This window comes from Lynx canadensis, chromosome B4, assembly GCF_007474595.2.
Source record: "Lynx canadensis isolate LIC74 chromosome B4, mLynCan4.pri.v2, whole genome shotgun sequence".
In the NCBI taxonomy this organism is placed as follows: Eukaryota; Metazoa; Chordata; class Mammalia; order Carnivora; family Felidae; genus Lynx; species Lynx canadensis.
The window spans coordinates 63,389,566-63,533,744 of NC_044309.1; the positions used below are offsets into that span (position 1 = coordinate 63,389,566).

Here is a 144,179-nt window from a genome sequence, read left to right on the forward strand (position 1 = left end):
AAAAACCCTTGAAGACAAATTTCAGTACAGAGCAAGATTTTTTACTTGCACTTGCAAGAGAGTCTGCTTATTAGAGAGCTGGCTCTCTGAAGAAAAAGAAAAATGTAGGCAGATATTTAGAGGTAAAAATCATAAAGTCAAATGATAGCTCAATTGTTATTAGACACTTGACAAGTCTGCTTGGTAGCATTTGGGTCAATTTTAATAAAAACAAGACAGTTCTTTCTTTTAACTAAGAAATAATAATACATCAACACCAAGCAACAACAGAAAGAAAAATCCATGTCTGTTTTTCATGACTTATCTGGTCTATCTTATCTTATAGGAATGTAAGGCCTTTTCTGGACTATAGAATATACAATAGCCCAGGAAAAAACATTTAAGTTGTACCATAGAGAAAGAGAGGAAGGCAGGATTGGAGAGAAACTAGTTCTAAGAATAGAAAGTGGATCAATTTTAAAATTATTAAGGTGGGCTGGGGCAGCTGGGTGGCTAAGTGGGTTAAGCTACGGGCTCTTGATTTCAGCTCAGGTCATGATCTCAGGATTCATGAGTTGGGAGCCCCACATCAGGCTCTCTGCTGTCAGCACGGAGCCAGCTTTGGATCCTCTGTCTCCCTGTCACTTCTCCTCCCCCACTCGTATGCGCTAGCTCTCTCAAGAATAAATAAACGTTTAAAAAAATATTAAGGTGGGGAAAGGACATTGAGCAGTCCCTTTACCTAGTTCCAAGTGTTGGTTAAAGTAGCTTCACATTACTAAATGCATCTTCAGTGATGAGCACTTAGATTTTCTTTAAAGTTTATTGATTTATTTTTGAGAGAGACAGGGACAACATGAGTTGGGGAGGGGCAGAGAGACAGGGAGAGAGAGAATCCCAAGCAGTTTCCTCGGCACTGTCAGTGCAGAGCCCTACGCAGAGCTCAAACTCTTGAAACCGGGAGATGGTGACCTGAGCTGAAACCAAGAATCTGATGCTAAACTGACTGAGCCACCCACGCGCCCCTTGAGCACTTAGATTTTTACTACAAATCCTCTTTTGTAGCAACATTAGGCTTGCTTCTTCTCCCTGGTGTCTTGGGCAACAATTGGGTTGTTCATGCTATTCACTGGGATAGAACACAGAAGCTAGTTAAAAATAATTCTTTGACAAATTGATCTTGAACATGTATTAAGGTTTATTGCTAGTGAGGGAATGGGAGAGCATGTGGAAATAAGAAGTTATAGTTGAGAAAACAAAGGTTTACATCAACAGCTAATTTTTTAAAAAGTAGCTAGTTAATAAATAGAGTTTTATTCACAGTCATTAGTTTTATAGAGGAAATCTAGGGCAGAATGACTCAAATGCTAGGTGTGTAGCCTACCAATTTAAAATAAGTATAGCTATTCATGCAAGAAGGAAATGATAAGGATGCATCTGGGCTTGTTAACTGGAGTAACAGTTTCATTCCCTTCTAGTAGTTCCTAGAAGTTCCAGTTTACAGGGAAAATGGGAAACCCCATAAACTGAGGGCAGAAATGGAAAACAGAAGCAACGAGCTCTAATTTTGAAAGGTGGCTGCCAGATACTGCAAACTAAGACGCAGAAACATGGTTTGTCTGTTTTTTCATTTGGGGTCAATTTTCCTTTCCTTTGGCACAGCAGAGCAGGTTTTAATTGTTGTCAGGAGGGATGGTGAGTTGATTTTGGACTATATTTAGTTGAAGGTTGGAAGATGGACATATGGGTCCAGAACTCGAGTGATATAGGTTGCAAAGAGATTTACATTGTACATTTATGAAAATTATTGTAAAAGGGAAGACATACATCATGATTTAAGCTCAGTTGAAGGTAAGCGTCATAAAAGGCTTATACTGTGACTATTTTGCTCACCATTCTATGCAGGGTGCCTAGAAGTGTGTGAAGGGGCTCAGAAGGAATTGCCCCAAGGTATGCCACTTTGGCCTGCAGATTATTTCTGAGCTGAAAACAATCAAGGTACAAAAAAGACTCAGGAAGAAACTGACCTCCCCTAACTGCCTAAAAGAATTTAAAAAGAGGACCTGCTCCAGAAGAGAGCTATCACCATAGATGACTATAGTATAAGATGAATTAGATGTGATTAGGGAGGAATTTAGCAGTCTTAAAATTCCTCTCTATGTCCCATTGTTTCCTATGGGGCAGCAAACATTTCTTTACCAAACATTTACTCCTTTTCATCTTCTGTGAATTGCTTTCCTTCCCTTTGAAGTCCCAAACTCCCTTCTCCTCAGTTCAGGATGACATATATCCTCATTTTATCTTCCTGCCTTTTCATTTCTCCTGTACCTGGCATTCCCCATAGGTACAAAATTCAATTTGGTCTTCTTCTATTAATGTATTTAATGTCAATTTAAGACTAAGATCAGCTGGAAGAAGCTTTGAAGGGTAGAGGAAAGGAAGAGAAACCTGTTTCCTCTCCAACACGTGCCTGGCACAAAGCAGATGCTCCAGTTTGACTGGATTTTGTAGAAATCAGAGTTTGGCGGTCCCCGGTTCCCAGAGGGAGGTGGAGCGCCACCTCCTCCGGAAGCCCTGTCCCTTTAAGAAAGGTAGGAAAAGGGAGAGAGAGGCTGCTGGGAAGGAGGGCGGGGCCCTCTGCCACCCGGAGCCGCGCGTCAACCTCCACGCGGGGGCTCCAAGCGTCAGGCGCGCTTCTAAAAAACGCAGGAAAAGACGCACTGGGGCCGGGGGCTTAGCTTCCCTGGGCCCTGTTAGCCCAGCCTGGTAAGAAGAGGACTGTGTCTGCCCCTTTAAGGCTGACTCCTGTTCTCCTTGGAGGGAAATAACGTGGTCACACACACATTTGGGACTTACCCTTTTGAACTTCCCCTTCTTTCCTTAACAGTGCATACAGGTACCAAGTGTCCTCTACGTAAGTCGCGTGTTCATAACAGATGCTTCATTGGTGCTGGAGTGGGAGGGGGAAACGTCGGTCTAGAAGACATGGTGTTCCAAACCAAAACCAGTTTCACGTTTGTTCTGCTGTATTTTTAAGCTTAGGCTTGTGCGATTCAAGGGCTGACCCGATACTTCTAATAGAAGGAGTCCAGTAAGAAGGCAGGATGTTAGAGACCCTGGGATCCCGAGGGCACGATCCGGAGATGATTAACACCCGCTGGAAGTCTGTACCGAGTTCACACAAGTGGCCTGACAGGTATTTTAGCCTGCCCTGTGTTTTGATATTTTAATTGATCGCTTGCATTTACAAGTGGGAGTTTATGTGTAAATATCTGGGTTATTATCTTGGGAAGATCTGGCAGTGTGTTCTTCCCTGACCAGTTTGCTGGCCTCTTTGGACTATTGAGAAACCATCTCCAGTTCGCTACAGTCTTTCTGTTACAACCATTGGCATCACTCATCACGAGTCTGGACCCTAGTAAGGGTTTGAGTTTGGGGCCCCTCCTCTAAATATTGGAGTGGATGGATATATGACTATTTAAAACATTTATGTAGAACAGATCAGAGGTCCCAAGTAACTGGGTGTATAGTTCGTGTTTAAACTGCTGTTCCTTACTCTCGCTTATTCTCATTCAAGGTGTTTTTCTGTTGGAACAAGCGTTTTTGGCCCAGGCTTGGGAAAGATGAGTCATCAGAGATATTTACAGAAAGATATTTGGGAGTTGATATTCTTTTGTGACAATTAAATCCACAAAGTTTTCTTTTAAGGAAAACATCTGAATCTTGATTACATTGATGTTTTATGCTACAACAATTTTTATTGAAATAGAGTGTACTCAGTATGATTTATATGTCTTTGTCCACAGGCAGTTATAGTTTGTTAACCTCCACAACTCTTGGCAAGGCTTCATAAAAGCAAGACCAGTGTTTGCCCTGGTAGTAACTCTGCCTCACCCACTAGAATCTAAGCTTCCTGAAGCCGCAGACTTTTATTTTGTTCAGGGTGCGTGCTTAAAGGTAAGTGATTTATTCAATGTGTGAAAGCACTTTAAAGGTAAACCTTACTTTATGTAACAGGCATGTTCCCAAGGATTTCTCTCAGATTCAAGTGCGTGTATATTTGTTGTTCTAAATTATTAAAAGGCTTTTGTTGTGAAAAGCCTTCCTTTTTGAAAGGTTGTAGTTTCCTAAATTGATGCGCCAACACTTCCATCTGAAATGGACTTGCACTTGTGAATCATCTGCTACAGAGCTTACACTGTAATATTTTCTCACTGTGTAATGGGATTTGGACGTGTCAGTGAGCCTTGGAATTTTCAGCTTTATTTCTGTTTTTAGAGACGCACAGATTTCCAGTTGAGATCAGTGTGGCAGCCAGACCCTTCCTTCCTCATGAGGAGCGGCAGCTCTTGTCAACAGCATCACTGACAGAACCTGTGTTTTGGAAAAGGACTGATGGCTTTGAGCCTGGGTGGGAGAACATTTGCACCATTTCCTGTGAACCACTCTGGTGTCTTTCTGAAAGCTGTGAGAAGCAATGGTCTTCCCTTGTTTCCCTGGAGCCACAGCCCCTGGAGAAGAACTGGAAACGTTTTGGATCCTGAGATGAAAGCTTTCCTGGAAGAGAACACTGAAGTCACCAACAGAGGCAGCCTCACTCCTGAGATCCGGTTGCGGCTTTTGACGCCAAGATGCAAGTTCTGGTGGCAAAGAGCTGACCTGTGGCCCTACAGCGATCCTTACTGGGCAATCTACTGGCCAGGAGGCCAAGCCCTGTCTAGGTACTGCCCTAATTGAAATGGGAACCTTTAAGGACCATTCAGATCCTTTCTGTTTTCTACAGATCCTTTTTTCTGCATTCTCCTTCTCACAAAAAACCAGAGTAAATCCCTAAATTCTTGTGTGTTTAATTTGGAACAGTTTACTTCAGGCTTATCAAGGTAATTCCCCATAGACAGTTCTCTCTCCAAGAGAAACCCTAGGGTCAGCTGTGAAGACCATCGCCAGCTATAAATGATCTGGAAATTTCACACTATTCTCAGGTTCATGGTTCATAATATATGGCCAGTGCAGAGTTCCTAGATGGAAACTAAAGCCCCAGTCCTTCAGCTTTCCTAGTTTAATTTCATAAATATTGCTCCTCGAGCCTCACACTCCCTCCATCATTGCATCTTAATCTCTCAAAGAACAAGAGATATGAGTGGGCCCCACAAAGGTTCCCTCTTCTGTAGTGGCTTATTGACGTCTCAAGTGAACTCTGGACTTGAATCAGCATTTTTTTTTTTTTTTTAAAGTAAGCCTATGCCCATTGTGGGGCTTAAACTCATGTCCCCAAGACCAAGGGTTGCACCTCTACTGACTGAGCCAGACAGGCGCCTCTGAATCTGCATTTTTTAAGGTCTCCTAATTCCCCAGACTGCAAAAGTGTTCTTTTTTTTTTTTTTTTAAGTGTATTTATTTATTTTTAGAGAGAGAGAGCACATTCGAGCAGAAGAGGGGCAGAGAAAGAGGGAGAGAAAAAATCCCAAGCAGGCTCTGTGCTGTCAGCTCAAGTCCTGGGGCTCCATCCCACGAACCTCAAGATCATGACCGGAACCAAAATCTAGAGTTGGAGGCTTAACCGACTGAGCCACCCAGGCACCCACAAAGGTGTTCTTTAGAACATTTTCTCACACATTCACACTATGCTTTTTATTAAAACACAGCTGCTGAAACAAAGGCAAGACCTTGCAGCATTTCAATCTGGTCTTTGCTCTTGGATTGGTAAATGATTAAACCTGTTTATGCCTTGAGGTTCTAGAGCTCTGAAATGAAAAGGATAAGGACTTCTCATTCATAGGTATCATATGGCCTAACAGAACTAATGTTGCTTATAGTTTTAAATGTAAATGAAATAAATGTAAATATAGGGCTCTTCAGAGAATGAAGATTGGAAAGCTTTCTAGGTGTTAATAAACAATTCTGATTTTCTGGTTGTTGTTGGCAAATTTTCACGCTTTCTTCACTTACATCCTACCTTAAAAATATTGACATTTTAAATGACGTCTATTAAAGTGATTGTTTATCAACTTCAAATACAAATTCCTTAACAGACTGAATCAGAGGCTGCACATCGGTGCACCCACAGATGTGTTTTGTTTGGCCTTGTAAGCTTAAAACAAAAAATTAGTTGCTAACATTTTACAACTTGGAAAACTTCATGTAAAAATCTACTCTGACTTGAAAAACAGGACTATGTGATAACATGGGATTTTGTGTGGCAACAGTGCGCTGAAGATGGGGTAGCAGCTCTCCCTTTAGCCTGGCCATGGACACCCCTACTTTGCCATAGTCCCTGCTGTTCTTCACTTTCCACTAGTAAGGTCGAGTGTCAGTTGATAATTATTATTTCAGGGTTTCTCATCCATCTTCATTGTTTGATAACTATTTATCCCTGGTCCCAATTCTTTAGTTGAACTGGACTGTGTGCCTTATCAGAGAGGTCATTATAATGTTAGCAGTAGGTAAAACCATTCTAGGATGAACAATCAAGAGGAGACTGTGAATTTCGGATCTCACTTACTGAGTCCTGATTGTAGCAGTATTTTGTCTGCTTATATTCTTGGTGCTTAACAGTTTCTGGATCCTAGTAAAGTGCTCAGTACTTTAAAACGACACATTTTTGGTGGGTGCTTGGCTGGCTCAGTTGGTAGAGCATGTGACTTTTCATCTTAGGGTCATGAGTTCAAGCTCCATGTTGGTGTAGAGCTTAAAAAAAAAAAAGGCTTTTTCTTTTATTTAAAAAAAAAAAAATTTTTTTTTTTTAACGTTTATTTATTTTTGAGACAGAGACAGAGCATGAACAGGGGAGGAGCAGAGGAGGGAGACACAGAATCTGAAACAGGCTCCAGGCTTTGAGCTGTCAGCACAAAGCCCAACGCGGGGCTGGAACTCCTGGACTGTGAGATCATGACCTGATCTGAAGTTGGACGCTTAACTGACCAAGCCACCCAGGCGCCCCGCCATTTCTTTTATACTTCTTACTGACCTTCTCCCATCTCAGATAGTGTTTTTTTCTTTCTTTCTATTTAGGTATCTTTTGGATAATCCTGATGTTGTCAGAGGAAGGTCTGTATTGGATCTTGGGAGTGGATGTGGAGCTACAGCTATTGCTGCTAAGATGGGCGGGGCATCGAGGATCTTGGCCAACGACATAGACCCTAGTAAGGATTTCATATTTAAAAATATTTAAAACTCAACTTTATTTTCTTTCAGGATAAATATCTATAGATGCCTCAACGTGATAGCTTATTTCCATGCGTATTTTGTAATCTGATATCGTGAACTTACGTTCAGTGGGATATTGATATTATCTGTGAGGATCCTGTGAGGCCTGAATTAAGTACATTTTTCTTAACAGGATTTATATTTATGTCTGTCAGATATCCCAAGGCGATACCACTTGGGAGCCTGGGAGCACTCACTGTTAATTTCTGGGCTGCGAATTTCCTGAAATATGTAGGTTGTGTGTATTTGACCCCAAACCGAAGTGAGGAGAGGCCTTGGGTTCTTAAGGGAGATTTTAGTCCATTAAAACCCAAGTTGAGACAGGTAAGTTTTAATTTCATCTGAGTTTCTTTTAGTTTTCAGTTTTACCGAGGATTTAGCTCTTGAAGATCCTGTTTTATACAGGGGTCTCAGTTCTAACTTGCCACATTGCTCAAGCCCAAGGTTTGTTTCCCTGTCTTCTAGACTAACAAACCAAACCTTTTGGTTTCTAGGTCAGCAAATGTTCCTTAAAACCTTCACAGTTTTAGGTGTTTTGTGTTGTTTTGTTTTGTTTTCAGGATATCCATTCATATATCTGAAGCAGTAAATGGTTTCTATTGGTGTAAACTGCTTTCCCTAAAAAACAACTTACAACAAAAGGGAAAAAATATTGTTAGGAGATTTTCTGAATCACTTAAATGAACCTATAGGGAATCAAAACTGCCCAGCATATACCAATGCATTTTGTTCTTTTTAAAGTTGCAGGAATGGCTATCACACTGAATTGTGAATTGAACCAACTGAATCCTTTTCCAATTTTAACCAAAAACATTTTGGATTTGGAACAAGATAAGTGGGACCTTGTTGTGCTTGGAGACATGTTTTATGATGAAGACCTTGCAGACAGTCTTCATCAATGGCTGAAGAATTGCTTTTGGACTCACAGAACTCGAGTACTGATTGGTGACCCTGGGCGACCCCAGTTCAGTGGACATAGCATTCAACATCAGCTGCACAAAGTGGTAGAATATTCACTTCCAGAGCCTACTAGGAAGGAAAACAATGGATTGACAACAAGCACAGTATGGGATTTTCGGCCTTGAGTTGTCCAGGTGCTTCTAAGATGAATATAGCTATGTTTGGGTTTACTCCTAAGAGACCTGCCAGTTTAGAGCATGCCGTTCCTGTTAAATGGCAAATCTTGTTTCCAAAATGTGAAGGCTTAAAGTTTTGTCAGCCGTTGTCACGTCGTTCTGCATTATGCCAAATATACAAATCTCTACCTGCAATTTTCTAGTTTTACTGCTGTAGGGATAGAACTATAAAAGACAGTACCAAAATGGTAGCAACATGTAATTTAAGTAGTGGAGAGAAATGAGAAAGTGTAGCAAAGTCTGTTTGTGTAGTTGAGGACAACTATATGATATATCTTTGAATTAAACACAATACAAAATATATAAGAATGCTATATTTCCAAAAAATTACCTGTAAAGATCAAAGATGCAGTTAGCATGGTACAGAGTACATGGGCTTTGGAGTCAGGCAACTCTGTCACTTTCTAGTTGGGATTTTCAGGTAGTTAAGCTCTCTGAGCTCTAATTTCCTCATCTATAAAATTGTAACAAAACTTAGTAAACCTCACCTCAAAGGCTATTATATTAAATGAAAGCATAAAGTACATAATATATAATAGGACCTCAATGGACAGTCATGCATAAAAATAAAGATTCTAGAATTTCCTACATACTCTGTACTGTGACACCTTATGATGCCTCTTTATGTCTCGCTAAGGTTAGCTAGAAATTGGTTTTGCTACCACTACATGTCCCAGGTTGTCAGGATCTGATAAATCAGAAAAAACCCTATGACATAAATGAGAATGTAAAGAAGAATATGTACAGTATACCACTATTTATATAGAAAAGATATACATATGTACTTACATATATGTTCACATATAAAATACGTATTTGCTTGCAACATACATAGACTATCCCTGAAAAGATAAATAAGTAACTGGTAACAGTGGTTGCGTTCGGGGTAGGGTACCAGATAGCTGGTAGACTGGGGTGGGAGGGAGACCTAGATTTTACCTTTGGGCCTTATAATTTTGTACTAATTATATGTACTACATTTTCTTTCTTTTCCTTTTTTTTTTTTTTTTTTTACTTTTTTTAATGTTTAGTTTTGAGACAGTGAGCACGAGTGGGCAAAGGGCAGAGAGAGGGGGACAAAATCTGAAGCGGGCTCCACCCTGACAGCAGCAAGGCAACGTGGGGCTTGAACTCATGAACTATGAGATCATGACCTGAGCTGATATCAGACGCTCAACCTACTGAGCCTCCCAGGTGCCCCTATGTACTATATTTTCTATTCTCTAATTTAAAACTAAACACCAGCATCATATATGTTACAAGTGAAGTAGAAGATGCAGCTTTTCTAATGTGCTCTCACGTTCTTATACACTGCTTAGGAATTGTTTATAACATACGCATTATATGTAAGCTTTCTAATAATACATGCATGCCACTGGGATTAGGGTACCAAGGAGATGTGATCAGTTATAGTCATACAGCAGAAATGTGCAGAAAGCAGTAAAGGACAAGTTGTTGCTTAAATAGGAAAATAGGATAATTAGATGGGAATTTTGGAGCTGGGGCTGCAGAGGAACTTGGGATTCTTGAACTTGGAAGTCAGAATTTATTCCAGCCTACTGAAACAACTCTTGTGCATCTAATTCCTGCTGGTTTACTGGGTCTCAAACATTATCAACTGTAAATTTTTATTCAGCCTTGGTTAAAATTAATAGAAATTATAGGCTACAATGGCATTGGATGATATTTGAGAGGAAAGAGTTTTGTTGACATATCCTTTGAAGATTCAGAGTATTCTGCTGGTTATTGCCCTTCTTAGCAAGATAAGAAAGAGAAAATTGGAGAAAATTACACTCTGGAGCACTGTGGAAATTAACCTGAGACAAAGAGAAGATTTAAGCTTAAATATATACGAACCCTGCTTCTATTATCCTCTCTTGATGATTTATTTGGAGGGCACAAGAAGGTCGTTGAGGTATCCAAATGTTACTTATTTTAAAATCTCCCATGTATATAATGGTGAGCCGTGAATGACTTCATAGTTTAACAAACAGGTTTGTATTAAGACTATTCACATTTAGTGGTGCCTGGCTGGCTCAATTAGTGGAGCATGGGACTCTTGATCTCACCCCACGTTGAGTGTAGACATTACTTAAAAAAATCCTTTTTTTTTTTTTTTAAAAAAAAAGGACCATTCAGGGAGCGCCTGGGTGGCTCAGTCAGTTAAATGTCCAACTTCGGCTCAGGTCATGATTTCACGGTTCATGGGTTCAAGCCCCGCATCGGGCTCTGTGCTGACAGCTCAGAGCCTGGAACCTGCTTCAGATTCTGTGTCTCCCTCTTTCTGCCCCTCCCCTGCTTGTGTGTGCTCTCTCTCAAAAATAAACATTTATTTTTAAATTTTTAAAATGTTTTTTAATGTTTATTTTTGAGAGAAAGAGAGAGAGAGAGAGACTGAGCATGAGCAGGGGAGGGACAGAGACAGAGGGAGACACAGAATCTGAAGCAGGCTCCAGCCTCTGAGCTGTCAGTGCAGAGCCAGATGCGGGGCTCAAACCCACGAGCTGTGAGGTCATGACCTGAGCTGAAGTTGGACACCTAACCAACTGAGCCACCCAGGTGCCCCAAAAATAAATAAACATTAAAAAAAATAATAAAAAAGGACCATTCAATTTTAAAGTGGTTATTGATATAGTTGGATTAATATCTTCCATATTTGTAACTGTTTCCTATTTGTTGCCCGAGTTCCTGGTTTCCTTTTGGTGTTCTACTCTTGTCCTGCCTTCTCTGCTTTAAAGTTTTTTTTGTTAAATGTTTATTTTTGAGAGAGAGATGGAGCGAGAGACAGAGTGTGAGCAGGGGAGGGCAGAGAGAGGGAAACACAGACTCTGAAGCAGGTTTCAGGCTTTGCACTGTCAGCACAGAGCCTGATGCAGGGCTCGAACTCATGTACTGTGAGATCATGACCTGAGCCAAAGCCGGGCGCTTAACTGACTGAGCCACCCAGGTGCCCCCTGCCTTCTCTGCTTTAAAAAAAAAAATTTTTTTTTAATGTTTATTTTTGAGAGAGAGAGAGAGAGAGAGAGCGAGCAGGGGAGGGGCAGAGAGAGAGGGAGACAAAGAATCCGAAGCAGGCTCCAGGCTCTGAGCTGTGAGCACAGAGCGTGAAGTGGGGCTCAAACTCACAAACTGCAAGATAATGACCTGAACTGAAGTCAGACGCTTAACTGACTGAGCCACCCAGGTGCCCTGTGCCTTCTCTGCTTTTAATTGAGCATTTTCTATGATTCTCTCTCTTCCCTTAGGATATCAATTATACATACTAAAAAAAATTTTTTTAGTGGTATACATTTATAACTAGGCCGAGTCCACTTATAGTACAAGCAGTATTGTAGCACTGAATGACTTTCAGTTTGTTCAGCTTTTATCTTTCGAGGACAGGAGTGATGACTTCCAATCTCTTTATAACATCAGACCGGAAACTGGAAGTACGGAGATTATTTTTATTTATTTATTTTTGTCCTTTATTTTTTTCTGTGTCCATCAATTCAACAAATATTGGGTGCTTGTTATGTACCAGATACTGTTCTAGGTACTGGGAATACAGCAACGGGAAAAAAATTTTTTCTGTCTTCGTGAAGCTTATATTCTAGGGTGGGGAGACAGATAGTAAACAAAAAATAGACAAGATGTCAGATGGTAATAGATGGTAAGGAGAAAAATAGAGATCAAGGTGACAGGTGAGGATGATAGAGATAGATAGGCATGGGGTCCTGAAATTTTAAATAGAAATAGCTAATACAACCAGCAATATAAAAAGTCAAGAATACTAAACTGCAAAGTGCTTTAGGAAGATAATCCTTTACAGACCCTAAAAAGCTGATCTTTAGATCTTAAAACTTGTTTCCCCAAGAGAGGAAAAAGCTACTTTGTTTGATATTTACTATTAAATTTTATTGAATTTGTCTTTAGGGGTAGCTGGCTGGCTCAGTTCGTAGAGGAGGTGAGTCTTAATTTTAGGGTTATGAGTTCAAGCCCCACATTGGTGGAACCTACTTAAAAGAAAATTCACAGGTAAAACAGGCTTTACCCATTTTACACATGTACATATGTACCACCTTTGAGGGGCAATATATATATCCATACTATAAACATACCATATTTATAAAGTAATTAATAGTAAGGTCAAGAAATAGAGTTGACCGTGTAAACCCTCCTTCTAAACATGTAGAAGAATTTTGCCTATGCTATACTTCCCTTCTTTTGCACTACATCAGAGTTAAAATAGAAAATCTTTAAGAAAGTCCCACTGAGACAGGCTCATGGCACAGGGAATATTCTGAATTTGGGGGTAGTTTAAACACTGTATATTTCACTGTATACGTATGATAATAAAAGAGCAATACGTTTGAAAACTAAGACCTGTGCTATTTGTTTCACAATGTGAATTAGAAACAGCCTCTATAATGATATTTTGTAGCTACTCATTCTTACAAATTCCTGAATGCAGTTTTTAAGGAAGAAATTTCATAGATGCATAGCACATATTTGGAAAAAGTAGCCATAAAAAGTAAGTGGCTGGGCAAGGGCCTCAGTAACATTCATATGCTGAATGGCTGAGGTGTATGATGTCATGGGTTTATGGCATTAAACTATTATATTTCTTTCTTTTATTGAAATATTGAATTCTGGGAAGATTTAAAGGCCTGATGTTCAGCTTTCCTTTTAGCCAATGAGCACTTAAATACTTCAGGAAGGTAGGGGCCAGAAAATAGTTAGGAAGGTAATTATGCCTTTAGAGATACTTAGAATTCTAATGGTTATTCATATTGGTAAAATTTCTCTTATAATGGCTCAAATATGTAAGTAGGAGAAGGAAATCTCCAGGGAAAACTGGTAATTTAAAACTTTGTTATTTAAGAAACAAACAATACTCCCCCCACCCCCACCCCGAATACATCAGAGGGCATGCTAGGCTTACCATGTCAAAAACAATGACTCCTCAAACAAACATAGAATAATACCACTATTAAAATGTTTAAGAGTCTGGTTAACTTCAAAGCAAAAAGCACATTATTGGAAAGCCAATCTCAAAAACCATTGTTTCCTGGGAATGTAGTATGAAGATCATTGCTTTGATAAGCTTCAATAAGCATCAATAAACAGTCCAAGTCACTTGCTTTAGTTTGTTTGGGCCTACTAATTGCTCCAGGACTTCTCGTGAATGATCTACAAAAGAAAACAATGACAATATATTAACTCACAATAATCAGAAATATTTAATATGTCCTCAATATAAACTAGGGGTGATAATAACTATTATATCTCATAGGGGTATTTAAAAGATTAAAGGGTATGATATACAAAGAATAGCATACAACTAAAAACATTTAATTAATGGTAACCTTCATTTATTAGCTGCAGTGCACATGTCAGAGTAATACTTTTCAAAAATGGGTATTCATTATTTTCTCTGTAATTTCATCTTAATTTCACCAACCAGAGAGTAATGGTATAATTTCACCATTAGTCTGTGTATGAACTTTCCCAGGGTCCTGGTGGGAAACAGACATACTAAAGTGGTGTGCTTGAACAGGGTTTAACGAAACAACTATTTACAAAGGAGTGAGCAGGATTAAAGAAAACCTATAGGTGTGGTAAAGCACCTTGGAAAGCTGCAATATAAATGGTTAGGGGAAGGAGCAGTTACTAGGACAATTTGACCGGTCGGTAAACATTTCCACATCATACAATATTATTATAAAGCATGATTTTTAATCGATAATTATATGAATTCATTATGATTTAACCAATCTATATTATTGGACATTTAGATGTTCTCAGTTATTCATATTGTATAGCAGCAGTTTTAATATGGTTTACATTTCTTTTGCAAAACTGATTTTATAAGATCTTTTAAAAATATGAATTAAAGCAAAAATACTGATAAAATGTTATTGCTTTAAAAATTATTCACAAGTTTACCAAACTTGTTCCATAGATACAGCCTATGTTGTATATACAACAGATCTCCAAACTAGTCTTGGAAAGTTTCTAGGTTAGTGGTTGTTAGTTACAGATTTCACAAACCAATAGAAAAAAATTGGGCCCAATATATGGTCCCTAAATTTGATTTTAAACAATACAAAAATAAGCCAAAATGCCAAGATTTAGTGCAAGCAAGAGAACCAGAGTGTATGAAATGAGAATTATAGTTCAAAAAACAAAGGTTTATATCAGCAGCTATTTTTTTTTTAAAGCAGCTTGTAAGTGAACAAATGTAGTTATTTTGTCATAAATATCAGGGGTGGGGGTCCTAGGTGGCTCAGTCAGTTAAGCGACCAACTTCAGCTCAGGTCCTGATCTCACATTCCTGAGTTCGAGCCCTGCATCGGGCTCTGTGCTGACAGCTCAGAGTCTGCTTCAGATTCTATGTCTCCCTGCCTGTCTGCTCCTCCCCCACTTGTGCTCTCTCTTTCCCTCTCTCTCTCTCAAAAATAAATAAACATTTAAAAAATGTATCGGGGCGCCTGGGTGGCTGGCTCAGGTATGTCCAACTCTTCTTGATTTCGGCTCAGGTCATGATCTCAGGGTGGTGGGATCAAGCCCCATGTCAGGCTCCATGCTCAGAGTGAGATTCTTCCTCTCTCTCTTCCTCTGCCTCTTCCCCTTGCTCTCTCTAATGTAAATTTAGAAAAAAAATTTTTCAACGTTTATTTATTTTTAATTATTATTATATTTTTTTTAGAGAGAGAGCGTGCGCGAGTGTGAGAGGGGCACAGAGAGAGGGAGACACAGAATCTGAAGCAGTCTCCAGGCTCTGAGCTATCAGCATAGAGCCCGATGTGGGGCTTGAACCCATGAACTGTGAGATCATGACCTGAGCCGAAGTCTGACACTTAACCAACTGAGCCAGCCAGGTGCCCCAACGTTTATTTATTTTTTGAGAGAGAGAGCGAGAAAGGCAGAATGTGAGTGAGGGAGGGGCAGAGACACAGAATCTGAAGCAGACTCCAGGCTCCAAGCTGTCAGCACAGAGCCTGATGCAGGGCTCAAACCCACAAACCGTGAGATTATGACCTCAGCTGAAGTCAGATGCCCAAACAACTGAGCCACCCAGGCACCCCTCTCTAATGTAAATTTTAAAAATATCATTTATTATAGAGGAAATCTAGATTAAAGGCAGGTTTTAAATAGTTTGAAAGCAAAAAGATGGACAAGGCTGTATCATGAAAACAGTAACTATTAACAAAGCTGGAGTGGTTTTACTAAGAGCCGAAATGGGGAATACTTCCTAACTCATTCTGTAAGACCAGTATTACCCTGATGCCCTGATGCCAAATAAAGATATCACATACACACAAAGCTACAGACCCGTATCTCTAGTAAATATGTACTCAAAAATCCTCAACAATACACTAGCAAATCAAATCTAACAACATATAAAAAAGCTCATATGCCATGATCAACTGGGATCTATCCCAGGAATGAAAGGTTGGCTTAACATCTGAAAATGAATTAATGTAATACACTGTATTACTTTCTTGTTACTAATGTAATAAATTACTACAACCTTACTGGCTTAAAGCAACACAAATTTATTATTATATAGTCAGAATCCAAATTAAGTCTCATTGGGCTAAAATGGATCAGCATTCCTTTTTGGAGGCTCAAGGGAGAGGATTTACCTTTGACTTTTCCAGCTTCTAGAGGCCACCACATTCCTTGCATTCCTCCATATTCAAATGGAACAACATGGGACAGAGTCCTCATGCTGCCATCTCTATGATTCTCCTTCTGCCTCCCTCTTCCACTTACAAAGATTTATGATTACACTGAGCCCACCTAGATAATCCAGGATAATCTCTATTTTAAGGTCAACTGATTAGCAACTTTAGTTCCATTTGCAATCTTATGTAACATAGCATACTCAGGTCCTGTGCATGAAAATGTGGACATCTTTGGGTGGGGGCATCATTCTGCCTATAACATATACATCAATAGACTAAAGGACAAAAACCACATCATTTCAATAGATGCAGAAAAAGCATTTTACAACACTGATGGTAAAAACATTCAACAAACTGGGAATAGAAGGGAACTTCCTCAACCTGATAAAGAACATCTAGGAAAAAGCTAATACTTAATGATGAGAGACTAATGTTTCCCCACTAAGATGAGAAACAAGATAAGGATGTCTGCTCTTTCCACTTCTATTCAGCATTGCAGTGGAGGTTCTAGCCAAGGAAATTAGGGAAGAAAAAGAAATAAAAGGCATCCATGTTGGTAAGAAAGTAAAACTATCATTACCTGTACATTATATAATACTGTATACAGAATGTCCTAAGGAATACACTAAAAAATTAGAACTAGTAAATGAGTTCAACAAGTCTCCACATACAAGATCAATATACAAAAATCAAATGATTTATATATACTAGCAAGGAACAATCCAAAAATGAAATTAAGAATTCCATTTATGTTACCAATAAAAAAGAATAAAATACTTAGAGATAAATTTAACAAAAGAAGTGAAAAATTCTGAAAACTATAAAACATTGTTGAGAGAAATTCAAGATTTAAATAAATGGAAAGACATCTGTGTTCACAGATCAGAAGATAATATTAACATGGCAATACTCCCTAAACTGATTGCAGATTCAATGCAATCTCTCCCAGAATCACGGTTGCCTTTTTTTTTTTTTTTTTAGAAATTGACAAGGGATGCCTGGCTGGCTCAGTAGGTAGGGCATGTGACTCTTGATCTCAGGGTTGTAAGTTTGAGCTCCACGATGGATGTAGAGATTACTTAAAAATAATAAAATCTTTAAAAGAAATTGAGAAGATGATCCTAAAGATGAGGGAGCATGGGGCACACTGAGGGCAAGGTATAGGCTAACAGCACACTCTGCACCCCCCCCCCCCACCGGTGGAATACGTGTGATATTCCATGGACACTCCTGGCTATCGAAGAACAAAAGGAAAGGGATTTAAGTGCTTGCCATGGTGATGTGGGAAACTAAGGCAAATGAAAAATTAAACTCTCTTACTGCCTACAGCCCACTGTCAAGTCCTTGAAACCAGCAGAGTGACCTCCCACTACGAGCTCAGCTGCCTCTAAGATGACACTTTGCTGGGGGCAAAAGAGAATCTTAGCTGAACATTATCCCAACCTCAAGGATCCTGTAAGTCTACTTCCTTTATCTCAACTGCCCCAACATATATGCTGTCAATCATACTTCAAGATTATGGCCTCCTCATATACATCTGAAGGTTCTCATGACTGAGGCTTTACTAAACGGTAATAAATGGTGTTTTCCTAACAACAGTTAGCCACCCCCCCGCCAGGTCCTGGAAACCTTGCTTCCAAAATTTCTTAGAGACTTACACTGTCCCTGACCCTCTCCCAACCTGAGGGTATATAATGAGTTACCGGTCACAACCCCAGTGCAGCTCTTTCTGCCCATGGATCCTGTCCCTGTGCTTTAATAAAATCACCTTTTTGCACAAAGACGTCTTCAAGAATTCTTTCTTGGCCGTCAGCTCCAAACCCCAAAACTTCATCACTAATATGTATATGGGAATTCAAGGGACCCAGAACAGCCAGTACAATTTTGAAAAGAAGAACAAAATTGGAAACTATACTTCCCAATTTCATTTTAGTTGTTTTTAGGATTATTTTGGCATTTTTACTAGTTAGGAATATGTTATCAAACATTATACATACATGTTTGTTTTCTAACTCTATTTGAGTCATTCTTCTATAGAAATTTATTACTGCACATAAATAAGAGGACACTTTTCCCTCCAATAGTAACCATACAATATATTTTTATGTAATTTAAAGATTTTGAGGCTAGATGGCAGTATTATATTACTCAAAGCCCCCCCAGGCACCTTTTTCCTGAGAAAATAGAGTATTTAGGACTGTGAGTTTGAACAGGAGGAGTATTTGGTGCCTATGAGTTTATTATGCTATATGGAGAAACTGTGGATTCTCTAAGTATTTAGTGATCCCTTGCCAGAACACTGTAGAAACTGTAGGGGAGGAAAAACAATTTCCCCTCTATCCTCTAAGTTCTTGGCTGAGACACTCTTGTAAAAAAAAAAAAAGGCAATTAACCAGAAAAAAAAACAGTTTATCAATATGTTTACTTACTTCATGTATGCATGAGAGATACCCAGGGAAAATAAGTAAACTCCCTGAGACAGCCCTAGCCACCACGTCAAATCCCATCTTCAGCTAAAGACAAAAGAAAGATATTGGGGTGGAGTGGGCAGGCCAATTATAGGAAGTTACTAGAAAAAGCACAGTAAGGAGTAAAAGGTAAGATTTGCTATACACATTTAGGTTGGTGTCTCCTCCATTGGTAAGATTCTCTTGGATTTAGAGTTACCCTTTTCCTTCCCGGTGTAGAGGGGGAGATCCTTACAGATGGAGATTTCCTTTATAAATGCAAGTTTCTCTTACAAGAGGATAACTTCTCCATTTTCAGAGCTCTCTGGTTGTCTGCTGTTTCTCAGACACAATCAGCTCAAAAAAAAAAAAAAAATCCTTATCCTAAAGAAGCATATTTTGGGGTGGCATGTTCTGCCACCCTTTAAAACACAAACTCTCAACATTGAAAAAGACTCAAAACGTCATCAAACCAATCCCACTGCTGTTGCTTGATGTCACTCTCCTATTTCCCTCCCTTTTCTAGTAACAGTTAAGCCTCTTGCTCAGGAAATTGCTCTGTTGGGGAAAGAATTAGAGACTGAATCAGGTGACCTAGGTTTTCACTCCCAGTTCTACTATCAAATGTTTCCACTTAAATTCATCCTCTGTTCCCTTATCCTTAAAACAAGGGTGTTGTATAGATGAAGTCTAAGGAAGCTTCTACCATCTCTCAAAATCTATGACTAACATAGTTGGAGGCCACTTTTTGAAAGAGATGCATGGCAGGGGCTTTTAAAGCACCAAGAAAAAGAAGAAACTGTGGGAAATATAAATTAATGAATGTTTTCAAATGATCAAGGAAGATGTAATTTAGATATTTTTGTAGAATACACAGTGAAAAAGGTGAGGCTGGCAGATTTTTACAAACAATAGTTCTAATGCTTCAAGGTTGTAACGCTTCATTTGTGTCTGGCAGCAAGAAGTTCTGTCATGCGTGGGGCGGGTGGGGATCGCCCCGGGTGGCTCAGTCAGTTAAGCCCTTAAGCATCAGACTTCAGCTCAGGCGAACTCAGGCTCAGGTGATCTCAGGGAGTTCAAGCCCCCTGTCAGGCTCTGTGCTGACAGCCTGGAGCCTGCTTTGGATTCTGTGTCTCCCTCTCTCTGCCCCTCCCCTGCACACACACACACACACTCTCTCTCTCTTTCAAAATAAATAATAAAAACATTTTAAAAACATTAAAAAAAAAAGTTCTATCATGTGGGATTGGTAATGGATGAATAAATAAGGAGAAGGAAACAATAATATAGGGTTTAGAAAAAGTAAAATACAAAATAAAAGAGTTGTCCTTTAAGCAAGGAATCAACTTTAATTAAAGGAAACTCTGAAGCAAAACACTTGGGTCTTAAAATATATATTTTTTAAGTTTATTTATTTATTTTTAGGGAGATTGAGAGAGAGAGAGGGCAAGCGAGTATGAGCTGGGGAGGGGCCGAAAGACAGGGAGACAGAGAATCCCAAGCAGGCTCCGTGCTGTCAGCAGAGTCTGATGAGAGGCTGGAACTCATGAATTAGGAGATAATGACCTGAGCTGAAACCAAGAGTTGGTTGCTTAACCGACTGAGCCACACAGGTGCCCCTTAAAATACTTTTGTTTTGGGCTCTATGTGGTAAATCGTGACATATTTATGATCCAGGAATTGAAGTAAAGAACTTCCTTGTATAGTAATCAGGATGAAACATATTCTCACATGTGACTAAAATTTGGGTCAGTTCAATAAAAAGTGGTAGATTTCCTGTTGGATTTTCCTGTCTTTCAGTGTAATACATAAATTAATCTAGTGCTGTCTCATTGCTTTATTGCCCTTCTAAAATCTAAACCTTCATGCCTGCAAATACTGTGAAACTGAAATGCATGTCTGTTGTAGATTAGTAAAGGTGTATGAGTTGAACTTACTGATAATCATTGCAGACATAATTGAATTAAAAATAGTTTAATAAGTTGTAAAATTATTTTCCTGCCTCCATAACATGTATAAAAAATATATTATGTGAAAGAACAAAATTCAACTGAGTAAATTATTGGCTTTATTAATCGGTTCATTAATCAGGCTGCATCCCATCTAGCAAGTAGAGGGGAGTTCTAAGGAGTTGTACAAAATGGAAGATTTTTATAGGAAGGAGAGTAAGGCAAGAACTTATTAGCAAAAGAAAAGAAAGGATTGGTTCAGGCAAGTTCACCTTCTCATAGGAGGAAACGCAAGGAAGGGGTCTTATTAGGTGGATTATCTCATCTTTCTTTGGGGGATGAAGAGGGCCCATATGACAGATTACCTCAGTGGTGCTGACCAGAAAACTCACATTGATTGGCTTAAAATTTCACTCTTGGAGAAGTTGAAACTTCAGTTAAGTCTTAGTTTGCTGTACTGGGGCAAGTGACTCTACATTTGGCCTGTGGCTTTCTAACAATCATAATTTACGATATTTTAAATAACAGCATAGTTTTTTTTCTTTTCTCTTCTGCAGTAATAAAATCAGCGTGTTTCTAAGTTTCAAGACCCAATTTATAATGTGGAGTTCTGTTTATAGTCTGACCGTAAGGTTAAGAAAATTTAAATATACTAAGAATTATAGTAGAGAAGATAAACCTATTAATTGAGGGAATTTGATGAGAAACTACAGCAGACACTGCCAATTTTGGGGTCTGCTTACTTTGAGGTTAACATTATAATTGAACATACATGTGCATATATGTTTTAATGGAAAATAAATCATATTATCTTATATATTCATATATAAGCAACCACATAGATATACGAGCATGAAAAAAAAATGTTATATAATGTGTCACATGAAAGACAAAAAAACTTTCATTTACCAGGCCAAGAAATTCTTTGGAGAAAAAAATAAATAAAAATTAAATATAAAGTGAATATATTACCTCAGTTTATTCTCATTCAATGACAGCAGCAAAAATATACAATGGTTGTAGTGCCGACAGGAAAGGGGGAAGAGTAGAGATGATCTGGGTAGCTGAAAAACTTCAGCTTCTTCTCTTTATAAACCTTTATTAATAAAACCATGGTAGGGGCGCCTGGGTGGCGCAGTCGGTTAAGCGTCCGACTTCAGCCAGGTCACGATCTTGCGGTCCGTGAGTTCGAGCCCCGCGTCGGGCTCTGGACTGATGGCTCGGAGCCTGGAGCCTGTTTCCGATTCTGTGTCTCCCTCTCTCTCTGCCCCTCCCCCGTTCATGCTCTGTCTCTCTCTGTCCCAAAAATAAATAAACGTTGAAAAAAAAAAATTAAAAAAAAAAAACAAAAAAACCATGGTATATGAACTCTTTTGCATTATTATCAGATCTCCCAATTTTATGTCTGACAATTATACGCAAAGGAAAACTGAGGTGCACAAAAGTGTTCTGTGCTAAAAAATCTTGGGAAATGCCTGCATAAAGAAAGTTAAATAAGATTCTTAGCTATAGTGTTTCTCAGAGTCTTTGATAAATTAAAATTCATTATAGTGGTATATTGCATTTCTCAAACTTTTTGGACATATAAACACTTTTAGTTCTATGCTATTGTTGGAGAAGAAAAATTTCCCTCTACCCTTCAAGATTTTTCTGGCTGATCTATGAATTAAATTGACATGAGATAGATTAACAGGAGAAAATAAAACTTAATTTCCATGTATGGAGGTCTCATAGATATGGGACCTAACAAGTGCCCAAGACAGGCAGCTTTTATACTTTTTTGACAGAGAAACAAATTTGTGGGGAACTGACAGGAAAAAGAAAACTTATGTTTGGGAGCTTGAATTAATAAGGAATTCTAAACAGAATTTGGGCTGGGGTAGTAAATAAGTAAAAAAACAAGGTTTGTTTACATAGGCTTCTTAGGTCCTGAATTCCGCATCTCTGATGATAAGGATGTCTTTCTATCTCCTGGTACAGGGAGGGTACCTTTCACATGGGAGATTTGTTTCCTGCTTTCTAGAGACAAAAGACGGTCAGAGTGTTCTTGCACGGGCTGTTTCTTAAGTAACTTTACTTTTTATTTTTATTTTTTAAAACTTTTATTTATTTTTGAGAGAGAGAGAGAGAAAGAGAGAGCTTAAGGGGTAGAGGGGCAGAGAGACAGGGAATCAGAGGATGTGAAGTGGGCTCTGTGCTGATAGCAGAGAGCCGGATGCAGGGCTCAAAGTCATGAACTGTGAGACCATGACCTGAGCTGAAGTTGAATACTTAACTGACTGAGCCATCCAGGTGCCCCTCTTAAGTAACTTTAATTCAAAATAATAAATACGCTCCAGGGCATATTTTTGGGTGGCCTGCCCTGAGCCCAACAATTATACCTATGGTATTTTCTAGAACACCATACCATACCAGGTCACTGTAGTAAGTTTAAGGGATTTCAGGGTAGAGCAAGGAAAAAGATATGACCACACGGTGGCAGTAGGACACAACGAGCTTTATTTGGGCAGTGCTTTGACAGATTTGTTCGCAGAAGTCCCTCACAACATAAGACCTTCCAAAGACAACAGAGTGTGTGTGTGTGTGTGTGTGTGTGTGTGTGTGTGTGTGGTGGTGGGGGCACTACTGAGAAGGGAAGGAGGGTAAGGCAACTCTCAGAGGACAGGAGAGGAGGTTTAGGTCTAATGATGTTGCTCAGCATCAAGATAAGGAGTCTCTGGGTCAGAGAGTTCCAAAAGGCAAGGGGGTCTTTCACACCCCTAGGTTTCATCTTATCTATGGTGGTAGATGTTGAATGAAGTTTTTCAGGGTATGCAAAGCAGGCAAGCTCTGGAGGGCTAAAAATCTTCTTCTTCTTTTAAAAATTTATTTTATTTTATTTATTAATTTTTTAATTGTTTTAAAATTTAAGTTTATTTATTTTGAGAAAGATTAGATAGCACAAGCAGGGGGAGGGGAAGAGAGAAGGAGAGACAGAATCCCAAGCAGGTTTTACGCCATCAGCACAGAATCTGATGTGGGGCTTAAACTCACGAACTGTGAAATCATGACCTGAGCTGAGATCAAGAGTCGGCCACTTGGGGCGCCTGTGTGGCTCAGTCAGTTAAGCATCCAACTTCGGCTCAGGTCACGATCTCACAATTCCTGAGTTTGAGTCCTGCGTTGGGCTCTGTGCTGACAGCTCAGAGCCTGGAGGCTGCTTCAGATTCTGTGTCTCCCTCTCTCTCTGCCCCTCCCTTGCTCACATTCTGTCTCTCTCTCAAAAATAAATAAATGTTAAAACAATTAAAAAAAAAAGAGTCAGATGCTTAACTGACTGCACCACCCATGTACCCCCTTTATTTTTTTTTATTTTAGAGAGAGTGTGTGAGTTGGGGAGAAGGCCAGAGGGAGAGAAAGAATTCCAAGCAGTCTCCTCATTCAGCGTGTAGCCCAATGAGGGGCTTGATCCTATGACCCTGGGATCATGACCTGAGCTGAAATCAAGAGTCAGACACTCAACCAACTGAGCTACCCAGGCCCCCCAAGATCTGCTTTCTTAGCCTGTATTTAAAACCACTGGATAAACAAAGATTCAGTGCTGGTGGGCTTTTGAACTAACAGTCCCAATTTGATGTGAAGAAGTAAACAACATAGAAGTCATCTTTGGTTCATTTACATAACAGTAACATAGTTGGTAAATGCTGGCCTAGATAATCTTCCAGGTCAAACTATAGTCATTTTATCCCAAGTATTTTGAACTTCTGTCATTTTATTTATTTTTTTTTAAATTTTTTTTTTTTAACGTTTATTTATTTTTGAGACAGAGACACAGCATGAACGGGGGAGGGGCAGAGAGAGAGGGAGACACTGAATCGGAAGCAGGCTCCAGGCTCTGAGCCATCAGCCCAGAGTCCAACGTGGGGCTCGAACTCGTGGACCGCGAGATCGTGACCTGGCTGAAGTCGGACGCTTAACCGACTGAGCCACCCAGGCGCCCCAGAACTTCTGTCATTTTAATGTCTACTTTCACTTCCAGTAGTCACATGAAAATATAAGAAGTGATTTGAAAGGGATATTTGTTCCTGCTCCAAATGCTGAAGTTAACTGATAACTGTTTTTTTTTTTACTGTAAAGCAATGGTTCTCAAAGTGTGGTCTGCAGATAGATCCTCCAGTCAGACCTTTTTAGGGTTGTGAGCTAAACTAGTCATTTTATTCATGGCGCACCATTTTTATTTGAAAGAATGACTGTTAGCCTAAGGTTATTCAGACTTGGGCGCTTCTCAGACGATTTCTTGAAAAAGAGCGAAATGAACCTGTCACTTCAAAGAAAACAAGTGACAGAATTTGTTGGCAATGAAAAATTTTAGCATCCAAGTGAATTTTGGAAAATTTGTAGCTGCCACTATGATCTTGACAACCACCCAATGGTGATATTAACAAATGTGACTTTTTTTTGTCTGATGAAATGTGTCAACATTGGAAGATCTGTATTACTAACAGAACCAATATTGTCTACACTGCCAATGCATGACATTACAAAATCATGTATGGGTAAAAGATCAAAGATCTAATCAAATGCAAGACAGACCAATGGATTGTAATGTAAGTATACAAAAATTTCATTAATATGTTTTCATTTCCTACACTGCAATTAACCTTTAAGAAACTACCAGTTACTGAGTTTTGTGGTAATATCAAAGAAGGGCATCCACAGGGTAACCAGAAAGATAATGAGGGTAAAATGAGCAACAGTTGATTTTATGACATGTTGTCTAGCCAAGTTATCCTGAGACAAATAGAACATTAAAATAGAACTATTTCAGCTAATGTTCCAGGACTATAGTTACCTGCTACTCTCTGATTCTAGTGAGATTCCAGACCACGTATACATGACTTGAAAATGCTTGGCTAAAATCTGATTTTGGAATCCATGGCACTACATTCATTCAAAGATACGAAAGTGTTAAAGTTAGAAGGGATGGAGAGTTGGAAATTGAAGAAAGGATTTCTTTGAAGACAGCTGTGACTGGAGTTCTAGAAAGAAGCCTGGAGGTGCTTGCTTTTCCCTTCAAGCCTAGTGAGAGGAAATTCTAAGGAGATCAGTCAGTGAGTCTGATATGTCCCTTGGAGCTTGGGGGACACAGGACACCAATATCAGACCCATATCTGAGAAAAATAAAGGACAAAAAGCTATGGTGAGAGTCTATACAGCTAAAGAGAAGACTGGGTTGGGAAGTACCCACACTCTCATTGCTGAAAGTATGTGTTTCCTGTGGACAGAGGTGGGCTGCCATGGGTTTGCCTTATATTCTGCTCATGAAAGCAACTGAGATAAGTTAGGAAACCTGAAACAGAGAAAGACTGAAGATATATGCTGGATTCCTGGGGATAGAGAAAGAAAACAGTAGCTACTAGCCAGAAGAGGCACCATGGCTTAAATCAAGAGAACTGCAGATAGGAGATATATGCAGTGATGGGGGTGGGTAGTAGGAAGTGGGCCCTGAAGAACCTCAAAAGTGCCCCACTGTTGACAGAGTACAGATCAGCTCTCCACAGGCCTGGAGTGCTGATATTCAGTCACAGTAGCACTGATAAGTAAGCCTTTTCTTTCCCTTCCCTCTGTTCCTGCTTATCCCAGGCCCACCCTGTACTAACATTGGTGGGATCAGAAACTGCAGTGGGCAAGGTGGGGGTAGGAAGAAAACTGAGGGCTGGTAAAAGAGAGGAACTAACAATGTCTGCTTATCCACTGCAGGCCAAATCTGAGCTGACCAGAGGAGCAAAAGCTTTCACTTGAACTTGTTTAGAGTACTGCATGGATTGAAGACGTTTTAGTTACCGAAATGAGAGGTTTCAGTGATAAGAAATGACAAGGCATTTTAACTCTCTGAGAATGATAAGAAAAGCCAATGGCACCTGGGATTTCATCTGGCAGTAGGGAATATCTGCTCTTTAGAGCAGATTTGTAATAAAGTAGTGTGAGGAAAACAGAGTGACTATGAGTACCCCTTGCTTATTCAATCTATTGATCAAATGCACACATAGCTCAGGGGGTAGATATACACACTTAGATTGTTATTCTGGAAAGATTATCAAAGATTGCTGTTATTACATTCCATATTCTGTGGTCTTCTCTACCTTAAAATAAGAGCCTACTTGTTAGAATACATTTTTTTTGCCTTATTTGATAACCAGAGAACCTCTGTTTGCCTTCTCACAACCCCCAGGATAATGTACGCAGGTACCAATACCCTGCACTCAGTCCCATGAGTTTTTCTTGCTCTAAGTGATTTTTTAAAAAATATTATTACTAATTTTAATAGATATAACCATCCACATGATACAAAATTCAAAAGGTACAAAGGGTATATAGTATAGGCTTTTTCTTGCTCTTGTCCCTCCACAACTTTCCCTGGAGGTAAGCACTGTTAACACTTCCTTTCTTTCTTTTTTTTAATTTGAGAGAGAGAGAGAGAGAGAGAGAGAGAGAGAGAGAGAGAGAGAGAGAGAGTGCAAGTGTGAGCAGGGAAGTGGGGCAGAGGGAGAGAGAATCCCAAGCAGGCTCCATGCTGTCAGCACAGAGCCTGATGTGGGACTCGATCCCACAACCCTGGGATCATGACCTGAGCTGAAACCGAGTCAGATGCTCAACCAATTCAGTCACCCAGGTGCCCGTTAACAGTTCCTGATGTCCTTTTTGGCCTTAGTTTTTTGAGAAATGTCTTGGCCAAAAATAAGATTTAGTCTTCATTATAGATGTCACTGATACCACATACAACCTGTTGTCGGCTAGGTTTATATTCACAGTCCAAACATAAGAACAGAAGCTGCTAAAAGGACTTCTAGGATCATAACTCAACCCAGAGAATAACTGTTTAGACTGTAACTAGAGAAATGACATGGAAGGACTGGGCATCAATGCTGACTTACAAGTGAAGTCCAGGTTATATTGTAGTATGTGGGCCATTGCAGAGGTGATGCAAAATGGCTGAGGTGCTAAGGTTTCAAGACATGGTCATGTATATTATCATGGCTCTTTTTTTTTTTCACAATAACAAAATATTTTATTCATTATTTTATATAAATTGTGATACCAAAATGACATTTTGCCATTTAAAAATGTATGTTCTTATATATTACTATTATTGCAATTATATTTTATAAACAATAAAATATTCTTAAAGGTAAAATCTTTATATTTTACTATCTTCAGTAAAATTTTTTCTTAAAAAATCTTTTTTCTATTTGAATAGAGTTGACACACAATGTGACATTAGTTTCAGGTGTACAACATAGTGATTCAACATCTCTGCATGTTATACTATCCTCACCACAAATGTGGCTACCATCTGTCACCACACAACAATATCATTGGTTATATTCCCTATGCTGTACCTTTTATTTCCAGTATCATGGCTCTTATACAGGCCAAATGGGCTGTGACTACTTTGTTCTCCTTCAGTGATGTATCACATTAGCCTAAGAATCCAAATTGTTCTGAATACGTTATGCTCTGCTCTGCTCACCACAAGTGCAGCCACCATCTGTCATCATACAACATCATTGGCTATATTCCCTATGCTGTACCTTTTATTTCCAGTGTCATGGCTTCCAGCCACAGGCCAAATGGCCTGTGACTACTTTGTTCTCCTTCAGCGAAGTATCTATCACATTAGCCTGAGTCCAAATTGCTCTGAATCTCATTGGCTATAGTTTGATGAGATTATAGTCAACAGGTCATTTAGCATATTTAATAGACGTAATATTACAAGCTTGAATTTTTTGTGTCTACATAAAACATCATGTTTAATGTCAACACTAGTACCACCACTATCATCCTCATCATAGTTAACATTTTTTTAATTTTTAAAAATGTTTATTTATTTTAGAAAGAAAGTGTGAGCAGTAGAGGGACAGATAGAGAGGGGGATAGAGAATCTAAAGCATGGTCAGCACAAAGCCCAATGTGGGGCTCGATCCCACACACTGCGAGATCATGACCTGAGCTGAAGTCAGATGCTCAACTGACTGAGCCACCCAGGCGCCCCCATAGTTAACATTTATTGAACACTTAGCATTACCAGCACCACCAACAGCGTGACTAACATTTACTGAGCCTTTACTATGTGCTAGCCACCATATAAAGTGCTGTCAGATAATTTTCACGATCAAGTTACTACTATCATGTCCATTTACAGATGAGGAAAGTGAATAATGGAATGAGTTGAGTAATTTATTCAAGGTCACAGTTATTAAAAGATGAAGCCAGGATTTGAACCCAAGCAGTCTATCATACTAACCTGTTATTAGGGGGCATCCATGGAAGAGTAATATACGTATCTGAGGACAGCAAGTGAGGACAGCTTCTACAGCTTCATCAGTCAGATTCACACAATGTCCCATATGAATCTCCTATTTAAAAATAAAGAAAGGACAGTTAAAAGAAAAAGCAAATTTATGATGACAGTATGAAAAAGCGTGGGAAATACTCTGATACAAAAAGAACCAGGGGCGCCTGGCTGGCTCAGTTGGAGGAGCATGCACATCTTGATCTCTTGGTCATGAGTTTGAGCCCCATGTTTGGTGTAGAGATCACTCAAATAAATAAAACTTAAACAGCAAACAAACAAAAAGAACGAAATATCTACTTGCAAGAAAAATCCTATAGAAAGGACTAATGTAAGTATGTAGTAATTTGGAAAGTATAGATGACTTAAAAGTTAAGTGCCCAACCATTTTATAAATCAATATGGCAAAATCTGTTAAGGCTGAAGACAAGTATACCCCAGAACCCAGCGGTACCAACTGCAAGTGTCCATTATACATAGAGTTACTCTTGTATATGTGCCCAAGGAAATAACTTATAAATGTGCTCATTTTAATATTATTTGTAATAGTAAAGAAGTGAGTAATGAATAAACAAATGGTGGTTTATTAATGGAACAGAAAAAAGAGTTAAAATGAAAAATATCTCCTTGTATTAATAGGCATAAATCTCAAACAGAATGTTAGTTCAGAAACTTGGGAAACCTGTATGGTTGTGTTTTTTAAAGCCAAATGGGTACTTTCTATATCTAGCAATTCCATTCCTAGGTGTTTACCCAAGAAAAATGAAAATGTATGTCTACACAAAGATTTGTATGCAAATCTTCATAGCAGTACTCATAACAGTCCAAAATTAGAACCCAAATATCCCTCAAATGGTGAATATCTGAACAAACTGTGTCATATCCACACTATGGAATACTACTCAGCAAAATGAATAAATAAAAGGAATGAAATATTAATACATGCAACAACATGGATGAATCTCAAAAACATTATGCTAAGTGAAAGAAGTAAAATAAAAAGGTAAAAAACCAAAAACAGTATTTCATGACTCCATTTATATAAAATTCTAGAAAAGGCAAAACTATAATGACAAAGTAAATCACTGGTTGCCTGGGGATGGAGGCATGGCAGGGAACGATTGCAAAGGGATGGGAGAAAACTTTTTTAGGATGATGGAATGTTTTATATATAATTGTGGTGGTTACAAGGCTGTATAACAATTACCAAAATTCATCAAACTTCATTACACTTAAAATGGGTAAATTTTATTGTATGCAAATTATACTTTAATAAAGCTTGGAAAATTAAACAATTTTGGATAAAAAAGCAAATTGTAATAGAACACATATATTATGAAGCTATCATTTGAAAATTTATAACATAAGACAAAACTCTATCTTGTTTATAGATCTATATCTATATGTTTCTATCCATATATAGATAAAGTATGCAAACACACAAGGATAAACACACAGGCATCTTTAGAATAGTGGTTACTTCTGCAGGAAGAAAGGGAGAATGAATGTCATGGGAACTTTACAGGTAACATATAATTTTTAACAAGGAACTGAAGTAAGTGCAGAAAATGTTAAAATTCAAGGAGTGTCTGGGTGGCTCAGTCGGTTAAGCATCCAGCTCTTGATTTTAGCCCAGGTCATGATCTCATGGTTCACGGGATCGATCCCCACGTCGGGCTCTGTGCTGACAGCATGAAGCCTGCTTGGGATTCTCCTTTCCCTCTCTCTCTGCCCCTCCCCTGCTCATGCTCTCTCTTTCAAAATAAATAAATAAATTAAAAAAAAAGAAAATGTTAAAATTCAAGTGTGTGGTCCACAGGTTTATGTTATATTACTTTCTATACTTTTTCATATGTTTGAAATATTATATACCCCTTGTTTGATGTTTTAATTTGGAATCCTTCTGCTTTGGTGGTGGGAATATAAAATAGTACAGCCACTATGAAAATAGTATGACAGTTCCTTAAAAAAATTAAACATAGCATTACCATATAATCCAGCTATTTCACTTCTAGGTAAATGCCCAAAGAATTGAAAGCAAAGACTCGAACATATTTTTGTATACCTATGCTCATAGCAGCAGTATTCACAATAGTGAAAAGGTAGAAACGAATGTTGATAGGTGAATGGATAAACGAAATGTTTATGTACTTATATATACACACCCATAAGCATACATATATAAACATATCATATATAAGCATGCACATGTTTCTGCATATATATATATATGAATATACCATATATCTACAATGAAATATTATTCAGTCTTAAAAGGAACGAAATTCTGATATGTGCAACAACAGAGATAAACCTTGCAAACATTGTGCTAAATGAAATAAGTCAGACACAAAAGGACACGTATTGTATGAGTTATCTGGCATAGGCAATTCATCGAGACAGTAGAATAGAGATAGTTAGAGGCTGGGCGTAAGGGGTAATGGGGAATTACTGTTTTATTTTATTTTTTTTTATTTTTTTATTTAAAAAAATTTTTTTTTAACATTTATTTATTTGTGGGACAGAGAGAGACAGAGCATGAACGGGGGAGGGGCAGAGAGAGAGGGAGACACAGAATCGGAAGCAGGCTCCAGGCTCCGAGCCATCAGCCCAGAGCCTGACGCGGGGCTCGAACTCACGGACCGCGAGATCGTGACCTGGCTGAAGTCGGACGCTTAACCGAGGTATGACAGTCTTGTGACAATGTTTATGTAATTTCTCATTTGATTCCTCCAGTGATGGAAGCAATCTTCCTGGTATTGGGTAGTCTTCCTTGAAAGGGGTTCGAGGCAGTTGAGTGCTTTTGGAAGTCTCTGTTTTTAGGCAGATGGGGTGTGTGTGTGTGTGTGTGTTTCAGACAAAGCATCTTTTTGCATTTGTAGATTTTTTTAAAGTTTATTTACTTTGAGAGAAAGTGAGAGAGCAAGCTGGGGAGGGTGAGAGAGAGAGAGAGAGAGAGAGAGAGAGAATCACAAGCAGGCTCCACACCGCGAGCACAGAGCCTGATGTGAGGCTCGAACTCACTAACCATGAGATCACAACCTGAACCGAAATCTAGAGCCGGATGCTTAACTGACTAAGCCACCCAGGTGCCTGCATCTGTTGATTTTTAAACATCTTTAGCTCAAAATAAGTTTTATGTGACTGGCATATTCTGAATCCCTTCATGTATATTAAGAAAATAGAATAGTAAGGGACTAAGTAGTCCTGGCAATGAAGATTCTAAAGAATGTAATTTTTACACTGATAAACTTTCATAATCTTTACCCATAATAAGATTATCCTTAAATGTGTTAGAAACTAAAACTTATGGAAAATGAGACCTTTTGTTAGAAGCAGAATGGGTTTTTATTTGAAGCATGCTTTATCTAACTTTACTGTTTTTCTTCACTCTGGAAATAAAGAGGTGGAGGCAAAAACCCAAAGCAAACCCAATCAAAATAATGCCATGGAAACACCTAATTTATAAGGCATTAGTTGTTTGCTACATTCAAAAAATAATTTCTGACGATAATATAAAGAATTTAGTCAGCACCAACTTCATAGATATTTAAAAATTACCTCTAATTTCTTGGCACAAGGTCCATTAACAAGCGCAACCACCCCATCATCTGACACCTAAGCAAAGAGAAAAAGCAACACAGCACACAAATGGGAAAGATGGAACTAAAATTTTCTAAATATTATTAATCATTTATGTATAGTTTTATCACCTCCCATTTAGCAAACATGTGTTTTAGCCACACTTATCTTTTTCACCCTTACTTAAAATAATTGAGGGAAATGTGCCAAATTATATTGCAATTATATAAACAGTGAAGCATGAGGTAGTCAACAAATTCAACAACAACCAAAAGAATTAATTATGCTTTTCTGATGAGTCATGGAAGTTCACTGGGCAAACACATACAGTCTCTATATAGTAAATCTGTATTTCATTTACCTGCGTAGCTGAGAAATCAACACACTGCAAAAATGGGCAGTTTTCTCCTAATGCATGTAAGGACACATCAGTAATACCTAAACAGCCACCTAAATCAATTATCTTTAGTAGCCGGCAGTTACGTGCAAGAGCAAGGACTCCTTCATCAGTGAGATTGCAGCATCTTTTCAAAGAAGCTTCATGCAGGTATGAACAGGAGGAAGCCACTGCTTTTATTCCTGAGGGGAAACATAATTATGTATCAATGAGCTACATATGCATATATATGAGAAATGTGACTGATTTTCATTTTAGCAGTCACCAGTATTGATGTATCCAACTGTATGTTAGCCTTTTGCAAAGCAGTCTGTCTGTGAGGATATACTTATTTTCCAGTGATGCTGCCATTATTAAAACTCTTTTGGAAAGTTTCAGGAATTTTCTACATAGTCTGTAGTATATCATTCAGAATATCTGTAATGAATGGCAAGGCTTTATTGTTGACAAGTAGATTTGCCTTTAGGAAACAGCCAAAAGTTATTCAGAACCAAATTAGGCAACTGAATAGTAGATAAGTCTTTTTGTTAAAACAAAAGTTTTAAAGTAATAAAGTTAATTTTCTTGTGGACTCTGAAGGGAAATCAAAAGTTAAATTGCCCCAATGTCTTAGGTAATAGTTTTCATTGTTATCCTTAGGAATCATACATATGTTTCTGCACTCTCTCTTCCCCCTTTGACTCTTAAATCCAATTAAACTGATATAAATGCACATTGGAGACTGGTACATGATAATGAGCCACATAAATAAGAGAGTACTTTGGGAATCCTGGGCCCTTTAATCATGCACACACATTACAACAGTGTTAAAAGATAGCTTTATGAGCAAAATACACAAAAGGGAAGATGGTAAATTCATATGTAGGTCATTTTTACTGTTCTCTGTATCTTAAGAACTTAGATTTTTTATTTTTTTTACCCCCCAAAAGAACTTTTATTTTATTTATCAGTGTCCAGCATGAAAGTTCTTTTTAGTGAGTTACTATTTGTGTAAACATTTAAAAAACTTAAGCTTCTTTGTAATATTATAGGTAGCCTAACTTGCTAACCAAGATGACTGCAAAATATAGCCAACTACTCACAAAACTTTCTAGAAACCTAGCTAGACAAATTAGTCCCTCTTTTTTTTTTTTTAACTTAATTTATTTTTAAAATTTACATCCAAGTTAGTTAGCATATAGTGCAACAATGATTTCAGGAATAGATTCCTTAATGCCCCTTCCCCCTACCACATCTTCTTTATCCATTCATCCATCGATAGTCTCTCTTTCTTATATTGAAGGGAAAGGTTAAAATTCTATATTGATAGAAAAAAAGGGCAAAAACTCTGTAATTCATGCAATAGTGACACTGAAAAATGCAGTCTGACTGGCTATTAAAAACTATGCATTGTAGGGGATGAAAGGTACAGCGTAGGGAATATAGTTGATGGTATTGTAATGGTCTTGCATGGTGACAGAGGGAAGCAACACTTGTGGTGAGCTTTGCATAATGTACAGGCTTGTCTAATCACTAAGTTTGTACCACTGAAACTATTGTAACATTGTATGTCAATCCTACTCCAATAAAAAATTTTTTTAATCAAAAGACATAAAAACAAAAAATAAACTATGCATTGTACAGACTGATAGCAGAGTACTTAGTCAGCTTACTCTGATGATGATTTAACTTTCTGTTGTAATTTTGCATCAAGAAAGCCTTAAAGTATGAACTGGTCGTTTCTTATTCTATTATACCAGGAAAAATATTTAAAATACAGACATCCAAACAAACATCCATGTTTATTTTAAATATGTTTAAATTGCAAGTAGTGACTTAGTGCATTCTTAACTTACAGCAAAGGTTATAAGCAGGAACTCCAATTTGGATTCTTTAGCTTGGTTTGAATATTAAACATTTTTTTAATGTTTATTTATTTTTGAGACAGAGAGAGAGAGAGAGAGAGAGAGTGTGTGTGTGTGTGTGTGTATATATATATATATATATATATATATATATATACATACTTGAGTTGGGGAGGGGCAGAGAGCAAGGGAGACACAGAATCTGAAGCAAGGTCCAGGCCCCGAGCTGCCAGCACAGAGCCCGACATGGGGCTCGAATCCATGAGCCGTGAGATCATGACCCGAGCTGAAGTCAGACATATAACTGACTGAGCCACCCAGGCACCCCTTAGTTTGAATATTTTTATTGATAAATACAGTTTCTGTTTCTTTGATATCTTCATACTCACTTTTGACATATTTACTACCCCTCCTTCCCATTCTTTGTTCCAAAATTATACTAGATGAGGAATAGTAGTCTACCAATGTATTCAGTGTTAACAAACATACCTTTTGAAGTTATGGAAATTCTGTTTTCTTTTGAGGAACTTAAATTTAATTTCTTCAGCTTTCTGCAGTTGCACAGGTGCAGGAGAGCAGTATCTGAAATATCACAGCTCCGTAGATCTAGAGTTTGGACTTCAGGATGTAAAATCTATAAAAAATACATGATTTAAAAATTAATTTTTCCTATGAATATAAATGTTTATTCCATATTCAGTGTTTTGGTGGTCCCATCAGATAAATGGTGGATGGAAAATGTAGCAGAGAATACAAAGACATATCTGTGTGGAGACACATATGTAAGGCAGGAAAAATACAAGCCCACTTCTAACTGGAGGTGCAGCTTCTAGCATCCCCAAAATCTTTGCTGGCACCTGAGAAGCAGGATCGAGGTGGTGGCACGTGCTTATCGTTTTTCAGTAGATCTTGACTATTATTAGAGATCCTGGCTACATGCCTCTGCTCAGCAGGTATGAGTCTTTAATCACTTAGACACTGAATGGTTATAGGATATGAATATTACTTATCTACAACATTTACCTCCTTCATTCTTATTGGGAGCTAGTACAAGCAGACCCAGTATTTCTGAATGTTTACTTGAAAGCAACAAATATAGCAAATCAATTTCAAAGGGTTTTGAGCTCTTTTCTTGGGCGTTCTTTTTACTTTATTTTTTCCAAAGTAGAACTAACTTTACTTTTCTGAATGTAAAAGTAATGTATTATTACTGAAAAGATTTAGACAATATAGACAAATTATAAAAATAAGAAGAGTACTAAGTACATTATATACATGATGCCATTTAGTATTCTCTCTTTCTCAAACACATAAACACTCCTGAGAGATTCGTCATTACCATATTATAAAGGAGGGAACTGAGGCATCCAGAGCTTAAATAGTAACACAAAGTACACAGCAAAAAAGAAGCAGAGCTAAGATTGAAAACCAGGTCTTTCCAATTCCAAAGGCTATGATTTTATCCACTGTAACTAAAATTACCCATCATACCAGTGCCCAGAGAAAAGCATTTCAGTTTTGGTGGTTTTTGACTTAAAAAAAAAAAAAAAAAAACAACTTTGAAGAAAAATGGGATCAGATTATATATAAGATGAGCACTTTTTACAAAAACAACTTATTGTGGTTGCATATGATTCCATTTTATGAATGCACCATAATGTATTAAATGCATCCTACACTGACAAACACTTCAGTTGAACATTTAGGCTGAGTTAGGAGGCAATATAGTATAGTAATTAAGAACATGTCCTCTGGAGGCAGACTGCCTGAGTTTGAACCCTTTGAGTGTGATCCAATTCTGGTGTGTGTGTGTGTGTGTGTGTGTGTGTGTGTGTGTGAGAGTGTGTGTGTATGCGCCTCAATACCCTCTTTATTAAAATTGGTAGAATATTTTGTGACAAATAAAGGTGTCTCGCTTATGTGTTATATGTAACTGTCAACTATTATGATAAATGGTATTATGATGAGCATACCTGTGTACTTTCCTGATTATTATTTCTTGGGATTCATGTCAGAAGTAAACGGTAAATGCAGATGCTAAATAACCCTATTGTGGTAATCATTTTGCAATATGTAAATGTATCAAATCATCACATTATGTTGTAGGCTGTAAACCTACACAATGTTACATGTCAATCATATCTCAACAAAACTGGAAAAAATACTAGGACTAAAATTTTTGAGTCCACAGTAAGTACATTTTTAGGACTTTTGATAGTTAATGCCACACTGTCCTCCTAAAAGGTTTTTATAAATTTACACTCCCACCAACAGGAGACAAAGTGACTGTTGCCCACACTATTGTCAACACTGGGTATTATTATTTTTTAAGTCTCTGGCAATGCCAAACTGAAAGACAAACTGTGACTTTTATTACTAATGAGGTTAAATATACTTTTTTTATACACTGATAGTGATTTATATTTTTTCCTTTGAGTATTTCCTGATTCTTCTGTTTTAGTATTTGTTTTGATTTTTCTTGTTGGTTTGTTATCAAGATAACAAACCTATAGAATTACATGTGTATTGCAAATATTTTTCCTAGTTTGTTACTTGACTTTGTTTCTTTTTTTTTCTTCTTGCAGTAAGAAATTTCATATTATTATGTAATCAAATCCATCAATAGTTTTCTTCTTGGTTTCTAACTTTGGTGTCATGTTTAGAAAGGCCTCCTCCATCTAACTATAAAAAGATTTAGGAAATATTTCAAAAAGAGCCATCCAATGATGCATTCAACTTTGCAACAGATGTTAGATCTGGCTTTTTGAATAATTTCATAAGCAGGACTCCATTTTATAGGACAGGGATTTGAGAGAGAGCACTAAAGAAAGCATACTTCTGTTTTTTCTCTATCTCATTCACCCCTTAGCCCTTTCCTATTCAGGTAAAATGAAGTTTAAATGAATATTAAGGATGGTCATAAAATGAACATTTAAGCCACTCCAATATAAGCTAAAGGGTTAGAACAAAATGGGGATAGTGGGGAAATGAGGAAAAGCATCAATTTTCTGTAGTTTCATAATGTTTCTTCTGTGAGCCATACACAAACTATATATATCCACAGAACCACTGGCAGTAAGAACCTGGGGATATTATTCTACCTCCATTGAGTCAAGCAGACTGCAACACTAAAATGTCTACGTTCCAGTGCAAGCTAACATGAAGAAATCAAAGCATTACAGGTACCTCAGGCTGTTAAAAGAAACACTAATGGCACATGTAAGTGCAATTACAAAGAGAGGTCACAGGGACAGTCATGTGCTGGAGTGCTATCACCACAGTTTGTTCCCTTTTGATTCCGGGCTTTGGGCAGAATGTGTACTAAAGTCAGCAGTTGGTAGTTAGAACCAGAGTTTCTATAGTAGACTAGTCTAGTCTAGACTAGAGTCTCCGAAGACAGTGATGATGGCTGCAAACCCATTTTATAGTTAAGGGCACTGACGCTCAATGTTAGAGAGTGGCAAAGCTAGGATTTCAAATCGGGTTGGAGGCCTTTACTATACTTATTGCCTTATAGAATAGCCAATTTTAGCTTAGCTGTAAGGAGGGAGAGTGAGCATTAGTTAGCAGGAGGGAGGTATCCAGAAGAATGAGTTTAGAGGAGTGGCTTTTAACTGCTGATTGTTAGCCATGAGTGGATAAGACCAACGTAGTGGACTCTGATCAACATTTTTGTAAATTGAAATAAGACATAATAGAACAAAATAGAAAATATTCAAGTGTACTGCACACAGTATGTTACATGTAAATGTGGTTTGTGTACCAGAGGCATAATAGAACATATATTTCTTAGTGTGTTTTTTTTTTTTTTTGCCATTTGTGTATTCACCCTGCATTTTAATTTTTTCCAGCCTTATTGAGCTATAATAGTTCAAAAAGCTTAAAACTTTTAAAAAATGTAGAGATCAAGGGTGCTGGTATGATGAAGACAAGGGAAGCAGATGAAAGAATGGTGGGAGAAGATTTTTAAGTAACTATTACACATAAACATTTAGTTATATGCAGAGAAAAAAAGAAGCCCAATGTTTTATTATATTTTGAAATTATTACTAAACCTAAAAAAAAAACCATTATTACTAACCTACTATATGCCATTGCTCTAAAAATCTGAAACCATATCTAAATAGTAAAATATAATATGCTTGCTTTACAAATATACATACTCTTACCTCACTTATATTTGAATCTGTTATCTGCCCCTGGGTACTCATTATTTTAATCAGTCTGTCTTTTATGTTTGGAGGCAAAGGCTTAATGTCTGTGATATATCTGGAAATATTCTTCATGAAGCACCAAAGGCATCTGAAATACAAAACAATATAGTAAATTACATGGTACCTATACTGATTCCTAATATTTGATGTTGTTTGTTAGCACTTAGTCCTTTCATAAATAGGGTGTACATTTAATATAAATATTTGCAACATAAGCTTGGTAAGATTTAAAAGCCTAGTGTGTACTCAGTTGTGGACCAGAGGCTCTTCCCTCACATTTTTTTTTCTCAGCATACCTCATTTACTAAAATGCATTCTAAATGTCAAAAAAAGTTTTTCCTAAGTCCTAAGTTTTTCTCTAATTCCTAAGACATACTACTAACATTTCTGTTACATATTCCTAAATAAACAGTGAGCTAGGGCCTGTTAATTGACAAGTTTTATCTATTCATGCAGCAAACTTTTCATGATTTTTCTTAAAAATTATTTGTGTAATGAAATCATGAAAGAACTATGACCATGAAGACTGCACAAATAGTACAAATCATGGAGATGACAACCAGGGTTGTATATGCCTAGAGTAGGGTTATCAGAGCAGGCAATAACCAAGACCCATATGACCAACATATCTCATATGTGGACTGAAATTCCAACTATCTGAGAACCTCGTACTTTAAACAAACAAATAAATATAAACCTTACTTAAATTTCTGACTACAAATATCCCCACATAAATATAATTTTACATTCATGAATTTCCCTCTCTGATCCTTTCCCCTTCCTTCCTCCCACTAATATCTAGTGTATGTTCTTTCTTATTTTTTTCTATGCTTTTACACACACACATACACACACACAAACATACACACATACACATTTAAAGGGTTGTGGGGGGTGGGTGATCATTGTTTCCTAAAATGGCATCACTGTGTACTCTTTTCTATACCCTCTTTAACTCAATAATATCTTACAAAATTCTTCAAAGCATCAAGTATAGTTCTAATGCTCCTTTCATGGCTATATAACATTTCACAGTGTGGATGATTTATTTAGTCATTCTTCTATATATGATATTCCACTGCTTCTAGGACATGTTAACATATGCTGTCAGATTGTTTTCTAGAAAGTCTATAACAATTCATATTTATTATATCTACCCTATTTCTCTACATCCCTCAGGCAATAGGTTTATTTTACTTAATTTTTCATTTCCATTATCTCCATTTCCCAATCACATCCTCCATCATCCAGGAATCTAATGTCTAGTATGTACCCTTTTGATGTATGTGTCCTTTTAACATGCTTGTATTTCTAATTTATATATGTGGTATTTGTCATAGATTTATCTAGTTTTTCACTCACCACTGCTTTAAAAGTCTACCTACTCTTGAATGTTGGAAAATCTTATGTGTGAAAAGTGGTACATTATTACTTTAATTTGCATTTCTCTATTTACTATAAATTTGACATCTTTTCATGAACCTATTGGCTATCTGGATAGCCTATTTCTCTAAATTGTCTATTCATATCCTTTGCCTATTTTACTATTTTTTGACTTAAATTTGTAAGAGTTGTTTTTGTGGCCAAATATATGACTGAATTTGTATTTGCTCTATAAACATTTAGAGAATGTATGTTCTCTAAGAGATGTAATGTTCTCTCCATTATGCATGTTTGTCTAACTATATCTCTCCATGTATGTATATGTGTATGCACACAAATATATTATGTGGACATATATGATTGTTTATGGATAGTATTAATTCTTCTATGTTCTTTTTTTTATGTTTATTTTTATTTTTAAGACAGAGAGAAAGAGAGCATGAGTGGGGGAGGAGCAGAGAGAGAGAGGTAGACACAAAATCTGAAGCAGGCTGCAGGCTCTGAGCTGTCAGCACGGAGCCCGATGTGAGGCTGAAACCCGCAAACCATGAGATCGTGACCTGAGCCGAGCATGACGCCTAACCAACTGAGCCACCCAGCCGCCCCGACTCATCTATGTTCTTATTTTTTCTACTAAATTTGTAGAATTCTTAGTTTACAATACAATGCTTGTATTTTGAAATCAAGTTACTTTCATTTCTTTTTTTTTTGGGGGGGGGTATTTTATTTTATTTATTTTGTAATTTACATCCAAGTTAGTTAGCATATAGTACAATAACTATTTCAGGAGTAGAATCCAGTGATTAATCCCCTATGAAGTTACTTTCATTTCTACTAGTTTTTGCTTTTTGTACATTACTGTTTTATAATGAAAAAATTTAAATACATAAAAATAAAATAGAATGATATAAAATCCTTGCATCATAAATCTAGAATTTTAAAATTTATTATTTATCATATTGTGTCAAATATCTTTTTTTTTTTTTTTAATTTTTTTTTTTCAACGTTTATTTATTTTTGGGACAGAGAGAGACAGAGCATGAACGGGCGAGGGGCAGAGAGAGAGGGAGACACAGAATCCGAAACAGGCTCCAGGCTCTGAGCCATCAGCCCAGAGCCCGACGCGGGGCTCGAACTCACGGACCGCGAGATCGTGACCTGGCTGAAGTCGGACGCTTAACCGACTGCGCCACCCAGGCGCCCCAAATATCTTTAAGACATAAAACATTTCAGATAAAATTAAAGCCTCCTTTGTACACCTACATAGGTTTACTCTCTTTATTGCCCTTGGTAGAGGCAACCACAACCATGAAGTTTTTTTTTAAACAGCTTTTAAAACAGTTTCTGTCCATGATTTTATTATATTTTTACTACTAAAGTATATGTGTGTAAATAACAGTATTGTTTTCTATAATTGTAAAATGTAGTATATTAAATTTCCTACCATGGCTGAATGTGTCAATTGTCTTTGTATGTGACGACATTCCTTTTAATAAGACTTTGGTGTTAGTTGCAAATTCATGATCATTATTTCTTCTTGTAGAATATTCCTTTCCTCAGTAAGTAATTTCTCTATCCACATTAATGTTTTTCACATTAGATTGTATTCAGTCTGGTTTTAACGTTGTTCTACCATTTTTCTTTGGCTTCTTTGGCTAACATGTTTACAAGATTCATCTGCATTGTTGCAGGTAGCTATAGTTGATGTAAAAAAATTGTTTCTTAAAGTTTATTCATTTTTGAGACACAGAAAGAGACAGAGCATGAGCGGGGAAGGGGCAGAGAGAGGGAGACACAGAATCTCAAACAGGCTCCAGGCTCTGAGCTGTCAGCACAGAGCCCGACGTGGGGCTCGAACTCATGGACTGTGAGATCATGACCCGAGCTGAAGTTGGACGCTCAACTGACTGAGCCACCCAGGTGTCCCAAGTTGATTTTAATTTTGAGTTTGTTCAAGTCCATTTTCAATACTGTATAATATTCCATGGTTTGAACAATTTGTCTTTTCTATTGTCAGCGAACATTTGGGTGGTTTATAATTTACTATTATTAATCATATTCATATGAATGCTCTTGGACAGGTCTTTTGGTGCACGTGTGCCTGTTTTAATCAAGTACATGTCTACAAGTGGAATTGCTGGCTCATAGGGTATGCATATGTTTAGCTTCATGCTAAACAGTCTTCGGAAGTGATTGTACTGATTCCTATCTTCAATTAGTGAAAGTTCCTGGAATCCATATCCTTGTCAGCATGGCATTAACAGTCTTTTTAATTGTAGCCAATTTATGAAAAATGGCAGCAATGCAATGTGACTTTAAATTGCAACCCCCTGGGGCGCCTGGGTGGCGCAGTCGGTTAAGCGTCCGACTTCAGCCAGGTCACGATCTCGCGGTCCGTGAGTTCGAGCCCCGCGTCGGGCTCTGGGCTGATGGCTCAGAGCCTGGAGCCTGTTTCCGATTCTGTGTCTCCCTCTCTCTCTGCCCCTCCCCCGTTCATGCTCTGTCTCTCTCTGTCCCAAAAATAAATAAAATTTGAAAAAAAAAAATTTTTAAATTGCAACCCCTTATTGGGGCGCCTGGGTGGCTCAGTTGGATGAGCATCCAACTTTGGTTTAAGTCATGATCTCGCAGTCTGAGTTCGAGCCCTGCGTTGGGCTCTGTGCTGACAGCTCAGAGCCTGGGGTTTGCTTTGGATTCTGTGTCTCCCTCTCTCTCTGCCCCTCCCCTGCTCATGCTCTCTCTCTCTGTCAAAAATAAATAAAAAAACATTAAAAAAAATTGCAACCCCTTATTATGAATTAATTTGAGCATGTTTTCATTTCTTTATTGTTCATTTGAATAGTCTCTTGTGGAGTATCTGTTCAAGTAGCCTGCCCAGTTTTCTTTTGGGTCTACATTTTACTTACTGACATGTAGGAGTTCCTCTTCTATTCTGGACATGAGCTTTCTGTTGGTTATATATGTGGCAATTATATTCTCCCATTCTGTGGACTGCCTTTTCACTCTCTTTCCCAAGTCTTATGTTGAAGTATAGTCTAATGTTTTCTTTATGGCAAGTTTCTTTTGCATTCTGTTTATGAACTCTTTCACTGTCCTAAGTTCATGAAGCTAATCTATGCTTTCTTCTAGGAAAAATTAACTAAATGTGTTGTTTTATCTTTCACTTAAAAAAATTTTTTTTAATTAAATAATCTCTGTGCCCAATGTGGGGCTTGAACTCACAACCCTGAGATCATGCTCTGCTGAATGAGCCAGCCAGGCACCCCGGCTTTTCACTTTTTGACTTAAAAACTACCTGGAATTGAATTTTGCAGTTGTCAAGAACTATGCAGAGTCTGAGAATTTCCCCCACTTACAAGCCTGCAAGTTAGCCTACTACCATTTCATGAATGCTAGCAGAAGATAGATTCCTGAGTCAAAGAAAAAGGACTTTATTACACATGACAAGAGCAGTAGTCAGAGCTTCACATTTATGCTGGCTCTTCATGCCCTCTAAGTCCTACCGTGTAATATAGGTAGGGCCCAGATGAATGCTTGAGAAAAACAACGAGCTTGGGTCATTCACAACTTTTATGGTAAACTGAAGCAAGTTTGCTTTTTTTTTTTTTTTTTTTTTTGGAAGGAGACAGTATTTGCTGCAAAAACACATTTGAGAAATGCCCTAGGTAAAGAGTAGTCAAAGCCTTACATTCTTGGCATAACCAGTAGGTTCATGGCAGATTGCCTCTCCCAACATCCACCCAACACGTTCTTGGCTGAACTCAAATATTTATGTAAGTACACCACTCAGTCAGCTACTCTAATTTGACCAACAAAGGGAGAAACCAAATCTGTTCAATTTGTCTCTTAAAGCATTTAATTAAGGCTACTATCAATAGTATTCTAAATAGTAAGATAAGGCCAATCTGCAGTAATGACCTCAACAGTGCCCCCCAGAGTCCCAGACTCAGCTAACTGTGAATAAGTATGGAGGGGGGGAGGAGGACTAGTCAGTCTCATTTACACAGACAGGACGTAGTCCAATATATCAGCTATTATGAAACATGAAAAGGAATTTAGATTGTTATTCAATCTGAGGATTCCTTAATGCCCTTTACCCATTTAGCCCACCCCCCCTCCCACGACCCCTCCAGCAACCCTCTGTTGTCTATATTTAAGAGTCTCTTATGTTTTGTCCCCCTCCCTGTTTTTTATTTTTTTATTTTTGCTTCCCTTCCCTTACGTCCATCTGTTTTGTATCTTAAAGTCCTCATATGAGTGAAGTCATATGACATTTGTCTTTCTCAGACTGACTAATTTCGCTTACCATGATACCCTCTAGTTCCATCCACGTAGTTGCAAATGACAAGATTTCATTCTTTTTGATTGCTGAGTAATACTCCATGGTGTGTGTGTGTGTGTGTGTATGTGTATGTATGTGTATATATATATATATATATATATATATATATATATATATATACACACCACATCTTCTTTACCCATTCTCCATCGATGGACATTTGGGCTCTTTCCATATTTTGGCTATTGTCGATAGAGCTGCCATAAACATTGGGGCACATGTGCCCCTTCAAAACAGCACACCTGTATCCCTTGGATAAATGCCTAGCAGTGAAATTGCTGGGTTGTAGGGTAGTTCTATTTTTAAGTTTTTGAGGAACCTCCATACTGTTTTCCAGAGTGGCTGCACCAGTTTGCCTTCCTACCAGCAATGCAAAAGAGATCCTCTTTCTTTGCATCCTCACCAATATCTGTTGTTGCCTGAGTTGTTAATGTTAGCCATTCTGACAGGTGTAAGGTGGTATCTCATTGTGGTTTTGATTTGTATTTCCCTGATGATGAGTGAGGTTGAGCATGTTTTCATGTGTCGGTTGGCCATCTGGATGTCTTCTTTGGAGAAGTGTCTATTCATGTCTTTTGCCCATTTCTTCACTGGATTATTTGTTTTTTGGGTGTTGAGTTTGATAAGTTCTTTATAGATTTTGGATACTAACCCTTTATCTGATATGTCATTTGCAAATATCTTCTCCCATTCCGTTGGTTGCCTTTTAGTTTGTTGTTTTTGCTTATTGTTTCCTTTGCTGTCAGTTTTTTATTTTGATGAGGTCCCAATAGTTCATTTTTGCTTTTGTTTCCCTTGCTTCTGGAGACATGTTGAGTAAGAAGTTGGCCAAGATCAAAGAGGTTTTTGCCTGCTTTCTCCTTGAGGATTTTGATGGCTTCCTGTCTTACATTTAGGTCTTTCATCCATTTTGAGTTTATTTTTGTGTATGGTGTGAGAAAGTAGTCCAGGTTCATTCTTCTGCATGTCACTGTCCGGTTTTCCCAGCACCACTTGAAGAGACTGTCTTATTCCATTGGATATTCTTTCCTGCTTTGTCAAAGATTAGTTGGCCATACGTTTGTGGGTCCATTTCTGGGTTCTCTATTCTGTTCCATTGACCTGAGTGTCTATTTTTGTGCCAAAACCATACTGCCTTGATGATTACAGCTTTGTAATACAGTGTGAAGTCTGGGATTGTGATGCCTCCAGCTTTGGTTTTCTTTTTCAAGATTGCTTTGGCTATTTGGGGTCTTTTCTGGTTCCATACAAACTTTAGGATTGTTTGTTCTACCTCTGTGAAGAATGCTGGTGTTATTTTGATAGGGATTGCTTGTTTTTTTTTTTTTTAAGATTTTATTTTTAAGTAATCTCTACACCATCGTGGGTAGAGAATTTACAGTCTCGAGACTGAGAGTCCTGTGCCTTACTGAATGAGCTAGGCATCCCCACATTTTGTTTATTGATTCATTGGTGATAGACATTTTGTTGTTTCCACTTTTTGGCTGTTGTGAATACTGCTACTATGAATATATGTGTATAGGTACTTGTTTGAGTACCTAGTTTCAGTACTATTAGGTATATACCTAGGAGTGGAAGCTGGGTAATATGGTAATTCTATGTTTAACTTCTTGAGGAACTGCCAAGTAGTTTTCTCCTTTACTTCTTAATATGACTTCCCTTAGTTCTTTGAACACATTTATAATACTTTCTCTGAAGCTCTTGCTAAGTCCAACACCTGGGTCCTCTCAAAGGCAGTTTCTTTTGCCTATTTTTTTTCTCTGTGTATGGGTCACAGTTTCTGTTTCTTTGTCTTGCAATTTTTTTTTTTTTTAAACAGCATAGTCTAGATACTATAATACAGTAACTCTGGATATTGATGCCACAGATTTGTGATTATTTACTTGTTTGTTTAGTGACATGACTGGACTAAGGCTATTTTCCTGACTGTATGCAACCTCTGATTTGCTCCTTAGTGGGCACGGCTTGGATGTAAGCATTGTTACCCTGGGATGTGAGCAGTTGTAGTAGGGGTCTCTTTGACTATCTCTTTCTCTGATTATTTTAAGTCTGTATTAGTATCACACTCGCTGTCAGCCTTCACTCATTACAGATCAATTGCTCTAATGTTTTCAACAATGCGTGGGGTATAAATTGCTCCATAATGTCATCCAATTAATTTTGGACTCTTTTGTAGGATTAGTTTCAGAGGTCGGTGTTTAAGGCTTGTTCTGACCCCAGGCAAGCTCTTGTTATATGTTCCTTTCCCCGGTTCTCTCTGGTAAACTTCCTGGCCTATGGTTTAGCTTGCATCTTATATGAAGCTCTCAGGCTCTTTGTAATTACTTTTATTTAAACTCCCCCCACCCTCTGTTTCAAATAAAGTCATTTTCTTGACAGCTTTGGAGTTCTGTGTTTTGCAGTCTGTCTTTCTTCCTGGGAAAAATCTTTAAGCCAGAATTTCAGAACTGGGAACAAGGATGATGATATGCTTTCCTCTGAGTGAAACCCATACTTTAGGAGCAGGGTGCTGGGAAGTAGCTTCTGGTCTTCCTGGCTTGTCTCGTTTAGGATGGAACCTCCACCCACAAATGAGCTGCCCAATAAGTGGGGGCTAGGTGGAGGTAGCAATCCCCCAATCACTGACCATACTCACCCATAATTTAGCCTGTGCACAAGTATCTGGGGTGGAGTGTGATGATAAATGCTGGCATCCTGTCCTTCCCAGGAAAACACTGAGGCCTCTGAGTAGGAGCTGGGAGGAGAGGTAACCCCATCACCTTGGCCATACCCACCTGGAGTGGAGTTATAGTTCCAATGCCAGACTCTTGTTCTTACTGAGTTTTAAAAGATTATCTTGAATGAATGTTTCTTCATTTGCTGTATACCCTTAGGAAGCTGTCTGGAGACTTGAGGCAGTTGTTTTTATAATTTTCAACTTTTATGCTTATTTTACTGGGGGACATATTCTTGGAGCTTCTCATGCTGCCTTTTGTAAGTCTTCCAAATATCATCAATGTTCACATCCATTTAACAAATACCTGTATGCCATTAATAAGAAATATGGTGACTCCTTTTCTTTTAAATATGTACTTGGGTTCTTTTAAAATAAACTGTTCACTTTAAGTTTGCTTACTTTTCAGTAAAAGTTCTTTCTATCTCCATTAATTCTACAACAATTCTTGGAAAGAAATGGTGTGTGTGTGTGCAAGAGAGAGAGAGAGAGAGAGAGAGAGAGACATTCATGTATTCTTAAAAATACATAAATTTGCTAAATTGTGTTAAAAATTGAGGTGAGAGATAGTTTTCCTACTTGTGGCTGGTGTTCACAGTTCAATCTTTCATACTTCCATAGGTATGCCATGAATGTAAGGTTCCCAACCGCTCTTTATTTGGAGCATTTCTCAAGGGGGTTGTGTTTGCAGCAAACTAAACTGAGAGATGAGGTATCATCTCCCTCCAACCCAAAGGAAAGCTTGCTTACTGCTTGTTATAAAATTGTATCACACAATTGTTTTTGTGTGATACAAAAAACACTCAGTGTTTTTCTTCCTGTAATACACCCACTGTGCAGGTATCCATCTGAGACCTCTGTGTCATCCTCATGGGATTTGGGGGAGAAGGGTAACTGAGGCAAACTGCTTGTGCTGCTTGCTGTGCTGTAACACAGTCCTTTGTCTCTAGCCCAGAAATCGTAGGTCTTCTGCCAGTATCCATGAAACAGTAATAGTCTAATCAAGTAAAATCAAATCCTAGATCTAACAATATTGTGATGAGAATTGGATACTGATGGAAACATAGTTTTATGGAAGAGGAAGAAGAAAGGTTCTGTGGGCCTGGTCTGGAGATATGAGGAGACTCCTTGCGATCTGGTAGCAAATGTTCTCCCCATTTACAGCAATCTGTGCTGTCACCCAAAATAATATTTTTAAAAAATTGTTGCTTTCTCCACCTCCAGCCAAAGCAATTTTATGATCCACCTGAGGCAAGCAGCAGCTGTAGCTGTCAATTTGATCTGCTGCTGGGTTTCTTATCTCTGTCCATGTGCATAACAGAAAAATGTCTGTGGATATGGGTGGCCCTGAACTTCTGTGTATTATAAGGAAGGATGCAGTTACTCAGTGACACTGCCCAGATGGCAGAAGCAAAACAATGTCATAGTGATCCAAATCGAGTTTAACAATAAATCCAGACTAGAGTGACCTGTGTCTCTTTGGTTTATATGGTTGTATGTAGAGAAGAATAGGCCATGGAATATCTCTCAGTTGGGTTGAGGGTTTCTTTTTGGCCCATCTACTATCCCCGTAATTACTGACCATATCACTAAAGATTAACAGGTAAGCTTCAATTTCCTTGTGCAGGTCATAATGGATGCTATCCTGGGCTTATACTACCTCTTGTCTAAGACCTACCGGTTTCCCTTGAGATTTATTCACAGCTGAGTCTGGGCTCCTGGGAACACAGCTGAGGTCAATATTGTAGGTTGACCTCACCCTGCTTCTTGAAGCTCTATTAATAGCCTCAGTTAAATGTTGTATTTTACAAACTCATTACATTTGGCCCTAGCCTCTGCTGATCAAATTAATCAGTGTGGCTGAAAAAGTATCATACTCATCTGATAATTTGTCAGAAGCCAAGATGGTAGGACCAAAAAGTGGAATGTTAGGAAAGGCAGTTCTTTATGGGTTTTTCATCATCTTACCAGTCTTGCTGGGAATGACAAGAATACACAGCCCTGATATGCTTTATCCGGGCCATCCACAGAGTTGTGTTTATAATAAGCAGCCCTGTGCCATAAAGTAATGTCTCCTTCCGGGACAAAGAGGTTGCTTACTGCTTACTATACATTGGCAGAGTCCCTAAATTCAGTGTTTCTTTTCTGTAATGCAACTCGTTGCTTGAGTAGACATTCATTTGGGCTGTGTTTCTCTCCTGGAATGCAACCCATTGTTTGTGTTGGCATCCATCTGAGCCCTTTGTGTTGCATCTGTGCATCTTGGAGGTCAAGAGGAAGTGACATAAACATGTGAATGCTCATGTTGCTTGCTGTGCAATGAATAATAAAGTCCTTTGTGCCTTTGACCCAGGAGACTTTGTTCTTCTACCAGTATCCATGGAACAAGACCAGGCTAAAAATGTATTTGTTTATATATAAGACAGGTAAAATCAAATTCTACACTGACAGTCACTCCCCTTATATTTTCCTTTATGCAGATTTCAGCTATATTTTAAATGTTTACTTTTTTCCATGGTGCCATCTTTTTTGCTCCCCCATGTCTCTTCCTCAGTCTTTGTCATCTTGGGCTTTAGGGTCCTCTTCTCTGACCTTAGCTGTGCAGCCTGTGCCACATATTCCCCACAGTAAACGGTTTCCTCTTTCCGCTCCAGTTCCCTCCAGCACCAACATAAGGGAGTTGGGACAGAAACAATTTAGTATTTTGAAAAATGCTGCTATGAGAATTACTAAATGGCTCACAAAAACTATCTAAAAGTCTGTTGGTCAAAGAAAGTTTATTAAATTTACTGCAGCAAGGGTTTAACAGGGTTTGGGTAATGTCTCAATAGGGGAAAGCTATGTAAGAGTACATTTGGTTTCTCCCTCCAAGATGGGGAATGGGTTAGGATGAGACAAAATTTGTAACATAATAGTATAAGACTGATGGACATGACACAGGTTCTCAAAGTAAGCCCCGATGAAACAATCTATCCTGATAAACATAATGTTTGCTCTAACAATCAAAATGTTTGCCCTAATAACCAAACATGTGTTTAGATAAACTGGTTGCAAAAATTTCCTGGAGCAAAAAGTTATATTGACGTTAAGCGATCTCAGTTCTCAGTCCCAACAGTCGACATAGGTGGTCTAAGTTCTCAATACAAAATGAAAACTGGCCAGCTAGAACTTAACAAAATCTTTAAAAGTTATAGACAAAAAGGGGGGGTGGTGGTGGATAGATCTCTCATTCAATATGAATTGCTCTACATTTTATACTTAAACTTATTAATATAACCATCAGTTATATGGTGAAGTAATGTAACAAAGAAATGATTTTTGGCAAAATGGTCTACTGATATGAGTGTTGCACAAAATTTGGTCCTTAGCTTCCTTTTCTTCTCCCCATATTCTCTCTCATAAATTTAATATGGCTTCATCTACCATTTATTAGAAATTTAGTCCTAATATTTCAGTCTGCTTGTTTGATATTTCTACTGGATATTTGGATTCATTTTTCTCATAAGACACCTACTTCTCCACAGTTATCTAATGATATCATGATTCTTCTGGTCAAGAAAGCTGAAAACTTTAGAGTAATTTTTGCTTTTTCTTTTTTCTTGGTCCTTCTATTCAAAATTATTCACCACTTCCCAGATCCAAAGGATTCTCTAAGGCAGTGCTGTTCAAAATGCTAGTCAGTGAGATTAGGAGCTCATGCAAGGATGTAACCAAGCAGTTTCCTTCATGGAGAAGTCCCATCCTCTGGACAAACAGTGCACTTAGTAAAAGGGTTGATTGCTATTCTGGATCAAGCTCCTCGTTACAATCCAGAAATAGCTTACTGCTGACCAAGTGCCAGCCTGAACATACCTTGTCCCAAAAGGATTTGCAAATATGATTCTCAAGGCATATATGGACCCTTACATGGGGGACAACACCCTAGTATGACAGTGAAGGTCATGTGGTCAGCTTTTTACTTTACTTCCAAGTTCTAGATGATTTTTCTTTTTCTTTTTTTGTATTTAGAGAGAAAGAGAGCAAGTGGGGGAGGGGCAGAGAGAGGTGGGGACAGAGGATCTGAGGCTGGCTCTGTGCTGACAGCTGAGAGCCTGATGCATGGCGTGAACTCACAAACTGTGAAATCATGACCTGAGGCGAAGTCAGACACTCAACCAACTGAGCCACCCAGGTGCCCCTAGATAGTTTTTCTTACCATGTTTTATTCTGTTTCCTCTTTGCTCACTAAGCACTACATTTTAAAGCTCCATCCATTTGAATATATATTCATCTACTCTTCACTTTCCTAACAGCTGCATAATACTTGAAGGCACCTCTCCCAGCAATGGACATCCCAATTCTCCACAATGGAATTCTGCAATGAACATCTTCATACATGTCTCCTAGTTTGGGCACTCCTTACCTCTTTCCAAGATTTTGCAACATTTTCCTAATTGTCTCTTTATTCCAACTTCTCCCTAATGCCAATCTCTCTCTACACCCAGTACAGTTCCAAAACCTTTTATAGACCCCTACTGCTACGAAATTAAACAGTCTAATATCATTTTGATCCCCAAAGTTCCACTTCTAATTATCAGCTTTATGTCTTACTGCTCTGCTATTCACATTGTATTCTCTAGCCAAATTGAAATGCTACTGTCTGGTCTTCTCACATATTTCTAACTCCTGCTTGTCAAGCCTTTGCCCTTATTATTCCACTCCTTCTTAGACGTTTTTCCTCCCATTTGCAAACGTCAGATGCTACCAACCTTCAAATACAACCCTCTTTACAAAGCCTTCTCCTAGTCTTGTATATTCTTCTCATCAGAAATTTCAAAATTCTTTGTTAATCTCTCTTTTGTGCTATTATTCTACCAATATTATAGTTATTTATATACTTGCCTTATGCTTGCCCCATAAAACTGTACCTCTTTTATGCTAGATATTTGTCATAATCATCAGCATAGTGTTTCATATGCTAAATACATGCTTAACTGAATATTGAGCAACTCCTAAAAATAAGGAACTGTGGCTGTGAAGCGATAAAAGACTTGATTCTGGCCACAGAAGTTCAGAGGATCATTTATATGGATGCCTCAGGGAATCTTCAATACAAAGGCAGGAATTAAAAGACAGGAAGATAGCTAGGCTTTCATATGTCTTCGTAACTTGCACTCTTAACTATTTCTCTGTCTTTACTGACAGAAAGAAAATCTTATTTGGATCAGGTATAAAGTTAAAGCCAAGAATGAAAGCAAATACTTTTCTCAGGACTCTACACAAGCCTGAGTTATACAAAGGAGAGTCAACAGATTTCTCTTTTACAAAAAGTGACTGTGAGGGGTGCTTGTGTGGCTTAGCTGGTTAAGCGTCCAACTTCAGCTGAAATCATGATCTCATGGTTCATGAGTTTGGGTCCTGTGTTGGACTCTGTGCTGACAGCTCAGAGCCTGGAGCCTACTTTGGATTCTGTGTCTCCTTCTCTGTCTGCCCCTCCCCCTCTCGTGCTCTCTCTCAAAAATAAATAAACATGTAAAAAAACATTTAAAACAAGTGACTGTGGATTGAGGGACAGAAGTTTATGAGATGTAATGTAAATATCAATTCAAAAGCATTGATTTCAAAAGCATTCAGCAGATAAAGATAATTGTTCTCCTCAGCCTTAATTTTTACATGGCAATTTTTTAATGTAATATTAACAGACTGAAAACTCCCAGAGAGAAATAATTGCTATTGTAACTACAACTTCCAGCATATATTTCAGTGAAATAATTAATAACAATAAATAACACTTAGTAGTATTTACTACTTGCTAGGGTTAAAATAACATGCAGACCACGCTTAAAAATTCTTCAAGCAGACAAAACCAGTCAGGTCATATAAGTGAAATTTAATCCAGCTTATATCATGAATGTAAGAGAAACTTAACCTAGGTTATTTCTTGTAAATGTCTCTGATAATCATAAATAAACCACCTTTCTAAAATGGTATAAAGAATCACTTTTAACCAATCCCCTTCTATATGTAAACTCTCATTTTTAAAAATTTTAATTCCAGTATACATAACATACAGTGTAATATTAGCTTCAAGTGTATAAAATAATGATTCAATAATTCTATGCATTGCTCAGTGCTCATCATGTTAAGTGCACTCTTTAATCTCCATTACCTATTTCACTCATCTCTACACCCACCTCCCCTCTGGTAATCATCAGTTCTCTATAGTTAAGAGTCTGATTCTTGGTTTGTCTCTCCTTCTCTCTCTCTCTCTTATTTTGCTTGTTTTGTTTATTAAATTACACATGAGTGAAATGATATGGTATTTGTCTTTCTCTGACTTCTTTCACTTAGTATTACATTTTCGAGCTTCACTCATGTTGTTGCAAATGGCAAGCTTTCATTCATTTTTATGGCTGAATAATATTCCAGTGTGTGTGTGTGTGTGTGTGTGTGTGTGTGTGTATCACATCTTCTTTGTCTATTCACCTCTCAATAGACACTTGGGTTGCTTCTATAATTTGGCTATTGTAAATAGTACTGCAATAAACATAGGGGTGTATATATCTTTTTGAATTAGCGTTTTCGTATTCTTCGGGGAAATACCCAGTAGTGAAATTATTGGATCATCCAGCAATCCTATTTTTAATTTTTTGAAAAACCTCCATACTGTGTAAACTCCCCTTGTAATAACCAATCATTGTAAAGATTAAACAACTTCCTCATTCTCACTTTATGAGCCATCCTATGACCACATCTCGAGATTCTAACCATTTTTGGTTTTAAGTCTCCCTGTTCACTAACAGTTTGTTTCTCACTCAGTAAAACATTCATATCAACTAAAAATCTCTGAATTTTCTTTTGAAAGTTTTTGGTGTCAAAAGTGGGATCCAAAGATGACTCCTGATGAGCTCCAAGGCCAGTGAGTAATTAGGTGCCAGCATCCATGGAGCCCAATGCACACTGCTTTCTTAACAACCACGGGATTCCAGGGCAAATCTTCCTCAGATCTCAACTCCACTCCCTTTCTGTTGACTCCTCTGATTTTACCGAGCAACACTTGTTGAAACTTTTCAGTAAGTGATGATATTCTGTTCAAAAGAGGGGGGAATGTGTGATTCCCTCTACTTTGGAATAACTGTTGAAAAACAGGAGCCCTGATAATTAAGTTTTCTTAGGGAATCTAAGGCAAAGATGGGTTCCATCTGGTCCAAAGCTCAGATCAGGATCTTATACCTTTTTAGAAAAATGGGTAAACTTTACGAAGAATAATTGGAACTGCAGTGACCATTTTGGGAAAATCTTTAATTTAGATAAAATAGCCCACGTTAGGCGCATCTTTAAAAAAAGAGGATCCCAAATTTCTTAAAGGCAATAAATGCATTCCTTGGTTGGTATGTCAAAGCTTCTAAAAGACAAAATGATTCCAAAAATAGCTTCCCTAGAAAATTCTTACAGCAAATGAAAAATGTGTGGTAAAAGCGTAAGTCATTGCAGCACATAACCTTATCCCATCAGCCAGAAACACAATTTGGGTCCAACTATTCTTTTGAGTTTTGTATTGCTGTACCTGACATACAGCTAAAATTTTTAAATGAAAGCTACAAGATCTGTTTACAACTGTCTGTATACTAATGTATATGTATGTATATATGTATGTATGTTATGTATATGTGATTTCAAAAAGAGCTCTATCTAATTAGCTTAAAGAAAAATAAGTACTTATATAAGTTTAAGGATTCTTAAAACTCTCAGAAATATAAACTAACCGAAATACTTTTCAAGTTCATGTGATCTGGATTATCTTGAATTATAAAAGCTTCAGAAATAGTTTAGGGGTGCCTGGGTGGCTCTGTTGGTTAGGCGTCTGACTCTTGGTTTCAGCTCAGGTCATGATCTCACAGTTTGTAGGATCAAGCCTCACATTGGGTCTGCACTGATAGCGTAGAGCCTCCTTGGAATTCTCTCCTCCCTACTCTCTCTGCCCCTCCCCCCTCTCTTTTTCTCAAAATAAATAAAGTTAAAAAAAAAGAAATAATTTAAATGTGTTGGTTTAATAAAAATAGGCATGTCTTCACAGTAGTCAACATTAAACACAATGCAAATATACAATCTTTTCTACCTGAGTTTACTAGTCAGATACGCTGGTGCTGTCTCTGTTATAAAGTTTGTAAGCAAGGGGTGCCTGGGTGGCTCAGTTGGTTAAGGGTTTGACTCTTGATTTTGGCTCAGGTCAAGATTTCATGGTTTGTGGGTTCAAGCCTCACGTTGGGCTCTGGGCTGAGAGTGAGGAGCCTGCTTGGGATTGTCTCTCTTTCCCTCTCTCTCTGTCCCTTCCCTGCTCTCTCTCTCTCTCAAAATAAATAAACAAACTTTAAAATAGTTTTAAATTTGTAAGCAAGAAAAACTTAAGATGCTAGTTAAGTGTTTAATGTTTAATACAAATATGATTATTAAAAACAAATTAAGTAGATTCAATTAGATGATGGGTATTTGTTAAATACGTAGATCATTCAATAACAAGCTAATATACTGAAATATTAATTGCTAAACATATGTTTAAGTTTATTTACTTTTGGCTGCTTAATTTTTAAAAAAAAATTTTTTTTTTCAACGTTTATTTATTTTTGGGACAGAGAGAGACAGAGCATGAACGGGGGAGGGGCAGAGAGAGAGGGAGTCACAGTATCAGAAACAGGCTCCAGGCTCTGAGCCATCAGCCCAGAGCCCGACGCGGGGCTCGAACTCACGGAGCGCGAGATCGTGACCTGGCTGAAGTCGGACGCTTAACCAACTGCGCCACCCAGGCGCCCCTTGGCTGCTTAATTTTTACGAGACAAAAGATATTTGGATCTATTTTATTTTATTTTATTTTATTTTTTTTTTTTTTATTTTTTTTTTCAACGTTTATTTATTTTTGGGACAGAGAGAGACAGAGCATGAACGGGGGAGGGGCAGAGAGAGAGGGAGACACAGCATCGGAAACAGGCTCCAGGCTCTGAGCCATCAGCCCAGAGCCCGACGCGGGGCTCGAACTCACGGACCGCGAGATCGTGACCTGGCTGAAGTCGGACGCTTAACCGACTGCGCCACCCAGGCGCCCCTATTTGGATCTATTTTAATGTGGCCTTTTGCTGCATTAAAAAAATGTACTATAAAGAAGCACATGTCTCTAAAAAGTATATTTTTTTATAATTAAATATTTATAAATTTGCTAATCTACTACAGGATGCTGATATATGCCAGGCAGTTCACAACTTTCTGTCCTAGTTTTCACTGGAAAATAAAGATTAATAATGGTTAAAACTTATAATCCATATATAAAAATAAGCCTCCTAAAAACAAGAGTGAAAGAAAACAACTTTGTATACAAAGTATGAGAGGAGAATGGGATGTGTTTTTTGTAAGAGTAAGCAAAGAATATAGGATGTGTTTTTATTAGGAAAAAAAGTAATTTTGTCTTAAAGTAAAATGAGAAAGAAAAAAGGAATAAAACAAAAATCTAAATGAATACAGAAAGTTGCAAAAAGCTTGTGAAGAAATTTCATGTTGCATGGTCAAAGTTAGCTAAAATTCAATGGATTTATTTACAAAGATTTCCAAAACTGAGCTGAATAATATACTGACTGACACAAAACCACAGTTTAATTTTCTCTGTTAAAAGAACAAATTTTCTTAGGTTGTTAGTCTGCTCCTAATAAGGGATTATGAAAGGTTTTTCTTTACCTTTGTGTATTTTGTCTAGGAAACAAAGATTCTGTGTCTTATTAAAGTAATTTCCTGTGTTTCATTTTGTCTTTATCAGGTTTTTGATTGCTTAGGAAAACAGTCTTTTCAATATTAAAAGAGCTAAGGTACTCTTTTAAAACTATGTACTTTCTATATTTGCTTTTGAAATCTTTTGTCACTTTGGTTGAATAGATAACTAAGTATTATTTCACAATGACTTGTGATCCTATTTAATTAAGTGTTTTAAGGGGCGCCTGGGTGGCGCAGTCGGTTAGACGTCCGACTTCAGCCAGGTCACGATCTCGCGGTCCGTGAGTTCGAGCCCCACGTCAGGCTCTGGGCTGATGGCTCCGGAGCCTGGAGCCTGTTTCCGATTCTGTGTCTCCCTCTCTCTCTGCCCCTCCCCCGTTCATGCTGTGTCTCTCTCTGTCCCAAAAATAAATAAAAAAAACGTTGAAAAAAAAAAATTTAATTAAGTGTTTTAAACCTTTTGGCATTTTTTACAAACTTCGCAAAATCAAATTCTAAATTAAGTCTTTTTGACTTTGAGCTAACTTTCAGGGTTCCTAAAGATCTTGAAGTTTTTTTCTCTTCTTATAAAAAGGGAGACATTAAACTATAGGCTTTTTAAATGTGAAATTGCATGGAAAACATTATCAAGTAAAGTGGATGCTTAACCTTCTTAGGTTGTATTTGTATGGATACATGTTATTAATATAAGTGTGCCAGAAATTGCATGAAATTCCTAGGAATCTGATATGCTGTGATATAATGTTATCAGTCATAGTTCTAATCATTTTTAAATGTTGTATACCACAAAAATAGCCAAACTTAGCAGTCAATCATATCATTTTTTTTTGTAGTGAGCTGTAACAAAGGCTATTTTTATCTTTTGTCATTTACAAACAGCTATTATTATACACTGAATCATCTATGAAAGCATTTATAACCAACTGCAGGCCAAAATGCTTTGTCTTCAAGGAAATTCATGGAAAAGACCCTGACAAATACTCTAGAATACAAGTTTCTGATAATTTTAAGATCATACCACTTAACTGGGTAAGAATTTCTAGCATGCTAATGGAGAAACTGATTGATTCATAAAACTGCTAACCCAAGAGCAAGAAAAAAATAATTGATTACATGGGACTAAACCAACTAATAGAGATGATTATCATTTTTATGACATTGTTTGAAGCATTGCTGGTTCTTTAATATTTTGCTTTCCAAATTTAAAGAACCCCCTTTCTGTTTTCTTTTAAACTACTATATAACTGGGGAGCCTGGGTGGCTTAGGTGGTTGAGCATCTGATTCCTGATTTTGGCTCAGGTCATGATCCCAGGGTCTTGGGAGGGAGCCCTGTGTCAGGCTCTTTGCTGAGCACGGAACCTGACTAAGATTCTCTCTCTCTCTTTTCCTCTACCTCTCTCTAAAATAAAATAAAATAAATAAAATAAAATAAAATAAAATAAAATAAAATAAAATAAAATAAAATAAAATAAAGTAAAACCTATATAACATAACAATGTGGTAAACTTTTGAGAACAAAAATTAAACATTTATCTTGTTCTCTCTACCTGATCCCTTCAGAGTTAAGACAAAAGAACTCTTACTGAGTATTGAGTATTCTTATTTTCATGGCAGTGTAGGTATTAGCACAAATTCAATCAGAATTTGCTCTCTTTGTAACAGAACACAATTGGACAACCCATTAGCTTGACTTCTTGGCCTAAAGGGGTGTTTAAAGATCTAATCTGAGATTTCTTATTACCAGACAGTTTTTAAGAAACTAACATTGGATTTTTGGAGCAAACAAAGACCCTTGGATTACCAAAGCTTGGACTTGAATATCATTTTTGAAAATGTGCATAAAGCAACTATTCTGCTGCACTTATATAAATAATGAGCTGAATTTAATGGGACCAGATTCATTTTACAAATAAATTGGTCTTATTATGATTATCTTTGGTAAAAACAAAGTGGTTATAGAGAGAAAAATTATGTTTCAATAGAAAACTATAGTGTACCTGTTATTATATTCTAGTCCTGTTCATTATCTTTGAGGCTTTGTTATCTTTCTGTAAACTGGACTGGATCCTGAATTCTTCTAGTTTCCTCCAACATCTGGCTACAACTTTCCAACCTAACTTTTCCAATTTTCTCTTACCCTTCTGACTTGGAATAAAAACAAACTACCCTTTTCCTCAAGTCCTACAACCTAAAGTCAGACAACTTGATATAAACTTCAGAGAAATCACCACAACAGATCATGTACAGACAACCTTCGTGCCTACTTCTATTTCAGGCCACTCATGAGAGTTCACCAAAATACTCAATGATGTCATCAAAATCATTCAAACTGTAAACCAGGAAAATCCAACAGATAGAAATTGCCTCCTCACTCCATTATCTAAAGATGTTTTGAAAAAAATGAAAATAAAACAAAATAAAATAAAGACGTTTTGAGCTCAAATCTAGAAATTTTCTTGACTGGTTGCTCTCCAGATTCAGAAACTGAGTTTGTAATTTGCTCCAAGTGTTAATTTGTATCTTTCTTTAGTTTCAATAGAAATGCCTAATTGCTCACACCATACAGAGGCGTAACTTAGATGGAAGCGCACCTATAACACTCCTGAAATAAGACATCCTCATGTTTATCTTCGGTGATCATAACATGATTCAATAGGGCAAGGCACTAATGCAATATTAAGAAATGTACTTTCCACCAGATTTAAAAATGTGATCCATTCCAAAAGAAAACATTCCTAGAGACTTAGTTTATTGGAAAGGATACTCACAAAAGACTACAGTTAAACCTCTTCAGGAGAGATCTTATCTTCTGCAAAATCCCTACCATTACAGCAAGAATCTGTAAACTCTTGCACAGCCTTAGACACCCTAACCACTTAACAAGGAGATGCATATGCTGTAACTGGTTAAAAAAAAAAAAAAGGTTCCATGGATTTAAAAAAAAAAAAAATTTAAAGTAGGCTTCGTGCCTACTGTGGAGCCCAACACAGGACTCCAACTCACAACCCCAAGATCAAGACGTGACTTGAGATCAAGAGTCGGACACTTAACTGATTGAGCTATCCAGGTGCCCCGTTTCCACGTTAATAAATTAGGAATTATTACCCCTAATTTAAAAGATCTTAAAGATCCGATGTCAATCTTTCATCAGATAGGTGATGCTTCTTCCACTGATTTACTTAGTTGGTTAAACCTTGGCTCCTGGGAATCTCTCCCAGAATTTTTGAATTTCCATCTCATAGTCATCATATTAACATCCCTAGCTGTAGCAGCGCTGACAACACTGACTCCATCTTTGGCCCTCCATCTTGTTTCTGCTCTTGCAATGACCTCCCTCGGAGCTGTATGTTCCAAGCCCCTTGGAGGTTAAAGTATGCCCTGACTGGAATGCAGAAAGGCTTGCTCTGATCTTCTCTAAAGTGGTGCACAGAAGGTACCACTTTAGATAACTAGTAGAGATGACTGATGCACAAAAGGCACCACTTTAGATAACCAGGAGAGATGACCTCTAATAGATGGCGCCACTTTAGATAACTACACTTTGCCCTATAATGCCCTTTGCTCTATAAAAGCTGTAAGTTAAGGTTTGGACTGGGTGGAGAATAGCTGCATAGCACCTGGATTGTAATGGGACCGAGGTCCACACAGAGAGTCAAGACACTCAGGCTTTTCTTTCCAGGAAGCAACTTTATTCATTGTGCCGGCATGGGCTCAATGGGTTTGTACCTGAGAAACTGAGCACCGAGCACAGCGGGGGGTAGCCTTTTATGCAATTTCTACTCCTTTGTCTCCCATAAATGGTGACATATAGACATACAGTCTGATTGGGCGGTCTATGTTACAAAGTCGTGAGGAATGTCACGTACACACACATAGCCAGGTTGCCTTCCCTTGAGGTTTTCACCACATTCCTTAGGGAGGGGCTCTACCACAGGATCATCTATCCACTGGCTCCCCTTTGTCAGTAGGTCACCCTGAATAAAAGTCTGTGTAAACAGTAATGGAGAGGCTGGCTTCATTTTTCTGCTTCCAAGTGCCTACTCAGTCTGGAGGATACTTTACTGTCCCTCCCCCACCTTTTAACACTAGTGTACTGTATCCTCTCAAGAGTTTTAAATGCCTTTCGGCAGCCACTCACACACCAAATGATAGCCATCAGGATTACACAACTCAAAGAACTCAGTGGTCCCACTGCCCATGTCTTCAATGACTATGCAACTGTTGGTAATGGCAACTACATGACCATACAGCCCAATGACTACATCAATGGGTATACAGTATATTGGGCATACATCAATGGGTATACAGTAACAGTATATCGGCTCACACTTTCAGCTTTCTGAGGGAATGACCCCAAGGGGATAATTTTTAAAATAAAATAAAATAAAATGGAGACCATGCTTGAAAATCCCCTAAGCAGACCCAACCAGTTAGGTCACACAAGTGAAGCTAAACCTGGTTTATTTCACGAACAAAGTGAAATTTAGCAGGTTATTTCTTGTAAATCCCTCTGATAATCATAAACAAAGTTTATTTAAAAAAATTTTTTTTAAACATTTATTTTTGAGAAACAGAGTGAGACAAAGTGTGAGCAGGGGAGGGGCAGAGAGAAGGAGACCCAGAATCTGAAGCAGGCTCCAGGCTCTGAGCAAGGGGTCAGCACAGATCAAGATGCAGGGCTGGAACCCACCAACTGTGAGATCACGACCTGAGCAAAGTCGGGAGGCTCAACCGATTGAGCCACCCAGGCGCCCCAATCATAAACAAAGTTTAAATCATCTTCCTAAAATAGTGTAAGACGACCACTTTTAACCAATCCCTTGAGGTTTTTTAAATTGTAGTAACCAACCATTGTAATAACCAATCACTGCAAAGGATAAACAATATAGTCATTCTCAGTGTATAAGTCATTCTGCAACGACATGCCTCTGAGATTCTTGTTTCTCCCTCACTAAAATATTTTTATCAAGTAAAGTTCTTTGAAATTTCTTTCGACACTAGGCATCCTTCAAAGGACTTTACATCCGTTAAATTTATTCCTTACTACAATTCTATGAGATACGTACTGTTGTTACACTAATTCGATAAATCAAGAACTCAGGCACAGAGGTTAAGTTACTCTCCGTGGTCACGCAGCTGGCGAACGGCAGACTGGGAGCTGAACCCAGCAATCGCGGTCACGCAATCACGGAGCCGTGCTGCCTCAAAAAATCAATATCTATCCCAGTTACAGGAACTGGGGGAACTCTGCTGAAGGCTTTTGAGAGCCCCATGTAGTGTTTTTGTTGTTATTGTTCTACCAAGGCTTTCAGCTCTCCTCAGAAACAGGTCACTGCCAGCAACTACCAGAGCATCGAGGGTCAAGGCTGACAGAGTTCGGACCACCACCCATCTGGCGGGGCCCGGGGCGGAGGACAGAGGGGCAAGCCTCCCCAGCAGCACACTTGGCACAACTGTCATCTACGAGGAGACAAGTCAGGAACCCAGCAACAGAAACACCACCGAGCCCTCTTCAGAGGTCCAGAGGTGGAAAGCGGGCGGGGAGGGAGAGCGAGCACAGGGCGGGGCGAAGGGGAGGCGGGGACCGGGTGAACTCACAGATCCAGGAGCTGACTGACCCGCCGCGAGCTAGGCATCGCGGCCGACCAGGGAAGCCTCTTCCGTGGTCCCGGGGCCGCCCAAACGCAGCCAGAGACCGTCCGTCAACTCCTGCCACCCGCGCGACGCGTAGGCCCTCGTGACGTCACACGGCTTCTTCCGGTGACCAGGACGCAGCCACCCTCGGGACTACAGAGGGAAAGAAGAGAAGTGGCTGGAGGTGATAAAATGTAGAGTAGCCCTAAACTCGGTGAGGCACGACGGGAGTTGTAGTTCTTCCACCTCGCGGGCTCCGTTTCCGGGCGGTTTCCCAGTAGTTTTAGTCGTGCGTGCAGCCTGGCCTAGTACGCCTCCGGCGGCGCTTTGCTTGGAGGTTGCTGTTGTTCCCGTGGGGATGTGTTTGATGCTGGTCCATGCATTTGGCGACACACCCTGGAGACTCTCTTGGACACGAACACCATTAACGTCAAACGGAGAGTTTTAGAGCAACCAAGAGTGACCACTGTTTACCGAGCACTTTTTCTGAAGCACGCACTGCGCTACGTGCTCTCAATAATTAGCCACATTCATTTAATCCTATGAAGTCGGAATTATTTAGTCTTATTTTACAGATGACACTACAGGCCAACAAAACTCAGTAAGAATTCCATTATGGTGGTTGGGGGGGGGCGCTTATGTTCAAATCAGAAGGAATTCCAGAGGGACACCCTTCATTTATCAAGCACTGAAGGAGAGTAGAGATCGTGTTGGTGCTGAGGATTCAGTGGTGAACATATGCACCAGACAAGTAGAAGGACAATCAGAATAACTGTTAAACGCTGATATGAAGTTGGTTCTATGTGAGCACCCATGGAAGAGTAGGGAGAACAGGCAGGTAGGAGGGAAAATGGTGGTCTGTTAGGGACTGCAGACAGTCCAGGGTGGCAGCTACGAAGGGGAGTGGTGAAAAATGAGTAGAGCAGGGGTTGGCAAATTTTAAGGGCCAGACAGTAAAGATTTTACGGTTTTGTGGGCCATACTGCCTTGGTCACAGCTACTCAACTTGTAGCTGAAAAGAAGCCATAAACAGTATGAATGGGTACAGTTGTGTTCCAGTAACGTTTTTTTTATGGATGCTGAAGTTTGAATTTCATGTAGTTTTCACTGTCATGAAATATTATTAATATTTTGAATTTTCATATATATACATATATGTATGTATATATAAAAGTTTTGTTTATTTTGAGACAGAGATAGCATGAGTTGGGGAGAGGCAGAGAGAGAGGGGGAGAGAGATAATGCCAAACCGGCTCCTCGCTGCCAGGGCGGAGCCGGTCACAGGGCTTGAAACTCAAGAAACTGAGATCATTACCTGAGCCAGAACTGAGGGTCAGACGCTTAACCAACTGAGCCACTCAGCCGCCACATCATATTTTGATTTTTCCAACCGTTAAAAAATGTAAAGGCTTTACATTGGAAACAAAAACGGGCAGTGGGCTGGATTTGGCTGGCTGGTAGTATGTCCTCTCCTGATCCGAAAGCTAAACTGGGGCCTGATGATCTGTGTTATATTAAACAATTTAGGCTTTGGGTGGAGTCATAGATAAGTTTTAAGCAAGGACAGGGCATGCATAGGTAAAATGAGTTTTAGAAAGAACTCTAGCTGTTAAGCATTAAAAACTGTAGAGGTCACAGGTGGAGACCAGATAGGAGTCTTTTGATGACAGCTTAAGTTAAAGTAGTAACAGTGGAATGGATGGACAGATTTGAGAGGTAATAGAAGTAGAACTGATAGGATACAGAGATTGGTGGGGATGAGGGAAAGTGAAGACTCAAGGCTAATTTCTAGGCTTTGGGATTGGAGAATTATGTGGCGTATGGTGGTGCTATTTATTGAGCTGAGAGGATTACAGGAGCTTTTTGAAGAGAGGAGGGTATTTAAATGTTGGACATGTGGATTTTGAAGTATCTATGGAAAATGTAGGCATGGAGCTTTAGATCTGCAAATTGTGCTGGTTTGCTTATAAAGACGAGATTGAGGGGTGCCTGGGTGGCTCTGTTGGTTAAGCCTCTGACTTCGGCTCAGATCATGATCTCATGGTTCCGTGGATTCGGGCCCTGTGTTGGGCTCAGTGCTGACAGCTCAGCCTGGAGCCTGCTTCGGACTCTGTGTCTCCCTCTCTCTCTCTGCCCCTCCCCCACTCAGGCTCTGTCTCTGTCAAAAATAAATAAACGTTGAAAAAAATTAAAAGCATAATAAAGATGAGATTGAATAGCAGTGACAATACATCCATTTACTTATTAATACAGTAATTTTTTTGGAAGAATTCTCTGCTGTTCTGGGAGCCAATTACACCTTGGAAGACCATAAGAGAGCTTGACAGAGCAGATAAGGTAGGACTTCATGGTCTTTTCTGTCTGTTGAGTGCTGCACATCTGTCCATCTAGGTCTTCCCACTGATTACTTGATTCTTCAAGCCCAGGAAAATATAGGCCACGTCCCATCATTATGAGATGTTCAGCCCTGGGTGCCTGAATTGTTCTCAGTGGTCAAAGGAAGTCATCACAGCTGTTTTTTTGTTTTTTTCTTTTAAGAAAATAATTATATAATGAGATAGGATGACAAAGTTCTAGTTGTTTCTAGCCAGTTATTTTAAAGGTCAAAGATGTGTAAGCCCTCATGATATGAAAATTATTAGAACTATTTTGATTATGATTTTCTGCAGCTTTTAGGACCTGTGGTGTCTACAAACCAGCCTCTCCGGTATTTAGCATACTGTATCAAGAATTATTTTGAGTCTCCACTGAATAAGATAGATCTGATATACATTGTGATTGCCTTGACAGTTTTATTTCATCCCTTCCTCTTTTCTTTTCTTTTCTCTTTTCTTCTTCTTCTTCTTCTTCTTCTTCTTCTTCTTCTTCTTCTTCTTCTTTTTTATGGCAGCCATGTGGTTTGGAGAACTGACCCCATCTTCAGAGGTGGGTCTAGATTAGGCTAATCAGTGATTGCTGCAGTAATTGATTCAGGGATAAGCAGACCTTAATCAAGAAATCACCATATTCCCTCAGCCACAGAGTTGGGTTCAAAAATAGGCCCAGGGGCATGTGACCTATTTGGGACCAATAAGAAGCAGGAAAAGTTTTGCTGCAGATTTTTGAGAAAGAAGTTTTCTCAAATTTATGATAATGCTTCATGAATCAACATTCTCAGCATTGTCACGTTGAATGAAGTTATGTAGAGGAAGACATTAAGAGAATCAAGGGAGAGCAGCTAGGGTCCTGATTGAACCGTGCCTGAACACCACCCTTCCTCTCTATTATGAAATGACAAAAATAAAACAATTTAGCATCGAGTTTGATGTTCTTTACTCGAGGGAAAAACATCCATAGATTGAGGGAATCAGTGCCCCACAAGCAGTGGAGCACTCTTCCCATGGGATGTTTGGGCAGGAATGAGTTTATAGTGTTTGAAGCAGCAACAAGGAAACAGGGAATGATTGGCTAGGGGGTCAGGGATTTTCTTATAAGGCTAGTATGTTAATCAGGGAATAAAGAAAGAATATTTGGCTTAAGCTGATTGGCTGGAGTTGCCTATCTGAGAACAAATAAATCATTGCAGATTCTTAGCAGTTGGGGATTGGCTGACTGGATATACCAAACTCTGGTGAAGCAGAGCATTTACAGAAACATGAAAGTTAGAATCCAAGTTTTGTTTTGCTGATGTGGCAACCTGGGCAGGGGTGGCTTTATTTTGTGCTGTCACACAATTCAGTTAATTCCCTTTGTTGTTGATAAAATTAGTGGAGTTGAATTTTCTGTTTCTTGCTGCCAAAACATCCTAACAATTATGTATCCATAACAGGAGTCACCAGCATATAAATGGAAATTGAAGGTATGGGAAGTGATGAGCTCACCCATCAGATGTATATAGAGTGAGAACAACAAGTCCTTGGAGAGGCAGCTGAGAACAGCAATTGACTGGCAATTGACACTGAGAAGGAACAGCCAAAAAGGTAGGGGAAAAAAACAGTGGGGTGCTACAGAAGATAAACATGAGCAAAATTGTCACATGCTGAAGAGATGTCAAGTGGAATAACACTTGAAGGTAGTTTAGCCACAGGAAGGTCATTGAGGGTCCTTGAGGTGATGGTAAAGGATGTAGTCTGATGTAATGGGAGGAATGAAGGGGAAGAGAAGAAATAAACACAAGTAGCCCAGCTCTCACAATACATACTTGTTCAAATGAATTGCTGCTTCTATTAAGACTCATGCTGAGAAGAAAAGGAGATTGTATAAAGGTAGAGCTCTTTGAATTTTTTTTTTAATGTTTATTTTTGAGACAGAGGGAGACAGAGTGTGAGTGGGGGAAGGGCGGAGAGAGAGGGAGACACAGAATCTGAAACAGGCTCCAGGCTCTGAGCTGTCAATACAGAGCCTGATGCAGGACTCGAACCCACGAACCATGAGATCATGACCTGAGCCGAAGTTGGACGCTTAACCAACTGAGCCACCCAGGTGCCCCATAGACCTCTTTTTCAAAGAAGGTAAAATGGGATATTTCAGGATGATTTATGGACCTTCTAGGTGTCAAACATGGTAAATACTTACATGATCTCATGTAGTCAATCATCAACCAAGTCTGAAATATCATGCTATCTTATAGATGAAGGTGAGCGTTACCTAAATAAATAGCCGTGTCAGACTCCAAAGACCATGCTCTTCCTACTTTATTTGGGTGCTCAGGAGAGGTTTATTTTATTTTTGAGAGACAGAGAGAGAAAGCTGGGGAGGGGCAGAGAGAGAGGGAGCCAGAGGATCTAAAGCAGGCTCTTCATTGAGAGTGGAGAGCCCAATGCGGGGCTCAAACTTATAAACCATGAGATCATGACCTGAGCCTGAGTCGGACGCTTAACCAACTGAACCACCCAGGAACCCCAGGAGAGAGGTTTATGATGCATCCAATACCATCAATATAACTTGCAAAACTCCTTTTCAAAAGGTTATTAGGAATTTCAAGATGGTGATAGCAGAGCATTAAACCAAGTCTGGGCCTTGTACGACTGCATCATTAGTTTGCCCATGAAGCTGGCCTTGGTATATCCAGTACTTACCAAGAAAATCAGTTCCAACTACTGTCTATCCAGTAACTCTTTGTCAGAATAAAATTCAGAAAGAAATGTGAACACAGGGAAACTTTTTTAAAAAGTTGAAGTACAGTTGACATATTAGTTTCAGGTGTACAACATGGTGAGTTGACAGTTATGTACATTACGCAATGCTCATCATAAGTTGTCATTATACAAAGTTATTATAATATTATTGACTGTATTCTCGATGCAGTACTTTTCATCCCTGTGACTTACTTTATTTTATCTTTTATAACTGCAGGTTTCTACCTCTTTATCCCCTTTACCTATTTTGCCTTTTATTTGCTAATAAATAAGCGAACCAGGCCTTCAGAAGTAGTGGCTCATCTCATAGAATAGGAGGAATTTATAGCTCTGATGATATGGCGGATATTTATAGCTCAGATATGGCAGTTGACAGTTCAGATTGGATAAGAACAAGATGTTCCTGTCTTTTTGAAAGGAAAACAGGATGTTCTTATTTTTGTGGCTTATCTCAAGAGGCAAAGATTTCAGGATTTCCTGTTAGTAAATGCTTTTGGGAGGTTCCTGTTATTCATGGTTTATCTTGGAATGCAAGGTTGTTAGGAATAAGTCTTTTCTGGTGCATGGTAAGTGATTTGTGGACAGTGCTAGGCTAAGGGCAGGATGTCATTTTCCCATTCTCCCCTCTTTGCTTGCTGTGCCCACTTTGCTATAGTTTCCTCTAGCTCGAAACCTCTTCCATTTCCTACCCTAGCTACCATATAAAGAAAACTTTATATGTTTCTCTGGGCAGGTTACATGTTTCTCTGGGCAGGTTATATAAGAATAATAAGCAACATTACTTTCCTTAAATTATGCTATTTATTCCTAGTGTGTTTGTGTATGTAAAGAAAAATATATAATAAATGTATACAGATAAAATGATTAAGTATACCTTATGCTATGTATGTATGTGTATATATGTACACACACAGTTGACCCTTGAACAACATGGATTCGAACTATGCAAGTCTACTTATATGTGGATTTTTTCCAGTACTGCAAATGTATTTTCTTTATGTTTTTCTTCACTTATAATATTTTCTTCTCTCTAGCTTATTATAAGAATACAGTATATAATACATACAACATATAAAATATGTGTTAATTAACTTTATGTTTTGGTAAGCCTTCCTTCTGGTCAACAGTAGACTATTAGTAATTGAGTTTTGGCGGAGTCAAAAGTTATATGTGAATTTTCGACTGCATAGTGGGTAGGGGCATGTAACCCCCACATTATTCAAGGGTCAACTGTATATGTGTGTTTTTGTGTGTGTGCATGTGTGTGCATGTATGTAGTAAATCTTGGGTCATTTATAAGAACGTATAGGCATACAAGTAGATAGAAATAAATTGTTGTTCAAATCATCTTTACATGTCATATCAAAATATAAGAACAGGCTATGAGTTAGGGTCTTCACTCTTAAACCATATTATATTTACTTTTTTAATTAAAATTTTTTTTGGGGGCGCCTGGGTGGCTCAGTTGGTTAAGCGTCCGACTTCAGCTCAGGTCACGATCTCGCAGTCCGTGAGTTCAAGCCCCGCGTCGGGCCCTGGGCTGATGGCTCAGAGCCTGGAGCCTGCTTCCAATTCTGTGTCTCCCTCTCTCTCTGCCTCTCCCCCATTCATGCTCTGTCTCTCTCTGTCTCAAAAATAAATAAACGTTAAAAAAAAATAATAAATTTTTTTTTAATGTTTATCCATCCTTGAGAGAGAGACACACACACAGTGTGAGCAGGTGAGGGGCAGAGAGAGAGGGAGACATAAAATCCAAAGCAGGCTCCAGGCTCTGAGCTGTTAGCACAGAGTTTAATGCGGGGCTCGAACCCACAAATGGTGAGATCGTGACCTGAGCTGAAGTCAGATGCTCAACTGACTGAACCACCTGGGTGCCCCATATTGCTTATATATAGATTCAAAATAGCAATTGCTCTTCTAAAGTTAATTTTCAGCTCAGTATAACCTATACTTCATCATCCACTGTTAACTCCAAATCTTCAGTTGGGTGTTAGTGTCCAGACCAGGTGCAAGATGGAACCACTTATGCTAAGCCCACATCAGCAAACTGGAATTTAACTAAGTTTCTATGCTTGGCTCTCCCAGAAAAAGTGGGCCTAGGCCAACCAATCAGTGCTTGCCTGTCCACACAAGTTATCTAACCTGGCTCCAAGACTCTCCTTTGCTCCATATAAGGGAAGTAATCCTGCTTTAACCAATCAGCAAATGCCTAGTACAACTTCCTTGTTCCTTCTCACTTTGGTCTGTAAATATTTCTTGCCTTGTACAGCTCTTTAGAGCTCCTTTCTATCTGCTAGACTGGATGTTGCCCCATGTATGAGTTGCAGAATAAAAGCCTACTAGATCATTAAATTATGGAAAAAACTCTGTTAACAGTATCAGTGATAATTGTGAATACTTGCTGGGTGGCTAGAATAGTGCCTTGCACACAGTGAGTATTTTACAGGGTCAAACTCATTTCACCCTCAAAGAAATCCTCATTGGCAGGTATTTTTACTGTTATCATACCGATTTTCCAGTTGAGGAAACTGAGGCCCAAAGAGATTAAGAAACATGCCCAAGTCCATGTGGCTAGTCAGTGGTAGAGCTGGGATTTGAAGCCAAACAATTAGGCTGCAGAGCTGGGTTCTTAAACAATACTATATTGTTGCCTCTACCTCTTTAAAATAAAAACTCTTGATAGTTCTTCATAATTATAAAATATAGTTATCAGAGATTTAGAACTAAAAGGTATCTTAGCTATAACTCATTCCATCTCTTAATTTTGTAGTTTCAGGAAAGTTGACTGATTTCTCAAGATTTCTGAGCAAAGATGGAACTAGAATATGTTTGCTAATTCTTTGCCCAGTACATTTTCTATTTCTCAGCTCTTTAGGTTGTAACTCTAAAGGGGGCTGAAAACAAACAGAATAAAGAGAAGCCAGATGAGTGACTACTTTATTATCCTACCATGTGCAGGTTATTTCCAGGTAGGAATGTCCTTAATTGGTGCCAATGTGAAAATATTTAATTTCTTTTTGTATCTCATACTGTGTCTTACTCTAAATTGGAAACAACAGTGCCCACGCTCATGAATTCTTGTGCATTGTTAAAATTTTCCATTGACTGAGCCCTTGATTTAATTTGTATATAGGCTATAGACCCAGGTCTTTCAAATTCTCAGGAGTTTGAGGCATAAAATGTATGACTCAGGATTCTTGCAGGAAACAGCTGCAGAAGTTCAAACAGGATAGGCAAGGAGATATTAATAAAGAGGCTGTTTATAAAGATGTGGGCAGAATTTAGGGAAGGCAGGGATAAGGGTGGTTCAATACCTAGACTAGCAATAGCAGGAAGCCCTTACCTCTCCTAGTCCTGAAAGCCAGGAAGGGAACAGTTACCAAAACCAGAGAGAGTGGCCATAGGTGAGGCCATCTAGAAGCAGCTATGGCTTTTGGGCCAGTAAAGGGATGTAGTCAGCCTATGGCAACACAGCTGGCAGGGATCCTGGAAGAGTAAATGCTCTAACCCCATTCTTCATCCCCCTTTAGATCTCCTGGTGCTTCTGTGCATAGTTTCAACACACCCAGAAATTAGAGGTACAGTCTACAAAAGTCAGCCTCTTAGAGCCCAAAGTAGAGAAGGATAGAGTGGAAAATAACGGATTCATAAGCCACTGATTTTTATATAAAATAAATAAATATCACAAACATTTTGAAAATTAATAAGTAATAGCTTAGTCTGAGTCGAAGTAATAATTGTTGTAGTTTTATAACAGTGAGAGGGATGGCAATCGTGGTCTTTAATCATGATGCTGAGAGCCAGTGCAAGAGCAGCTTAAGTGTTGCCTTTTCCTAGTTAGCTTCATTATTTTTATAAAACTATACAATTCGTAACCCACATTTATTAGTCATTTGCAATAGAATCTAGTGCCTGTTATTTCTGTCAGATAGACTTTAAAAGCCCATTAATTACATTTATTCAAATAACTGTTTAATACCTATTATTTGCCAGGCAGTTTATCAGTAAACAAATGTCTCTCTTGGAGTTTACACATTAGTGTGAGAGCTACAAAACAGGCACACAAAGCAATATATGGAGATAAGGGCTATAAAGAACTATAAAGATAGAATTGGGGAGAGATGGGGGAGAAGGGGGAGAGACAGAATGAGAGGGATTAGTTTTACTCTGGTGGTCAAGGACGGCATCTTTAAGGCTGTAACATTTTTGCTGAGATTTGTTAAAAGACAAACTGAGGGGTATTAAAAATTTTATTTGAGCAAAGATGGATTGGAATTGGGCAGTGCCAAACCAAAAGTAGTTATGAGTGCTAAGCCAACAATTCAGAAGAAAGACTTGTATAGAGAAAGTGCAGAAGCAAAGAAAGGAAATTATTTGATTGGCTATATATTAAAGTCTAGTTGGCTTTTTGTGATTGGTTATCCTTAGTGTTTTGATATTGGAACCTTGAGGCATTTACAGGCTTAGATTTTGGCTTGCATACGTAGGCCACCATGGCATTAGAGCCACCTCAGTCTAATGGCCTCCTTGTTTAATTAGTTTAACAGACTTGAAGGATGAAAGGAGCTAACCATGAAGGGATCTGGGGACAGAAGGAAAAGAAAGGCTCTGAAGCAAAAAATGTGCTTGGTAAAGTTCGAAGGATTGAAGGAGCCAGGTGGAAGGTGCCCCAGGGAAAGAGAAGAACTGTGGTGATAGTGAGCATGAACATCCATAGGACCTTCATGCCTGGGACTTCTGGGATTTCAATTCTGGGTTGGGGTCATGGTGTTGATGAGAGCATTTAGAATCTGAGACTGTTAAATCTCAGAGCCATGAAGCCTGCATGGGAAGAGCTTGGGCTGTAACCTCAGAGTTGGAACGCTTATTTTTTCCACGGTGAATGTAATGTGATTTGTAACAATGGTGAAGTTTTGGGGTGATGGGCGGTTCATGAGGTCTGGAGCCGATGGCCCAGAAATAGTTCTTGAAGACATCTTAGGGGGCAAAAAAGGTGATTATTAAAGCATGGGGACAGGACCCATGGGCAGGAAGAGCTGCACTGGGGTTGTGGGGAGTGACCATTTTATGGAGTTAGGGGAGATGAAGTTAAGAGGGGAGATAAAGTCAAGAGGGAGTTTCCAAAGAGACTTTCATATACTAAAGACTTACTGGAGGCCTAGCTATTATCAAGGTAAGGTTCCCCACCCCCCCTCTTCTCTCTCTCAAGTCATTAACATTAAGACGGTAGGGAGTTCCTGGATGTTAGGCTGTGATGAGGTTGCCTTTTTCTGGTAAACTGGTGGAGACTCTTATCAGTTTAACCATTTGTTTTTGTTTTTGTTTTTGTTTTTGTTTTCTTGTCCTTTCCTGTTTTGGTGTGGCTGGGAGTGTCCAAGGAATATCATATATTTCCTACCTCGGGAGGGGGTGTGGGCTAACTTGTACTTTGCCCTCAGTTTGCCGCAAGCTTCCTCATCAATAGGACACATATATTTGGTCTTCATCTTGTTTCTGGCAGAGCTCCTAAAACCCTTGGAATTTTTTTTTTTACATTTATTTATTTAGAGAAAGAGAATGTGCGTGCATGTGGGAGGGGCAGAGAAAGAGGGAGAGAGAGAATCCCAAGCAGTCTCTGAAGAGCCTGATTTGGGGCTGAAACTCAGGAACTGTGAGATCACGATCTGAGCAGAAATCAAGAGTCCTGTGCTTAACCTGGGAAGCCACCCAGATGCCCTAACCCTTGGAATTTCTTAAGAGCAATGGGAGTGGCCTTTGTTATAATATTTGGTCTTTTGTCCTTTGTTCCTGAAATAGCTCCAGATCCTTAAAGGTGAAAGGAGTGTCTTGTTATTCATAACAAGCCCCTTTCAACCACACCTGAGTTTATGTTAATGTGGTAACTTTTGAAAAGGCTCTAAGGATGGGGGCTGGTTGCCAGGGGAAGCTACTGGATTAGAAGGTTGGAATTTTTAGTCCCACCCCCCATCTCTGGGGAGGGGAGAAGGGCTGGAGGTCACCAGTGGCCAATGATTAAGTCTATCATGCCTGTGTATGAAGCCTCCATAAAAACTCAAAAGAACAGGTTTGGAGAGCTTCCTGGGTTGGCAAACACATGGAGATTTGGGGAGGGTGTTGCACCCAGAGAGAACATGGAAGCTCCATGCTCCTTCTCCCAAAACCTGCCCTATGCATTTCTTACATATGGCTGTTCCTGAGTTACATTTCTTAATAATAAATTGGTAATCTAATAAGTAAAATGTTTTCCTGACTTCTGTGAGCTGCTTTAGCAAAGTAATTAAACTGGAGAAGGGGTTCGTGGAATTTCCAATTTATAGCCAGTAGGTCAGAAACACAGGTGACAACCTGGACTTGTGACTGGCATCATATGTGAGTGTGGGAGGGGATTTGTGAGCCTTTAACTTGTGAGATCTCGTGCTATCCCCAGGTAGATAGTGTCAGATCTGAGTGAAATTGTAGGACACCCAGCTGGTGCTGCAGAATTGCTTGATGTGAAGAAAACTCACACATCTGCTGTCAGAAGTAAAGTAGTGTGCAGATGGTCCCCAACTTACAGTGTTTAACTGATGATTTTTTGACTTTATGGTGGTATGAGAGCAATATGCATTCAGTATAAACTGTACTTCAAATTTTGAATTTTGTTCTTTTCCCAGGCTAGCGATATGTGGCAGGATCCTCTTTTGTGATGTGGGTAGTGGCAATGAGCCACAGCTTCTAGCCAGCCATGATTGCAAAGGTAAACAACCAATACACTTATAACCATTCTGTTTTTCACTTTCAGTACAGTATTCAATAAATTACATAGATATTCAACACTTCATTATAGAACAGGCTTTGTGTTAGATGATTTGCCCAATGTAAGTGATCTGACCATGTTTAAGGTAGGCTAGGCTAGGGGGCGCCTGGGTGGCTCAGTCAGTTGAGCGTTTGACTCTTGATTTCAGCTCAGGTCATGATCTCAAAGTTCATAGGATTGAGCCCCGTATTAGGCTCTGTGCTGTCAGCACAGAGCGTGCATGGGATTCTCTCTCTCTCTCCCTCTCCCTCTCCCTCTCCCTCTCCCTGTCCCTGTCCCTCTCCCTCTCCCTCTCCCTCTCCCCCCCTCCCCTGCATTCTCTCTCTCACACAAAATAAATAAACATTAAAATAATAATAAGTAGGCTAAGCTAAGCTATGATGCTCAGTAGTTTAGGTGTATTAAATTCATTTTTGACATGGTATTTTCAGCACATGTAGCTTTATCAAGGTGTAACCCCATCGCAAGTTAAGGAAGATACATAGTAGCAGAATATTGAGCCTAGAGGAGAAACACACAGAAGTGAGTTTTCCTTAAATTGAGTCACTTAACTCCTTGGTAATTCAGTTTCTTCACTTGTAAAATGAGGATAGTAATATAGTATCTTATCCAAAATCCATGAGGACAGATATATATGAGAATTTCTAAATTTTAAGATTTTAGAATGCTGTCATGGTACATATACCAGATATTATGAGACACCCTCACGGGGCTCTAGGGCAAATCAAACATTAATATTTCTGCATTGAAAGGTATTATGGTGGACAGACTCTTAAAGTGACCCCACACTCTCCACTTCCTGGTGTTTACTCCCTTATATGATCCTGTCTCTTCAAGTGTGGGTAGGACCTATGACTTGCTTCTAACTGAAAGAATATGGCAAAGATAATAAGATGTATATGATTGCAAGTGCATGATTATGTGATTACATTACATAGGATTGTAGTATCCGTCTTGCTGGAGTGTCAGTCTCCGTCTTTTTTTCTCCCTACCACTCATCCTTGCTGGCTTTGAGGAAGCAAATGGCCATGGTAGGGGATGCCACACAGCAATGAATATGACTTCTAAGCTGAGGGCAGCCTCCGACTTACAGGCAGCAAACAAAACAAAACACACACACACACACACACACACACACACACACATACACACACCAAACTGAAGCCCTCAGTCCTACCACCTCAGGGAACTGAATTCTGCCAATAACATGAGTAAACTTGGAAGTGGATCCTTCCCTGTTTGAACCCAGTAGAGACTGCAGCCTCAGCTGACCTTGATAGAAGCCTTGTGAGATCCTCAGCAGAGAACCCAGCTTGGACTCCTGACCAATGGAAACTTAGAGATAGTAGGGGCGCCTGGGTGGTTTAGTCGGTTAAGTGTCTAACTTGGGCTCAGGTCGTGATCTCGCGGTTGGTGAGTTTAAGCCCCGTGTGGGCCTCTATGCTGACAGCTCAGAGCCTGGAGCCTGCTTTAGATTCTGGTACTCCCTCTCTCTCTGACTCTCCCCCACTCACACTCTGTCTTCCTCCATCTCTCAAAAATAAATAAACATTAAAAAAAAAATTAGGGGCACCTGGGTCGCTCAGTTGGTTAAGCGTCTGACTTCAGCTCAGGTCATGATCTCACAGTTTATGAGTTCGAGCCCTGCATCAGGCTCTGTGCTGACAGCTCGCAGCCTGGAGCCTGCTTTGGATTCTGTGTCTCTTCTCTCTTTGCCCCTCCCCAACTTGTGCTCTCTCTCTCTCTGTCTCTCAAAAAACAAATAAATGTAAAAAAAAAAAAAAACTTTTTTAATAAAATAAAAAAAATTTAAAACTTAGAGATAGTAAATGTGTTGGTCTAAGTCACTAAATTTGTAGTAATATTGTTCCATAGCAATAGAAAACTAATAAAGTTATGGATATTCATACTTTTTTCCTGATTTTTAATTTTTTAAATAAAAAACATTATAAGTAATCTAAATAGCCTCACATCTGTTCAGGACAAATTTTGCTATCAGGAGAGTTTGGGCAGCAAATATAGGAAAAGTCTGTTGGTTTTCAGGGTCTTTTGGGCTTCCAAATTAAGATAAGAGATCTTAGACTTGTACCATATAACCTTATAGGGTTGCTGGGCAATGGAAAAAAATACTGTGTTAAGGGTTTTGGAACAATAAGAAGTACTCCATAAACTATGATTGACTATTATTATGATTAGAATCAGAGCTCCTGGGACAGGTCAGCCTCTCTGCTGTTATTCCTTGTAAGTTGCTTCTCAAGTTTCCCCATTTCTAACAGGAGGGCTTCTTAGTGGAGACCAGAAAGAGAGTTGGGGGAATAACTTCTGTTTATTGAACCCCTGTTCTGGGGAGGTTTGGGCTGGGTGTTCAGCGAGCTCTAATGTGAATTGCTTGTAAGTGAAAAGACATAGGGTCTGCTTGTGGCCTTACTGCTGAAGAGGTGCACAACCCTAGGGAAATGGCTTCTTGCTGAGTCTCAATTTCTTTTTTTTTAAATTTTATTATTACTTTTTAAGTTTTTTATTTTGAGAGTGAGAGAGTGTGCAGGTACATGAGTGCATGAGTTGGGGAGGGGAAGAGAGAGGTAGAGAGAGAACCCCAAGTAGGCTCCACTGTCAGCACAGAGCTTGATACAGACTCAATCTCAGGAACTTGGAGACCTGAACTGAGATCAAGAGTTGGACACCTAACCAACTGAGCCACCCAGGCACCCCTGAGTCTCAATTTCTTGATCTCTCAGATGGGGCTAGCTGATCCCTCCCACCTAAATATGTGAGAGGAGAGGTATGACAAGTGTACTTTAGACTGAAGGATTATTTTTGTTTTTAATGTCATTTGGAAAGGGGAAGAACATATGTAAGTTGTGCCTGACCTTTTCTTATATACACAAAGGAAATGCTCCCAACCCCAATACAAAACCTTACCTTCATCCCTGTGCAGAGCACAGAGGAGTGGCTCCTTGTTTTTTGCCTAGTCTTCTGTGCAATGTGAATGGGGACTACAGGTCTCTACCTGCTCAGATCACCATACCTACCTTTGCATCCCCTATATTTTTTAAAGTTTGTTTATTTATTTATTTATTTAGAGAGAGAGCACATGCGAGTGAGGGAAGGGCAGAGAGAGAGGGAGAAGGAGAATCCCAAGCAGGCTCCACACTGTTAGTGCAGAGCTTGAACTCAGGAACGGTGAGACCGTGGTCTGAGCCGAAATCAAGAATCGGATGCTTAACTGGCTGAGCCACCCAGCACCCCTGCATCCCCTATTTCTTATGCAGTTATGACCTGTACAGGATCTCTGTCTACTTCCTCCACTAGACTATGGGTTCATGAGGGCAGTCCAGTGCCCTGCATGCACCTCAGTAAACATGGAATCAATGAAAACAGGAAAAGGAGTAAGGAGATTACCAGGTGAACAGGAGGGTAAAACACTTTCAACCTGGACACTCACTGTTGATAGTCCCAGGTATGGTCAGAATAGTCAAATTTGGATATATTTTGAGGGTTTAACCAATAGACTTGCTGAAGTATTGGAAATGAGGGAAAGAGAGAAATCAAGGCATTGTTCATTCATTCATTTTCAACTGATAATTATTGGCTATTGACTAGATACTAGGTACTATTTAAGATGCTTTAGGTGCAGAGCAAACAAGATGTTAAAGAGCTCATGTTCTGATTGATGGAGGCAAGCAATAAACAAGCAAGATATTGCAAAGAATGTTAAGTGCTAAGAAGAAGACAAAAGAGGACAATGTAACAGATTATTAGGTAGGATATATTTGGCTGGAAACCCAATTCAGAATGGCGTGAACGTTAAGAGTTTTATGTCATGGGAAAACTCAGAGTAGGATTGTTCCACAGTTGGTTATTCGGTGGCTCGATGACATCATGGCTCCAGCTCAGCATCTCTGTGACTCGCAGGTTTTCTTCTCACGCTTGTAAGATGATTCTACAGGTCTAAGCAATACCTCCTCGCACTAAGGTGTAGGCAGAGAAAATCTGTTTTTTCTCACATCTCTCTTTTAAGGGCATAGAAATCTTTGCCTAGAAGAACCCCCCAGCTCTATCCTTACTAAACCATCATTGCCAAGGGGAACGAGACATCATCTTTGATATAGATCAGTCATGATTTATCCCTTGGGGTTGGACATGGGCCTGACCACCCTTGTAGCATGTAGGTATTGGATACATGAACAAAATGATGATTCTGTTAAAGAGAGAGGGAATGACCATAAGCAACAAACACTGTCATCCAAAGAGGCAGGGAATAATTAGAAAGGGTAATGTGACCTCCCTAGAGATGGTAATGCTTGTTTGAGTCTTGTCAAGAAGTAGTTGTTAGTCTTAGGAAATCTGGGGACTAGCACTGAGTATAGGGTTTCTTTTTGGGGTGATAAAAATGTTCTGAAATTGATTGTGGTGATTTTTGTACAATTCTGTGAATATACTAAAATGTGTTAAATTATATACCTCAAGTGGGTGAATTATATGGCCTATGAATGATATCTCAAAGATGTTATTTTCTAAAAGAACAATAAATGCAATGCCTTGAGACTAGACAAACTTGGTATGAATCACAAAAATTGTTTGATTCACTGGGCCAGATTCAGTGGAGAATTCTCATAGCAAACTTTAGTTATAATTCATTCATTAACAAAGGGTATGAAACTCAATTTCAGAACTTTTATTTTATTATTATTATGTTTTTTGGTGCGAAAAGGTGATTTTATTAAAGCGTGGGGACAGGACCCATGGGCTGGAAGAGCTGCGTCAGAACTTTTAATAAAAGGTAGAGAAATACCCTGTATTTTCAGATGTGATATTCCCTGTTGGTGGTTTTTTTTTTTTTTTTCCCCCAAGAATGCAGTTTTCCTAGGCTTCAAACCACTCAGCATGGATGGCCTCCAACAGACCTGCAGCCACTAGTAGTTGGGATCTTGTCTCATCCAAAGGCCTTCTTCTGTGGCTTATAGAGGGAGATGTTACATTCTCCTTACATGTAACATCTGGTCTACTAATTCAGATGATCATTTTCCATTGGATACAAGCTTCAATGATAGATATTACCCAGCTTAGTTTCTGTCTTTCTCTTTTGTGGCTGAGATTATTTTTGCTGTTCAGGGATTAGTTTTTGTTTGTTTGTTTTTGTTTTTGTTTTTTTTTTGGTCCTAACACAATTATAAGAAAACATGTTTAAAAAATCACTTTAACATTATTGAAATATAGGGACGCCTGGGTGGCTCAGTTGGTTGAGTGTCCAACTTCGGCTTGGGTCATGATCTCATGGTTTGTGAGTTCGAGCCCCGCATTGGACTCTGTGCTGACAGCTTAGAGTCTGGAGCCTGCTTCTGATTCTGTGTCTTCTTCTCTCTCTCTGCCCCTCCCCAACTCCTGCTCTGTTTCTCTCAACAATAAATAAACATTAAAAAAAGAAGTTTTAAGTGGGAATGCAAGCTGGTACAGCCACTCTGGAGAACAGTATGGAGGTTCCTCAAAAAGTTAAAAATAGAACTACCCTACAACCCAGCAATTGCACTACTAAGCATTTATCCAAGGGGTACAGGTGTGCTGTTTCGAAGGGACACATGCACCCCAATGTTTATAGCAGTACTATCGACAATAGCCAAAGTATGGAAAGAGCCCAAATGTCCACTGATGGATGAATGGATAAAGAAGATGTGGTATATATATATATATATATATATATATATATATACACAATGGAGTATTACTTGGCAATCAAAAAGAATGAAGTCTTGCCATTTGCAACTATGTGGATGGAACTGGAGGGTATTATGCTAAGTGAAATGAGTCCGTCAGAGAAAGACAAAAATCGTTTGACTTCACTCATATGAGGACTTTAAGAGACAAAACAGATGAACATAAAAGGGAAGGGAAACAAAAATAATATAAAAACAGGGAGGGGGACAAAACAGAAGAGACTCATAAATATGGAGAACAAACTGAGGGTTACGGGAGGGGTTGTGGGAGGGGGGATGGGCTAAATGGGTAAGGGGCACTAAGGAATCTACTCCTGAAATCATTGTTGCACTATATGCTAACTAATTTGGATGTAAATTAAAAAAAATAAAAGAAGTTAAAAAAAATTTTTTTGAAAACACTGTGCTCACCATTGATAGGAGTACAGTGCCTTGTACAGATGAGGAAGCTGATACAAGTGTTATGTAACTGTTCTTTGTGTTTAATAAATGGCAGCATGAGAATCTGAAAAAAAATTTTTTTTAAATTATTGAAATATAGTTGACATACAATGTTGTATTAGTTTCAGGTGTAAAACGTACTGATTCAACAATTCTATACAAAAAGAAAGCATTTTTATCAGAGCCAGTGCTTTGCACCTTGCAGCTGGGCCTTTTCTAACACTCTGCAGAGGTGCAAATGAGCATTTACTAAGAACTGGCATTTGTCCAAAGCTGTGCAAGAGAGGGAGCTCAAGTCTATCTCCTAAACATAACTGAGGAACAAAAAGAAGGCCAGTGTTGCTGGAGTTCAGGGACAGAGAGATAGGCGGGACTGGATCATTTAGGGCCTTGACAGCTAACTGCAGTTGGGAGCCACTGGAAGTCTTGAAACAAGGACATGACAAGACCTGGAAGGCATTTTAAACAGATCAATTTAGAGCCATAAATTTGGGTAAAATACCTGCAACACGAGTAACTGAAGAAGACTAGTATCTAGAGTATAAAAAGTACTCCCACAAGATAAATATGATAAAAGCCAAAAAATGCAAATGGAAAATCAGCAAAATACCTGAGTCACCAGTTTCCCCAAAAAGGAAATCCAGATGGTCAATAAACATGTAAAAAATGTTCAGTCTCATTAATCAACCAGGAAAATATGCTAAAACCACACACACACACACACACACAAATACCCATATAAGCCACCAGATTGTTAAAAGTAGAAAAAAAGAATCTGATATTATCAAAGAGCTTTGACAGTAGTAATGCAAACATTATGTAGGGAGACAGTGGAGAGCACCAGGGACTCAGGATAGAGTGTTCATAATTAAAAGCCAGACAGAGGAAGGGGTGGGTCCTCAAAAGGAGATGGAGAAGGAGCAGCCAGTGAGAAGGGAGGGGAACAGAAGAGTGTGGCTTTAGGAAATCTTAGAGAGGAAGGTGTTTCAAAGAGATACTGCTCAGAGATCAATTATGATTTAGATGGAGAACAAATCATTAGATTTGGCAAGGTGAAGATGGGTGGCAGGTTTGATAAGGGATATTTTGTGGAGGAAGCAGGCAAAAGCCTGATTGACTTTACCTAGCCACACTGGGGAGTTGAATGCTCAGGGGCCACCATTTAGTTCGTTCACTTTCTTCTTTTTTACGGTTTGTCTCAAAAAATATCAAGAGACATATTGTTGACCACCAATTCTTTATAAAGCAGTGCACGTATGCCTTCTTACATGTAGCTAGCTGGTATCAGAACTAAATCCATCATACCCTTTCCAGTCCGAGTTACAAAATAGTGATAATCTAAAAAAAAAAAAAAAAAAAGAGTTCTCCTGAAGCACTGGATTTTAATAATAAGCAGAACAAAAAGTCTTCTAGTACTTCTCCTTATACCACATATATGCCTAGAACTGACTCATTTTCTAGACAGTTGTGATTAGTGGCATCATACAACTCTAAATAGAATATTTGCTAGCATGAACACAGAGCAGTAATTCCTCTTTCACATTAAATGCCATTGACATTATATGATGCCAAATGCACTGACATGGAATTTTGCCAGCAGCTTGTTTTGCTTTCTCTGAGCATATTTTCAAGAACTTTCTAGCTGGCTTTTACAAACCTTTTGACAACAGTGAGAACCACCTGGTTTAGTAAATAAGGAATGCAGCTCTGAATGAAATATTGGTAGTTTTGGTCTGTTTCTGACTTTAGCAAAAATAATTATTAAATTCTGTACTAAATTGTTTTGTTGTAGTAGTAAAAAATTTAATTGGTTTACCGGAGGTCACAATGTTATGCTAGAAATTGAAATGAAGGCATCATTAACTTCATGCCAAAACCTGACAAAGTTTCGTAGAAGATAGATAGCACAGTGTCAAAAAAAAATAACTGCATTGCTGATTTTCATATATTCACCCTTACACTTCTATCCATATATTTTTTTACTTGTTTCTGTGAAATTACCACATTGGTCTCCTTCTAAAAATGGGCATCCTGTTCATTTTTTATATTTATGCCATTATGAACTTTAATATTTACATTGCTATTTTCATCATTAAAGTTTTGCTTTAGTGCTTCCCGAGTTCTTGATAACATTTATTTAAACATTGGAGATATAAGACCGCACAGTAGTAACCACACAAAACTTAAAGTGTGAAAATATTTTAAATCGAAATGAACTGCACCTGATAACTGAATATTAGTGGAGACAAATTGCCAAACACAGTTCTTATAGTTCATGTGGTATGCCAAAAATGGTATAATCACAAAGAATGTAGCAGGACCTATTATTATTTGAAGACAGTAGTATAAAGTTAGTATTTTTCCTTTTGGGGGGTAAATCACTCAAAAGTAAAGAACAGAATAAGAAAAACTATGAGGCAAATCCTTAAATTACAAAATAAGTGGATGGGAGTGAGAGTATGGGAGGTTGTTAAGAGTGCAGATTTTAGAAAGATCTTATTAGATTTAGGGTTTCAGATTGGATTGGGGTCAGGGTTAGGATTAAATAGCAAAATATACTACTTAAAAGTTAAGGACATAGCTTAAATCTCTTGTATAGAGCCTAAATCTTTCATTTCAAAGGTAGGAATGCAATTCACAGGTTGGTTGTAGGAGCTTCCCTGGATCCACATGGCTTCAAGAATCAGAGAAAGTGCAGCAACATATGTATCACATAGACAAGTTGTACCTTCAGAAAACAGTCTTTGTCTGTGACACTTGGGGAGAAGAGACTGCACTGTGAATATCCCTATATGGCCTATCTCCATTTGCTGGGGAAAAGTTAAGGTCAAGCAAAATACTGGGTCATAAGCAAAATTCTTGTTGGTTTGGAAAACAGTAGATAGCCAGAGTAACAGGAAGCTGCCTGAATGCGCAGTAAGCCAGGAAGAACCCTGTAGGCCTGAGGAAGTGTTCCTATAGCAACACAATTGTTGTGCGTACCAACCCTTGGAATGGCAGCTATGTGGACAAGCTGAACCTGGGACACTCTTAAGCCAAAACCCAAGGGAGACTGAAGTGGTCTTGGCTGCTGACAGAAATAGAAACAACCATTATCTGGAGGAGAGCTCTCCAAGTTCGGTTCAGAGGACTCCCACAGATTATGACTAAGCACTGAACTCAGAAACAAGATTACCAAATACACAAGAAGGCAATAACCATGAGTAAGAGTCAGCAGAAACAAACTATCAATTTAGATTCCCCAAAGATTTCAAGTATTGGAATTATATATATATATATATATATATATATATATATATATATATGTATAAATAAAACATATGTATAAATAAAACATATATAAATATGTATAAATAAAATATATGTATTTATATATTTTTGAGGGGCACCTGGGTGGCTCAGTCCTTTAAGCATCTGACTTCAGCTCAGGTCATGATCTCACGGTCATGAGTTTGAGCCCTGCATCGGCTCTCTGCTGTCAGCACAGAGCCTGCTTCAGATCCTCTGTCCCCCTCTCTCTGCCCTTCCTCTGTTCTTGTGTGCACGTGCTCTCTCAAAAATAAAACATTTTTAAAAAAGCAGCTGTGTGAACTGTTTAAATAAAGCATGTAATTTAAAAAGTGATCATTCAATTAAAAACATCCAGGAATGAACAGAAACATTTTGGGAACAATTCAAAAGAAACCAGAAATAAAAAATACAATTGTTGGCAGCAAAAACAAATAAGCGAACAAATAATAAACTGTGAAGAGATTAACTAGATAACTCAAGTGGGAGTTTATGAACCAGAAGATCTGTCTGAAGATCTGATCCAGAATGTAGTAAAGAGAAACAAGGAAATGGAAAATGTGAATAAAAAAAAAAGGTTAGAAGATACAGAAGATGGAATGATAAGATCTAACACTTAGAGTTCCACATAGAAAGAATGAGAAAGGAGGAGAAGCAATATATAGAGATAATGGCTGTGAATTTTTTTCTAGAACTGATGAAAAACCATAAATCCACAGATCTTAAAAGCAAAGGGAAAAAATTAAAAATCTAATTCAAGAAAAAAATCACAGAAATAAAAAGATACTTGAGTCTGAAAATATAAAAGGGCAAATACTATTTTACAAAAATAGTCCCACATGGTCAATACCAACATATGTCCTCATAAAATTCTTAGATTTCAAAAATTAGCATTCTTTGAAAGTGAAAGAAAATAAATCACTTATAATGAGGAAAACAGGCTGACTTCACATTTTTCCACAATATTCATTCCTAGAAGACATTGTAGATAGAGCAATACAGATAAAAAAGAGATGTGACCCAGGAATTATATATCCAGCCAAACTGTTGCTGAAATATAAAGGTAAACAGTTCTGAAAACACAAGATCCTAGGGATAATGTTTCCATTGACTCATTTGAAGATTCTGCCAGTGAACAATTTTTTATCAAACAATAGATAACTAGAAAGCATAAGGTAGGTAACATTAAGGATTGCTGATAAATAGGATTAAAGCTAAAAAACAAATATGGGTATTATATTTACTAAACAAAGATAAACATTAAGAAAGATAATATAATTAACTAAAATTGGGAAGTTATGGAGAAGAAAGGGAGGTGGAATGATGAGGCAAACTACTAATTAATTGTTGCTTAAAATTGGGCATTTATAATCCTGTCTAAAGAAGATTAGACATTGACAAAAATACCAAGTCATAATTATCAGAAGAATTGCATGTCATAGGGGCACTTGTACCCCAATGTTTGTAGCAGCACTCTCAACAATAGCCAAATTATGGAAAGAGCCTAAATGTCCATCAACTGATGAATGGATAAAAAAATTGTGGTTTATATACACAATGGAGTACTACGTGGCAATGAGAAAGAATAAAATATATGCCCTTTGTAGCAACATGGATGGAACTGGAGAGTGTTATGCTAAGTGAAATAAGCCATACAGAGAAAGACAGATACCATATGGTTTCACTCTTATGTGGATCCTGAGAAACTTAACAGAAACCCATGGGGGAGGGGAAGGAAAAAAAAAAAAAAAGTGGAAGAGAGCCAAAGCATAATAGACTCTTAAAAACTGAGAACAAACTGAGGGTTGATGGGGGGTGGGAGGGAGGGGAGGGTGGGTGATGGGTATTGAGGAGGGCACTTTTGGGATGAGCACTGGGTGTTGTATGGAAACCAATTTGACAATAAACTTCATATATCAAAAAAAAAAAAAAAAAAAGAATTGCATGTATAACCAAGCAAAATACCACACAGGAAATAATTTTTTAACCTTAAAAGCATGAATGATATCACAGTATAACAACTAAACAGTCATGGCATTCTTATGACTAAATAATTGTAATAATTATAATTATAATGTAAATAATTGTAATAATTATAAATGAGTTAAACTCATCCAGTAAAAGGGAAGAGTCAGATTGTATACAAAATAAAAGTAATTCTACACTGTAAAGAAAGAGAAACTTAAAACTGAAAGAAAAAAAGCATTAAATAAGACACTTCATATGCAAAAGGGTGCAATTCACAGAGATAAGAATTAGGGATACCTAGGGGCGCCTGGGTGGCTCAGTCAGTTGGGTGTCCGACTTCAGCTCAGGTCATGATTTCACGGTTCGTGAGTTCGAGCCTCACGTCAGGCTATGTTGACAGCTCAGGGCCTGGAGCCTGTTTTGGATTCTGTGTCTCCCTCTCTCTCTCTGCTCCTCTCCTGCTCATGTTCTGTCTCTCTCTCAAAAATAAATAAAGATTAAAAAAAATTAAAAAAAAAAGAGTTAGGGATATCTATGTACATATGACATAGCATCAATATAAGCATAGTCCTTAAAGCAAAAGTTAAGGTCTACACAGAGAAGTAGACAGAAGCACATTAATGGCAGGATACTTCAATTCATCCCCCAAGTCCATGACAGATTAAATATACAAAGAAACAAATAAGGATATCATGGACTTAAATAACATAATATAGTAGAGTTATTAATCAATTTTGTGATTCTGAAAACAGAGAATATATCTCATATTTTCCCAATTAAACAGGAAACCTTAATAAATTCCAAAAACAAAGAAAAACCAAACAGTACAGACAACTTTCTCTAGAAGCAATACAAGAAAACTAGAAGGCAATAGCATAACAAGGAAACAAAAGCCCCACTTGGAAAATAAAATATCTTGGGTTAAACAGCTCTTGGGCCCAAGGGAAAAATGGAATTGCAGACTATTTGGATAAAACAGTAATAAAAACATTACATATCAGAATTTATGTGTTACTGCTAAAAGAGTGTTCAGAGGAAAATATTTTAAATATTTTTATAGTATATCACAATTTGGTTAGAATAGCTAGGGATTGTACTAGGGGATTTCAAAAACCTACTACATACATAAATATCCTATTTAATAAGCAAAAATCACTGGCAACAAAATTATAATCCAAAACTCAATGGAATTCTAGAAATCAAAGTGTCTTTCAAATTCTTACGATGTCAAAACAAAAATATGAGTCTGGATATTAGCAAGGCAAGTATTTATTAAGGGGGACTATTGCAATAGGGAGATACTCAAAACCTAAGCGAGAAACCTCTCTGAGAAGGCGTGGACAAGCAAAATTTTTATATGCACAGACCAGGGGACAGGTGACTGTGGAAAGAGGAAGGGGGACACTAAAATTGCAAGGAGGGTGGGTCTTGAACTTAATGAACTGTGTCAAATATTGCAAAAGCAGAAAGATCAAGGTAGGAAATTTTAGTTGGTGGTTAGGCACATGGGGTGGAGTTTGCATCTGAGATGGAGCAAACAATTACAGTGCAGAAAGTTTGCATAAAGGTCAGGGTCTAACTGTCTTTTAGCAAACTAACGTTACGTCAAGCATTAAGTTTGACCAGTTTTGTCACTGGCTATCAGTGGCTGTTTAAATGATTTTGTTTTTTAAGTGGATATAAATTGCATATGTATCAGGTCATGTTGATACAAACATATCCTAGACTATAGCTCTATAAATGTTCCAAAGTAGGTCTTATTCACAGGTCATTAAATTACAAAGCAGCTAGAATATTTCACCGTATTAACTAATAAGAAAGAATGAAGCATCCAAATGAAATTAAAGATCAGCAAAATAAATGTTAAGAAAACAGAGAAGATTAAAAAGATAAAAGTAGAAACTACTTAATTATAAAATGAAAATGGTAGAATTAAATAACCCAAGAGCTGGTTGCTTGAAAAAAGAAAAAAAAAAACTTTTAAGTATGTTAATTAAGAAAAAAAGCACAAATATACATGATGCAATAATTTGGAAATTCTAGGTAAAATGGGTTTGTTTTAAGAAACTATAATATACCCAGGGTGCCTGAGTGGCTCAATCAATTAAGCATCTGACTCTTGGTTTTGGCTCAGGTTATCATCTCATGGTTCATGAGATTGAGTCCACATTGGGCTCTGTGCTGACAGAATGGAGCCTACTTGGGGTCCTCTCTCTCTCTCTCTCTCTCTCTCTCTCTCTCTCTGCCCCTCCCCATGCTCTCACTCACTTGCTCTCAAAATAAATAAATAAACCTTAAAAAAAAGAAAGTAGCTGTAATATGCCAAACTGATCTGAAAAGAAACTGAAAGTCTAAACAAATTAATTACTTAAAAGAAAGTATAAAGAGCTATCCCACACACAAAAAAACACTTTTTATAGGCTGTTACACTGCAACCTTAAAGGATAGATAATTCCAAAATTACTTAAGGTATTCCAGCACACAGAGAAAGAAGAAACCTTCCAAGTTCTTTATATGAAACAAGAATAATTTAGATACTAAATCTGATAAAGACTATAAGGAAAGGAAATGCCCATTAATTTCACTTATTGATGAAATAATACTAAATAAAATATTAGGACATGGAATCATGCAATATCTTAAAAGAACAGTATGACAGAATGGGTTTATTTCAGGAATACAAAGGTGATTAAATATTAGGACATACATTTTATGAATAGATACAAAGAATATCAACTACAGACTTTGAAACAGGATTTGATCAAAACTTAAAATCTACTTTTGAATCAAAATGTTTAGAAAAGAATAAGAATAGAATATACTACCTTAACATAAATCTGTTTTAATGCCCAAGACAGCTTCTGTTTGATAGAAAAATATTAGAAGCGCTCCCATTAACAAAAAGTTTAAAAAATAATGACTACTATTTTCACCAACGTTTTCCTAGCTATTGCAATTATCTTTATAATTTGGGGAAAAATTAGAAGTTAAAAAATATTGGAAATAAGTATGCTGCTCCCATTCAACATTGTACTAGAGGTTTCAGCCAAGGCAATTAGGCAAGAAAATAAAATAAAAGGCATCTAGATTAAAAAAGAAGTAAAACTATTTCTATCTGCAGATGACATAGTTTTATATATATAGAAAGTCCTAGAGAATCTACAAATCCATGGGGGCTAATAAATGAGTATAGCAATGTTTCAGAGATACAGCATCAATATACAAAAATAATTGTATTTTTATGCATTAGTAATAACAATCCAAAATTGAAGAAAATACTTCCATTTACAATAGTATTAAAAAGAACAAGAAAGTTAATATAAATTTAACAAAAGAAGTGAATGGCTCATAGTTAAAAAATAAAACATCATTGAAAGAAATTAAAGAAGACTGGAAATTGAACAAACACTCATGTTTATAGATTGGAATACCTAATGTTAAGATGACACTACTCCCCCACATTAACCTACAATACAATGCCTGTCAAAATTCCAATCGCCTTTTTGCAGAAATGGAGAAGCTGGTCCTCAAGTTCAAGGGGCAAGGGGCCTTATAGAGCTAAAACATCTTGAAAAAGAAGCACAATATTCCAGTTATAAAAATAAGTAAGATAGGGGCGCCTGGGTGGCTCAGTTGGTTAAGTATCTGACTTCAGCTGAAGTCATGATCTTGTGGCTCATGAGTTCAAGCTCCACATTGGGCTCTGTGCTGACAGAGCCTGCAGCCTGCTTCAGATTCTGTGTCTCCCTCTCTCTCTCCCCCTTCCCCGCTCATACTCTGTCTGTCTGTCTGTCTGTCTCAAAAATAAACATTAAAAAAATAAATAAGATATAGGGATATAATGAACAGCGTAGGGAATATAGTCAATAACACTGTTACAATTTTATATGATGACCGACTTATTATGGTGACTATTTTGTATATAAATATCAAATCATGTTATACACCTGAAACTAATACAACATTGTATGTCAATTATTTTTTCAATAAAAAAGACTTTCAGATGTATAACAAAAGAAAAATTTCAAAGTTCAAACACACAATTCTCCATTTGAAAACTTACTTTAAAGCTCCAGTATTCAAGGCTATGTGGTACTAGCATAAGGATACACATAGAGATGAATGGAATGAACTGAGAGTCCAGAAAAAAACCCATACACTTATGGTAAAATGATTTTCAATAAGAGTGTCAAGACAATTCAATGGGGGGAAAGAATAGTCTTTAATGAATAGTTCTGTGACAATAGGAATCTACAAACAAATGAATTTAGAACTTAAGTACCACCACTATACACAAAAATTAACTGAAACCGGATTAATACCTAGATATAAGGGCTAAAGCTATCAGAAAACATAGATATAGATCTTTGTGACCTTGCATTAGTCAATGGTTTCTTAGATATGGCACCAAAAGCATAAGCAACAAAAGAAAAAAAATAGATAAATTGGACTTCATTAAAATTAGAAATTTTTGTGCTTCCAGAACATTACCTAGAAAGTGAAAAGACAACCAAAGAATGGGATAAAGTGTTTTCAAGTCACATTTAAAAAAAAATTCTGCAGGGGCGCCTGGGTGGCGCAGTCGGTTAAGCGTCCGACTTCAGCCAGGTCACGATCTCGCAGTCTGTGAGTTCGAGCCCCGCGTCGGGCTCTGGGCTGATGGCTCAGAGCCTGGAGCCTGTTTCCGATTCTGTGTCTCCCTCTCTCTCTGCCCCTCCCCCGTTCATGCTCTGTCTCTCTCTGTCCCAAAAATAAATAAACGTTGAAAAAAAAAAATTTAAAAAAAATTCTGCAGGGGAAGAGTTACCATAAAGTAAGTCAAAAGGTAATGGCTACTTGAGGAAATTCATTTTATATTTGTATCACAAAGGGATAATTTTCCTAATATAAAAGAGCACCTACAATAACTAAAGGAAAAAACAACCCAATAAAAAATGGACAAATCATATGACCAGATAATTCACAGAAAAGGTAATACAAATGATTCAAACATAAAAAAAAAGGTAAACTTCTTTCACAATAGAATGCTAGTTAATGTCCTGCTAAGTGATCATTTTTGAACTGTTTGATTAGCAGAGAAAATAATTTGATAATAATGTATTGTGTGGCTGAGCCTATGGGGAACTAGGCACTCTAATTTCCATGAGAGGATGAATTGCCCCCATGAAGAGAGATTTTGGCAGTAACTTTAAAAGTTACAAATTCACATACCTTTTGACCCAACAGTTCTGTCTCTAGGAATTTGTCCTACAGATAGATTCAAATGTGTATGAACTAACATTTGTACAAAGTTATTTATTAAGATCTTAGTAGTTTAAAAAAGAAAACTTTATGTCCATTCAAGAATTCTCTGAGCTGTATAAGAGAATGAGACTACTCTGTGTACTGAAATGGAAGGCTGCCATAGACATACTGTTGCATGTATGTAACAAGTAAGGTGCAGAAGACTATAGCCTAAACTACTTGTCTAAAATGATCAGTGGTGTGTGTATGTGTGAGTGTGTTTTCTTATATGTTGTAAAATATCTCTGGGGGCTCCTGAGTGGCTCAGTCGATTAGGCATCTGACTTTGGCTCAGGTCATGGTCTCACGGTCTGTGAGTTTGAGCCCCGCGTCGGGCTCTGTGCTGACAGCTCAGAGCCTGGAGCCTGTTTCAGATTCTGTGTCTCCCTCTCTCTTTCTGACCCTCCCCCATTCATGCTCTGTCACTCTCTGTCTCAAAAATAAATAAACATTAAAAAAAATGTTTTTTTTAAATAAGGTATCTCTGGAAGGATACATAACAAACTGACCAATATTGGCTAGGGGATGTGGTTGTGGTGAGACTTTTTACTGTTTATCCTTTGACCTTTTTCAATTTTATGTTGTTTTTTTTTTAATTTTTTTTTCAACGTTTTTATTTATTTTTGGGACAGAGAGAGACAGAGCATGAACGGGGGAGGGGCAGAGAGAGAGGGAGACACAGAATCAGAAACAGGCTCCAGGCTCCGAGCCATCAGCCCAGAGCCTGACGCGGGGCTCGAACCCACGGACCGCGAGATCGTGACCTGGCTGAAGTCGGACGCTTAACCGACTGCGCCACCCAGGCGCCCCTCAATTTTATGTTTTAACTAATCTCTACACCCAAGGTGGGTCTCCCTGAGCCAGCCAGGTGCCCCAACTGTTTTCAGTTTTGAATCATGAAAATCATAATCTATTTTTAAGATAATGAACTAAGAATATAAGAGGATTTCTGTAAAAATAAGTAATAAATCTTTAAAAAAAATTTTTTTATGTTCATTTTTGAGAGTGTGATAGAGCATGAATGGGGGAGGGGGAGAGGTGGGGGTGGGGAGGGACATAGAATCTGAAGCAGGCAGGCTCCAGGCTCTAAGCTGTTAGCACAGAGCCTGACTTGGGGCTAGAACCCACGAACTGTGAAATCATGACCTGAGCCAAACTCAGACGCTTAACTGACTGAACCACCCAGGTGCCCCCAAGAAGTGATTAATCTTAACCTCACATTTATGAACTATGTGTGAACAAAATTACCTCTTTGCTTTTTCCCCCTGAAATGGCCAACTTTTTTTGAATATTTGATAAACCACCACTAGTTGACTACTCTTTGAGCAATTCTGTCCTAGAACATTAAACATTAAGATCCCGAAGAGTCCACCACAGATGGACTCAGGATCTGTCTATATTGCCTTAGGACTAAGTATTATATTCTTATACCAGAAATTAAATGGGATCTTATTTAGAGAAATTTAGTTCTTAATTCAATTCAATAAATATTTGTTGAAAACCCACTATGTAATGTAACTTGTTATGGAGAGATGAATGTATCATGGCTACCATTCTTAAGAAGCCCACAACCGTGCTAAAATACCAAACTATACTTAGCCATATAAAATACGTTCCAAAGATCCTAGCAACACCATGGCAACTGGTTAAAATAGCCTTCTTATAACACCTCTGTGCCTAAGTTTACATCTGAGAAGATATACATAAAATTGTTATTAGCAATTACCTCTGTTGGGTGGGGTTAGTAGGAAGCAGATCAGGACTTGTAAGTTTTTAAATATTAAGAAAATGAAGATGGTGGGATCATGAGTGATTTCATTTAGTTTTAGGATTTTTGTTTTTCAAATGTAAACATAGGAACAAATCAAGAGTTTTAAAAAAAACAAATAGAAGGGGTGCCTCGGTGGTTCAGTCAGTTTAAAGTCCAACTCTTGATGTTGGCTCAGGTTATGATCTCGCAGTTTGTGGGTTCAAGTCCCACATTGGGCTCTCTGCAAAGCCCACTTTGGATCCTCTGTCTTCCTCTCTCTCTGCCCCTTCCCCATTCATGTGCTTGCTTTCTCTCTCCCTCTCTCAAAAATAAATAAATATTAAAAAAACACATAAAACTATTTCTTCCCATAATGAAAACAAATTCTTATATACTGCTTTTCCAACAACCTTCACTTAACAGTATCAAAACTTGGCACTTTGTGTTTTCCTTGACCCTTGATAAATTAAGAATAAGTTTGTCTTAAGAAGAATGTATAATATTTCAAAGGATGAGATCATCAACCAAAATGTGAAACCTAGACACTGAATTTATTGTTTACTTAAGTAAGGGAAGGCTATGCTGATCAGACACAGTCTCACTGAGCAAAGCAAATACAGGTTTTATGGGAAATTTTGTTTGGGGAGGTATTGGTTACTGAGGAAGGAGTAGCTGAAAATCAGCCTTAGAGACATGGGTTATAGAAGCATGTTTCCTGTTCCTGAGGTGTGTTTACTGAAGTTGTCACTTATCAGTTAAATAGTTTTTAAAACCAGCTTTGGTGTTTGTTACCATGGCTATAAAAATATCCATCTTTTCCTAGGTTCCTGGGGATATTTTTTTATTCTTAAAAAATAATTTATGTCTCTTTTTGCCTGCCCTGGATTTAAAAACTAGAGGTTATCTTACACTAAAAGGAAACAATTTCCTTAGTCTAACCATAATTTGTTATTAAAAGGTCTTAATATAGTGTATTCATTTCCTATTGCCAGTGTAACAGATTACTGCATATTTAGTGGTTTGAACAACAAGAATTTACTGTTTTATAGTTCGGTAGGTTAGAAATCTGACACAGGCCTCACTAGGCTAAAACTAAGGTGTCGGAAAGGCTGCATTCCTTCTGGTCTCAGGGGAAGATGCTGTTTCGTTTTCCAGCTTCTAGGGGTTGCCTACATTCCTTGCCTCACCGCCCCCTTCCTCCTCCTCCAAAGCCAGCAACATAGCATTCCTTTGACTCTGCTTCCGTTGTCACATATTTCTCTGATCCTTCCTTCTACCTCTCTCTTTCCCTTATAGGGACTTTTATGATCACATTGGGTCCAACTGGACAATCCAGGACATTCTCCCCAAATCTGGTTGAAGGGAGGTCCAAGACTGGTATGGTAGCTCAACACCACCACCAACTGACCCTTCTGTTTTGCTGTATACCATACTTGGCAATGACCGGTCAGACTCCAGAATCATGCATGTGTTCCAGGCAAGAAGCATGAAATGGAAGAGGTGGTACCAGAAATAGTATTCAGCTTACATTTCATTTGCCAGAACTGAGTTATAGGACCACCTCTAATGGCAAGGACATCTGAGAAGGTAAGTTAGCTTTCTTACATCTCTAAAAAGGGAAGGAAAATGGAGATCCGTGTTGGAACAAGGGATAGATGCGCTAACCTACCAGAATGACTGCAAGAACTAGATGAACTTAACAAAGAACTTTGTCCGGTTACTGAAGAGCAGGGACCAGGTGCTGGAATTTTAGTGGACAACTTGCTACATGTGTTATGTAATACCTGGTGACAGGTTAGGTGTGGCTTCTACTCTCCTCCACTCCTCAGGGCTGAGTCACAAGAGTTGAGGGCAAACCTGATGCAGACAGTTTCACCTTAGGACAGCCACCCCATCTGTTCCCTCCCCGTGTTACCCGTGTGTAATGCCCTGCTTGTTACATAGTCTCTTCAGGAGCAAATGCCAAGTCACATGCCTCCCAGTGCACCTGCAACCCATCAGTGAGATTTCACAATGAATGCTTCTGTAAACCAGGTGCAATCTGACCTGCTAACATTCCACGTTTATCTTACTTTGCTACATTCTGGAGAGCTGAGTGGCAAGAAGGCAAATCTAAGGTCATATCCCCAGGGTCCCTTGGTCTGATGTAGGAGTTCAGACCAGCTGAAACCCCTTTTCTTGCAGGAACCAAGTACCTAAAAAAAAATCATCCCTTTCTTCCTCTCCAATTCAGAATCAGTTGAAAGAGATACAGAATCAGACAAATGAAGGTCAAACTATCAGCTTCATAAAGCTGACTGGAAGACACGGCCAAGTGGGCACTCTCACACTTTTCCCAGAGTTATCCAGTCGTCACTGGCACAGTGGAACAACACAGTCTTCCCAGTGGAATAAAGTCCCCGGAGAGGAAAGCTTGACACGCTGTCTGCAAAACACTGGACTAGAGAGGGTGGGGGAAGGGCTGAGCTGTTTATTCTCCCCAGCTTCCCTAGGGAGGAGTAAATGAGGGGTGGAGAGAAGCTCAGTAATTCTCAGTTTTCCAGGAAGTTTGAGGTCACCAGGGAACAAATGAGCAGCCAGGTTAGAAAACCGTTTTGGTCTAGTTCAAATTACTGCGTATGGAAACACAAGGGGTGGAGAGAACTCTTCTTCCCTATAGCTAGGAAAGCTCATTTTGTGTTTGTGTGTGCGTTGTTTTTCTTCTTTTTTCCTAATGTTTATTTCTGAGAGAGAGAGAGAGAGAGAGAGAGCTAGAATGAGTGGGGGAGGGGCAGAGAAGAGGGACAGAGGATCTGAGATCTGAAGCTGGTTCCTCGCTGACAGCAGAGAGCCAGATTTAGGGCTCAAACTCATGAACTGTGAGATCATGACCTGAGCTAAGATGCTCAACTGACTAAGCCACCCAGGTGCCCCTGTTGTTTTTCTTTTTTTTTTTTTTTAATTTTTTTTTCAATGTTTATTTATTTTTGGGACAGAGAGAGACAGAGCATGAACGGGGGAGGGGCAGAGTGAGAGGGAGACACAGAATCGGAAACAGGCTCCAGGCTCCGAGCCATCAGCCCGGAGCCTGACGCGGGGCTCGAACTCACGGACCGCGAGATCGTGACCTGGCTGAAGTCGGACGCTTAACCGACTGCGCCACCCAGGCGCCCCTTTCTTTTTAATTAAACTTTTTTTTTGAGATAATGGTAGATTCACATACAGTTGTAAGAAATAATGCAGAGAGATCCCATCCAGCTTTCTCCGGTGGTAACATTTTGCAAAACCATAGTACAATGTCACAACAAACATATTGACATTGATACAGTCAAGGTACAGATTATTTCCATCAACACATGGACCCTTCATCTTGCCCTTTTATAACCATGCTCATTTCTTGTCCCCCACACTCCAGAAAGAGTTGGTTTAATGCGCTCTACTGTTTTCATAAATGGTAGATTTCCTCTGATGTATTTTCCTTCCTTTTAATACACAGCAAATAAAGACACTTGCTTTCAATTTCTTTGTATCAGTAGGACTATCTTTAGGCACCAAAAACGTTTTGCCTCTAGGCTTGTGTTAACACTCTTTTTGTTTGAGAGTCATATTACCTAGTCATATTACCTACAGTCATAAAACATTTCTATGGGGAAAGGTGTGGGTAGGAAAATAAGTTCATTCATAAAATATCCTTCAGACATTCTTCACTAAGTTTGTAAATACCATGATCAATATAGATTTCATTTTTCCTTTGTTAAATCTCTGGAGCAGATTTTATTTTTAAGATGGTTGTGAAAATGAACTGTCTCCCTCCTGCTTAAGTCTTCAATAGCTAAATAGTGTTCTTTGATTGTATCAGAAACTAAAACACAATTAGAATTTTATTTTTTCTTTGTGGACCCATCATGACATACCTCAGTTTCTCAGGACATGTCTCTCACTGGGTTTACTTCATAGAATTTCTGGAATCATCTCAGAAGACTCCCAGAAATACCCTCACCTCACCTGTTTCACCACCCTGTCCCTCCAGTTCTCCTGGTTTTGAAGTCCCCTTCTGGCCTTACGTTTCTTTTTTTTTTTTTTTTTTAAGTTTATTTATTTATTTTGAGAGAGAGAGAGCATGTGAGCAGGGGAGGGGCAGAGAGAAAGGGAGAGAGAGGGAGAGAAAATTCCAAGCAGGCTCCGTGCTGCCAGCGGAGAGTCCGATGTGTGGCTCGAACCCACGAATGGTGAGATCATGACCTGAGCCAAAATCAAAAGTCAGATGCTTAACTGACTGAGCCACCGAGGCACCCCTGGCCTCACTTTCATCCCTAGCTTGGAGGCCCTACCACCCATCATCATTTGCAGGCTTCCTGACCCTCTCACATTCTTACTCTCCTGTTCCACCTGTACTGTAACCCCCAAACAATTGTCTTCTTCATTCCCATTAGGAGGCAACTTGGCAAAGAACATACCATATTAGGTTTTACATGTGACAAATATAGATTCAGATCTTAATTCTGAAGCTTTTATTCTTTTATCTACAGCAGACATTTATTAATCTTTGCTCACCATCATCCAACCCCTTTTCTTTTGGCAACAGCATCACAATTCTTTAGTGCATTACCTGTCCAACCCTCTAGGCTTGGAGGCAGCTCCCCTAAGCACATGAGCCTTGCTAGGACAAACAGTTTCTCTCTCTCTGGAACTGGACTCTGGAATGGAGTGATCCAAAGCATTAAGTGATTCACATAGGCAGCTATTTGTTTCTACTACCAAGACCTGTGAAAACATTTTGTCCTTTACATACTGGTTCATTAGCCTCCCCTTTGTTTTGATAGCTTGCACATATCCTTTCAATGAAATTGCTTTTTATCTTCTATTAGCCAGAGTAATTTTCTGTTGTTTGCAACCATGAGACCCTAATGTGCTAGCGGTAGAAGCTTATATTAGTGCCTTAAATTCTGTATAATCAAGACAAATTACATATACATACATGGATGTCACGAGCATTAAATGTGAAAATAAACCTAATGGTTCTGGCATGTAAGAGCCACAATAAATCCATGACCTCTAAATTCAGGTGAAACTCCAACAGAGCTTGGCAATCTTTATTTGTTCTGGGCCATCTGCTTCTCCAAAATTCCCTCAGCAGATTTTACAAACATTTATAATTTTCTTCAAGCTGCCCATTTAGCCTCCCACTCAATCTCAACAGCCTGTCTTAAGCATAACAGGAGAATGTCAAGGAGACAGAGGTACTAGGTTTGCAGAACCTTGGAAGGTTTTATTGATCTTGTGATTCATGCCAGTGTTGTGATGTCTCAAACCTAGCTCATGAGAATAAACTTTTGAAAAACCATATATGATCAAAGCCATCCCAGATTGACGATGTTGATGACAACAATGGTAAGAGTCTCCTTTCCATTACCTACATCCTATAATAAGTAATACTTGGAGTGCTTCAGTGGTTCCTTTGGCATATAGGTACCACTGTGCAATATGCAGACTTAGACTGGGCAGATGGATGGAGTGGGGTTGCTCTGCTGTTGAAATTCTTTCTCTTAATTTGATGATGGTGGACTTGAAGGTCATATCTGCTAGTTTACTTTCTAACGTAGGCTTCTGGTATGTGTGGAAGTCAGTACTATTCAGTCTTTGAACAGCTGTTAGGATCAGAATGCTCCTGGTTTATTCCAGTACTAGAGACACTATTGGAAACTTTTTGTGCCTTTTTCCTAAACATCAGAATATCAAGATTACATGTGGCTCTAAATAATTAATGTAGTAAAGGATGCAAATTATGTCTTTTTTAATTGACGTATAATTAACATAGAGTGGTGTATTAGTTTCAGGTGTACAATATAATGATTCATCAGTTCTGTACATTTCTCAGTGCTCAAGTATACTCTTAATCCCCTTATTAATATTTCATATTTTATATTTCACCTGTGAATTATGTCTTGGTTACAAGAGTCTATAAAGCATTCTCAAAATAACAAAAATACAGGCATATCAGTGTAAAACAACATCAGCCATAAATTTATGCAATCTCAATAAGTAAAAAAATAGTGCTATAAGAGAAAGGAATCCCGACTGACTTCCAAAGGTAGTTTCAGAGTATCTAGAGCCAAACCTTGTATTTTCTTATTAATTTCTAGATAAAGAAGCTTTTTGTATATACTTTTCTCTTTCCTTCCCTTCCCCCTCACTTTTCCTTACTCTTCCCTTCCTTCCTTTCTTCTTCTCTGCCTTTTCACCGTAAATAATCTAGAACTAGCATTAAGTTTGTTAGACATGGCATTTTCTCAGTACATATGTTGTAAACATTCTATTTATTTGTTTGTTTACTTATTTATTTATTTTCCCACTTGAGAGAGAGTATGCATGCACAAGCAGGGGAGAAGGGCGGGGGGCGGGGAGAGAAAGAGAGAGAAAGAGAGAGAGAGAGAATAGAATCTCAAGCAGGCTTCACTCTGAGCACGGAGCCAAACATGGGGCTTGATCCCATGGCACTGGGATTATGACCTGAGCTGAAATTGAGCCAACCAGGCACCCCATCACATTTTTTCTATTTAAAATTTTGTTTTATTTTACAATTCTCTCCCCCCACAACTACTAAAGTTTTTCAATGTTTTCATATTTTTCCCTGGATGAAACATAATTTTTCTTCTTCTTTTTATTTTTTTAAATGTTTATTTATTTTTGAGAGAGAGAAAGAACATGAGCGGGGAGGGTCAGAGAGAGAGGAAGACAGAGAATCCCAAACAAGCTCCATCCACGCTGTCAGTGCAGAGCCTGATGTGGGGCTTGAACTCAAGAACTGTGAGATCATGACCTGAGCCAAACTCAAGAGTTGGATGCTTAATGGACTGAGCCACCCAGGCACCCTGAAACATGAGTTTTTCTTGTGATCCCTGATCAGTTTTATACCTTAGAACCACAGTAGCACTTGCTGGCTGGTTTCTGGCAGTCTCTTGACTAGATGGGCTTAAAGTACAGAGATGGTTACATTAGCCTTAGGCTGAGGCTCTGGAGGCTCCAAGATACGAAGAAATTCTGGGTGCTCAGTCTCAATGCCAGTGACTTCACTGGCAAAAATAAGGTTTGTGGCTTGAATAAAAGGAAACACCTAAGCATCTGACGTCTAGTTTTGCTCGTGAGAGGAGCACATATCAACGTGGAAATGTTCAATGTTTCTGACCCTGTGGGCATATGAACAGCAGGCTGCTGCCTGGGACCATGTGTCTGGGCATCATGACGTTATTGAACATGATGAACTCTTGCTCACAGCACATTTATATGGTGGAAATGTGAGGATGTGAGGACGGCACGAGTAGCTGCAGTAACAACAGCTGCGGGTTGTGGACCCAGCGTCTGTGCTAACAACACACGGTGGGACGTGACTCAGAGTGTGGTCTCGTGACAGTAGTTTGGGAGCAGTTTAGGTCTGAAACCCTGAGCATTCCAGGGAGAAGCTGGTCTTCGCTGGACAATTTGTCCAGGAGGACAGAATGTGGCAAGGTCCTGGGAGCCTTGGCACAGCCACCGTGAAGTATCTGAAGGTGGTGCTGGCGAATGGGAGTTGATTATGAAGCTGCATGCAGCTCTTGATTTTACCAATCTCTGCATGAACTGATTTTGACAGTGAGCTGCTGACTCTTCTTTATGTTGAACTAAAATGGTGAATAATGGCTTGGTGGATAAATTGGTGGCTTCTCCTAAGAAGACAGGGAAACCCTTTGCTGGGATCACACTCCATCATGCCTTTGCACTAAAGGTTGTGCCAAATGGATAAAATTCTGTTTGGAGATAAGGTTTCCTTTAGAATACTTCTTTTTGGGATGCCTGGGTGACTCAGTTGGGTGAGTGTCTGACTTCAGCTCAGGTCATGATCTCACAGTTTGTGAGTTCGAGTCCCACATCGGGCTTGCTGCTGTCAGCAGGGAGCCTGCTTTGAATCTTCTGTCCCTTTCTCTCTGTGCCCCTCTACCACTTGTGTTCCATCTCTCTCTCTCTCTCTCAAAAAAAAAAAAAAAATATATATATATGTATATATAATACTTTCTTTTTTTATTAAGGTTTCCCCTCCCAATTACAAGTTCTCAGAAGTAACTGATCTCCTCAAACTGAGTCAACACATCTATCTATTGAGAAACCTGTGGGGCTTTCATAGTCTTAAGCAAGGAGTTGGTTATAATGGTGTGAAGTTCAAGAAAGAGAAGGAATCTGGAGATTTAGATTTGGCAGTTAGCTGCATACAGATGGTAGCAAAAGCCACTGGAATAGAAAAAAGGGAGAGTGTTTAAAATAATAAGAAAAAGAGGTGAGGGTTGAATTGCAGAGAATACCAATACTTACAGAGAGGTAAAGGAAAAAGGTCAGCAATGGAAGTAAGAAATAGTCATGAAATTAGAACAAAAGCCAGGGAGGAATGGTGTCACAGCAGCCAAGGGAAAAGAAATTCATGGAAAACAAATGACGCAGAGATTAAGTAAGGACTGAAAATGTGTTGGAATTTACATTTTTAAATGTTTATTTATTTTTGAGCAGAGAGAGAGGGAGACAGAGAATCTGAAACAGGCTCCAGGCTCTGAGCTGTCAGCACGGAGCCCGATGCAGGGCTTGAACACACGAGCAGTGAATTCACAGCCTGAGCCGAAGTCAGATACTTAACCAACTGAGCCACCCAGGCGCCCCAAATGTATTGGAATTTTAAATGAAGAACTCCTAGCAATGTTCCAGTGACCTGGGATTACAGTTCCATTGGACAGGTTGGGGTGCAGGTCAGATTTCTGTGGACCAGGTGAAGAAGTGTAAGCGTGTGTGGATTTCTCTTTCAGGAATTCAGCCATGGAGACTGACTGGTAACTAGAGTTGAACTAGGAAGAACAGTTTAGGAAGGACTTTGTTTTTTCTTTTTTCCCAAGAAGGTATACAAGTGAAGTTTCAGAGGATAGTGTCAGAGTGTCTAGAACCAAGATAGAAGAAGAGCTAGTAAGGACAAAGTAGTTTAAGTTGAAAGAGCACAAGGGTGATGGGAGCCAGAGAAGAGAATAAAGGATACAAGGGAAGGGAGGTAGCCAGGCTCCAGGATGTCCCCCTATGAGCCCTGCATCCCCGTATTCACACCCTTGTGTCACCTCCTCCCATATAGTATCACGGATGGTCTTTGTGACCGATTGGATACAACAAAAATGGTGCTATGTCACTTCTGAGATGAGGTTATAAAAGACACTGTAGTTTCATCTTGGTGCCTTCTCTTTCCCTCGTCATTTGCTCTGGGGGAGGCCAGCTGCCATTGCATAAGCAATCCTATGGAGAGGGCACACATGGTGACGAGCTGAGGCTTCTTGCTGACAACCAAGTGACAGGCTTGGGAGGGGATCCTCCAGCTCCGTTAAGTCTTCATATGACCGCGGCGCTGGCTGACAGTTTGGCTGTAACCTCATGAGATATTCTGAGGCAGCAACATTCAGCTAAGCTGTTCCCAGATTCCTCACCATTTGAAATGGTGTGAGATAATAAGTGTTTATTGTTTTAAGCTGCGAAGTCTCCGTAATTTGTTATGCAGTGTAGGGGAGGAAAAAGTTTTCTTCAACCCTGTTAAGGTCCCTGGCTGGGTCTGAAAATTAAACCGGCAAAGACAGATTAACAAGAGAAAAGCATACAAATTTAATACAAGTGTTATGTGACACAGGAGCCTTCATAAGGAAATGAAGACCCAAAGAAACAGACCTCAGTATTTTGATGCTAGGTTTGCTGGAGAGTGGATTGTTGTGGAGGAATACGATAGATGAAGGGAGTATGAGGTAACTGTAGTAGCATACTTAGCAAGGCCTGTTTGCTCGGATTCTTCTTAGTGTCCTTTTGTCTTTGGAGATAAAGATGCTCCTTTCCACCACATTTAGGGAAGGCGCCGCTCACATGAGGGCTTTATGACCCGTTTCAAGGCAGAAGGGTAGGAAGAAGGTCAGAGTGATCTTGCTTCTGCTTGTTTTCTCAAACTCCTTCAGCTTAAAACACTCAGTACTCATATTTTGGGATAGCGTGTTCTGAACCCCATGTGCATAAGTAGATAAATAATACAGGAGGGATTGGCTTTGGGCAGGAGGATGTTCTTTGCTTTCTCTGAGACGTTATCAAGTCTGGTCATTTTTACAAGTTCTTATTCTTTAAGCTTATCTTTTATTGCTTACACTTGGTATCTTAAAATATTTCACATTCTAACTTACAACTAGACTTTAACTATTTTTATTACTCAAAAAAACCACATTAGAATCTCCTACTTTTTTGTAACATCCCATTGGAATTTGTCTATACTACCTCTTAGCTAGTATCCATTTAATGATTCATTTGAAAAATGTTTAAACTTTAGAGAATGTTATAATGTTATAATGTTATAAACTTTAGAGAAAGCAGTGGTTACTTTTAAAATAGTAGAGTGACAGATGAGCTATTTGCTAGTATATCCAAATTATCCAACAATAAGGCTTTACTGAACAAAGCGGTATGGGTGTTAGCATAAAAGCATGAACAAATACCCAAATAGTATACTTGCGAAGTTAATAATTCAGGCAGAAAAAAATGATACATACAGAGAACCCATGCATGCCTGAAGAACAATATGAGAACAAATCAAATCAAAGTTGTGTTCAAAGCAAAAATCATGTTTGCATGACGAACAGTAGAGTATCAGTGAAGACAAATGATACCCTTGATCACAGAACAATGAGAAATTCTTCCAGCAAGTGAGCGTAACTGCCAAATGGGATCATATAAAAGAAGTATGAAGGGAAAACTAATTTTGAGGATATAACCAGGTGGAACTGAAGCTGATTCTTGAAATTCTGCTTCAGGTCATCCAAGAGAGTTGTGCCCCGCTTTTAACCATTAATGATAAGTATAAGATTCATGCAGGAGCGCCTGTGTGGCTCAGTTGGTTAAGCATCAGACTTCGGCTCAGGTCATGATCTCACGGTTCGTGAGTTCGAGCCCCATGTCGGGCTCTGTGTTGACAGCTGGGAGCCTAGAGCCTGCTTTAGATTCTGTGTGTCCCTCTTTCTCTGCCCCTCCCCTACTCATGCTCAGTCTCTCTCTCTCTCTCAAAAATAAACATTAAAGGGGCGCGTGGGTGTCTCAGTCAGTTAAGTGGTTAAGCATCTGATTTCGGCTCAAGGCATGATCTCACAGTTTGTGGGTTCCAGCCCCACATCAGGCTCTGTGTTAACGGCTCAGTCTGGAGCCTGCTTCAGATTCTGTGTCTCCCCCTCTCTTTTCCCCTCCCCCACTCTCACTCAAAAATAAACATTAAAAAAATAAAAAAAATAAACATTAAAAAAACTTTTAAGTAAAAGATTCATACATAAACAATTATTCTGCTGGTGGATGTGACTTATTGCATTAATAAACTTGTGAATTTTCAGTCATTTCCATTATTTGTCTCAGACCGTTACTCTTGTATTCATTTTAGGAAGGATTTATATGCAAACCATTGTACAAATTTTAAAATGCCAAATATGCCTCAAAGAAATGAAAGACGGTGGGTTTTTTTCCTTAACAAAAGAGGTGTTTTTTGTTTTTGTTTCTGTTTTTGTTTTTCATTTTTTATTGCTATCTATTCTCCTTTGTTGTATTTTGGGTTTCCCTAGCTTGGAGCAGGATGGACCACAGTGAGAGTCTGGAGCTTGGCCGGGTCATGGGACCAGGCAAAGGTGACAAGATTAACCGGCCCTTCTGTCAGTACAGAGAAGGGTTTAACAAGGTGGACAAGGCATAGTTTTCATGGTTTCCCATTAATACTCTATAGGAAAAATTACAGTACTTGGATATGGAAGATCTTGATTTGAATTCTGATTTTACTATTTAGTAGCTATGTGATACTGAGCAAGATATTTACCTCTCTGAGTCTCAGTGTCTCCCCCACAAAGTAGAGCTAAAAAAAAACCCCTGCCATTATTACATTCTATTTTTTTCTTAAAAGTCAAATGAGCCCTGTATGAAATATTTGTGAAGCTATTTTTTAAATCTATAAACATTATTATTTTTATTGTTGATACTATTATCGTTTCTTCTTACCTTGAATTTTTGTGTTCTTGGCAAAAGCTTGAATGGTCTTTAAGTCTTGAGTGCACTAGAGAAAGGCTAACAGCTAATGCTAAAAAAAAAAGGAAACAAAATCATGTCTTTTAAACAAAATTATTAACACATTTGAAATTAATTTTTGAGTCAAAAATAATGTCTAAAACAAGTCTTTATCACTGGAAAATATTAAATATTTATTTCTTTTATTAAAACTTTTAAAAAATGTTTTATTTATTTGTGAGAGAGGAACAGAGTGCGAGTGGGGCAGTGGCAAAGAGGGAGACACAGAATCCAAAGCAGGCTCCAGGCTCCAAGCTGTCAGCACAGAGCCTGATGCAGGGCTTGAACTCACAAACCGTGAGATCATGACCTGAGCTGAATCAGGTGCTTAACTGACTGAGCCACCCAGGCACCCCACATATTTATTTCTTTGAGATTGCAAGGATTGTATTTAGCACCCTAGAACAAGATCTGTTTTCCCAACACTAAAAAGCTAACCTATTAGCATTTGCTATTGCAAATAGTTGTCACAAAAAGAAGACAATGGAGATTTAATTTATGGATTATATAAAAGGTGAAACCCTTAGTGTATTAAAACAATTTTTTTCTAATTATAAACATAATACATCCATTGAAGAAAATTTGGAAACTGCATATAAGTATGAAGAAGAGAATTATAACTCGTAACCACATTACTTAAAGATAGTCACTGTTAACATTTTTGCATAGTTTTTCCAATTCCTTTCTCCCTCTTTTCTGCTTCTTTCCCATATATTAAAAAATTGTTTTTTTTAGTGTTTATTTTTGAGAGAGAGAAAAAGAGAAAGAGAGACAGATCATGAGCTGGGGAGGGGCAGAGAGAGAGGGAGACACAGAATCTGAAGCAGGCTCCAGGCTCTGAACAATCAGCAGAGAATCCCAAGCAGGCTCCTTGCCTTCAGCGCAGAACCAGACATGGGGCTTGATCTCATGAATTGTGAGATCATGACCTGAGCTGAAACCAAGAGTTGCTCACTCAATAGACTGAGTCACCCAGGCACCCCTAAAAATCTTTTTAAAATAATATCTGAAATTATTTCAAAGGTAAATATTTTTTTCTCCAAGTACTTTCCTAAGGACCTACGTTCAAAGCTTTGCATTACTCCAGACTCCTTTTTTTTTTTCTTCCTTGTGGGAAGTCATCAATTCTATCATTGAATCCTAAGAATTCTTTCCTTTCTATCCTATTACCGTAGGCCTAGGCCAGGCTCTTTTCTCCTCCATTCTAGATTATTGAAGTAAGTTTTCTTACTGGTCTCCTTCTTTCTAGTCTTTTTGCTCTATAATTCATTTTATAGACCTTTTTAATGCATCATTACATTGCTCAAAAATATTGACTGTTTCTATGTTCTATAGAAGAGGTTGCAAAGTGGATCTCCAAGGCTGGATATAGTCTGCAAATTTGTTTTATTGCTCCAGTGTTCTGAACATTGTTTAATTAGTTGGAATCCTTTAGGTGGGTCATATGCTTCACTGATTTATGTTCCTCGCCTGGCTTCTAGGTTTCCAAGTATAGCTGAGCAGATTTTGCGTTGTATAATTCCAGGGGGCACTATGTACATAGCACCCCCTACAGTTGTGCAGTGCACAACCTATATGATCACAGCCCGTCTTGAAGCCTCCAGATGTTTGAAGCTCTACACTCTAGTTTATATAATATGGCAAAGAAAACTGTTGTCTTGTCTAACCCTGTCCACAATAACGACTAATCAAGCCCATGACGTACTAAAGCCTAAAAAAAGGCTGACATTTCTAAAAGCATTTCGCTCTAAGACAAGTCTTAAAAAACAGGAATATTCTAAAAGCCTTGAATTCTAAGATAAGCCATAAAGTTATTTTTTATTCAAAAGAAACATTTTGTTTTTCTTTTTTATCAAAATGGACCCCAAAGCTATCTAATCAGAATTACTGACTACCAAGGAACAAATGGAATTATCTCCTGACCTTGTGATTTTTTTTTAATTCAAAGACTTCTATTTTCTTGAATAGGTGAGCCAGTTCTGTATTAACTTGTCTCCTTTGCAAATGCAAGTTAAAACTCTAGTCAGTTCTTCAATCTGTGTCTGAGTTTTGCAAAATAAAGTTCCTTTAATCCTAATTCTAAACTCTTTACAATGTGGATCCTATATCCCCACAGTTTTCTCTTTTGCATAAATATTACACTTGAGACAAACCAATTCCCCCCTTTACATAAACTTCACAATGCTTTGTTGCATTTCTCCTTCCCCTAATCCTCTGCCCTCCTTTCCTTCTTCTCTTAACCTACATCACTTCTGTTTAAGGCCATTTCACTGCCACTGCCTTTGTGAAACATCTTTTGCCACTCTAGTTTCCATCTGTTTTTCTTGGAACTCTTTATGCCCGTATTGTCTTAACCTTATTTATTTGACGCTGTGTGAACCTGTATGTATATGAATTTTTTAAAAATTATTTTTTATCTTTTTTCTTAAAATTATTTTCTATCTTTTTTCTTATAAAAGTAAAACTTGTTCAACTTAAAATACAGAAAATATAAAGGTGCAAAATGAAATGAAACACTTGTCATAAAACAGTAAATATCAAAGGAAAAGAAACCCTAATGAATATTTGTATGATCTTGGGATGAAATGGGGATATTCTGATGCCAAAAACATAAACCTTGAATTTAGAAACAATAATTTCCTTTGTAAAAGAGTTACCTTTCTACATGAACACAGGAAAAAATGGACAGCCTTTCCAGACCTTGATTAATAGCAGCATGTATCTTTATAAAGCTCTTTGTGCTGTTGTACAGATAGGGTAAAAATGTGTAGAATGTTGACACTTACAATAGAAACTGTTCATATCACCAGAGCTTTTGGTTCTGGACAGAATTTGGACAGTTCTGGCAAGAAAATAATGGAAAATTTGTGATTTCTGGGAATGAAACTACTAAACAGCAGATGGGAATTAATCACCATTCTTTCAGGCTTAGTGCTAAAGAGAAGCTATTGGATTAGTCATTAATACTTTTGACATCCGAAGAAATCTACCTTATTTTCAAAGAGCCAAAAAAAAAAAAAAAAAAAGGAAAAAGGAAAGAAAAAAAGGAATTTCTTTCCCCCAAGGAAAATATAGTAAAACCTCTAAGTAATGAGTACCAAATAAAACACCTTCAAACTACTATGAATCACCGGTCTGTGTTCCAACCTATTGAGTGGGTGAGGTCCAACGACAGCTTGGGAAGTCCCCTGACTCCAAAATCTCTAGGCATACTCTCTACCCCTCACCTCATATGGCTTTTGAAGTTTTCATCCTTTATTATGAATAATTGATTTTTTCTCAAACTTACGGAAACTGTGAATCAAAGCTTCTGTAGTAAATTGTGTTTTATTTATTGGCCTATAATACGTAATCTAAGTAGAAAATGATGAATTTATTATGCAAATACAAGAAAGCCTTGGGAAAGTCCCTTAGCTCTCCCTTAAAGATCCAGAATGTTGTCTTTTAGAGATGGCAACTTCGTTGGGTTGAGAAGGATGGCGAATGGTACAGTGTCATAGGGATTAGTGTTGAGCTAGTTCTTTGAGAACAAGTCATTTTCCACATCAGAGGATGTATGTGGAAGAGTTTATTAAAATTATGGAAGCAGGCGCCTGGGTAGCTCAGTCGTTTTGTATCTGACTTTGGCTCAGGTCATGATCTCACAGTTAGTGAGTTAAGTCCCACATCAGGTGACCACGAGCCCCCTTTCGGGTGAACACAAGCCCTGCTTCAGGTGAACATGAGCCTGCTTCTCTCACTCTCCCTCTCTGCCCCTCGTGGGATTCTCTCTCTCTTCCTCTGCCTCTCGCTCACTTGCATCCTCTCTCTCTCTCTCTCTCTCTCTCTCAAAAAAAAAAAATTACATAGACACTAATGCCAATCCTAGCCTCCTTTTGTTACTGACCCCCTTCCAAATGAATTGTGTCAGTCACTGTTTTGCCTGCTTTATATTTAATAACATATTTACTCTTCTCAACAACTTGGGAGGTATGTACTATATATCCTTTTGTTTTGTGGTGAGGACATTTGAGTTTGGGAGAGAGGAAAATTTATGTAAGAGTCCCTGAGGATGCAAGAGTTTTCCATGTGGCCCCTGTATGTCTACTTTGCCTGAATTGTTTCTCCCATTCTTCTTGCACAGGATCCTAGTCCCTATCTGTCTCTCCCATCTATGTTGATAAATTCAAGTTGCCCAAATAATGGCTGGTAATCTGCAGTACAATTTCCTCCTCTTTCAAGACACTTTTCTGACCAGCTATTCCCCAAACTAGCTGAATTTTGGCTGATAGTCTCCTGCTCAACACCAGCTAAAATTCTATGAAATTCTTGCCCCTTCCTTCCCGAAGATAAACTATTCTCTAGCTCCTTCAAGACACTTCTTGGGACCAATATTTTAAAATAAAGTCTTATGCTAATGGTGCTCTGACTGATTTTTTCCATATTATTTTCCCCAAAGCCACATAGTTAGGAAGTAGTAGAGCTAGGATTTAGACCCTGATCGTTTAGTAGACTATACTGATAATTCTCCATTTTAAAAGTTACTGGTTGAATTGGTTTGCAACCTGAAATACCCTTTCTCATAGAAATATCCTTATCATAGAAGTGATCCCATGGTCTGAAGCCAGCTCTTTAGGATGTTATAACCACCCTGAGCTGCTATAAGTTGAAGAAACAAAGCAATAATGAAATAAAAGATTGGAATTAAGTGAATGAAAGAAGCAGGTTTTGACAGAGTCACCATAAAGTTTATTGTCCAAGTAGGAGACTTGGGAGAGTGAGAGTTGCTATTAATAATTACACTAGGAGAACAGGCATAAATGGGGACTATACTGGACACGCCAGCACATATCTTCAATCTAGGTGTAGGTCACAGCTGAATGACTTTGAGCAAGGCCTCTTAGCCTGCTTGAGCCCCAATTTCTTCACTGGAAGTGGGAGTGTTGACACCTAACTCAAGGGGGCAGTAGCGAGAATGAAACAAGAGTATACTGCACACTTGAATTGGCAAAGTACTGTATAAATATAACCTTTTAATAATGATAATTACTAATATTACTTACCTGCACCATCACACAGTATGTGAATACATATGTATGTATGTATAATTTTTTATTGAGGTAAAATTGACATATAATATTATATTAGTTTCAGGTGTATGATTTAATGATCTGATATTTATATACATTGCAAAATGACTAGTGCACATCATCCACTGTATGTTAAATGTTGATTTGTATTGCTTTTCTCTTTGATACTCTCCCCGTCTAGATAGTCTCTTTGTAACTGTAGTAAGAGGCAGAGAAAGCAAACCAAGCAGTAAGAGGCCATAGGCATCCATTCCCTACCAGGGCACACACACTACCTGGGGAATAAGTTGTTTCATTTCAGGAAAAACAAAACAAAACAAAACAAAAAAACCAACTTGTTTTTATTGAAGTATAATATGAATCAATGTTGTTGATTCAAAGGTCAAATTTATAACTACAAACCCCAGTCGTGAATCCAGCTGGAGAAAGGTTCATGGATATTCAATAACCATGAAGTTCTTGAGCCCAAGTTTATTTTTATTTACAGTCTAAAATCTGTACTCAGGTATTCTTATCCTTGATCCATGGTTACATCTCCCCCAGGTCTTCCTCCAAGGTGGCACTGATTAGATCAATATGCTTAGTGATGATTTTCTTCATTTCTCATTATAATATTATCCTCAAGAGGAGGCTCATCTCTTTGGTAACCAGTGCATGCCTGGGGAGTCCTGCTTTGTGGAGCCCTTTACCTACGCCCTGGGCCAGCCTCCAATGTGTTTATGGCTTACTCGGTAAGTAAGATCTGGTTGTCTCAAGTCTGAAGCACAATTTGATCTTCATTCTTTTATCTCTTGTCTGAGAGCCAGCTATTCAACTTCATTCTTCTTTATTGCTGACCAGGGCAGTTTTCCCATAGAACTGAAAACCCTCCAAATACCCATATCTGTATGTCCTTGTTTTCCATTTTCCAAGGCTTTTAACCAAATATAACTGTTATTTACAATTCTATGTAAATTCTATGTGTGTTTCTTGCATTCTGTTAGGATTCATTTATTCGTACATTCAACAAATGTTTATTGGGCACCTAGTATATGACAGGCATTGGTTTAGGTGTAGAGATAATACAGTGTGAAGATTAAGTTTTTGTTTGCATTCAATTGGGGAACACAAAAACAACAAATAAATAGATAATATATTAAATAGTAATAGGTGCTATGGAGAAAAATAAGAGCAAGGCGGGTTAGGCTGTCCTAGGGGTGGGTGGCAGAAATACAAAATAGTTTGTAGGGTGGTCAGGGAGAGCTTCTCCGTGAAGGTGACATCTAAATAGAGAACTGAAGGATGTAAGGGAGGAAGCCATATGGTTATGCGATGAAATAGTCTTCCAAACAGAAGGAAAAGTAAGTGCCAAGGTCCTGAGGTATAGAAGCATGCTTGCATTCAGGAAACCGAAAAGAAGCCAGTGTGGCTAGAGATGAGGGACCAATGGGAAGAATAAAAGGAGAAGTAGGGAGGTGAGGGCTGGGTGTTGCTTATAAAATCATGAGTGAGATAGAATGTCATTGAGGCCTTGAGCCAAAATGTGACATGATCTGGTGTCCATTTTCAACAGCATGAAGAACAGCTACAAAGAAATCTAGAGATTAATTAGAAAGTTATTGCAATAATCTGGGCAAGAAATGATGATGGTTTGGAACATGGTGGTAGCAGTGAAGTGCTATGGGATGGGCAGTTATGGTTATCGTACATTTTGATTTTAAAGCCGATGTAATTTGTTAAAGGATTCATGGAGAGTTTGAGAGAAAGACATCAAAGATGACTCCAAGATTTTTGCCCTAAACATGCAAGAAAAGTTTTTCTTCACTGAGCTGGGTAATGCTATAGGAAGGGTAGGAATTTTTTTGTTTTTCCCAGTTGGGGAATATTGGGTTGTTTCCAGGTTTTGGTGATTATTGATAAAGCTGCTTTGAACATTCACATACAGGTTTTTTGTGTGAACATAGATTTTCATTGCCTTCAGATAAATGTGCAAAGTGTATGTTTCACTTTAAAAGAAACTGCTAAAGACTTTTCTAAATTGGCTGTCTCACCAGCAAAATATAAGGATGCCAGTTACTTTGAGTCCTCACCAGCACTTGGTATTGTCAGGTTTTTGTGTGTGTGTAGTCATGCTAATAGGTACCTAGTATTTCATTTTCATTGTAGTTTTAATTTGCATTTCCCTAATGACTAGTGATGTTGAACATCTCTTCATAGGCTTATTTGCCATCTGTACATCCTGTTTGGCGAAGTGATTGTTTAAATCTTTTAAAAAGAAGGCTATTGGGGCATTTGGGTGGCTCAGTTGGTTAAGCATCCATTTCTTGGTTTAGCTCAGGTCACGATCTCATGGTTTGTGAAATTGAGTCTGACATGCTGACAGCATGGAGCCTGCATGGAAATCTGTCTCTGTCTCTGTCTCTGTCTCTGTCTCTCTCTGCCCCTCCCCTGCTCATGTGTGTGCATGCGCACTCTCTCAAAATAAATAAATAAAACTTTTAAAAAATAAAAAATAAAATAAAAAGAAGCCTATTTATTTTCTTATTTCTGCATTTTGAGAGTTCTTTCCATATTCTGGAGTCAAGTCCTTTGTCAGATAGATGGTTTGCAAATATTTTTGAGGAAAGGTAGGATTGAAAGAAAATCGGGAATTTGTTTTTGGAGAAGTTGAGTTTGTGATCCCTGACATTCAAGTGGGGGTGTGAAATAGGTAGAAGTTCAGAGGGGAGGCTCAGGCTAGATATATAAATTGGGGAGTTATCAGCTTGTAGATGGTTTTTAAAGCCATGTAACTAGTTAAGTCCACCTGAGCAAGAGTAGACAGAGAAGGGAAGAAGTCCAAAGAGTGAGTTCTGTGGGAAGATGTAGAGGAATTAGCAAAGGATACTGACACGTAGTAGGGAGATAGGAGGGGGATCAAGAGATAGAAGGGTGATGTGGTGCATGGGTGGCTCAGTTGGTTAAGCCGCTGACTCTTGATTTTAGCTCAGATCATGATCTCCTGGTTTGTGGGATCAAGCCCTGAGTCTGGGTCTGCCCTGATAGGTCTTCCCCCGCTTGCATGCCCTCTCTCTGTCTCTCAAAATTATCAACTTTTAAAGAAAGGCAGAGGAATATCACGTAAGCCACATGAAGAAAATGGTCATAAACATACTCTAAAATGATATGCTTTTTAATTTTATCACATGATATCAGTTTCCTCATTTGCCTTCTTCACTAAATGTCAGATTTTGAGGCCTGGGAATTTATCACATCCATTACTCTCTCTCTGGGGCTCTGGTTAGCTCAGAGCCTGCCACATATTAGACTCTCTTGATGGGATTTCTTTTCCATGTATTTATTTATTTATTTATTTATTTATTTATTTTTAATTTTTTTTTTTTAACGTTTATTTATTTTTGAGAGAGAGAGAACCAGTGCGGGAGGAGCAGAGAGAATGGGGGACAGAGGATCTGAAGTGGGCTCTGTGCTGACAGCAGAGAACCTGACTCAGGGCTCAAACTCATGAAATGTAAGATCAACTGAGCTCAAGCTGGACGCTTAACTGACTGAGCCACCCAGGTGCCCCTACTTTTGTTTATTTTGAAAAAAGTTGTAAATTAGAGAAAAGTTACAAGAATACTATCATGAGCTCTGGAACCCCCTTTACCCAGGTCAATAATGTTTAGTAAACATTTTGCCAGATTTGATTCTTTTTCTTTCTCCCTTTGAAACTAAGTTACAGAGATCACGACATATCATACCTAAGTAATTTAGCATCCATCCTTAAGAAAAAGGTATTGTCATACAAAACCACAGTATAATTACCAAATTCAGGAATTTTGACATCAATACACTGTTGCTGTGAATATACAATCCATGTACAAATTTTGCCAGTTGTTTCAGTAATGCCCTCCTTCCCCTTCTCACTTTTCATTCAGCTCCTGTGTCCCTTTAGTCTCCTCTGATCTGGAACAGTTCCTCAGACTTTGTCTTCTTTGACATTGACTTTTCTTTTTTTGACATTGATGTTTTTGAAGCACATAGACCAATCTTTTTAGAATGTTAGCCAATTAAGATTTTTTCCAATGTTTCTTCATGTTTAGATTTCTTCCATTTTAGGCAGCAAAATGCGTAAGTGACATTGTATACATATTAGAAACTCAATGTTGGTTGAATCATTATTAAAGAGAGTAATTCACTAATTTCTTAAAGGGAGATTATGTCAAGTCAGAAACGAAGATGAATATTAGATGCTACCCTGCTTGCATAGAGATAGGTAGATAGGAAGGTGGGGTTGGGGGGAGGTGCTAGCAAAAACAGGTCTCTGGATGAGATATTAGAACTTTTATTTACTCACAGCAATAACGCCAGGTGGACTAACACTGTTGCATAGTCCCTCGGGCCTAAAACCCCACATAGGGAGACACTGATGAGAGCAAGGTGGCTAGACCTACATGTAGGGAGGGATGAGGGACTCTGCTCCCTTATAGAAAGAGAAATAACCTTTTTTCTTTCCCTTCCTTGAAGGAGGGAGAAAAGTCTTTGCCTCTAGTGTAAACTAATTCTCCTTAGGAACAGAGGGGAAGAATTCTTGGATTGTTACCCTTTGGAAGCTAAATTATCTAAATTGTCTCTGAGGGAAGATAAAACCAGCCTCTTTGAGATTGCAGCCAGGGTTTTCTGTTCTTTTGATGTGTGAGCACATAGGCAGATAGTTCCCCAAATCCTTCCTTAGGCATCTCTGGGGAGGAGAGAAAGTTCCCTGTTCTGGAATGTAAGGCTTTGACTCCAGGTAAGATAAGTTTTATTACCCTTTAAAGGGCAACAAACATCTTTGAAAGCAAGACTTTAAACATTCTCATCTTCATAGTAGATCAATGTCCATAGCTCAATGTCCTGCAGAAACACAGGAATATAGGGAAAATTGCTCTTCCCTAGGCTACAGTGCAAAATTTCAGAATGGGCAAAATTTGTATTTTGTGATGCATGGACATCCTTTCTGCACTCTTTCCCTCTCATTTAGTGCATCTTTCCTTTGACCTTTGGTAGTCTCATGAGGCTCTACCCTATCACTTCAGTTTGGGGTATGAGATCCATTTCAAAATACTCTATGCTACAAGATTATTTTGTCCTGTGTCCCCAAATTAAAAAGTTCCATACTTTTAGGGTAGTGGATCTTAGCTTCTTAGAAGGAGAGCAAGCTAAAGTTTAACCATCAAAATTAGCCATCAGCAAATCATGTGCTCTTAATATTGCAGGAGATTTTTGTCTCCCAGAGTTCTGATACCTATCACATAGAGGTGGAGAGATTGAAAGAATGAGATGAAGTAAATTTTGTGAAAGCACACTTGGGATTCGTAAAATCCCATATAAATGAACGCAAATTTGTGTAATAAAAATTACTAGTGCTACTGCACTAAGGCCTGGGTACAAGAAGACACTATTTTAATTCATGGCTTGTGTTGACTTCCGCCATTTTAGTGCATAGGCATTCATTTTCCTGCTTTCCATCTCATGGCCACAAGATGGTTGCTGCATCTACAGACACATTTGTGTACATTCCTGACAGAAAGAAGGATGTGAAGTGAAGAGCAAAGAGGACAAAATAAGCTGTGTCTTTTTATTCAGAAAGAGACACTATCTCCAGAAACTACTACCCGATGGGGTTTTGGAGTGGTGGTGGGGGTTTGGAGCTGGCGGCCAAGAAAGAATTCTTGGAGATGTCTTTGGTGCAAAAAGGTGATTTTATTAAAGCACGGGGACAGGACCCGTGGGCAGAAAGAACTACACTGGGGTTGTGAAGAGTGTCTGGTTATATATTATGGAGTTGGGGGAGGTAAAGTCAAGAGGAAGTTTCTTAAAGGGATTTCCATATGCTAAAGAAGACTCAGATTACTGGCGCCCTAGCTATTGTCAAGTTAAGGTTGTCTTCCCTCTAGTAAGGCATTAACATTATGACGGTAGGGGGTTCCTACTCTGTATTTGCCTCAAGTATTTGTCAATGGGCTGCAGGTTATAAAGAAATTTAATTATACCTGCCCTTTCCTTCTTGTCTTTGTTTCCCATATCACTATGAAGGAGAGGGTGATATTAGAGGATCCAGGAAACTGAGTCTATAGGTTTCTAGAGATTAGGCTATTGATAAGATTGTCCTTTTCTTGTAATTTACTAAGATATTTGTAAACTGATGGAGACTCAGGACTGGCATGACTGTGATCTCTATCAGTTAACCATTTGTTTGCTTTGCTTTCCTTTGTTCTTGGGCAGCCAGGAATGCCGGAGGAATATCACACATATCCCACGGTGGGGGGAATTGTGAAGGGTGGGGGTGGGGAGAGTGTGGGGGCGTGTGCTAGTTTGTGATTTGCCCTCAGTTTGCCTTATGCTCCCTCATCACTACCTTCATCTTATTTTGAAAACTGTCACCTGACCAGCCCAGATGCCAAGAAAGATGAAAGAGTATTTTTTTAAATCACATCTACTTTGAATAAAATCAGTGCTCTATTAGGAAGAAGGACTGGGCAGGGGTGGGGTGGGTATTGTTTGAATAGGCAACTGGCAATGTTAGTCCCATATAACAGTTTTACTTCTAGGAATTTATCCTACAGTTTTACTCACTGTTGCAGAATCTGTTGGTGCCCCAGGCATCCCTGCTACCATTTTGGTGTGCTCATCCCCCCAGCAGCTGTGGGAGCTGCTGGGAATAGCTCCCACCTACAACCCCAGAAGATTGCCCTTGGATGATTAGAGCCACCTGAATCTTAAAGTGCCTGGAGTTATGTGCTGCTTTCCCATACCTCCCCCCCAACCCCCATCCTGGAGTAGCCAGTGACTATTTGGATGTTGGAAGGTGGTGGGAGGGACACTAAAATATCCTCCAGACTGAGAATGCACTTTGAGACCAAAAAACAGAGCAAGCCACTCCATACCATACACAGAACTTCTTTAGGGTGAACAACCTACTGATGGGGGAGATCAGGCAGGCAAGGATCCAGGCAACACACAGCTATTCTCTGCCCAGTCTGGACTTTAACTTACAGCTTTTTTATTTTTTTTTTTAAATTTTTTTTTTAACGTTTTTATTTATTTTTGGGACAGAGAGAGACAGAGCATGAACGGGGGAGGGGCAGAGAGAGAGGGAGACACAGAATCGGAACAGGCTCCAGGCTCTGAGCCATCAGCCCAGAGCCTGATGCGGGGCTCGAACTCACGGACCACGAGATCGTGACCTGGCTGAAGTCGGACGCCTAACCGACTGTGCCACCCAGGCGCCCCGGCTTACAGCTTTTTTAAAGCAAGGGGATCATTGTGGTGAGGTCAAAGGGTAGTCATCTAAAGTGGTGACTTTTGTCTGTAAGTCACCTCTAGTAGTTATCTAAAAGGGTGCAGTCTGTGAGCCAGTCATCTCTATTGGTTATCTAAAGTGATGTCTTCTGCGTGCCAATTTAGGGAAGGTCAGAACAAACCTTCCTGTATTCTGTTCAGGGCACACATAGTCTGGAACACATAGTCCCGAGGGAGGTCATTGTGCAGGCATGAACAAGGTGGAGGGCCAAAGATGGAGTCAGTGTTGTCAGCACTCCCACAGTGAGGGTACAAATGTTCTGGTCCTTGTCTGAAGGCAGACAGCAGCTGCTTGTACTTTATGCTTCAGAGCTCCCTGAAGGAACAGACTGAATCCAGACTTCATCTGCAACCACATTCTTGCTTTACTTCTCCTTCCTTGTCCTGCTTCCCTCATTCTCTTAGGTTTACTCCTGAGAGTGTTCTAATAAAACACTTGCACAAGAATCTCCATCAGAATCTCTGCAGCTGGAAAGACAGACCTAAGACACTCACACATATGTGAAATGACACATACAAGATTATCTATTGCTTTATTATTTGTAATAGGAAAAGACTCTTAACAAGCTAAATGCCCATCACTAGTATACTGGTTAAATAAAGTATGGTAACATATATAATTGAATACTTACCATGTGAGGGTTAAAATGAATGAGGCAGCTAAACTTGTAATATTGGTTCTTCTGGGAAAGAAACTGTGGGTTGAGGAACAGGGTGAGAAGTAAACATTTCACTGTACTGTTTGTTCCTTTTGAATTTGAAACCATTTGGATGTATTGAATATTTTATAAAGCAAAATTGACATTAAAAATTAATGTGGACTAAGCAAGTAAATTTGGTACTTAAGTGAAAACTCCCAAGTACCTGTAACATTTATTAAATGACTATAAAATAGTAGTAACGAAAACTATTATTTACTAAGAGATTACTCTGTGGCCTATGTCTTCTCCTTTTATATCTGCATTTCTCAAAGTCATATATACATCCTGTCACCATACAGGTCTGTCCTCTCTGCTAAGATAACTCTTAATAAGCTTATCAGTGACCTCCTTGTCTTTAAATCCAGTAGCTGTTTTTCAATCCTCATTTTTGTTGTCTCTCAACAGCATTCTGTGACATTATGCCTCCTGGTTTACTGCCTACACTATACCCATGTCTTCCTAGCCTCCTTGCTCAGTTTGTCTGCTGCTGCCATCTTTAAATGTCCAAATTTCTCAAGACTCAGACTTAGGCTGGCTTCCCTTCTTACTTTGTGCTCTTTTCTCAGGCATTACTATCCACATCCATGGCTTCAGTGACAATCTATGGACAAATGCATCCCTGATTTTATAAAATCTCCTCTGAACTCCTGTTTTCAAATGCATATTTACTATGTCCTCTTGGATGTCCAGTCAATGGCACCACCAGTGACCCAATTTCTCCTTTCAGGAGACTAGAGATTGTCTTTCTCCTTTAATGCTCATATCCAATCCAATGTAATGTACCTCCCTTCAATAAAACTTTGCAATGGGTTTTCATTGCGTTTCAGATAAAATCTAAATTTCTCACCAAGGATTCCAAGACTACATGATCTGAGCTATGCCTACCTCTTCAATCTCATTTCAAAGCATTCTCACTTTGGCTCCCTCAGGGTTCTGTCCTCAATACTGACTCTTCATTGTCTCACCTACTTTTGTTGTTTTAAGTTTTTAACGTTATTTTTCGTGCTTTCATGTGTTTGGCCTTTTCTCAGTGTTCAAGTCTCAGATCAAGTGTTACTTCCTCAAAAATTGTTCTCTAACTATGCATCTAAAGTGCCTTCATGCTGTTTTATATTTTCTTCTTAGCACTTACCACAATATGTTGTTACACTCATTTATACATGCATATACATACATACAGTATTTATTTATGAGTTTATTATCTGTCTCTAAAATTCACCTCTATCCCACATGTCCACCCTATTAGGGCAGAGACCTGTCAGTCTTATTCACCACTGTATTCCTTTTATCTAGAAAAATGCCTGGCATATAGGAAGAAATTAATAAACATTTGTTAAAAGACTTTCACATCACTCTTATGTTTTTGCCCTCTGGTCACATTGGCTTTATTTGAGCTCTCAAAAAAATGCAGGCAACTTTCTCCCTCAGCACCTTAGCACATCCTATTTGCTTTGCCTGTAGAATTCCTTGCCACCATATTTTTAGTTACCAGCCACTGTTTTTCAGGTCTTACTGTACATGTTATTTCCTCAACTTTATTATCCCTGATATTCTAGACTAGATGAGGCCAAGAAGTCCCAATGTCTGCCATCTGCAAGCTGAAGAACCAAGATAGCCAGTGGTATGTTAGTCCAAGTCTGAAGTTCTGAGAATCTGGGATTGTTGGCATGTGTCCTGAGCTGAGTCTGAACTCCTGAGAACCAGGAGTGCCAATGTCTGAGGGCAGGAGGCGATGGATGTCTGAGTTCAAGCAGACCGAGTGAATTTGTCCCTCCTTTTTGTTCTACTCAGGCCTTTGAAGGACTGGAAGATGCCCACTCACACTGATGAGGGTGTTGTTCTTTATTCAGTCTGCTGTTTCAAATGCTAATCCCTCCCGCAGACATCCCCACAGACACACTCAGAAATCATGTTTTACCAGCTATCTGGGCATCCCTTATCCCAGTTAAGCAGACAACATAAAATTAACCATCATGCCTACTTCTTGAATCTTGGGCTGGTCTCATGATTTAGTTTGCCCAATCAAAGTAGAAACAGTGTTATAGATTTCTGAATTTCAGCCTCCAAAGGTCTTGTGCTTTTGCTCTTGCTTTCTTAGAATGCTGCCCTGAGACTACCATGTAAATAAGCTCAGTCTAGGTTACTGGACTATAAATAATAAATAAAACAAATTTAAAATTGTTTTATTTTCATGAAGTCAGGGAGTGATTCTGTGTGCTAAGGTTTTAGATACATACTTGGTATAGTTAAAAGAGAGATGATTGTCAGAAAGGTTTATTTTTACACATAAAGCCAAAAAAAAACAAAAAAACAAAAAAAAAACCCACCCTTTTTGTGAGCCTGGGTGGCTCAGTCGGTTAAGCATCCGACTTCAGCTCGGGTCATGATCTCATGGTTTGTGAGTTCGGGACCCACATCGGGCTCTGTGCTGACAGCTCAGAGCCTGGAGCCTGCTTGTGATTCTGTGTCTCCCTCTCTCTGCACCTCCCCTGTTTGTACTCTATCTCTCTCTGACTCTCAAAAAATAAATAAATGTTAATAAAAAAATAAAAAAAATAACTATATGTTAAAAAAATTTTTTAATGCAAAAGAAAACATGAGAATCATCTTATTTTACTTATGTGCCACTTAACTTTAATTTATTATTGTTTATTTGTGTTTGGACAAGAAAGAAGGATTTTTTTTCAGAAAGTAAACAATTTCTATTTCAAAGGAGCACTAGTTGAGAGCCAGCACAAGTGCCATTTGTGTGAATGAGACTATCTTGGAGAGATTACTGTAGCCACATTAGTAATTCCAGGGAAGACCAGCAGAACTACCACCCAGCTGAACAAATTGCAATTCTCAAAACTATGAGCAATAAATAGATGCTGTTTTAGGTTACTAATTTTGGGGGTGGTTTGTAATGCAACAAAAGCTAACTGAGACAGGTGTATCTGAGATCAATTGGCTGCTTGAGTAAAGGCTCACGAGGTGAAATTGTTAATTAGAGTCATCAATGTACAGTCTGGTTCTCAGCTCACAGATGTGCAAATTTAAAATCGTTAATAAATCCAGCATTGATCAGACTCCATGAATATGATGATAACCAAACTCAGAAGAAATGGTTTATAAACCAGGACATCTAACAGAAAAAATTATAGTAAAAATTATATATTTTTTCATTTCCTCTGTTTAGGTGACTGGAAAGCATTTATATAATCACTTTACTTACAGGTGAATGGAATTAGAGCAATAGGAAGTATATTGTTTATCCAAACTATGAAATTCTTTTTTTTTAAATTTGTTTTTAATGTTTATTCATTTTTGAGAGACAGAGCACGAGTGGGGGAAGGGCAGAGAGAGAGGGAAACACAGAATCCGAAGCAGGCTCCAGGCTCTGAGCTGTTGGCACAGAGCTCAACACGGGGCTCAAACTCACGAACTGTGGAATCATGACCTGAGCTGAAGTTGGATGCTTAACTGACTGAGCCACCCAGGCACCCCAAACTATGAAATTCTTGATCTAAATTATAATGAGGTAAAGTAAGCCAACTTTATCTTCCAGGAGTCTGTAACTATGGCACAGAGTACATGTGTTCACCATGGTCAATTTCTCTGGACTCTAGTAATTAGGTAATCAGTGCCAAAATCTTGCTCTCTTGCTATCATCAATTATCTCCTCTAAACTTTGCTTTTACTGCAAAATTTCTTTGGACAGTGTAAAATTGATATTTTAGCAATGTTGGGTACAATCACATTCTAGTCCTTTCTCAATAGTCTTACATCCCAATCACCTTAATGGATCTTGTGTGTTTCTAGGTATTCTTATATCATAGGTGTTTCTCATTTGCCTTTTGACCTTGTTAATACTTTCTTGACTTATGCCATGTGTAATTTTTTTTAGTAATCAAGTTTATCATTTAAAAAGATCTCTTTGGGATTTTGTGTCACACTTAGGAGGTCAGAGTCCTCAGAGATATACCTCTGGGTGTTGGAGGCAAAAAAAAACACCAAAAAAACAAAAAAAAACCCAACTTTTATCCCAGGGTCAGCACTACAGGAGTAGGCTAGTTGACCTGGTAACAAAACACATGACTTCAATATAGATAGTAAGAACCCATGTCAATTATATCTCAGTAAAGCTGGAAGATAGATAGATAGATAGATAGATAAATGAATAGATAGATAGGAAGAGTTCCTGAATATAATAAAAAAATCAAAAACTTGAACTTGAAGAAAAACAATCTTCCTCATTCCTGATCTTTGAAACAATTTCCTGATTCATAATAGAGGATTGTCTCACTAGCTTTGGTTTTGTTTTATTTTCATGAAGTCAGGGAGTTGCTATTCTGTTCTGTGTGATAAGGTTTCAGATACATACCTGGTATACTTACATGAGAGATGATTGTCAGAAAGGTTTATTTTTAACACTAAAGCAAAAGAAAACAACACAGGAATCTTCTTATTTTACTTCCCTGCCACTTATTTTAATTTATTATTGTTTATTTGTGTTTAGACAAGAAAGAAGGATTTTTTTTTCAGAAATTTAAATAATTTCTATTTCAGAGACAATTTAGATAACTGTGCATTCTGGGTAACCTGAAATTTTTGTCCTGTTATAATACACACAAATATTTTTTGTATATACACAAAACAACTTACGTTTATGTTCCCTGGCCATGACCCAAATCTATTATCTTTTAACCTAATGGTATATTATCTTTTGTATCAAAGTAAAATTTGACCTAACAGAAAAGCATATGTAAAAAAGAATAAAGCAGCATTTAGGGTATATTTGCTTATGTTGCTGTAAATTTGTATAAAGTGACATTCTAGTGATACTTTCTATATTGTCACATTTATAAATATGTGACTGGGGCACTGGTCGCTTAGTTGGTTGAGCCTCCGACTTTGGTGCAGGTCATGAACTCCAGGCCTGTAAGTTGAGCCCCACATCAGGCTCTGCTATAAATGCAGAGCCCCGCTTTGGGATTCTCTGTCTTCTTCTCTCTCTGCCCCTGGCCCACTCTCATGCTGTCTTTCTGATAAATAAATGAATAAATAAATAAATAAATAAATACAACAACAACAACAACAACAACAAATGTGACCATACAGTGTGGAAAAGTAATGCTATGTGTTCCTTATATAATTGTTATTATAAGATCTTATTCATTTTCAACTGTATTTATGTCATTAAAATTGATCTCCATAGGTCTGCTTTTAGCTTATAATGCTAACTAGTGAAAATACAGAGCTTGGTTTTATCAGTGCAAACCTTTCTAATGAATAAAAGATGTCTCAGAAAGCTATAAAGGATATGCTCCCGTGCCCTATAGCACAGAGGAAGAGATCTCTTTCTGTGACATAAACCTTGTTCAAAATATTTGATTTTATAAAATGTTAAATGGTGGATATTCATAAAAATACCGATTTTTTTTCTGTACAATATTGAGGTAGTGTAAATATTCATAATTATTTTCAGCATGTTTTATTTCTTGTTATTATAAATCTGTCCTGGAAAGTATATATTTTTTTCTATTTAATGAAACTCTGTATTTCTTTTCTTTTTTTTCTTTTTATGTATTTTATTTTAATTTTATTGTTTAAATTTACATCCAAATTAGTTAGCATATAGTGCAACAATGATTTCAGGAGTAGATTCCTTAATGCCCCTTGCCCATTTAGCCATCCCCCCTCCCTCAACCCCTCCAGCAACCCTCTGTTTGTTCTCCATATTTAAGAGTCTCTTATGTTTTGTCCCCCTCCCTGTTTTTATATTATTTTTGCTTCCCTTCCCTTATTCTCATCTGTTTTGTCTCTTAAAGTCCTCACATGAGTGAAGTCATATGATATTTGTCTTTCTCTGACTGGATAATCTCGCTTAGCATAATACCCTCTAGTTCCATCCATGTAGTTGCAAATGGAAAGATTTCATTCTTTTTGATTGCTGAGTAATACTCCATAGTGTGTGTGTGTGTGTGTGTGTGTGTGTGTGTATATATATATATATATATATATATATATATACACCACCTCTTCTTTATCCATTCATCCATCGATGGATATTTGGACTCTTTCCATGCTTTGTCTATTGTTGACAGTGCTGCTATAAACATGGGGGTGTATGTATCCCTTCAAAACAGCATCCCTGTATCCCTTGGATAAATACCTAGTAGTGCAATTGCTGGGTCGTAGGGTAGTTCTATTTTCAGTTTTTTGAGGAACCTCCATACTGTTTTCCAGAGTGGCTGCACCAGTTTGCATTCCCACCAACAGTGCAAAAGAGATCCTCTTTCTCTGCATCCTTGCCAACATCTGTTGTTGCCTGAGTTGTTAATGTTAGCCGTTCTGACAGGTATAGGTGGTATCTTCCTGTGGTTTTGATTTGTATTTTCCTGATGGTGAGTGATGTGAGCATTTTTTCATGTGTCGGTTGGCCATCTAGATGTCTTTTTTGGAGAAGTGTCTATTCATGTCTTTTGCCTATTTCTTCACTGGATTATTTGTTTTTTGGGTGTTGAGTTTGGACTTAGCATGCTTTCGAGATTCATTCATGTTGTAACGTGCATTAGTACTTCATTTCTTTTTATTGCTGAATAATATTCCATTGTATAACTATATCACATTCAATTTATCCATTCATCAGTTGATGGAAATTTGTTTCTACATTTTGGCTATGATGAATAGCGCTACCATAAACACTCATGTACAGGGTTGCCTGGGGGAGCTCAGTTGGTTAAATGTCCGACTTTGGCTCAGGTCATGATCTTGTGGTTCATGAGTTTGAGCCCCGCGTTGGGCTTTGTGCTGACAGCTCAGAGCCGGCGCCTGCTCCAGATTCTGTGTCTCCCTTTCTCTCTGCCCCTCGCCTGCTCACACTGTCCTTCTCTCTCAAAAATAAATAAACATCGGGGCGCCTGGGTGGCGCAGTCGGTTAAGCGTCCGACTTCAACCAGGTCACGATCTCGCAGGTCGTGGGTTCGAGCCCCGCGTCGGGCTCTGGGCTGATGGCTCGGAGCCTGGAGCCTGTTTCCGATTCTGTGTCTCCCTCTCTCTCTGCCCCTCCCCCGTTCATGCTCTGTCTCTCTCTGTCCCAAAAATAAATAAACGTTGAAAAAAAAAAAAAATAAATAAATAAATAAACATTAAAAAAACTAAAAAAAATATTCATGTACAGGTTATATTTGAACATACACTTTCATTTCTCTTGGGTATATAGCTGGGAGTGGAATTGCTGGGTCATATGAGAGTTCCAGGTTTAACGTTTTGAGGAACTTCTGAACTCTTCCTTCCAGCATTGCATAAGGGTTTCTATTTTTTCACATCCTCCCCAACACTTATTATTTGTCTTTTCATGACTGCTATACAAGGTGGATTTTTTCTTTCATACTTCCAGGTATAATCTGTGATGAAAAATCAATAATTACCATCTTGAGACTGTCCTAAGTTCTGAAAAAGGATAATGCTCTGAGAGAATAGTTTCTTGTTTATCACTTAATTTTTCTGTTCAGTTTTTAGTTGGGAATATTATGTTATATAATTGTTCAAGTCAAATGATTTCTAAATTTACATATCACCAAGAAGTGGTGAATTCACCATTACTGGGCATATTTGAATAGATACGGCATGACTAGTTAGCAGAGACATTAATTACAAAGGCAGTATGGGTTAGAATAGATGGTGTTTTGGGGACTCCAAGATCACCCCACATTTGGTGATTTTTTTATACAACATAAGCTACAGATCAAAAGCAATAGGAAAAAGACATGAATCAGGTGGTGTCTAAAGAGGTCTAATACGTATTACAAATCCTGCCTTATCTGAAGCCACACAGGATATGCTTTCTCTCCAGAAGCAAATTACAGGGACATAGGAGGAATATCTTTACTCAGAGAAAGCCATTCAGGACTCAGAGTATGAGGTTTTTATGGAGGACTGGTCACACAGACACATGCTGTTGTGCTACCAGTGGTAGCAACCACAACTCAGGACCTCAACAATGAGCCCAGGTGTATATCGTCAGTATGGATTTTGTGCAAAGCAAATTGACAAGCTGGTATGGCATTGTACATTGCTTCGGATGTACATAATAAAAATAATTAATTAGTGACGTAAAGAACACTCTGAGGACCACATTGCTGGAGGCTGGCCAAGGGTCAGCTCTAGTTCAAGCCTGCCTTAGAGATGTGAGGACTGAGTGACTAGACCTGGTATGTTGGCTTTCCTCATGGATAGTCTCTTAAAGAGAGTTTTTATCATTCTAGATTCTTTATTAACAAGATTCACACACAAAAAGTCAATATGCCCAAGGACTGAAGAACAAATTTATTGAGGAGAAAACTTAGATTGCAAGGAAAATAATAAGGAAGTGACTAGAATCAATTACATAAATCAGTTTTAATATATTTGCTTAAAGAAAAGATTGGTAAGTAGAACTTAGATATCAATATTGTGGTATTAATTTTTTATTATTTTTTAAGATTTTTACTTTAATTCCAGTTATTTAACATACAGGGTTGTATTAGTTTCAGGTGTACATGTGGTATTTATTTTTAACTTGGGATGGACATATCAAGTCTATTCTATCTTCTACAGCATGAAGTCTAATTTCTATCTTGATATGAGCTGAAATATGGCTCAGTAGGAGTCCAGCAGGTAGGCATGCAGGAATAAGAGAGCATATAATCCGTTTCAGAAAGGGGAAACAGAAATTCTGGGTATCAGAAGGTTAAGTTTGGACCAGATAGCAAGGTCACACTGGCCCTTTTAGGAAAGGGAAGCTTAAACAGCTAAGAGTGAAACTTCAGGGTAGATGAGGAAGTGAAAATGCTTAGTAGGGGAAAAGAGTAGAAGCAGGAAGGGAAATGGGACCACAAGTGTTGCTTTTTGTTTCTCTTCCTTTTTCTTCCTTCCTCTTCTCTCTCAACAAATATTAATAAAATACCTGTAGTATAGACATGAAGAAAATTTACAATGTGCCCTGAATGAATGATTTTCAAATCAACTTGAGTCACATGTGTCTAGATGTTTTCCTAATGTGCATTAAACCCCTTGGTTTGTTGAATTTGCACTGAGGGCTCTTAAAGGAAAGGCCTTTCCTGGGAAAGTGTGGACAGACAATAGATTGATTTATAGCTTTGGGGAAGCCTGGATGTTTGGATTCTGACTCTTGGTTAACGTAAGGGCAGTGGAATTTATGATGTGCTATTTAAAATTTGAATCTCCCCCGGCAACTCCCAAAGTCACTTTCTTTACTAATGGTTTTCAACCAGTCTAACCAGTTAGATCACCTGGTTTGATTATGTGACCAGAGGGACAAAAACCCTGCCGGAAACTTCTGTTCTAGCCTCTCCTGAAGCCAAGATTCCTTGCACATATCTTTATGGTTCAAATTGGTGATAAAGCCTCAGTCCTCCATAAGTTTAAGAACCAGGGGAACTTTTTTATTTTGTTGTTGTTTTAAGCTACTAAACTTTTGAGGTAATTTCTATACAGTAATAGATAAATAGCTAATTAATCAAGGCATGAGTTGGTCATTTGGGTATCTGGATGAAATAAAGCTGAATGTGATGAATAGTCTCTTTATTTCTTGCTTTAGAGAGCATTTTTACAGTTCCCCATCCACACACTACGCACATTATACACATTTTGAAATGGGTGAGAGGTATGCCTTATTTTCTAAGTTGGGAAAAGGGTGATTGGAATACTAGTACACCACAACACATCCCCAAGCAGATCGGTTTTATGAGAGGGCAAATAGAAGCTGAGAGACAGAAATTAGTTCTTTTAAAGCTATTCATGTTCATGCACATCATGGAAATTCTTCAAGTTCCCCCAAGGGAACATATCCCAGTTTGAAGACTGGAGAGGAGATGTTGTGCTGTGTTGGGAAATACTCCATACTAGGAAACAGTGAGTGTGATGAAATAAATACTTTTGAAAAGGATTCCAGTGGGTCACTGTTGCTGACTGTCAAGCTATAGTCACATCTAGAAAGGCATCATAAACCAGGATCTGGGCTCAGTTGGGTTTTCTGGGACAATAGAAGACATCTATGCATGGGCTCCATCTCCTTGTCTTTTTTTTTTTTTTTTTTAATTTTCTTTCCAATGTGTGTTTATTTTGAGAGAGAGAGACAGAATGCAAGTGAGGGAGGGGTAGCGAGAGAGGGAGACACAGAATCTGAAACAGGCCCCAGGCTCTGAGCTGTCAGCACAGAGCTGCACACGGGGCTGGAACCCACAAGCCACAAGATCGTGACCTGACCTAAAGTTGGACGTTTATCCGATTGGGCCACCCAGGCACCCCATCCATCTCCCTGGCTTTGATGCTCTTTTTCTCTGAGAGATGGAAGATGGGTGTCAGCTTGCTTGGTTGTTTTTGACAACTTTTTCCCCCCTGGAATTCTTTTGTTTTATTATGCTTGTTAATGTGGATCTTCTAATTGTTTCTTTCTCCCTCATACATATTTACCCAACATAGGATCTTTTGCCCTTCATGGTATGTTTTGCATGGCAACTCTCGATACATTTAGCCAACATAAGACATTTCAAATGTGACTCTGCAATAGCTATTTAATGTTTTATTATCACTGCCAGTGCATAATCACATTTTTAAAATTTCTTTTTTTTTAGTTTTTTTTTGAGATATAATTGACGTACAGCACTACAATACATTAACACCCGTCATCTCATAGATACAAAAAAAAAAAGGAAAAGGAAAAAAATTGTTTCAAATATATTATACCATTTAAAAAATCTTTTCAATCCACTTGGAAGCTGACTCTTAATAAAGGGTACAAGTAGAACTCATTCTCAGATATCTTTACAGTTCCTGAGGTTTTGGTCAACTCTCATAGCTTCACTTGCCATCTATGCATCTATAACAAAGATGCTAAAAGTGATTCTTCACTAGATCAGAATTGGGGACTGGTGTTGAAAGCCGAGACAACCAAAAAAGAGAGATGTTTTAAAGAGAGTTACCCATTTGGGGGCTAGATTTCACCCCTGGGCTTACCAACACACAGTAGGATGAGCTTTACTCAAACCAGCTTTCACCCTGTCTCCAACTCCAATCTACAGAAGAGGGCTAGGGAGGGGTGAGGGTCAGAGTTGCCCACAGCCAGTGGTCCTTTCTTCCTTCACAAAACTACATGAGGGAGAAGACTCCAATAGAAATACTGAGAGAGCTTGGGATGCCTACAACACGGAGACTGGCATTTCTTCTCCAGGTGAACCTTAGAGTTGTCAGCATGATAGTGAGAGACAGCCTTGGAGTTGTCACAACTCTCACTGGATGGAATGGCAGGAATACACGTGTTTCCTTGGGCCTTTAGCTAGCCCCAAAACACTTTTGGTAAGGTGAAGGGGCGCTAGCAGTAAAAAGCTAGAGGAATGCAATAGGGGTAGGATGAGGTGGAAGAGGTCAAGTGAAAGCCTGATCTCATGTCAGTGTAGTGGAGGAAATCATGGAACTGAATATTACTGACCTAACCCCACCCCCACCCCCAGCTACTTTCGGTTCCTCAAGCCAAAACTCTAGCAAGAAATGAAGAATGAAGGGTAGGGAAGTTTTGAATTACATATATGACTGCATTTTTTAAGTGGGCTGGACTAAGTTTTAATAACTGAAAGTGAGGAATCCAAATGGAGATCATGGACTCTGTCCATGATGTTGTTACAAGACAAAGAAAGGGAATTCAGCAGAGCATGATTGAAAGCACTGACTTGAGAAAAATTTTTTTTTCATATATGCACCCCACTGAATTGAGATTCTTATAAGCTGCTTACTGGCTGATGACTCTAAAATTCACATTTCTAGCTCCATTTCTATATTCTCAACAGCCTTCTGGGCATCTCCACTGGGATACTGTACAAAGTCCATATATGTTAGTTCATTAGTAGGGGCTCAGGAGCCAGACTGACTGGGTTAATTCCAGTCTCTGTAACCCTAGCTCTGTAACCCTGGGCAAGTTATTTAACCTTTTTGTGCCTCAGTTTCTTCATTTATGAAATGTTGATAATAATATATTATTCTTAGGATTGTTATATGGACTAAATTATTTATATTGGCTGGCACTTGATAGAACAAAGCGAATAGTAGAACAAGGATTTCAACCCAGTTTTATGAGATTCCAGAGTCCATGCTGTCAATCTCTGAGATCTACTCATGATTACATGCTGAAGTGACAATATTTTGACATATATGACTGTAAAATACATTAGTAAAATTCATTTCAATTAACTTCAGCTCTTTCATCTTCTTTGATGTGATTACTAGAAAATTGAAAACTGCACGTGTGGCTCACATTCTATTTCTGCTGGACAGTGCTGCTTAGAACCTTATCATTATCTGAAATTTTCTAGCCTTCAAAATCTCAAACATCTCACTCACCAAATACAATCTCTTTCCTTGCATTTTTCCTAAAATGGTCTCAGCTCCTCAACTTACGCACAGAGACACCCAATCCATCAGTTCACCTAATAAACACCTATTCATCATTTAGGGGCAAATCAATGATCACTTCCTCAGAGAAGCCTTCCTTGACTTCTCTGATTAGGTCACAGGCCCTATTATAGCATTCCTTAAACATTGTATACTCAGTTCTTTCTGTCTTATTCCTTGTTATAGTTACAATTTTCTGTGTATTTATTTGTGCAATTATTTGAGTGTTGTTTGGTTCCTCCACTAGAATGGAAAATCCCTAAGCAGATGAACTGTATGTTTTGACCCAACAGAAATTCCCCAGTGTCTAGCCAAGCAGTTAGCCCATACTAAACATTCAAAAAGATAAATTTTAAGTACATAAACATTCTTTTTTTAAATTTTTTTTTTACATTTATTTATTTTTGAGAGACAGAGTGAGACAGAGCACAAGTGGAGGAGGGGCAGAGAAAGAAGGGGACACAGAATCTGAAGCAGGCTCCAGGCTCTGAGCTGTCAGCACAGAGCCTGATGTGGGTCCCGAACTCACAAACCATGAGATCATGACCCGAGCTGAAGTCGGATGCTTAACCGACTGAGCCACCCAGGTGCCCCAGTACATAAACATTCTTAATAATTTCCAAACTCACAGGGCTCTAGACTCTACTGACACTAATATTCTATATTTTGTCCCTATTCATCAGTCTTCTCCTAACTGTATTGACACCTGCCCAGATTAGATGCCATGATTAATTACTGCAATGGTTTCTTGCAAGTATCAAACTCATTTTATTGCATCTCACTAGCTCTAACTTGAGGTAAACCCGATCCTCTGCCTTCTCTTTTTTTATACCTGGCTAGCCTTTTTCCAAGCCCTGGTGGAGAAAATGAAACCAGGTATGGTGGGTGCCTCTAAATTCATAAACTCTAAACTTGACTGTTTGGCAAACCCAAAAGCGCTTCATACTTCCTGGCAATTCTACTTTATCTTGATGTAGAATTTCTGTCCCACTGTTGTTTAAAAAAATTTTTTTTATTGTGAAATATCATTTGTACAAAACTTTAAACACAACATGTACAGGGGCGCCTGGGTGGCGCAGTCGGTTAAGCGTCCGACTTCAGCCAGGTCACGATCTCGCGGTCCGTGAGTTCGAGCCCCGCGTCGGGCTCTGGCCTGATGGCTCAGAGCCTGGAGCCTGTTTCCGATTCTGTGTCTCCCTCTCTCTCTGCCCCTCCCCCGTTCATGCTCTGTCTCTCTCTGTCCCAAAAATAAATAAACGTTGAAAAAAAAATTAAAAAAAAAAATAAACACAACATGTACATAATAATAAAAAGCATCCATATATCCACCGTTCTGTTTAAGAAATAGAATATTACCAGTATCTTTAACTAAGTGTGACTTTCACCTTTTCACTTTTAAGAGTGAAAGGGTGTGCTAAATGGTCAGGATGCAATGACAAGAGGTGTAAACCAGTACTCTCCCAGGCAAATCAGGACACGTGGTCACCACAGGCACTCTCCTGTGCCCTCCTGTGTGCCTCACTCAAATTGTATACTCCTCTACTCTGAATTTCATATTATCTTATTTTTGTTTCTTTATAGTATGTATGTATTCCTAAACAAAGTTGTTTCATTTTATCTGTTTCTAAGCATAATATAAGTTGAATCATACCACATAAATTTTTCTGGTGTTTGTTTCTCTTATATAACAGTGTTTTTGAGATTTATCCATGTGATGTAAATATCTGTAGTTCCTTCAGATTTTTCTGCCGTATTCCATTCATGAATACACAAAATTTACCAATTCTGTGGTTGATTGACATAAAGCAGTTTTCAGTTGGTTGACATAAGGCAGTTTTTAGTTGGGGGCTATTATAGTGTTGTTAAGAATATTCTTGGGATTGTGTCCTGATGCTCATGTGCCAAACTGTGGATCAAGGACTTTAGGTTATGTGCATGTTCAACTTCACTCTGTAATGCAAAACTACTTTACAAAGTGGTTATATCAATTCCCACCAGCATGGGGTGAATGTTTTTATTCCATATCCTCACCAACACTTGGTATCATCAGATTAAAACATTTTTGCAAATCCAGTGCCTAGGAAATATTATCTCATTGTGTTTTTAATTTGCATTCCTTCTTTCCTAAACAGGTTGAACATTTTTTTCATATGTTTATGGTTCCTACTTTATGAAATGCTTTTTGCCCATTTTTCTGTGTATTTTTCTTTTTTATTTGTGGAAATTCTTTATGTATTCTGGGTATTAATCCTTTCGGTTGTATGATTGCAGGTATTTTCCTTTTCCTTATGCATTATCTTTCACTTAATAATGGCTTTGATAGATGTTCTTAATTCTAATGTGATTCAATTAATCAATCTTTTGTTGAGTGTTGTTTGTGTTGTTTAACAAACACTTGCTTACTTTAAATTCTTAAAATATTTTCTTATTTTGTCCTCCAAAAGTTTTGTAGTTTTGCCTTTTATATTTAAGACTATAATTTGTTTAGAATTCTTTTTTGTCTCAGCACCCTTTTCTCAGGAGCCATGCTTTTTACACTGATTTGCAGTGCTGTTCTTTCATAAGTAATGATTCTATATATGCAGGGAACTTTTTCTGCGTTCTTATTTTTATTTCATTGATCCATTTTACTATTATTTGAAAATTTTTTTTAATGTTTATTTTTGAGAGAGGGAGAGAGAGAGACAGAGTGCAAGTGGGGGAGGGGCAGAGAGAGAGGGAGCCAGAATCTGAAGCAAACTCCAGGCTCTGAGCTGTCAGCACAAAGCCCAATGAGAGGCTTGAAATCGCGAACAGCCATATCATGACCTGAGCCAAAGTCAGATGCTTAACCAACTGAGCTACCCAGGTGCCCCTCCATGGATCCATTTAAAAAAATCTCAAAGCTAACATACGTTTTTAAAAAACGGAGTATTTGGGGCGCCTGGGTGGCTCAGTCGGTTAAGCGTCCGACTTCAACTCAGGTCACGATCTTGCAGTCTGTGAGTTCGAGCCCGCGTCGGGCTCTGGGCTGATGGCTCGGAGCCTGGAGCCTGCTTCCGATTATGTGTCTCCCTCTCTCTCTCTGCCCCTCCCCCGTTCATGCTCTGTCTCTCTCTGTCTCAAAAATGAATAAACGTTAAAAAAAAAATTAAAAAAACAAAACAAAACAAAACCGGAGTATTTGACTATGGTTGGCTCTTTGTTCTTCAATAATACCTTTAGAATCAGTTTGTCAAGTTATAAATTAATCTTAGAGAGTTTAAGATACTGATCCTTCTTATATAAAAGCATGATATATCACTACTTTTTAGGTTTTCTTTACTGTATCTCAATAAGTTTTATAATTTTCTCCCAAAAGGCTTTGTACACTGTTAAATTTATTCTTTTTTTTTTTAATGTTTATTTATTTTTGAGAGAGAGACAGAGTGCAAGTGGGGGAGGGACAGAGAGAGAGGGAGACACAGAATCCAAAGCAGCCTGCAGGCTCCAAGCTGTCAGCACAGAGCCCAACATGGGGCTCGAGCTCACGAACTGTGACACCATGACCTGAGCCAAAGTTGGACACTTAGCCAGCTGAGCCACCTAGATGCCCCAAAATTTATTCTTAAGCGCTTGAAATTTTTATGAAATGTGTTTTTTGGGGGTATTTCCCCCAACTTTTTGTTACGAAAAACTTTCAAATACACAAGAAAATTGAAATAATATAATAAATATCTGTATATCCTTCACCTAGATTCAGTCACTGTTAATTTTGTCATATTTAATGTCTGTGTGTGTAATGTTTTGTTGTGCCATTTCCACAAACTTTGTGAAGTCATCATTTAAAACTAGGAAATCTTTTATTGTCACATCAAGACATTCTAAGCTAATTTTGTGTTTTCTAAGTATTCACAGTTGCCTATTCCTTTCCCTCTGCTTTGTCTTGACCAAACTGTAGTCAGGCTTCGATTTCCCCTAAGGCCTCTGAACTCTGCTTGCGCCAAGCTTCAGCATACACATAAAAAAAATGGACGATGCACCCCCTTATTAGCTTCTCCTGAAAGTTGGCTGACCTTTTCCTGTCAGACCCCTCTTGCTTATCCAGTTTCTCCATAAAAGATTCTGCTCATCTGTTTCTCTTCTTTTATCCTATAAAAGAAAAATCATTTTCTGTTTGATTTTTAGATGCTTGCAGATTTCTGAGATAAGAATGTTCTCCCTACTACAATAGTCTTTATTTCTAATTAAAATCTCTTCCTACCTAAGTCTGGGTTTGTTTTTATTTGACATTTCTCTGCCTCAGACCTGGAATCTGCCGTTTTTTCCACTTAAAAGGAAATTATTCCTTTTAGTGTATACTTTTTTATTGTCTCTGTGTGTGTTTTAGGCTTTTTTAATGTAACTATTTGAAAGGAGGTTGTAGATATCATGACATTTCGCCTGTAAAAATCCCAACAAGCATGTTTTAGGAATAAGGGGAGCCTCTCTCATAACTATAATCTGTTACCCCACCCAAGATAATTAACTATAATTCTATAATACCTTCTGACATCTAGTCCATATTCAAATTTCTCCAAGCATCAACATGGGCTTTTATTGCTGGTTTTTGTTTGTTTGTTCTTTGATTGTTTTTCTCTTCTACACAAAATTCAGTCAAGGTTCAATTTGGTCATCTGGTCTTTGGGTCACTTTCACCTTAGAACATTGGCCCTACCTTCTTTCTTTGTTCTGTATGACAGTGGCTTTTGGAAACTATACATAACTATTTTTACATATATCATAGGATAAAGCAAATTAGATAATATATCAAGAGTAAGCCATAAGAGAAATAAGATACAAAAATAAAAGAAGAGAAACCAGCAATGTTAAATTTGATCTGACAGTATCAATATCAACTCATTATTTTAAAACTGTATCACTTGCTAATTTTCTTCACTAAAGAAGCAATGACACTCCAGTAGCATTGAACATACTGAGTGACCAGATTAGAGTTTCTAAATATTATTCCCCCCTAAAAGGAATCATTGGCTTTTAATTGAAAAAATGGGTGATTCCAGATCTGAGGCAGTGAAGTACAACGTAAGCATAGAACACCTTGTTATGACCCTGAGATTAGATTTCCTAGTTTTAAATTATGACTCTCCCACTTGCTAATTTTTGTGAAAAATAGGCCAAAAAAACCCCATTAACTTCTCTGTGTTTCAATATCTTAATCTGTAGAGTAGAAGATAATAATAATACTTCATAGAGTTTGATGGAATAAGTGCTCAAGAAGTATTAGGTATTAGGTAGAGGTATTAGGTATTGTCATTATTTTCATTAGCACCATTCAGACTTCCTATTGTTATTATAATAAAACCCAAAATCTTGGGGCACTTGGGTGGCTCAGTTGGTTAAGTGTCTGACTTCGGCTCAGGTCATGATCTTGTGGTTCTGTGAATTCTAGCCCTACATTGGGGTCTCTGCTGTCAGTGTGGATACTCCCTCTGCCTTTCTCCTGGTCGTGTGCATGCTCTCTCTTTCTCTTTCTCTCTCTCTCTCAAAAATAAATAAACATTAAAAAATTTTTTAAATGATATAAACCAAAATCTATTTTTTAAATTATTTTTAAAGTTTATTTATTTATTTATTTTGAGAGAGACAGAGACAGCATGAGCAGGGGAGGCTCAGAGAGAGAGGGAGACAGAGAATTCCAAGCAGACTCCCCACTGTCAGTGCAGAGCCCAACACGGGGCTCAAACCCATGAAACCTTGAGATCATGACCTGAGCCAAAACTGAGAGTTGGATGCTCAACCAACTGAGCCACCCAGGCACCTGTAAACCAAAATTGTTAATAAGGCCTGCAAGACCCTGTCTTTCCCTTTCTACCTTATTATGTTCACTGCATACCATTCTTCTTTTTGCTTTCAAAATATGAACCACATTTGTTAATGTGCCACATTTTCATCCACTTCAGAGACTTGGCTCATAATGTTCTCTCTTTTTGAAATGTTTTCTTTGTCTTTTACATGGACGACTCAACTCAGCTCAAATATAACTTCCCTAAGGAATCCTTTCAAAGAACCCTCGTTGTTGTATAAACCCCACAGTATGCTATACTTCTTCGTAGCACTTTATCAGTTATGATAGATTAGATTATGTTGCAGAAAAAATAATCCCCAAATCTCTGTAGTTTATGACAACAAAGGTTTTGCTTTCTAATCACATGTCCCCGAAGATTCTTCAAGAGATTTTGTTCATTTTAGACACTTAGTCATTTAGTACTGACAATGTACTTACCATCTTAAACATTGGCAGTTGCCATGTTAGGGAGGAAAGCTCCTTAGTTTCTCACATTGGGCACCTAAATACTTATCCTGGCTATGACCCATGTCACTTTTTTCACAAATTGAAGAGAAATTCACATAAATAAAATTAACCATTTTAAAATGAACAATTCAGTGGCATTTAACTCATTCATAATGTTGTACAACCACAAACTCTATCTAGTTCCAAAATTTTCATACCTCAAAATAAAACCCTGTACCCATTAATGTACCCATTAAGCAGTTACTCTGCATTTCCCCTACCTTCTAGTCTCTGGTAACCATCAATCTGCTTTCTGTCTCTATGGGTTTACCTATTTTGGATATTTCATAGAAATGAAATCATGCAATATGTGGCATTTTGTGTCTGGCTTCTTACACTTAGCATGTTTTCAAGATTCATTCAGATTGTAGAATGTAAAAATAATTCATTTCTTTTTGTGGCTGAGTAATATCCCATTGTATGTGTATACCACATTTTTAAAAATCCATTCATGGATATTTGGATTGGATATTTTGGCTATTGTAAGTAGTGCTGCTATGAACATTAGTGTCTAAGTAATTGAATTTCTGTCTTCAATTCTGTTGAGTATATATATAGGAGTAGACTTTCTGGATCAGATAATAATCCTCTGTTCAACTATTTCAGATACTGACAACTGTTTTCCACATGGCTGAACTATTTTATATTCCTACCAATATATGAGGGTTACAATTTCTCCACATCCTCACCAACACTTGTTATTTTTCTTTTTTCTTTCTTTCTTTTTAAATCATAGCCATCCTAATGGATATGGTATGATATCTCTTTGTGGTTTTGATTTGCATTTCCCTAATGATTACTGATGTTGAGCATCTTTCACTGTGCTTGCTGCTGGCCATTTGGTATATCTTTGGGGGAGAAATGTCTATTCAATTCCTTTGCCCATGTTTAAATTGTATTGTTTGTCTTCTTGTAGTTGAGTTGTAAGAGTTATTTATATATTCTGGGAATAAGACCCTTATGATTTGCAAGTATTTTCTCCCATTCTCTGGGTTGTCTTTTCACTTTCTTGAATAATGTCCTTTGCTGCACAGAAGTTTTGTTTTGTTTTGTTTTGTTTTGTTTTACTTTTAATGAAATACAATTTATCTGATTTTTCTTTTGTTATTTGGGCTTTTTGTGTCAGATCTAAGAATCCACTGACAAATTTGAGTTCATGAAGATTTATCCCTGTTTTCTTCTAAGTTTTATAGATTTAGCTCTTATATTTAGGTCATTGATCCAATTTAAGTTAAGTTTTAAATATGGCATGTAGTAGGGGTTACAGCTTCATTGTTTTGCAAATGGATATCTAGCTGTCCCAGAACCATTTGTTGAAGAGATCATTTTTCCCCATTGAATGGCCTTGGCACCCTTGTGGAAAATCGATTGGCCATAAATATATGGGTTATTTCTGGATTCTCAATTCTATTCCATTGGTAAATATGTCTATCTCTATGACAGTATCACACCCTTTTGATTACTGTATCTCTGTGTAGTAAGTTTTTAAATGGGGAAACATGAGTCCCCCAACTTTGTTCTTTTTGAATACTGTGTTACCTCTTTACAGCCCCTTGCAATTCCATATAAATTTTAGGATTGGCCTTTACACAGCTGCAGAAAATAAACATGTGTCACTTTTGTTCATAACTCATTGGACAGAATATTAACTTGGTCTAACCCAACTCCAATTTAATGCTATGTGTCAGAAGGAAGAGGAAAATCATATATTAGTGAGCAGCACCAATATCTATGAGTCTTATTTTTAAATCAAGAAAGTCACCTTGTCACTCTAGGAGGGGACTGATGACCGACACCCCATTTATTTAAATGACACTCATATATTCACTTTTTTCTGATTCTTCTTTTCCTAACCTCTTCTTGCTAAGTCAGAAAGTACGAAAGGTATGAGATTTTAAGCTGTTTGCAAGCTAATACATGATCCTGCCATAGGTTTTTATATAGACAGTGGCAGAAAACAGGAAACCTCTGTGTCAGAGACAAAAACTGTGTACTCACAGCAAAGGCAGCAGCCGAGGTGACATCATAGCTCAGTTCCCTGAACCCTGGTCCTTGTGGGGTGACACAGAGAGGGCCAGATGGTACCTATACACGCCTTTTGGTTACAATAAAGAATATGATGTCCAACTTCGGAGACTCTGATCTTACACAGTGCTGCTGGCAAATCCACCCATCCTACCTTCTAGAGAAAGACATTATTTTATTATCCTGGAATGTAAGTTAATGTTCCAGGGGAAAGGTATCTGTAAATTTCACAGAGGGAGTCACCATTTTGATCTTTACTTATCTAGGAATGCAAATACATTTGCTCCAGGGTAAGTCCCTGTCTCTCTCTTTTCAGGGTTGCCTGGCTGTACAAGCATTCCTAGACAGATAGTTCTGGAGCACATGGGCTAAACATGTAGGAGTGCTGCAGGTTATGGAAAATAGTCTTTTAACATCTCTTAAATTGCCCCCTTCAAAGTTCTGCTTTTGAACATTCCACTGTACTTGCCTTAAAAAAAAAAAAAAAAAATCCCATCCTTTCCTAACTATTTCAATTGCAAAGATTCCTAAATTAAGTGCTACTAATTTCCTCATCATCAAAACACTGTGGGCAACAAACTTAAAGTGTTTGATCACAATATTTTGGCAAAAAGCACAATGATAAATGGTGTATGGGACAATAATCTTGAGCTAAAAGAGGAGGTAGGAAAACTCCAAGCCAAATTTATTTTACTTATTTTATTTATGTAAGTATTTATTTATTTGTTTAGAGGCAGAGTGAAAGCAGAGGAGGGGCAGAGAGAGGGAGACACAGAATCTGAAGCAGGCTCCAGGCTCAGAGCTGTCAGCACAGAGCCTGATGCAGGGCTCAAACTCCAAACTGTGAGATCATGACCTGAGCTGAAGTTGGATGCTCAACTGACTGAGCCACCCAGGCGCCCCCAAGCCAAATTATTTTAAATATAGCCTATTATACGGGTGCCTGGGTAGCTTAGTTGGCTGAGCATCCAACTCTTCATTTTAGCTCAAGTCATGATCTTGCAGTTTGTGATTTCAGGCCCCACGTCAGGCTCTGTGCTGACAGTACAGAGCCTGCTTGGGATTCTCTCTCTCTCCCTCTCTCTCTGCTCCTTCCCACCTTTCTCTCTCTCTCAAAATAAATAAACTGAATAAATTTTGTTTAAAAGATAGCCTATTATATTAGATATTAGGAATTTGTATTGAATATTACCATTTTTATTAAAAAGGGAGTAAAGAAAGAATACATATGCAATTTCTTGTGTATAGATATCAATGTAAGTTTTGCATTTTGTACCATGTGAATAGATATTTATTTATTTAAATTTTAAATATATCCTGTCAAGCACATGTGCTAAAATAATTCAGGATAGAGATAGGGTAGTTTTCATATTGTTGAATGGTTTCTTTTTATCCATGTCTTTCCACTTCCTTTTCTTGAACCCAAGATGATAGTAGTGAGGGTACAAGTGTGAAAAGGATATTTTTGAAGTATCTTGGTGATGTCTTCAAAAATATGAGGGAATTTCATTTCCAACATAAAATTCTGTACCTAGCTGAGTGAAGAATCCAGTGTGAAGGTAGAATAAAATAATTTTCATTAATTGCACCAGTTAGTGCTACAGATGAGTTAAAACTTTATTTTTGGGTTCAAAATGACACTCTCTACTTCACACTTACTAGGTTGGCTATGATTTAAAAAAAAGAAAAACACCCTGAAATTAAGTGTTGGTGAAACTGTGGAGAAATTACTATATATTACTGATGGGCATGTAAAATAGTGCAGGCAATACAAAACCAGTCTGGCAATTCCTGTAAAAGTTAAACATAGAATTGCCGTATGACTCAGCAATTCCACTAATAAGCCTATTCCCAAAGGAACTGAAAGCAGGGACTTAACCAGATACTTGTAAGCTGGTTTTCACCACAGCATTATTCACATTAGTCAAAAGGTGGAAATAATCCAAATGTCCATCAACAGATGAATGGACAAGCAAAATATGGCATATACATGCAATTAAATATTTTTTAGCCATAAAAAGAGAATAGTGTTTTGACACATGCTACAACATGGATGAACCTTGAAAACATTATGATAAATAAAATAAGCCAACTACAAAAAGATACATATTATAGGATTCTAGTTACATGAAATATCTAGAATGGGCAAATTCATAGGGACAGAAAGTAGAGTAGAAGTTACCAGAGGCTGGAGGGATGGGGATGAGGAGTTACTACTCAATCGTTGTAGTTTCTGTTTGAAGTGATGAAAAAGTTATGGAAATAGATAGTGGTAACCAAAGAACAACATTTTGAATGGGATTGATGCCATGATACTTAAAAATGATTAAAATAGCAAATTTTATGTTACATATATAAACTAAAACTTTTAAAAATTAATAATTTAGTATTCCAAAAGCCACTGAATTTTATAAATAGGTGAATTGTATGGTATGTGAATTGTCTCCAATAAATCTGCCTTAAAAAAAAGGGCATTCACAATTTCAAACTTGCTGAAAAAGAGACAGCTCTGTGTATGTTAGTAAGAACAGTCTGCACATAGGATAAGGTTGACATATCATTATTATTATTATTTTTTAAGTTATTTATTTTGGGGAAAGTGCAAACAGAGGGACAGAGAGAGGGGGACAGAGGATCTGAAGCGGGCTCTGGGCTGAAAGGCAACAGTAGTGAGCCCGATGTGGGGCTCAAACTCATGAACTGCAAGATGGTGACCTGAGCTGAAGTTGGAGACTAAACTGACTGAACCACCCAGGCACCCCGACATATCATTGTTTAATAAATGCATGTAAGCTAGCCTATCTTGAAATCCAAAAAAAAAAAAAAAAAAAAAGGAAATACAGAACTAGAAATTGAGGATAGAGCTGTTGTTCCTCAGACCAGTTGTCAAATCTTCTAACACACTACTGAAAAAACCCTGTTCGTCAGGCAAAACTTTGTTAGGCCAATTGCAGTAAGGAAGAAAACCACTTTGAGAGAGTCTTAGTAATGCTTCAGAAGAGTGAAGTCAGAGGAAGCTTTTTGTAGGGTTTTAGAGCCTTGAGTTCAAGTGGCTTAGATGGGTCTCTCAGTATTGGGATTGGACAAAGTTTGTGATACAAAAGTTGAGGACTGGTGGATATAGTGAGATGAAGATCTTGAAGTGAGTCATGATAAGTAAACTATTACTTGATAAGTAGGTTTTTGATCCAGATGGTTGATCTATTGTCCTAATAAAAAAACCATTTGCCTACATGAACAAATTGCTTACCTAGATAAAATTAGATTTGCAAAAATTTGCCCAAATGCATAGTAAAGTTATTGATTTATCATCCCATCTTTCTGGATAAGATTTCCTGAGGCAAATATTTTAGTTCTCTGTCCCAGTACTTAAACTATGTTGATGCAGGTGGTCTCAATTATTACTCAGGAAAAGTGAACAATTGTTACAGACAGAAGCCTAAGCATTCATTGCACCCTATTTGTTTCTTAGTCTAGAGCAGTGATTGGCAAACTACAGCCTGTGAACTAAATTTGGCCCATTTCCTATTTTTGTACAACTCATAAGCTGTTAAAGGTTTTTACATTTTTTAAATAGTTGGAAAAAATTAAAAGAATAATACCTTGTGACACACGAAAATTAAAAGAAAATCAAATTTCAATGTCCATAAATAGTTTTATTGGGACAATGTCACACTAATTCATATTGTCTATGGCTGCTTTCATGCTACGAGGACAGAGCTGAGTAGTTGCAACAGAGACTATATGTTCTCCCATGCCTAAGTATTTACTATCTAGCTATTTATGTATTTATTTACATTTATTTATTTTGAGAGAGAGAAAGAGAGTGCAAGCAGGGTAGGGGCAAAGAGAGAGGGAGAGAGAGAATCCCAAGCAGACTGCACGCTGTCAGCACAGAGTCTGATGCAGGGCTCGAACTTACTGAATCGTGAGAACATGACCTGAGCCAAAATCGTGAGTTGGATGTTTAACTGACTGAGCCACCCAGGCGCCCCCCATCTAGCTCTTTATATATTAAAAAAAAGTTTGTAGACCCCTTCCCTGCTTGGGAAAGCATATTAATTACCAAAGGGTGACCAAGCTTTTTGAGAACAAAAAGAAGAGGACAATGTACAGGTTGAAAAGTATAAAGAAAAATAATGAGAGAAATTCTTTGTCTGGATAACTAAATCAAAGGCAATTGGACCAAAGATATTCTATTCATGTATGAGCACAAAGCTGACAGCAAGATACCTTAAAGAAAAATATTTTCTCAAATACAAAAGTTAACAGAGCAAACTAAAACCAAATCTTGAATGTCTTCATATTTGAAACATAAGGCACTTACTTTTCAGCAATTGTCTGCATCGTTCAGCAAAAACATAACAAATGTGAACATGTGTTCCTGCTGGGGAAGGAGGACAATTGATGGAAATATTTTCTAATTTGTTCCTCACTGCATACACATACATACCCACTTGCACAAACTCACACTAACCAAAAATATGCTCAGTCCCCAAATCAAAATTAAAACACTAATAACAAGGGTGGCCATGTGGGAATGGAGAAAAGAGAGAAAAGAAAAAAGAAACATGAAATAATGCTACAAACCACATCTACAGTTTGTATTTCAACAAATAAATGAAGATCCTGGGAAGAAATGCAAAATGCAAATTAATTGGAAGAAAAATGATGAATCAACAGCATTATTAGTATACAAAAATACTCCTATTACATAAGTATTAGTGGATGATGTTCTCTGCCTCTCTACAACTTTGGAACTATAGAGTTGGATTGTTAAATATACTCCATGTGAGTGCCAATACCAATGAGACTTTACTGTCATCCTTTGATGTCACATCAAAAATTTCTAGGGTATTTAGACTGAGAGGCTGAATATACAGACAATAGCCAGACTGTACATAAAAACAGAACTCTCACCCACAATCTGCAGCAACTAGCATAGGAAATTAACCCATTATGTACAGTAACCAACACAACAAGTCAACCCACTCTCTATAAGTCAGACTTGTAGGAAGTCAGACCACCATCTCTAGCAAACAGTCCAGGAGGCCAAACAGTTACACAATAATCCCTGTAATAATCAGCCCCAAATGTCTAGGACTTGATTAATACCTGATAGCTTTTCTAATTTTTGCCCCTCCCAGTTCCCTCCCCGATTCCAATGTAGGGCCAAATAGAGAAAGCCAAATCACGTAACCAATCACATAGGATATTCCTTCTCCCCAGTCCACCTACTGCTTCCCCACACCAACAAAGCCCCACCCAATTCAATTAAGCCCCACCCAAAGCCTTCCCTTTTCCTCCGCTAAGA

The 144,179-nt window shown here is 38.4% G+C and overlaps 2 protein-coding genes and 1 long non-coding RNA gene across 8 annotated transcripts; 2 read left to right on the forward strand and 1 right to left on the reverse strand.

The window, feature by feature from the left end:
* Positions 1-2,601: 2,601 nt before the first annotated feature.
* On the forward strand, positions 2,602-8,913 carry ETFBKMT (electron transfer flavoprotein subunit beta lysine methyltransferase). 4 transcript variants are annotated; one of them, XM_030322117.2, is made up of 6 exons: positions 2,602-2,875; positions 3,017-3,175; positions 3,786-3,936; positions 4,258-4,700; positions 6,991-7,121; positions 7,927-8,913. In XM_030322117.2, exons 4-6 carry the CDS (start codon positions 4,375-4,377, stop codon positions 8,268-8,270), a joined length of 801 nt encoding a protein of 266 aa, XP_030177977.1. In that variant the 5' UTR covers positions 2,602-2,875; positions 3,017-3,175; positions 3,786-3,936; positions 4,258-4,374; the 3' UTR covers positions 8,271-8,913. The 4 variants fall into 4 exon arrangements, with proteins under 4 accessions (XP_030177977.1, XP_030177976.1, XP_030177980.1 ...); XM_030322116.1 differs by having other exon boundaries at positions 2,630-2,745; XM_030322120.1 differs by having other exon boundaries at positions 2,630-2,745; positions 3,022-3,175.
* Positions 8,914-11,980: 3,067 nt separating this feature from the next.
* AMN1 (antagonist of mitotic exit network 1 homolog) lies at positions 11,981-62,637 on the reverse strand. The gene is made up of 7 exons (XM_030322121.1): positions 62,529-62,637; positions 38,712-38,844; positions 35,032-35,176; positions 32,663-32,880; positions 32,281-32,337; positions 28,672-28,783; positions 11,981-13,490 (listed from the first exon to the last, which is right to left on the reverse strand). The coding sequence occupies exons 1-7, from the start codon at positions 62,564-62,566 to the stop codon at positions 13,417-13,419; spliced, it is 777 nt and encodes a 258-aa protein (XP_030177981.1). The 5' UTR covers positions 62,567-62,637; the 3' UTR covers positions 11,981-13,416.
* Positions 62,638-62,691: 54 nt separating this feature from the next.
* LOC115518566 lies at positions 62,692-94,547 on the forward strand. 3 transcript variants are annotated; one of them, XR_003970306.1, is made up of 5 exons: positions 62,692-62,778; positions 64,818-64,901; positions 66,373-66,523; positions 74,335-74,417; positions 94,218-94,547. It is a non-coding gene; the product is annotated as an uncharacterized LOC115518566 (long non-coding RNA). The 3 variants fall into 3 exon arrangements; XR_003970304.1 differs by lacking the exon at positions 94,218-94,547 and having other exon boundaries at positions 74,335-74,582; XR_003970305.1 differs by lacking the exon at positions 94,218-94,547 and having other exon boundaries at positions 62,706-63,165; positions 74,335-74,582.
* Positions 94,548-144,179: the final 49,632 nt, after the last annotated feature.

Coding starts and splice junctions, on each gene's coding strand:
- AMN1 (XM_030322121.1), bottom strand. CDS start 62,566: ATGCCTAGCTCGCGGCGGGTCAGTCAGCTCCTGGATCT. Junction 32,881..35,031: donor AATTTCCATAACTTCAAAAG/GTATGTTTGTTA, acceptor GTTTCCCCTCAG/GAATAAAAGCAGTGGCTTCC. Junction 28,784..32,280: donor CTTGTGCCAAGAAATTAGAG/GTAATTTTTAAA, acceptor ATTTTTAAATAG/GAGATTCATATGGGACATTG.
- ETFBKMT (XM_030322117.2), top strand. CDS start 4,375: ATGGCTTTGAGCCTGGGTGGGAGAACATTTGCACCATTTCCTGTGAAC. Junction 4,701..6,990: donor GGAGGCCAAGCCCTGTCTAG/GTACTGCCCTAA, acceptor CTTTCTATTTAG/GTATCTTTTGGATAATCCTG. Junction 7,122..7,926: donor GGCCAACGACATAGACCCTA/GTAAGGATTTCA, acceptor TTCTTTTTAAAG/TTGCAGGAATGGCTATCACA.